Source organism: Enhydra lutris, unplaced genomic scaffold (assembly GCF_002288905.1).
Source record: "Enhydra lutris kenyoni isolate GAN:26980312 unplaced genomic scaffold, ASM228890v2 scaffoldscaffold9, whole genome shotgun sequence".
Classification (NCBI taxonomy): Eukaryota; Metazoa; Chordata; class Mammalia; order Carnivora; family Mustelidae; genus Enhydra; species Enhydra lutris.
Genome location: NW_019154093.1, coordinates 30,709,913 through 30,854,091, shown reverse-complemented (window position 1 = coordinate 30,854,091; position 144,179 = coordinate 30,709,913). Strand labels below are relative to the sequence as shown.

The 144,179-nt window shown below is 46.7% G+C and overlaps 1 protein-coding gene and 1 pseudogene across 4 annotated transcripts; one reads left to right on the top strand and one right to left on the bottom strand.

The window, feature by feature from the left end:
- Positions 1–50,001: 50,001 nt before the first annotated feature.
- Positions 50,002–119,980, top strand: LOC111143130 (KN motif and ankyrin repeat domains 4). Of its 4 annotated transcripts, none has more exons than XM_022496623.1 (11): positions 50,002–50,233; positions 87,181–87,268; positions 90,245–90,363; positions 93,586–95,523; positions 96,765–96,876; positions 99,657–99,875; positions 101,895–101,982; positions 104,837–105,056; positions 108,383–108,525; positions 112,980–113,180; positions 118,071–119,980. In XM_022496623.1, exons 3-11 carry the CDS (start codon positions 90,327–90,329, stop codon positions 118,173–118,175), a joined length of 3,063 nt encoding a protein of 1,020 aa, XP_022352331.1. In that variant the 5' UTR covers positions 50,002–50,233; positions 87,181–87,268; positions 90,245–90,326; the 3' UTR covers positions 118,176–119,980. The 4 variants fall into 4 exon arrangements, with proteins under 4 accessions (XP_022352331.1, XP_022352334.1, XP_022352333.1 ...); XM_022496624.1 differs by lacking the exon at positions 50,002–50,233 and adding an exon at positions 85,025–85,082; XM_022496626.1 differs by lacking the exon at positions 90,245–90,363.
- Positions 119,981–132,469: 12,489 nt separating this feature from the next.
- On the bottom strand, positions 132,470–133,600 carry LOC111142890 (annotated as a pseudogene).
- Positions 133,601–144,179: the final 10,579 nt, after the last annotated feature.

Sequence of the window (144,179 nt, the reverse complement as noted above, 5' to 3'; positions counted from 1 at the left end):
ATAGCAGTTCTAACAGGAACAGCCTAGTTCCAGAAGGAATCAGACCAAAGGCCAGCACAGTCTCAGTAGGAACAGTTCAATCCCAAAAAGGAGTCAGATTGAAGGCCAGCACACAGCCAACTGGTACAGTTCCAAGAGGAGCAGTTTCACTTTGAAAATGAACCAAACTGAAGGTCAAACAAGTCTTCTCAAAGAAAAAAACAAACAAGGCCTTAAAATAGGTCCTGAATAGGGGATGTCTGGGTGGCTCAGTGGGTTAAGCGTCTGACTTATGCTCAGGTCATGATCTCAGGGTCCTGGGATGGAGCCCCAGGCAGAGCCCTGAGAGGAGCCCCCCCAAGGGCTCTCTACTCAATGCGAAGTCTGCCTGTCCCTCGGTCCCTCCCCCAATGCTCCTGCGAGTGCCACGTGGGCACTCTCTCTCTAATAAATACATAAAATCTTAAAAAACAAAAACCCCAGATCCTGAATAGAGCCTGGAGAGCTCAGACACACAGGTGGAGCTTGAAATCCAAGAGAAAACCTACCCTTAAATTCCAGGGTCAGTGAGAAAGCAGTGAGTCCAGTTGGCCCTTGGGCACCGGCACCTGTTTACCCTCCAAGCTTGGAGCTGTTGAGGGCCCTCTCTGGATTGCACGTCTCATCAAGTAATGTTAACCTGAAAAAACAAAACTGCCAGTTATTTCACCAGCAAAATAGGTTTATTTGGAATAGGAGAGAATTGTAACCTGGCACAAGCAAGCTGCAGGAGAACCAGAGGCAAAAGCATAGGAGGGATCGCTCTTTTATAGAGGAAAGGGGGGCAGTTGGGAAGGCTGTTATAAACAAAACTCCATTGGAGGGGGATCTGGCTGGCTAAGTTGGTCAGTGAGGTCAGCATGCAACTGCTGACCTCAGGGTTGTGAATCCAAGCCCCACATTGGGCGCAGATCTTACTTTAAAAAAAAAAAAAAAAAAAATGTCCATTGGAAGAAACTGGGAGTTGAAGTATAATGGCTTTTCATTGGCTGAACTGTGATAGGCTCTCATTGGCTAGTCTATTGCTAGGAAAAGGAAAACCTTTCTGTCTCCTGCTGGGCTGATAAGGTAGTATCCGGAGGCAAGGTCCTCCTTTCCTGTTGGGTCTGCAACTGACATCAAGTAGTAGTGCACTAAAACTGCCCACCCCCACCTCTGACTCCATCTGAAAGGAAGTTTCCTTTTATTAATATTTGTAATATGGTTTAAAATCCACACTGCAACCAACCTTCAAGAAATTCTCACTTGTCAAATTCTTGTGTGCTATCAAAGAAAAACAGCCTCAATTATCTGAAAAAGCTATTAAAATACTCCCTTTTCCAACTACTTATCTGTATCTGTGTAAGGTCAGAGTTCACTCTTTGAGTAATTCATTTCAATAATATGTTAATTTAATAATATTATTATTATTTAAATAATTAATACACTGTAAATATGTTTAAAATTTCCCAGTTAATTTTAATATAATAAATACAAGTAGATATAACCTATGTGTAAACAATAGCTCTTTAGTGTCTTCAGTTTTCAAGAGCTTAAAGGAGTCTTAAGACCAAAAAACCTTGAGAACAATTAGATTTGGTTAAGAAAGGCAGAGGAGTTTTGGAGGTTTGAAGAGACAGGAAGAGATGTTTAAGATAATTCTAGTTATTTAGCAGAGTGGAAAAGTAACTGGCCTGGATAATGTGGCAGGAGTATCCACTAAAAGCCTACTCACAGTCACTGATCACAAATTTAAAGTGAGACCAGTCGGCCTGGTGGTGTAGTTTTTCTCCGGCTACATTCAAGTCATAGTGCAGGCTTGGTGCAGGTGAAGACTTGGATTTACTTTAGTTTGGCTTTGCCAGGCTGGTGAAAAAAAGGAAGACTAGGGAAAAGGAGTTTTGTGCACAAAGGAATGATTATGGTGATATACTGTGGAATCTAATCTGGGCAAAAGAAGAGAAGGCATGAGAAAGGTGAAACATAGTAGAAAAATGGGAGAAATAATGAATAGCAGGTTCTGATAAGGTGACTGAATTGTTGGAAATGGAGCTGTATGTGGAGTAAGCTTGAAGGATGGGGGTCTAAGAGTGGGATGCTTACAATGTAGATCATAGAGGGGTACACTTACTATTTATGGGTCTAGCATAAGACAATGGGGGTGGGTGGCTGAGGTACAGTGGAGGACAAGGTCATATGGACAGAAGAGGGCAAGGAATCAGCTAGGGGATCTAATCTGTACATCCATTTCAGTTGTTAAAATGTTGACATTGTTTCATACCCATTGGTTAATGAGTCCATCTGAGTCCCCTGATGCTCCTCCATTGCCTCGGCCACACTGGTCTCCTGCCCCAGGACCCAGGACCTTCCCATAGCAATTAAAGTGTAATACCTGGTGCAGGCTGAGGCCCTCCAAGGAGAACAACTTTGCTTCTGATTGGTCTCTGCTTATGCTTTACCTGAAAGTCACCTCTGTTTCCATGAATATTGAAATCACCAAAGTTTGAGATAGGCATATTGTTGGAGAGAGTGGCAATGAACATGGGCTAAAATCTTCAAGGAGCAAAGACCAAAGACCCAGGGATCTAAAGACACCAACCTACAGTAAGAAGTGAGTGCTTTGTCTGATGCTATGAGCTTTAATGCTGGAGATTTTCATAGAGGAGGGAGGAACAAAGATCTGGAACTGGAAACAAGGAAGAAGCAAACACACAGTTGGCTTCTGGGCCCAATGGGAGGAGGAGGAGGGGAAGAAAGCAACTGCCACTTGTGAGGGCTACAGAAGAAGCAGGGTCCTCAGGAGAGAGCCAGGTTTCAAGAAGGTGAAGGGAACTTTCAGAGAAGAGGTTGAGATGTGAATAGCGGCAGTCAATCCCATGAGACCCAACCAATATTATGCAATGCCCCTCTACTATTCTGAAATGGAGTTCAGAGACAATATAACCTGTGCATAAACATGCTTTTTACAAGTGAATCTAATGCCTGCATGACATATAAAGGAGGAATAAAAGTAGAGTAACTTTTAATCAAATAACATGTATTTCAATATGTAAGAGCTTGGGAATGCCCTCAGTCAGGTTAAGTAAAGTAATAACGCTTGCAGTCGTCTACCGAATCACCATGGATGATGGACACCCACAGATGCAAACGGACAGTATTATATTGATTCACAACTCAAACACCTTGAACTGCTTTGCCATTGGTACTGTGATATTTTTCCCAAAATGATAAAGAGCTCCTGATAAAGTTTCAAATATAATAAAGTACAAACTTCTCTTAATCAACATCATCATTGCAATTGTGGAAAATTCAGCATCCCTGGTCCCTATCCATCCAGTGATAGTAGGGCTTTGCAACCATCCTAACAAATTAAAAGATTCCCATGAATTTCCAGAACTGTCCCTAAGAATCAGCACCCTTCCTGCTGACTTTCCCCATACAGGGGATTTTTTGAATGGCCATTATGTGGGGCAAGGGGCACAATGTTTGACCTTGAGAAGGGGTTAGCTGTTGGGGTTAGCTGGCGAGGAACACTACAGAGTTGCGTGTGTCTGTAGTGTATGGTCTCTGTCTGGGAGGGGCTGGCAATCTGGTGAGCAGGTGAGACTTAGAGGAGTCTAAGAGCATCGAAAATAATAGTTATATAAAGGTAAGGTTTTGTTTTACCTTTAATAGTACAAGGAAAGATAGGAAGATTCGCAATAGCAACACTTAAGAAAAAAATCAATCTTGTGGATTTTAGAAGCATTCTCTTGTCAATTCAGTTTTTAAAATATGTGACAGAGGCTTTTCTGTATGGAAAGAGTTACTTGCAGTGGCTTGGTTTTCATGGAGAGTCCATTTAATAAAGTTGTAAAGTTAAAACACAGCTTTTCTTAAGCCTTTAAGCTCAATTTCATTTGCCCCTTAATTAACATTTAGTTAAGTTTAACCGATAATATTTCTTTAAACAATTATCCCATTTAACTATCATGGTTAATTAAATCCCCTTAAATGTTTTAAATTATAATCCTAAATTTAATAACTTGATTCTTTCAAGCAAGATGCTCAACAAGGCTGATTCACTGATAAGACAAAGAAAACCTCTGTAGCATGAAAATTCTAGTTATAAAGCTAAGGTATCTAAAAAGGACTCAAAACATTTCAATCTTTTAGACAAATACTGTTCATAAAATTAGCCAAATCTTCATGCATTTTAAAAGTAACATCCAATTAAAATAATACGATTAACATGTCAAATTTTCTTAAATGATTCAAACACCATAAATAACTATTATATATGATTTTTTCATGATGGTTATAAAGCTTATTCCTAGGGCATCTGGGTGGCTTAGTTGATTAAGCAACTGCCTTGGGCTCAGGTCATGATCTCAGGGTCCTGGGATTGAGCCCCAGGTTGGGCTCCCTGCTCAGGGCGGTGTCTGCTTCTCCCTCTGCCTCTGCTCCTCCCTCTGCCTGTATGCGCTCTCTCTTGCACTCTCTCTCTCTCTCTCAAATAAATAAAATCTTAAAAACAAAAACAAACAAACAAACAAACAAAAAACCCTTATTCCTAAACCTCACATGAAATTATTAATCCCATGGGCTTAATTTACTTTATTGTCTTTGTACTTGGTCATAAAATTCCCTGAGTAGCAGTCACTTCCCCAGCTGCATGGAGCAGATGCACCATCTCAGGCCAAGTGGGGGCCTTGGCTAGAGTCTGGTTAAGGATTTAGGTTTCAAAGTCAGAGGCTCTGGTCTGCAAGTTGGATGGTACTCTTGGGCTGATGCTACTGAAGACTCAGGTTCACCTCCCCCACCTTGTCTTTAGGTCATGGAAATTTATTCATTTATTTATTTACCTATCTATCTATTTATTTTTTAAAAGATTTTATTTATTTATTTGACAGAGAGAGACACAGCGAGAGAGGGAACACAAGCAGGGGGAGTGGGAGAGGGAGAAGCAGGCTTCCTGCTGAGCAGGGAGCCTGATGCGGGGCTCCATCCCAGCACCCTGGGATCATGACCCAACCCGAAGGCAGACACTTAACGACTGAGCCACCTAGGTGCCCCTAGGTCACAGAAATTTAAATCCCCAAATTTTCTTATGATTTGGTTCATGAGTTACAAGAAGTTATTCCATGTAGTCAAATTTTACAGTCTTTCCTATAACTTCTTTCCTGCCTCTTTACTGGCTGGTAGGACTCCATGCTCTTCATATATTTTATTTCTTACTTGTCTCGCTGATCTAATTTTTATATTCATTTTACGGACATCCCTCCTTTGCTCCCCACCTGAATCCTGTATGAGGAAGCGCAGCTCCTGAATTGTTTAAATTAATTCACCTAAAATCTGTTGAGCCCCTCCTATGGTCCAGATACTATTCAAGGCCCTGGAAATACAAGATGAAACAAAACAGAAAAACAAACAACCCTACCCTCGTGGAACTTCCTTTCTAGTGAGACCATGACCTTCTCACCATCTTGAGCTATCACTCTGAGCTGGAATTATGTCACTGAAAATCCTGACTGGCTCAGGGCGCAGAACATAGCAATAAAACAGGAGTAGTTAATATTTTTGAGGGCTTACTGTGAACCCAGCATAATTCTAAAGGCTTTGTTGGTGTCTTTCATGTAAGCCTTGCAACAGCCCAATGTTGGGAGGTGGTCATTTTACAGATAAAGGAGCAGCCACACCATTGTTCAGTCATTTGCCTATGTCCCATAACTTGTAAGTAACAGGGTCTGAGTTCTAAACCAATCTATATTCTGGCTCATATTTAATGGCTATGCCACACTGCCTCCTAGAGTAGTGTGAAATAAATGTTTGAAGCAAAGAAGTCCATAGGAAATTCTTGTGGGCCTAATCAGCTGGTTATCTTGGTGTGTGTTGACAAACCAAAGAATATTCCTCAGGCTCCTGCAGAGCCTGAATCTTGGATATCAGCCATCATTTACAAAAATAGACAGATTCAGCGTTACTTGGATAGGTGGCAATTTCACGAGGAGTCTTCAGCAGTGACCAGGAACTTCTCCCTCCTCAGGCCGCTTTCAGAGCAGTGGGCACCAGCCCAGGGGAGACAAAACAGATGTCCCCAGTGCAGACACCTTTTTAGGACTCTGGTATTGCTTAAATGGGAGTGTGAATGTTCATGAGGCTCTTTCAAAAAAAAAAAAAAAATCCCTTGTTTTTGATCATCATTAAACAAAAGCCACTGCAATAGTCAGTGATCTTTTCATGTTTTTATAGTATTGCCTTAAAGCAAAACTATAAATCTGTGTTTCCCATCCAATAGCTAAGTCTCAATAATAGTAAAATGATCCTGATAAGAAGATAAGGACAAGTAAGATGATAGAGGTCAAGCCATTGTGATTTGAACATTGAAAAATACCACAAAGGCTTTTTATACTCACATTCTGGCAATTGTGAACAGAGCAGTCCTTGACTGCTTGTCACCCACCATCTACACAAGGTAGGACTGGATTCAGATGTTTGCAAAAGAAAAATCCCAAAATATCAGTGGTTCAGACAACAGAGATCCTTGGAATAGTGGCCTTCAACGAGTCACTCCTCGGTTTATGCCTTTGGGTGACTTGCATGGACCAATGGGACATGAGCATATGTGATACCAACGAAGGTTTGAAAAGCACTTGTATATCAGCCTTTGCCTTCCCTTTTTTTGGACCCTGAGACTGCCATGTGAAGCAGCTTAGGATAACCTAACTTAGGATAAGACCAGATGGAACACAGATGAGCCATCCCCACTGAAGCCCCCTGGACCAATCAGACACATGAAGCCAACATTGGACCAACAAGCTCTGGCTAATCCTCCAGCCACACAGCTGTCCTGTCGAATCAGGAGCTAAATAAGACAATTGTTTTAAGCCACTAAGTTTAAAGTAGTTTGTGATGCAGCCAAAGTTAGCAAATGCATATAATGTAGAAACTTCTTTTTTCCTCTCTTATAAATGACAAATATGGAGCCCAGGGATGGTACAGTTTTCCACTTTGTCATGGACTTCTACCATCTTGTCATTCCCCCATCTGCAGTCAATGGCTTATACTTCATGACCCAGAATGGTTGCCCCAGCTCCAGCTGGTGCAGTTCAATTTCTAACCAGCAGGAAGCAGGGTAGGGGGAGTGATGGAAGAAAAATAGGTTCCTTCCCTTTATAAAAACTCCCGAGAAGTTTCACATATCACTTATGCTTACATCTCATTGACCAGAACTTAGTCACGTGACTATAGTCTTGGCATTGTTTTCTAACAAGAGAGGTTAGGAAATGTCACCTTATTTCTAGGAGCCATTAGCCCAGCTAAAAATCTGAATTGTTCATTTGGTTTGGTTTTGTCCTTGAGAAGAAGGGAAACAGAATCTGCGGGGAAATGAGCAGCTTCTGCCTCACTTCTCTCTGCTGTGAACTCCTGCAGCCCAGGCTTGTACTCGCTTTTCAAACCACAACACCCTACGGCTATTCAATAATGTCTGTGGAATGTTTCTGAGGGAATGGAGAGTTTATTCCTCAGATCCCTGAAGGGGCACTCACCACTTTAGGAACTGCACCCCACCTCCAGCAGATAGTTGACATCATCCTATGATGAGTGACTTCCCTAGATCTTATCAGAGAGGTCTCAGAAGGTACTTAGAAGACCATAAGCCTTAAAGTCAGAAATCCTGTCTCTGTCACTTATTTCCTGGGTGACACTGGGCAAATGGCCTACCCTTATATATCCTTGTCTTTAAAGTGAGAAGAAAAATTTCAGCCTTCATGGGGAGTTCATTCTTCACAGGTACAGAATATTTGTTTGGGGTGATAAAAAGTATTGGAAGTAGGTAGTGGTGATGATTGCACAACATGGTGAATGGAATTCCTGCCACTGAAACGCACCCTTGAAAATGGTTTTGAGAATTCCACCTCACAAGCATGCCACATTTCTTCTGGGTGTGCCTCATGTGAGTTTATGGAAGAACATGACAGGGGAAAATTTAGAAAGGGAAAAGGAAAAAACAATCCTAAAAGGGTGGTCTGGGATGGGGTGAGGGGATGAATGGCAGGGGTTGGAGGACAGTAATTACATTTTCCAGGAATGTTTGAGTCTTGTAACCAGGACCTGCTGCGGTCTCTTGGCAACACGCAGACCGTACAGAGAAATGCCTGACGTGCAGAATTTGTGATGCAGTGTGGTTCTCTGGCGGCCTTCTGTGCAGAACTGATAGTGCTTATGTTTGCAAACTCTCAAAGACTTTATCATAAAGCTAGGTGAGGTGGAGTTCCCTCCATCTGGTCCAGACTGGTCATTCAGCTTTAATTCAATCAACATTTAACGAGTGCCTATGTGCACTCATTAGGCTATTAATAAATATTCTGGTTCTTGCCTCAGGACATAAGGTCAAATTTCACTTCCCTACTGCCTTAGATTTGACAAATGAAAGAGCAGAAGTAATGTGTGTCATGATGGGTGAAAGCATCCTCCTTCCGTTTTCCTGCCTCAGTGAGTACAGAAGCACACGATAAGAGGAAGCCTCTATCACCCGTGTCTAGCAGTGGCTACAAAGGGCCATAGTTGCCACCCTGCACGAAACCCACTGTACAACAGAGGAAAAAACTTTTGTGTGTTATGTCACAGAGACTTTGGCATTGTTTCTTACTGCAGTATTACTTAGCCTAACCTATGTGTCTCGCTGTGGGCTCAGTGAGCATTTTAGTATAGAGACTAGAGCGAGGGAGCCTGAGTGTCCATTTGGGTGAGCTACTTTCTCATTGTGTGAACTTGGACCAATCAGTGAACTTCTCTGTGCCTATATCCCACACTTAGAAGGGTGGTGGGGGGGGGCGGATAATGGAAACCACCTCACAGGGATTGTATGAGGATGAAACTAGGTGAGCTCCATAGCCCAGCACAGAGTAAGTTTTCAAAAAATGGGTGATTTTTTGAAAACTTATTTAATTATTTAATTTTCACAACAACTCTATGGAAGATTTGTTGATTATCGAGCCATTGAGGATTTGGTACTATTACTGCGGCATAACATGCAAGTAACGAGACAAGGTTTTGAAATTAGAATCCAGCACTGGACCCATCAGCCCATCTTTCAGGCAAACTTTTGTGTGCCTGGAAGCTGTCCAGCTCAGTGTGCAGCCATTTCTCATCTGTCTTCAGCCGCTCTCTAGAGGGTTCATTCACTTACTCAGCTTCACCAGTGACCACATCCATGCAAAAGATCCTCCTGGGGCAGACCCTCAGAGCGACAGCTACCAGTCCTGGTTCCTCAGTCAGAGACTGTCCTGCTCTCCTGACTAAAAGGCTGCCCAGGAATCAGACCCTTAGATATGGAATCCATGAGATTCCCTTCTGCACCAGACTCACCTCTTGGTCTGCCAAAGCCAAATGATTTATTTAAACAATTTTTAAAAAGAAATAGTTGGTGCACAAGGTAAAAATACTCCAAAAATGCAAAAGGGTATAGAGAGGTGTCTCTTCCACCCTGCTCCCCAAAGGCAACCAAGGTGGGTTTTTTAATCAGTTCCTTGTTTCTCTCTCCGGCTATACCATTGCTATACCATTGCGGGGGAATGCACTTTGGGGGCTAATATCCTTCCTGCCTGGTAGCCACACCCACTGCTCTCTCTCCCCAGCAACGCCCTCCTCCTGGTCTCCTAATCTTGCACATCCTGCCGTGTCTATTCAAGCCACCTTCTCTAGGAAGAAGTTTTTAGCAACTCCAACTGTTACTCATCTCTCTTCTTCCTGACAACAGTCTCATATCTGGACATTTTGTCATATCCAGTTGGTCAGGTGGTGCTTTCTAATGCTTGATGGAGGCCATCCTCACTTCCCCAAGCAGCCTGAAGGCCGATTATCCATCCCTATAGCTTTCAATACCACCTACACCCTGATGACTCCCAAATCCACTCTCCTGAGTTTCAGACATATTTCCAGTTGAAACAGGCATCTTCCGAGTTGTCCTATGGGAACGTGCTAAATTGAATTCTTGCTTCTTGCCCTTAACTTACCCTACATCTTAAATCTCCTCTCTCAGTGAATGGCAACAATATCTGTTTAGTCATCTGAACTTGAAACTTCCCACCACCCCCACAGCCACTATCTCCCTATGCCCCTAAATTTCCAGCAAGGGGACCACTTGCCATTCTCCAGACAGAGGCTTCACTTTTGTGCCTTTGGTCCTTCTCTTCCCTTGACTTTCCTCTCTCCTGTTCTACTCTGTCCAGCCCTAGCCAGACTCCATGGTCCAGCACAACTACCACATTCTTCGTGAAACCTTTCCCTCCCCCTCAGCCCCGACCTCCGCTCTCGAGCAGAATAAATTAGTCTTTCCTCTGTGCCCTCATATTTGTGTTCTTGCCTGCATATGCGTCACATTGACGTTTGTATCTGCCTGAGAGTGAGGAGACACCATCCATTCATTTCGCGTTCCCAGTGCCAAACTTGGTGCCTGGTTGCTGAGGAGACAGATAGTCAACCAAATACATGAATGAATGAGAGAATGCATGAATTTGATATTATAAAACTTCTAAATCTGTAAACAAGGGATCATAAGGTATAATTTTTAAAGGACCATGATGCTGTAAAATTCTATTATTTGGAGCTCTTCAGTGTCTCTAACAGCCCCTCTCCTTCCCTTCTCCCTTCCATCTTTCCTTTCTTCCTCCACCTTTCATTTAAATAGCTACTGAGAGTTCCCTATGTGCCAGGTCCCAGACTGGACACTGGGGAGACTAAGCATAATAAGGAATCTTGTCTACTTTCAAGTAGCTCACACCTCGGTATCACAAGCCCAGATTTCAAGATAATTTACAAAGCTGTAGTAACCAAAACAATATGGTACTAGCCCAAAAATAGACACACAGACCAAGAGAACAGAATGGAGAGCCCAGAAATCCAAGCTTATATGGTTAATTAATCTATGACAAAGGAGGCAAGAATATACAATAAGGAACACAGTCTCTTCGACAAATGGTGCCAGGAAAACTGGACAGCTGCAGGCAAAAGAATGAAAGTGGACCACTTTCTTGAACCATGCACAAAAACAAACTCACAATAGATTAAAGACCTAAACATGACACTTGAAACCATAAAACTCCTAGAAAAAAAAAAAAAAACAGGCAGTAATTTCTTTGACATTGGCTTTAGTAACATTTTTCTATTTCTTTGACATTGGCTTTAGTAACATCTCCTCAGGCAATGGAAACAAAAGCAAAAATAACCCAATGGGACTACATCAAAATAAAAAGCTTTTGCACTGTGAAGGAAACCATCAACAAAACAAAAAGACAACCTACTGAATGGGAGAAGATATTTGTAAATGATATAGCTGATAAGGGATAAATATCATATATATATATAAAATACAACTCAACACCAAAAAAAACCAAATAATCCAATTTTTTAAAAAAGAAGAGGTTCTGAATATACATTTTTCCAAAGAAGATATACAGATGACCAACAGATACACGAAAAGATGCTCGACTTCACTCATCATCAGCAAAATGCAAATCAAACCACAGTGAGATGTCACCTTACATCTGTCAGAATGGCTAGAATCAAAAAGACAAGAAATAACAAATGTTGGTGAGTATATGGAGAAAAAGGAACACTTGTGTCCTGTTGGTGGGAAAATTGGTGGAGCTGCTGTGGAAATAGTATGGAGGCTCCTCAGAAACAAAAAAATAGAGTTAGCCTATGATCCCGTAACTCCACTACTGGGTATTTACCCAAAGAAAATGAAACACCAATTCGAAAATATACGTGTACCCCAATATTTACTGCAGCATTATTTATAATGGCCGAGATATGGAAGCAATCTAAGCGTTCACTGATAGATGACTGGATGAAGGAGATGAGGTGTATATACAATGGAATATTTCTCAGACGTAAAAAAGATTTGCAACAACAAGGGTGGACCTAGAGGATATTATGCTAAATGAAATAAGTCAGAGAAAGACAAATACCATATGATTTTACTCATATGTAGACTCTAAAAAACAAAACAAATGAGTAAGCAAAGAACAGAAAAGAACAAACAGACTCATAGATACAGAGAACAAAATGATGGTTGCCAGAGGGGAGGGGGTTGGAGGAGGGGGACCAAAATAGGTGAAGGGGAGTGGGAGATACAGGCTTCAGTTATGGAATGAGTAAGTCACAGGCTGAAAGGTATAACATAGGGAATATAGTCAATGGTATTGTGATAGCACTGTATGGTGACAGATGGTAACTACCCTTATGGTGAGCCCAACAGAATGCATAGAGTTGTCAAATCACTATGCTGTACCCTTGAAACTAATGTAACACTGTGTGTCAACTATGATTCAATAAAAATAATAATAATTTAAAAAAAAATTTAAAGGAAATCACAGCTTAATGGTAGGGGGAAGGGTAGGAATGTGTAATTCAGATGTCAGGCACCCACTTCCCCTTTCAGAGGACAGCTTTCTTTAACTTACAGGCCCACAGGTCTGGTCCCATTGTATCTCTCTGGGTTGTCCACTATGGCTGGTATCATGTATATTTCCCAGGTATTCCCATTTCCTCTGTGGGCTCCCTCTCTTTATTGCTGGTCACTATTTGAAACTCATAGTAACTTGATAGAACGAGACCTTCCCCACTGGCACCAGAAGATTGAGAGGCATAGTCTCCCTTCCCTGACCACCAGGCCTTTTAGGTCTTCCTGAGGCTACCCTTCCATGCTATGCAGGTATACATGACTTCCACCAGAGGAAGACTGGAAACATTTAGACTTGGGCACCCTTAGACTTGCACCCTTCACAGAGTAGATCTCCTGGTGAGCACTTCCTGCTTCTAACCAGGTTCTGTTTGTATCTTCTCTCCTAAGCACTAACCATCTGACTCAACATCCACTTTCTTCTTCTTTTTTTTTTAAGATTTTATTTATTTATTTGATAGAGAGAAGAGAAAGAGAGAACTAGTAGGGGAGAGGGCCAGAGGAAGAGGGAGAAACAGACTCCTTCTTGAGTGGGGAGTGGACATGGGGCTCGATCCCATGACCCTGGATCATCTGCCAAAGGCAGATGCTTAATTGACTGAGCCACCCAGGTGCCCCAACATACATTTTTCAAAGAAGAGCTATCTTCCCACCTTCAAGGAAGGGTATCAATCACTGAGCTCATTCATCCCCCCCCCCCAAGTAATACCTAATCTGAGTTATTTGCTTCTAGGTAAGGCCACAAGGCTCCAACCAATGGTCACCAAGACTTAAGAACCATCTGGGGAAAGGGTTTCCAGGTCCCATGGTTAAAGATGAGGGAGGGGGGTGTCTGGGTGGCTCAGTTGGTTGAGCATCTGATTTCAGCTCAGGTCATGGTCCCAGGGTCCGGAGGTCCTGGGATCAAGTCCCACAATTGTCTCCTGCTCAGTGGGGAGCCTGCTTCTTCTTCCCCCCACCCCCTGCTCCTGCTCTCCCTTGCCATCTCTCTCTCTCAAATAAATAAATAAAATCTTTAATAAAAAAAAAAAAAAGATGAGTGAGGATCCTACAGGTTAGACTTCCTTTTCCACATTCTACCAGCATGAGTTTTAGTCCTCCTCAGCCATTTCATTAGTGGTCTGGCTAAATTAAGGAAATACTTGTTTTCTGATGACAGATAATATTTTTTGGACACAGTATAACCATTGTAAAGCCTTATTACAGGAGAGAATTCTGGAACTGCCAGAATGTCTTCCCTACCTCTGGAGTCAATGAGCCCCATTACTGTGCAGAGCACGACTCAGTTCCTTTTCTGCACTGGGGGACAATCTGTTTAATAAAAGAACAATGATACCTCCTAGGGGCTGTTCCCAATGTTACTCCAGGCAAAACATGCTTCTGTGTGTTCACTGTTGCAGCACAAGCATCATGTGCACTAAAGAACGTGTAGTCCGTGCTCACTTATTGACTGTTCTCAATCTCAGTCAACCTCAAATGGTATCACCAGTTACCCAGTGGTTTAGGACAAAAATCTTGGACTCACCCCCCTGCCCGCCCCTATACTCCACATTCAATTCTAGGGTCAATCTTGTTTCTCGATCTTCAGAACACATTCTAAATTTGACCATTTCAATTAACCACCAGCTTTACCCTGTGATAATTTCTCTTTATTTCCCTTACTACCTACCATGATACTGTGCATCTATAGGTGATCCTCATTATTTGTGGATTCTGTTTGTGTGAATCCAATTACTTGTTAAAATTCATTTATGATCCTAAAATCGATTCTTCTGGTGTTCTCATGGTCTTTCATGGACACCCAAAGACAGAAAAAATTTGAGTCACCCGATGAGTGCGTTCTCAGCTGAGGTCAAGCAAGGCAACCCTCTGCCTCCTTGTTTCAGCTCTTATCCCAGAAGTGAGTCTTTTTTACAGTCTATTTAGTGCCATGTTTTCACATGTTTGTGTTTTATTTTTTTATTTTTTATTTTTTGGTGTTTTACCGGTTAAAATGGCCCCTGAGCATAGTGCTGAAATGCCGCGGAGTGCTCTGAAGTAAGTAAGCTGTGGTGGGCCGGATGGAGAAAATACACGTGCTGGATAAGCTTCATTCAGGCCTGTAGTTGCCGCTTTCCTAACGTGCGCGGGAGAAGAATGAGGCACAAACAAGTCAGCTGTAAAAGAAGGACTGTCACGCCAAACAACTCCTCAATCCTGTATTTATTAGATACAAGACAACAAAGGAGAAGGAAAGGTTATACATCAGGCATATGTCTAGTAGGTAAACAAGAAGGAATGTGAGTCACATGTTGGTCACAAGTTTTAGAGGTAAACAAAGTAAACAAGAGAAGGAGTGAGGTGTGTCTGGTCCAGCAGCAGAGGATTCCTAGTTGTGCAAACGCACTTAAGTGGATTACCTTAGTAGGAGGCTTTCTCTGAGGTAGTGGAGAGAAAAAGGGATAAAGGGCGTTCTCAGCCATTTGGCTTCAACGTCTCATCCCCTCCACCACAGGCATGCTGCTAGTACATGTTTTTCCTCAAGGTCATCTTTAAGCATGCTTGCGTGACCAGTACAACTCCTCATTAGTTAAAGTTATAGTTTAAGCAGTGTATTATTCTGAGGGTCTGTTACATGTAGTTATAGTTTACAGGGCTGTTGGCCATGAGGGCAATGTTAGCAAATTAACAATATACATTACATGAGGTGTCTTTAAACAGAAACACACATAAAAGAAGGTTATATATTGATCAGTTGATGAAAATGTGACCAGAGACTCAAAGAACGTAACCCTATATTTCCTGTAGGAGCCTGGTTCACAGTGACTTTGTACAATGTAACTGCTGCAAATACGGAGAATCAACGATACTGATTTTTTTTTTTTAAGATTTATTTATTTTAGGGAGAGTGTGCAAAAGAGCTGAGAGTGGGGAAAGGGACAAGCAGATTCAGTGCTAAGCACGAGGCTCCATTCTACAAACCTGAGACCATGACTTGAACCAAAACCAAGAGTCAGAAGCTCAAAGGACTACAACACCTGAGCACCCCAAATTAATTTATTTGTTATCTGACTCATAGCCAGAGTGAAAACTCAGTGAGGGCAGAAACTTTGCCTTTCCTGGAATGATGCCTGGTACATAGAAAGTACTTAATAAATACTTATTGAATCAATGAATGAGTTAGGAGACATTTTGTCTGGACCTCAGGTGATGGAAAAAATTGCTGAAATTAAACAGTTCCTGAACATAAGCAACAAATGACAATAGGATTAGACATATCTATGGTGATCATAACAGAAATCACGGGTATTTTCAAATCACAGTACAGTTGTAGAAAACTTGAAATATAGTTTTACACTCATCAATACTTTGAATTATAGTACATATTTTGCTCACCACTAGATATTATTTTAATGTGTTAATAAAGGGACATTCCTGTACCACACATTTAATAATTGTATGGAGCATAATTGATTTCCTTTATAATCTTGTGGATTTATTTTCTGCATCTAAGACATTAAACATTAAGACATTCTGAGAAGAGATCCATAGGCCTCACTAGACTATTAATGAGATCCATGGCACAAAGAAGTTTAAGAACCTCAGACTACCTTCAGACTACGTCAAGTCCACATTCAGTTCACGCAGCAAGGATCATGATGCCACTTAGAAAGAACTGGGATCTACCCCCCCAAATCTGCCTGCGTCACCATAGACCAGGCCCCTCTACAAAGACACTCCTCTGTGCATCCCCTCAGACATTTGAAAGAACACTGGCAGAAAGTTTCCAAAGGATTCCATAAAGTGTGTCCATGTGTAGAGTTTCTCACAGAGCCTGGAGGGCATCACTCTTCCAAGGGTGATCTGAAAATTGTTATTGATCAAAGATGAGAAAAGAACAGAAATTGAGAGTAAGAGTTTAGAAAACTTTTTAAGAATTTGAGTCTAACAATAAAGTAACTAGGGCTTGTATTTTGTGTCTTTGCGTTTTTAAAAACTTTCCTTTTATTTTACAAAATCATCAGTCTGCAGTGGATTGGAAATTGGAAATTTACAAAGACTAAACAAACAAAGAAACAAATCTGGCATTTTCTCCATGCATAGTTTGAGAATCACTATTGCTGGGGGATACAGTGGATAGAGATGGGGAAAGAGACATGGATACAAATGAGCAAATGCTCTGAAAAAAATGATGGACCTAGAAGTACATCGGACAAGCAGAACTGGGGAAGGAAGAGGGATGAGGATGCACCTGAGCTGTGTTTTCACCAGTGTCTGTAGGTGGAGTTGATGCTTTCCTGGATATTCCTGGCAATGGGCTCAGCAGAAGCTAAGGCGGAGTATTGAACACGAGGTACATCAGGAAAGGCGGTCATCGGGCAAGACGGGACAAGGGCCCACGTGTGTCTGCGGTGAGTGGGGACAGAATACAGTGAGAAAGCAGCCCGGAAGGGTAGTGGGAGTCGATCATGATGACCTTGGAAACATGGTGGGGATCTAGGGCTTTTTAGTAGGCTATAAAAAGCCACAGACCTATTTTATGCAGGAAACGAAAGGTTCATATCTGAGTTTTAAATGATAGTATTTGTTGAATGAAACGAAATTTAAAAAATTCTCAGGCACTGGCTCTTTCAGAGAAGAGAATTTGCCTCTTTCCTCAAAATGTACAAATACACAGAGATTGATTTCCATGCTTGGATGAACACGTGCAAAGATGTGCATGGATGAGGACTGCTCTGGAAAACCAATTTGCCTCTTTTCTCCTGTCCTCTCCTCTCCCCTCCTCTCTCTTATTATTTCCTCTCTTTCCTCTCTTACTCTTTGTGTCTTACACTTTCCAACAGTACTTCCTGTGATGAGGGACAAGGCCTGTATCCTGTGTTGTGCTCGTTGCTACCAGCCCCATGTGGTCCCTGAGCCCTTGCCATAGGGCTTCTGTGGCTGAGGAACTGAACTGTAAATTTTATTTAATTTAAATTTAAGGGACACCTGGGTGGCTCAGTTGGTTGAGCGACTGCCTTCAGCTCAGGTCATGATCCTGGTATCATGGGATCGAGTCCTGCATCCCGCTCCCTGCTCAGCAGGGAGTCTGCTTCTCCCTCTGACCCTCCCCTTCTCATGCTCTCTCTCTCTCTCTCCCTATTCTCTCTCTCTCTCAAAGAAGTAAATAAAATCTTTTAAAAATATATTAATTTAAATATAAATAGCTGCACAAAAAATTTTTAAACGGCCACATGTACCCGTTGGCTGCCATATTGGATGGTGTGGAGACTTATACTACAATGAAAACAGGCAAGGAAAAATAGAGATGCCAGGAAGTCTTCAGACAGGCTGTCATGGCATATTCGGTTAATGAGAGTAGTCACAGTAGAATGCAGATGGCAATAAATCCTGCTTTTAACCCAAATATGTATGTTTGGGCCTATTTGTGTCCCGTGAGTCTCTTGGAAAGAGACCTGGGAGCCAGGAGTTTAGGGGTCTGATTTTGATATCAGGTCACTGCCCGGGGAAGGGCAAGAACTAATGTCCCCTGAGCGTTAACAAAATACCAGGGATGGGGTGTTAAGTGTGTTTACAGATTACACTTGAATGTCACACAAACCCATGAAATAGCGTTTGTATTCCAACGTGATAGATGAGGAAAAGGAGGAGCACAGAGGTAAGCAATGTGTCCAAGCCACCCAGCTCGAGAGTTGTAGAGCAGGTATTAAGATATTTGGAGATAGGGTGCCTGGGAGGCTCAGTGGGTTAAAGCCTCTGCCTTCAGCTCAGGTCATGATCTCAGGGTCCTGGGATCGAACCCCACATCAGGCTCTCTGCTCAGCAGGGAGCCTGCTTCCTCCTCTCTCTCTGCCTACTTGTGCTCTCTCTCTGTCAAATAAATAAATAAAATCTTAAAAAAAAAAAAAAAGATATCTGAAGCTAGTTGGAAGGCCAAAACTCCTTCCACTGCACCTCTGGGCTTCCCTAAATCCTTCTGAGCATTTATTTCCTTCCTTTCTGCACCCAGTGAGACAAGACAGGTAGTCCTCATGCCGTCTATCCTCCAGAAAGGTGAAGAGGACCTAGTGAAAGTTGGGAAGGCTGACAAGCTGACAAGGCAAACGTGCTGAGTGTGCATAAGAAAGGGAGGTGGTATTTTCTGAGACTACAAACAGGGCACAGTGTTCTGAGATGGTTCTGCACTCTCGCTGATATTGAAAATACTTTAAATTTTCCATTTAAGAAAAGCCTGAGGCCAGGCCTGTTTCAATCATGTAAAAACCAATATCAGTTTGGAAAGGTTATCACAGCCTTGCCAATTCTAGTCAACATTAAAAATGCAAATGTTTAGTATTTAAATATAGCCTTTGGCCACCAGCACTCAGGACATCACCTAAACCACAGTGGGCAGCCATCTCCCACTGAAGACTTTGGCCAGCTCACTAGGAAGGAAGCCAAGGATGTGCCTAAGAGTCTGCTTTAGACCAGACTAATGGAAGCACTTCCTGCCCCACGAAAGTCTGGGTCCTCAGAGGCTGTGCAGTTGTTGAACCAGACAGACATCCATTCACTGGGGGCAGAGACCCCGTCGATCTTCTTTGTCCTGGTCTTCCCAGTACCTATCCCAGTGCCTGCTTCATAGGAAGAGCTCAAGGGATATTTATCAAATAGATGAATTCATTCATTCATTGTCTTTTATGGGTTCTTTTATCATATCCCAGGCATTTGGGGGAAATCTCAAGTAATTTACCATCTAAGAAGGGTGGTAAGATGTGCAGTTAAATAATAACAACAGAAAATAGTATCAAGTCAACCTTACCGCAAGTCTTAATTCTGGAGGTCTCTCAACAGGTGTTTGAAAATATACCAGATGAAGAATACTTGTATGGTTGGACATCGGGATTCTGGGCGCTCTGGGACATGGAGTAACTAGGCAGTGAGATCAGCAATGGGAGCTTCGTGGAAGAGGTGCCAAGAACCACAGCTGAGGGGGGCTCATGACCTTGGTCGTCTCCTTCATTCAGACTGTAGGCTCTCTGAGGGCTGGACTGTGCCTTATTCAGCTCTGCACTCCAGTACCTCACATGGGGCCTGACACATAGTAGGAAGCAACATATGCTGAATGAATGAAGGAATAAATGAATGAACGTTAGGAATCCATAAGGGACTAGAGAAGAAGCAGTATTCATTGAGAGTTTAGTATGCACCAAACATTTAATATATGTAGTTAATTATAAGAATCAGGGTGCAGGGTGCCTGGGTGGCTCAGTGGGTTAAGCCTCTGCCTTCGGTTCAGGTCATGGCCTCAGGGTCCTGGGATCGAGCCCCGCATTGGGCTCTTTGCTCAGAGGGGAACCTGCTTCCTCCTCTCTCTGCCTGCCTCTCTGCCTACTTGTGATCTCTGTCTGTCAAATAAATAAATAAAATCTGAAAAAAAAAATCAGGGTACAGCCAAGAGACAGAAACCACATGAGCGGCTTGAACAGAGAGAATTAACAGAAGATTGTTGACTGGGTATAAAGTCGTTAACCTGGTAACTGAAAGGGTAAGATGAGCACTATAAAGCATAGCCAAGCTAGCAACCTCAGAAAGCAGCTATTACCCTAGGGATAAGGGACCACAAGGGGCAAAGTTGCCATTATTAAGTTAGAGGCTTGGGAGAGAGACCTCATGATTGGAACTCAGACGCGTGAACAGGGGGCACAGCCAGACTGGAGTTGGTGTCTCTCATTGGATGTGATGAACCTAATGCTTTGTTGGAAACTACAAACCAGGTGAAAGCATTGCTGGGGTGATGCTCATAGCCACTCCTCCCTGCTTCAAGACCCAGTTCCGATGTCATCTCCCCTGAGAAGCCTTCTTGATCTCTTCCTTCAGATAGGATGCCCACAGGAAGCAGACAGGAAGGCAGAAGTCTTATCTTCCCCCTCCAGCACCCCCACTGGCAGAATTTAAGAGGGAGCCAGCTGGACTAGCAGAAATGGGATTCGCGGAGACCAACCCTGTCATCACAAAGCAGAGTACAGAAGGGTTTTGCAGCTGAGACGCCACGGTGTCCTAACTATACAGGAATCTTCCCATCAAAGTTGCAATACAGATACTGCTACTATCCCCATCAAACAGATGAGGAAACCGGGGGTCTAAGTGAGTCAAGGTGATTTGCCTAATAAGTTGATGTGGCAGCAGCCTGATTTGAAGCCAGGTCCATGTGCTCTTAATGGCAATACTCTACCAAGTCTCCTTCAGGTTTTTATGTTAAGAAGGAGTCAGAGGACAGAACAGATTTGAAGTCCCAGTGCTGCTGGGTTGGCAGCTGGGGATGAGAATGGGATGGGGGGGTTCAGGTGTCACACATAAGAGCAGGGAAGCAGGCATGGGGAAGTCATGACAAATATCTCCCGTGTGCCACTTTAATCCCTCACTTGACTGTCCTTTAAGAAAGTTGAGATCTTTATTACTTGGTCAAAAATTAGCCACTCAACAAACTCCTCCCCATCCTTCAAGACCCAGCTCAGATGCCACCTCTGCTGAGAAGCCTTTCCAGCCTCTACAGAGCCAGCCATGCACCCACACAGTGTCCCCGTGGGACTTGATGCAGATCCCTGGGTGGGGTTTACTTGACTATAGGCCACGCTAGACTTGAGGACAGGCCTGAGTCTGTCTGGGCTCTGCCTGACACATGGTGGTACCCAATGTCTAGTGATAATTATAAAGTCTTGTTTCTTCCAGAAGCATACTTCCGTGGGAGCACAAGCTACTTGAGGACCCGATTTTTTGACTTATTCTCTGCTTTCTGGGAGTTCTTGGTCTACTGCTGAAGATATGTTGAAAAAACACTGAAAAACAAACCCTCCGGTTGAGCCCTTCACCTCATACCTTTTCCAAAACATTCTTCTCACTCATTCAGATGGAAATGTCACCATTGGAAGCCCCTGCTAAAACCCTCCAAAGGCTTCCTGCTCTTAGGATAAAGACTACCTCCTCAACTTTTTTGCCTAGGACTGCTAGTCCCCTGCCCGTCTTCAGCCTTGCATCCCATCGCTCACCATCCCCCTTCCGCCTCCTTCTACTCCACCGGCCAGCTACAGAACCTCTTTAGCTTCCCCGACTCACCAAGCTCTTTGCATCTTGGTTCTTTGCTGGTGGGGTTCCCTCTACCCAGAACCCTCTCTTCTTGTTCCCTTTGCCTGAATCACTCTGGCTTATCTCGTAGGTCTCAGCTGCTGACTCACTTCCTCTGGGAGGCTATTGGCAGGGTAACTTGATGCTCCTGGAGCACACTGCTCCTGATCACGCCTCTTATCCTCTGAATTGTAAGGGCCTGCATTTGCTCAGAACACTGAGCTTCCTGGTACAAGGCAGATGCTTTGTAGAACAGATCTGAATGAATTAAACACTGCGAACAACAAAAAATGAAGAGAGGTCTCTCCAAGGGAGTTTGGAAGTCTCACCGGCTGCCTTAAAGGTGGTGAGAAAACTCCCAGTGTCCAGGCGCCCGGTGAAAAGAGGACCTCTGGGATGGTGGGAAGGGGTCTGGATCTGGAGGCCGAAGAGCAGGGCTGGAGCCTCAGTGATTACAGGGCCACCAACTGGATGCTCTGTTATTTTCTTCTTCTCTTTGATAGGCAGTTTTCCTCCACCCTACTGGGTGCTACAGTTCACCCAGGAAATTAAACTGACAAATGACAGACCAGTGAGAGAAAAGCATACAGGGTTTACGTGTGCACACAGCATGCACACACGTGGGAAAAACTTAGTCATGAGCAGCTCAAAAGGATGGTTAGAGTTTGGGACATATATGATATAGCATCTTAATGAAGGACAATAAATTTGTAGAGTAGTGATAAGACAAAGAAAGCGAGGTCTAAACCTTCAGGGCGTGTGTATTGTGGATCGGTAAATGGGGAAACGACTAGAAGATAAGGGCTATGTCCGCAGGTGTGTTAAGCAGTTGCCTCTTGGGGCCGTGTGTGAGCTGCTCAGAGTCTAGAGTTATCTCTTACAGTGAAGAGTTTAAGAGTTGTCCTCCTGGGGCCTTCCCTGCCTAGTGCAGGAGAGGGAGATACTGTTACAAATGGAATTTTGTGTTCTGCTTTTAGGAAAACAGGGGGTAAAGGCAGAGTGCTTTTTTGGTGTCTGCTGTTTCTCAGTTGTCTTCAGCCCAAGATAATCCTTAAGACAAAATGACATGCTTCGGGGTGGCACATTCTGATCCCTTATAGTCTAAAATTGCTTGTCCTTCCCGCCACGCAGGGTTGGGATGGGATGGCACGTGTGGGAATTCTGTGCAAACTAGAAAGTGCCGTAGGAATGTCAGGCATAACCATTTCCACAATGATCATCTCCAGGAGACAAGGGAGGCTGAGGCCTGGTCAGTTTTTGTCATCGCAGTCCAAACGCAGGCCTCAAGCTCTCTAGCTCCTTCTTCCCCAGGGCCAGGCAGGGACTTGTTGCAAAGAAGACACATCAAAGCTCCAACTGCAGATTTTTATAGTTCAGTGTTAGACAAACTTCCTTCTTGAGAAATAGGGTCTGGAGGAAAGGTGAGGAAGCTAATCTAAACTTCCTGCTCCTCAGCCCCCACCACCCAGGGCTGGCTTCTTGAAGACCCAGCCTGTAGGCGGCTCCTGACTTTTGTTCTCCTTGCTTCTCCACAGGACTTCTCCACTGTTCTCTGTGGAAGCCAGAGACACATCTAATAAAAAGGACCCAGAGCTGTCCTATCATCCCAGGCCCCCAGAGCAATAAATCAAAGGACAGAGCTCATTAAACATGATTCAGCCACAGGAATGAGACATTTCAAAGAATTAAAATCCTCCTGAAATCGACTCCTTTACAAAGCAAAAGACATCCATGGAGTAAACATTATTGCACCTACTATGTCGGGTAATAAACATGTTTTGCATTACTTAAACCTTTAGTCAACCATCCCCATTTTATGGATGAGTAAATTGGGGCTTATGTCAATAATGGTATTATGCCAAGTGAAATCAGACCATAGTCAACCATCCCCATTTTATGGATGAGTAAATTGGGGCTTATGTCAATAATGGTATTATGCCAAGTGAAATCAGACCATCGGAGAAAGACAATTATCGTATGATCTCACTCACAGGTGGAACTTAACAAAACAGAGGATGATTAGGGAAGGGAGGGAAAAATAAAACAAGAAAAAATCAGAGAGGGAAACAAACCATAAGAGACTCTCAATCATGTGAAACAAACTGAGGGTTGCTGGAGGTGTGGGAGGGAGGGAGATGGAATAACGGGATGATGGACATTGAGGAGGGCACATGATGTGATGAGCATTGGGAGTTAGAGAAGACTGATGAATCACTGACCTCCATCTCTAAAACAAATAATACATTATATGTTAATTAACTGAATTTAAATTTAAAAAGTAAAATGGGAAAAGAAGAAAAAGAAAAGTTTAAGTTAGATGGATGGGTGGGGGTGGAGGGAGGAGTACATGGGTAGGTAGGTGAATGGATGAGTGGGAGGCAGGTGAGAGCATGGTTGGATAGGTGGATGGGAGAGTGGGAAAAGCTTCTTGTCCGAATCAAGAGGAAGTACTTGCTTCTCCCCAGAAAGGCAGAGCTAGCTGTCACATGTGGCTTCATCCTGAAGCCCCTCAGAGGAAAGGGCGTGTGTGTCATTAGGCCATTGTGAGACAATGCTGTGCTCTGTCAAAGGTGTTCCCTGGGCCTAAGATTCTAGAGAGGCTCTTTCAACTTTTAATTGTGGGTCTGGAGTCAGAAGAATCTTGACTCCACCATGTATTTACTGTGTGACTTTAGACAAGTCACTGAACACCTCTGTGCTCAGTTTCCTCATTTGTAAAATGAAGAACTACCTGACCTCATAGTGCTATGAGGTTTAAATGATGTCACTCAAATATAAACAACTGTTAAATATTTATAACAAATATTTGTGTTAAAAATAAGTTCGTTTTCTTCTCTCTGTCTTCTAGGCAATGTGAAAACCATCGCAGAGATGAGCTAAAACTAGTGAGACTATCTCCTGAAGGGGAAAAAAATCCGGGGGCAGCTGAGTTGTTCTGGAGCAGGCCTTGCTGTACCCCTCTGGGGTTGAGAATAGTTTCAGTCAGGTAGCCAAAGAGACATGAGTTTTCCCTTGTAATGAGGAAATTAAAGGTGACTGTGACTCTCGGTGACCTCTGAACTGTGGCTTCGTTTCAGTGTCCTCGGAGAAACTTAGGTCGAGACCTCCCATGGCCTTTTTCTTTTGACTGAGAAAGGAACTGGTAGAGAGATGTGAGGAGAGAAGGGACAGAAAGGGGTAAGGGCTGAAGACCCAAAGCAGCCTGCAGGCATATTTACTTTTCCTCACTCACCCGAAGGATAAATGTGGAAGGCAAACATATTCCTTAGATTGCTTCAGGATGAGAGTTTGTGTGTACCTGTGTGAGTGTGAGTGTGTGTGCATGCACACATGCTTGTGTAGATGCGGATATGGATGTGTGTGAGGGGCTGTGCATGTGTTTGTGTGTACGAGGTGTAGTAGCGGGAGGGTGGGACATGTGGGAGGGTATGGGAAGGGGTGTGGGTATGGGGGTGTGCGGGAGTGCAGGTGTGGGTAGGTAGATGAAGGAGGGAAAAGGGATGGAGAGGGGTAGATAGGGGAGCGGAGACAGGTAGATGGGGGAGTATGTGGGGAAGGAGGTGTGTAGAGCTGTGAGTGTGTATCTGTCTAGTCACACGGAGGGGTTGGGCCTCAGTAAATGCATAAAATCATGTATGTCTAAGCACTATTAATAAATTCTTCTTCTCTGGAGATTTATAAAGAAGTTTACTTTCCATTCACTCATTCATTTTCCTATCACCAACACTGACCTACAGTGAGAAAAACAAGAGTTTAATATTACTGAGGATCTTACAATCTTGAGAGAAGATAAGACACGGATGGGTTTCATAACAATAATGAACTTGTTTGCTGCATGCCAGATGCTGTTCTGGCACTTTCTGTGTGTATTATCTAATTAACTGCTCAGAACTACCTTACGTAATAGGTACTACTTACTGTTGACTCTCATTTAGCAAATGAGGAAACCGAGGCTTGGAGTAATTGGCCCAAGGTCACATGGCTTGTGCGCGAAGCTCCAATTCCAACGCATGCAGCTTGGCTCCTGAAAATGTGCTCTTCAGTATTAGCTTAAGTCTACACCATCCATTCCCCGCTGACCTACAAGAGCTAGGCTTACGTCCCTTATAAAGGACGGGCTGCCAGGGAGCAGCCACCCAGCAACATGCCTGGTGCTCCAGCACCTGTGAATGCCTAACCCACTGCCCTAAATCCACAGCTGTCTGGACCCAATGTCTCCATCCATTCCTCTCCCTACATCTCCTACTGTTTCTACTTCTCATGTGACCCCAAGACTAGGTGGACAGCGGCACCGAGAGGAGACCAGGGTAAACTCAAGGGCTCATCTCCCTCCCTGCGGGCCAGTTTCCCCACCAGATGTGAGGTGGGGGTAATGGTCCTGTGCTATTCTTTACCCCAAAGGCCTCCCTCGTCTGACCCTGGAAGGCAATGGCCAGGACAGCAGCTGCAATGGGGTCACCGGGCCTTGGACCCATGGAGGGATCTGACTCTAGTCCTTGGGGTCATAACAACATCTCCACCCACGGAGCTCTTGCCAGTGGGCGGAACAGGTCCATTAACCTCCTTCTGTGTAAGTCCCACAGCAGCGCCAGTGAGACTAGGATTATTAGTGCCGCCCCCCAACCCGCCCTTTACAGATAAGAAAACTAAGGCTCAGAGACTCCAAACAGTCAGATCAAGCAGTGGTCCCAGGACAGGCTTGTCTACACCTCAGAGCCCAGGCTCCAGGCCACGCCACCATGCCTCTTGCCAGGTTCTAAGCGGAGCGAAAAGCTGGTCCTGACTCTCCACTGCCAGACAGGGGAGACTGGCTGGGTGGCACTGGATTGTAAGCCACCTCCACCACTGAGGGACAGACTCTGGGGTAGTAGGTCAAGTCTACCAGCCTCAGAGTCTAGGGAATCCCCTCGGCATAACCAAGTGGAGACAGCACAGAGGAAGACCTGCCATTTTCCCTTAACTGCCCCAGCCTATCAGCCCCCGACACGCTCTTGTGGGGGGTCCGAGGGAGAGTGACCCACAAGAACAAGTGAAAGAGCGGGTTCATACAAGCACGCCCAACCCCGCCAGGCCATCAGAGGCTGGAGCAAGGAGACCCCCTTTGATAGCTCGTAACGAAAGGAGAGAGAACCCTCCTCCTGTGGTTGTTCCTGCAGTCAGGGCTCGGGGGTGCTGACAGGATCTGCAGAGACAACACTGGGGCCGGGGGACACAGTACGTCTGCCAGAATGCCAGGGCCGGAGGTGGTGGGGCCAGCGGTGTGTGCGGTGGGAACAGGACAGCACAGAGAGGTCGCCGGGCAGCCGATGGGTGTCACTGCTAGCACAGGAGGCAGTATTGGGGAGCTGCCAGAGACAGACATTCTGGTGGGGGGCGCAGTTTGAAGGAGAGCGGGATGACGCAACAGTGAGTCCAATAGTGGAGTGGCGGCGAGCTGATTGCCAGTTACCATTTCCAGCAGTTAAAACCCTGATTTCTAAAGGCTCCAAAAGGCTGTGATTCCTGCCCCAGGGCCAGGGGAGGTTTCAGAAGTACATTACAAATGTTGGCTATTGTCCTTCATAAAGGAACAATTCAACGAACAGCCGTGGCTGAAAGGGGGGGAGGTACATTCCTCTGCTGGGTTGTGTCCCACCCGGGGCTGTCCAGTACAGCTCGGGAAGTCATCTGAGTCAACTCAGGCCTGCCCGTGACCTCTGACCTATGGCCCAGCACAAAAAGGGAGCACAAAAAGGGAGCTGGGCCAATCAGATTCCCACCTCAGGAATTTGAACCAAGAAATGCTGAGACACGCAGGCAGTCAGCAGCAAGGCGGGAGGCCACAGGAATGCACTGGAAGGTTCTATCCAGTGGAGTCAGAGCCTCGGAGTCTACTAACCACAGAACTGGTTAGTAGAAGGTGAGCAGAGAGCAGTGAGACTCTGGGAAAGACAGGGGGAAAAGCAGAAGCAGAGAAGGAAGCCATGTGGTCCATGAAGCACGGAAGCACCCAGGCACCTGGACACTCGCTCCAGTCCTGATTCCACCTTCTTCCCTTTCTCCTCAGGGATGGGAGTGGCTCTCTGTTCCTGGAAACCAGGGTCTGGCAGAACAGGAGGTGAGCTTCCTGCGGGATGGTGGGAAGATCCTGGGTTAAAGGAGACCGGATCTTCAGTCCACGGTGGCTTTGCAGGTTATGACAAAGACACAGAAGAACTGTGCGAGGGAAGTGGAGAGTCCTGGCATGTGGAGAGCTGCCTCCCAACCACCTCCGAGGCGATGCAAGACTTTGACTTTGAAGGCCTTCCTACATCTAAATCATGCCTCAGGAAGGAAGGCAATGCTGTGGAGTGGTTACACAACCTTGGTGGGGAGCTAAAAGCTTCGAATCCCAGCTTCTCCTTCTAACCGTGGGAACTGGGGACAAAGGTACTCTTCTAAGTCTCAGTTTCCACATCTCTAAAATGGGGATAGAAAAGAGCCCCCCTCCCTCAAGTTGTTGAGGGTGTTACGGGCGCATGCCTTGCCTTGGGTAAGCCCTTCCTTTAGCTGCTGTCTTTAAACTCCTCTCTGAAGGGCAAAAGGTGAAATTAGAGGTTGCGGAATCTCCCTGTAGAATTTTCTACTTGCAATGACCAGTGTGGGGCTCTCCACTGACAGGTGCGCACCTCTTCTCTTTATTACTCTCAGGGATTCTGTAGGGAAAGAGGCTTTCGGGGCCACGCTGCCTGCAGACAGGAGGGACTTAACCAGGCTTATTAATAGGAGCGTGTCCATTTCTGTCTTCAAATAGCCACACAAAGTTATTTAAAATGAGCTTCCAGGTGGGTGGTCAGATAGCTTTTTGTCTTTTCCCTTTTTATTGTCTTCCTCTTAGGAGAGTTCAAGAACTCTCATATTTTTCTCTTTCATTTATAGCAAAACAGTCATAACAGGAAGATCCACTGCTCTGTGTAACTTCCTGAGTCGAGCATGTTCAGACTGTCTGAGGGGGTCCCACAGTCAGGCGCCACTCCCACCCACCCCTCACACCCCTCTTTGCGGTGTCCCTGGCAGACAGTGACCTCTCTGCCAGGCACATTGGGCCTCCTGGCTCCAACAGGATGGGCCTCACGGGGGAGGGGCCTCATGGGGGGAGAGGAGCACAGGACTGGGATGGACTCCTTGGGGGAGGAGCACTGCCCTTGAATGGTGGAGGAACTAACGCAGGCTTTTGCCTCTATTCTAGTCCTTTAAGTCTTGGAGGGTCCCTGACTGAAGGCAAAAAGCCCTTTCCTAACCTCAAATCCACAGGCCCCCTGCCACCACCATTTCTGACTCCACGTGTTTCTTACTCACTCTGCTCCCAAACCCTATTTAGCCATTACACTCTCCTGAACCTTCCATCCATTCTGAAGACTCACATCACTTTTGTCTTAACAGAAGTCGTCACTTCCTCTGTGGTTTTTCAGGGGAAAGTGGCTTACCCTCTCAGACCCACTTCCCTGTTCAGTAAAACAGTGGCTGGCCTATCGTGGATCTTCATTGTCACTCTGTACCAATCCTCGTCCTCACTCCTATCTTTCTTTAAGCCTCATGCCATCCAACCACTCTCCTCCTAAGCACTGAAAACCATCCCAAGCTCATGCCCTGAATCACTCATGGTCTGGCTCTCAGTCTTCCTCTCCAGCTCCAGTTCTGCATCACCCTAGGAGATTTCAATGCTCAAACTACTGACTAGACTGCTACTTCTTAGGTCTTCCTAGCTCTAAGGGACTTCACCTTCTCTGGACTTGAGCCACCACTCCCAGACCCAACCCCGGAGCTTGTTATGGTTCCATTTTCACATCCTTTTAACTATCGCATGATGTCATACCCATAACACTGGCTCTTTGATCTCCAAGAGACCCCAGCTCTTCGGTCCTTCTATTTCCTTCCTCCTTTCTACTTTTTTCAGCCTGTCTGTCCTCCTGGTGGGAGTCCAGACCCTACAGGGGATCCTGAACTGCGTTCACAGCAGTACCATCATTTCCCTTACATGGCTATCCTGCTATGCCTTCTTTCCCTGGACAAATTTCCAGTTATTTTCTTCTAGTCTCAGTGGGGACCACTCAAGTCCAGCTCTTCAACCTGTGCCCTGCCCCTCCCCTCCCCTCCCCCTGCTGACTCTTCTCTCCTTCAACTCCCCCACTCCTCTGACATTTTCCTCTTATTCTATAAACCTGTCTAGGTTACTCCCTCTGACAAGAGCGCTCCTAAGACCCTTTCTATCACTCTCCAATTTGACTGCCCCTCACTATAGTCTACTCATGTGTGAACCCCTTCCTCACCTCCTACACATTCCCCACCTAATGCACTCTGGTGTATGTCCTGGCCATTCCATGGAAATCACTTTCCCTAAAGTAATTATCCTAGGTAATATTAATGTGTAATAAATTACAAATTACCCCAAACTTAGTGGCATAAAACAACCATTTTATTATGCTCATGCATTCTGAGGGTAAGTCAGATTGGTCACACAATATAGCTTTTCTCTGCACCATGATGTCTTCTAACCGGAGAACTAAACATGGCCTCCGTGTCTGGGTTCTTCAAAGCATGGCAGATGCACGATAGTCTGGTTTTTTACATGACATGCTCTCTGGCTTCTCTCCCAGGGCTTCAGTTACCACCTATGTGCCATCAGCTCCCAGATCTGTCCCACCACAGTCCTCTCTCCTAAGCATCAGACTGGAGACACATCAGCCTGGTGGATGTGTCCAAAGACACATCAGTCTCCCCACGGACTAAGTTGAGCTCACCAACCTCCATTCTCAACTGGCTCTTCTCCTGGCATTCTTTCTCTCTCTTAGGGATACCTAGTTGTCCAAACTTTGACTCTTTCTTTTTCCTCACTCTTTACATTGAATTATTTACCAACTCATATTCATTCTGTCTCTGAAATGTTTCTACAAATTTGATCACTCTACAAATAAAAAGCTTAAGGATCAGAGAGGTTGTTACTTCCCAAGATGAAATAGCTATCATGTATTTATTCTTCCACGTGTCAATCAAACACTTACTGAGTACAACTGAGTTGTGGGAATTGGGATGAAAAAGCTTGTAAAACATGGTTCCTAGTTCCTTTCATGGCAGAGATAGGCAAGCAAGCAGTAGATTACCATAAGGTATGATAATGCCCTGATTGTGGGAGGCCCTGGGTACAACAGGGGTGGTGAGTCTATCCTGGGGTGAGAGAGGTATAGGCGGGGGCTTTATTATTTGGCTATTGCTGTGTAACAAATACTCCAAACTTTGGCTGCTTAAAACAGCAGATGTGTATTAGTTCATAGCTTCTGTGGATCAGAAATCTGGATACAGTTTAGTTGGCTCCTCTGGCTCAAGGCCTCACAAGGCTGCGGCCAAACCCTGTGGTACAGCAGTCATCTCAATATTTGCCTTGGGGAAGAGGGTTTCACCCTGAAGCAAACTCACTAGGCTGTTGGCAGGCCTCACATTTTCACTGGATGTTGTCTAGACACATCAGTTTCTTGCCTCTCCGTGGGGCTATTCAGGACAACCGTTGCTTCTTTCAGAATAAGGGTTCCGAGAGAAAGAGAGGGAGAATAAGGGAAGAAGAGAGGGAGCCCAAGATGCAACCCGGTGTTTTTGCAACCTAATCTTGTAAGTGATTGCCTATCACTTTTGCCATATTCTATTTTTTAGAAGCGAATCACTAGGTCCAGCCCATACTCAAGGGGATGGGGTTGCACAGGACATAAATAAAAGGAGGGGATCCCTGGGGGTCATCTCAGAGACACTCTGTCTCAGTGGTCAGGTGACATATGAACTAGATTCAGAAAGAGCTGGCCAGATGAAGAGATATGCAAGACTGTCCTTGGCAGAGAATGCTCTGTGTAAAACCACCTGGAAGTGACACAGAGAGAGAACTGAGGTTGGAAGAATTGCACACTTAGGAAGGATAGAGTATAGGCTGTCATTCACATGGATTTTAGAATGCAAATGATGTTGTCGAGATCTGTTTGATAACTAATTCTGACATCCAATGGGTTTTACCTGTGCTTCCCAACTTAATATCAGAGGTCTTGTTTAATACGTTATTGTCCACGCTGTGATTTAACCCAAGTTTTAAATAGTTAATCAATATCGACTATCTCACATACACAACAAAGCTTCATTATATAAAAAGATAAAGAAATTGAACTGAGAGTCTCTTTCCTTTTTACAAAACCTCAAAAATGTTCAGAATGCTTTTCCAGGACAGCATATTTATAAATCATTACCAATGTGAAAGGCACGGCTAGCATTTCCAGTTATCAGTGGGTGGAGATGACCTGACACTTTGGAATGTATTTATTTAATTTTTATTTAATTTTTAAATAAAGCTTTACATTGAACTATAACACAGAAAAGCACCCAAATAAAGCACAATGCAGTGGATTTTCACAAAGTAACATAGTCTTGTAAATATATCCAGATTTGAAAAACAGAACACTGTCACCTCCCAAATCTCCCTTGTGCCATCTCCAAAGATATCCACAATCCTGATTTCTATTATCATGGAGTAGTTCTTCCAGTATTTAAACTTTATCAAATGGAGTCATACAGTCTATACTTTTTGTACTTGGTAGTCATCATTCATTTTTGTGAAATTCTTCCGAATTTTTTTTTCACAATTTTTTAAAAAGTAGGCTCCATGCCCAACATGGGGCTCAAACTCACAACCATGAGATCAAGAGTTGCATGCTTTACCAACTGAGCTAGCCAGACACCTCTTCCATATTGTTTTAAATAGCAGTAGTTCCATTTTCACTGCTGTGTAGTATTCCCTTGAAGGACTTAACCATAGTTTATCCATTCTACACCAGACAGAAACTTAAATATTTTCCAGTTTAGGGAAATTATGAATAGTACTGCTATTATCATTCATGCTTGTGCTTTATGATGTGAAGCATGTATATGCTTTATATATATGATGTATATGCACACATCTTTATTGGGTCTATGTCTATGAGTAGAATTGCTGAATCATGAGTGCATATATAGTCAACTTTAGTAGCTATTGACAATTTTCCAAGGTGGTTGTACCAATTTACACTCCAGGAACAAGATTTATGAGTTCCATTTGCTCTACATCTTTGCTAACATTTTGTATTATTAACCTATTTACTATAAACTATTCTAAACAATGTGCAGTGATACCTTATCGAGGTTTAATCTGCATTTCCCTAACTAATGATGTTGAGCACTTTTTCATATCATTGCCTTTCAAATACCTTCTTCTGTGAATGTTTGTTTAAACATTTGTTCATTTCCCTATTGGATTGTTTTTTTTCTTATTCCTTTGCGGATATTCTTTGTATATTATATTAGTTTCTTAAGAAAGCCATAATAGGGGTGCCTGGGTGGCTCAGTGGGTTAAGCCGCTGCCTTCGGCTCAGGTCATGATCTCAGGGTCCTGGGATCGAGCCCCGCATCGGGCTCTCTGTAGTCAACCATCCCCATTTTATGGATGAGTAAATTGGGGCTTATGTCAATAATGGTATTATGCCAAGTGAAATCAGACCATAGTCAACCATCCCCATTTTATGGATGAGTAAATTGGGGCTTATGTCAATAATGGTATTATGCCAAGTGAAATCAGACCATCGGAGAAAGACAATTATCGTATGATCTCACTCACAGGTGGAACTTAACAAAACAGAGGATGATTAGGGAAGGGAGGGAAAAATAAAACAAGAAAAAATCAGAGAGGGAAACAAACCATAAGAGACTCTCAATCATGTGAAACAAACTGAGGGTTGCTGGAGGTGTGGGAGGGAGGGAGATGGAATAACGGGATGATGGACATTGAGGAGGGCACATGATGTGATGAGCATTGGGAGTTAGAGAAGACTGATGAATCACTGACCTCCATCTCTAAAACAAATAATACATTATATGTTAATTAACTGAATTTAAATTTAAAAAGTAAAATGGGAAAAGAAGAAAAAGAAAAGTTTAAGTTAGATGGATGGGTGGGGGTGGAGGGAGGAGTACATGGGTAGGTAGGTGAATGGATGAGTGGGAGGCAGGTGAGAGCATGGTTGGATAGGTGGATGGGAGAGTGGGAAAAGCTTCTTGTCCGAATCAAGAGGAAGTACTTGCTTCTCCCCAGAAAGGCAGAGCTAGCTGTCACATGTGGCTTCATCCTGAAGCCCCTCAGAGGAAAGGGCGTGTGTGTCATTAGGCCATTGTGAGACAATGCTGTGCTCTGTCAAAGGTGTTCCCTGGGCCTAAGATTCTAGAGAGGCTCTTTCAACTTTTAATTGTGGGTCTGGAGTCAGAAGAATCTTGACTCCACCATGTATTTACTGTGTGACTTTAGACAAGTCACTGAACACCTCTGTGCTCAGTTTCCTCATTTGTAAAATGAAGAACTACCTGACCTCATAGTGCTATGAGGTTTAAATGATGTCACTCAAATATAAACAACTGTTAAATATTTATAACAAATATTTGTGTTAAAAATAAGTTCGTTTTCTTCTCTCTGTCTTCTAGGCAATGTGAAAACCATCGCAGAGATGAGCTAAAACTAGTGAGACTATCTCCTGAAGGGGAAAAAAATCCGGGGGCAGCTGAGTTGTTCTGGAGCAGGCCTTGCTGTACCCCTCTGGGGTTGAGAATAGTTTCAGTCAGGTAGCCAAAGAGACATGAGTTTTCCCTTGTAATGAGGAAATTAAAGGTGACTGTGACTCTCGGTGACCTCTGAACTGTGGCTTCGTTTCAGTGTCCTCGGAGAAACTTAGGTCGAGACCTCCCATGGCCTTTTTCTTTTGACTGAGAAAGGAACTGGTAGAGAGATGTGAGGAGAGAAGGGACAGAAAGGGGTAAGGGCTGAAGACCCAAAGCAGCCTGCAGGCATATTTACTTTTCCTCACTCACCCGAAGGATAAATGTGGAAGGCAAACATATTCCTTAGATTGCTTCAGGATGAGAGTTTGTGTGTACCTGTGTGAGTGTGAGTGTGTGTGCATGCACACATGCTTGTGTAGATGCGGATATGGATGTGTGTGAGGGGCTGTGCATGTGTTTGTGTGTACGAGGTGTAGTAGCGGGAGGGTGGGACATGTGGGAGGGTATGGGAAGGGGTGTGGGTATGGGGGTGTGCGGGAGTGCAGGTGTGGGTAGGTAGATGAAGGAGGGAAAAGGGATGGAGGGGGGTAGAGAGGGGAGCGGAGACAGGTAGATGGGGGGGTATGTGGGGAAGGAGGTGTGTAGAGCTGTGAGTGTGTATCTGTCTAGTCACACGGAGGGGTTGGGCCTCAGTAAATGCATAAAATCATGTATGTCTAAGCACTATTAATAAATTCTTCTTCTCTGGAGATTTATAAAGAAGTTTACTTTCCATTCACTCATTCATTTTCCTATCACCAACACTGACCTACAGTGAGAAAAACAAGAGTTTAATATTACTGAGGATCTTACAATCTTGAGAGAAGATAAGACACGGATGGGTTTCATAACAATAATGAACTTGTTTGCTGCATGCCAGATGCTGTTCTGGCACTTTCTGTGTGTATTATCTAATTAACTGCTCAGAACTACCTTACGTAATAGGTACTACTTACTGTTGACTCTCATTTAGCAAATGAGGAAACCGAGGCTTGGAGTAATTGGCCCAAGGTCACATGGCTTGTGCGCGAAGCTCCAATTCCAACGCATGCAGCTTGGCTCCTGAAAATGTGCTCTTCAGTATTAGCTTAAGTCTACACCATCCATTCCCCGCTGACCTACAAGAGCTAGGCTTACGTCCCTTATAAAGGACGGGCTGCCAGGGAGCAGCCACCCAGCAACATGCCTGGTGCTCCAGCACCTGTGAATGCCTAACCCACTGCCCTAAATCCACAGCTGTCTGGACCCAATGTCTCCATCCATTCCTCTCCCTACATCTCCTACTGTTTCTACTTCTCATGTGACCCCAAGACTAGGTGGACAGCGGCACCGAGAGGAGACCAGGGTAAACTCAAGGGCTCATCTCCCTCCCTGCGGGCCAGTTTCCCCACCAGATGTGAGGTGGGGGTAATGGTCCTGTGCTATTCTTTACCCCAAAGGCCTCCCTCGTCTGACCCTGGAAGGCAATGGCCAGGACAGCAGCTGCAATGGGGTCACCGGGCCTTGGACCCATGGAGGGATCTGACTCTAGTCCTTGGGGTCATAACAACATCTCCACCCACGGAGCTCTTGCCAGTGGGCGGAACAGGTCCATTAACCTCCTTCTGTGTAAGTCCCACAGCAGCGCCAGTGAGACTAGGATTATTAGTGCCGCCCCCCAACCCGCCCTTTACAGATAAGAAAACTAAGGCTCAGAGACTCCAAACAGTCAGATCAAGCAGTGGTCCCAGGACAGGCTTGTCTACACCTCAGAGCCCAGGCTCCAGGCCACGCCACCATGCCTCTTGCCAGGTTCTAAGCGGAGCGAAAAGCTGGTCCTGACTCTCCACTGCCAGACAGGGGAGACTGGCTGGGTGGCACTGGATTGTAAGCCACCTCCACCACTGAGGGACAGACTCTGGGGTAGTAGGTCAAGTCTACCAGCCTCAGAGTCTAGGGAATCCCCTCGGCATAACCAAGTGGAGACAGCACAGAGGAAGACCTGCCATTTTCCCTTAACTGCCCCAGCCTATCAGCCCCCGACACGCTCTTGTGGGGGGTCCGAGGGAGAGTGACCCACAAGAACAAGTGAAAGAGCGGGTTCATACAAGCACGCCCAACCCCGCCAGGCCATCAGAGGCTGGAGCAAGGAGACCCCCTTTGATAGCTCGTAACGAAAGGAGAGAGAACCCTCCTCCTGTGGTTGTTCCTGCAGTCAGGGCTCGGGGGTGCTGACAGGATCTGCAGAGACAACACTGGGGCCGGGGGACACAGTACGTCTGCCAGAATGCCAGGGCCGGAGGTGGTGGGGCCAGCGGTGTGTGCGGTGGGAACAGGACAGCACAGAGAGGTCGCCGGGCAGCCGATGGGTGTCACTGCTAGCACAGGAGGCAGTATTGGGGAGCTGCCAGAGACAGACATTCTGGTGGGGGGCGCAGTTTGAAGGAGAGCGGGATGACGCAACAGTGAGTCCAATAGTGGAGTGGCGGCGAGCTGATTGCCAGTTACCATTTCCAGCAGTTAAAACCCTGATTTCTAAAGGCTCCAAAAGGCTGTGATTCCTGCCCCAGGGCCAGGGGAGGTTTCAGAAGTACATTACAAATGTTGGCTATTGTCCTTCATAAAGGAACAATTCAACGAACAGCCGTGGCTGAAAGGGGGGGAGGTACATTCCTCTGCTGGGTTGTGTCCCACCCGGGGCTGTCCAGTACAGCTCGGGAAGTCATCTGAGTCAACTCAGGCCTGCCCGTGACCTCTGACCTATGGCCCAGCACAAAAAGGGAGCACAAAAAGGGAGCTGGGCCAATCAGATTCCCACCTCAGGAATTTGAACCAAGAAATGCTGAGACACGCAGGCAGTCAGCAGCAAGGCGGGAGGCCACAGGAATGCACTGGAAGGTTCTATCCAGTGGAGTCAGAGCCTCGGAGTCTACTAACCACAGAACTGGTTAGTAGAAGGTGAGCAGAGAGCAGTGAGACTCTGGGAAAGACAGGGGGAAAAGCAGAAGCAGAGAAGGAAGCCATGTGGTCCATGAAGCACGGAAGCACCCAGGCACCTGGACACTCGCTCCAGTCCTGATTCCACCTTCTTCCCTTTCTCCTCAGGGATGGGAGTGGCTCTCTGTTCCTGGAAACCAGGGTCTGGCAGAACAGGAGGTGAGCTTCCTGCGGGATGGTGGGAAGATCCTGGGTTAAAGGAGACCGGATCTTCAGTCCACGGTGGCTTTGCAGGTTATGACAAAGACACAGAAGAACTGTGCGAGGGAAGTGGAGAGTCCTGGCATGTGGAGAGCTGCCTCCCAACCACCTCCGAGGCGATGCAAGACTTTGACTTTGAAGGCCTTCCTACATCTAAATCATGCCTCAGGAAGGAAGGCAATGCTGTGGAGTGGTTACACAACCTTGGTGGGGAGCTAAAAGCTTCGAATCCCAGCTTCTCCTTCTAACCGTGGGAACTGGGGACAAAGGTACTCTTCTAAGTCTCAGTTTCCACATCTCTAAAATGGGGATAGAAAAGAGCCCCCCTCCCTCAAGTTGTTGAGGGTGTTACGGGCGCATGCCTTGCCTTGGGTAAGCCCTTCCTTTAGCTGCTGTCTTTAAACTCCTCTCTGAAGGGCAAAAGGTGAAATTAGAGGTTGCGGAATCTCCCTGTAGAATTTTCTACTTGCAATGACCAGTGTGGGGCTCTCCACTGACAGGTGCGCACCTCTTCTCTTTATTACTCTCAGGGATTCTGTAGGGAAAGAGGCTTTCGGGGCCACGCTGCCTGCAGACAGGAGGGACTTAACCAGGCTTATTAATAGGAGCGTGTCCATTTCTGTCTTCAAATAGCCACACAAAGTTATTTAAAATGAGCTTCCAGGTGGGTGGTCAGATAGCTTTTTGTCTTTTCCCTTTTTATTGTCTTCCTCTTAGGAGAGTTCAAGAACTCTCATATTTTTCTCTTTCATTTATAGCAAAACAGTCATAACAGGAAGATCCACTGCTCTGTGTAACTTCCTGAGTCGAGCATGTTCAGACTGTCTGAGGGGGTCCCACAGTCAGGCGCCACTCCCACCCACCCCTCACACCCCTCTTTGCGGTGTCCCTGGCAGACAGTGACCTCTCTGCCAGGCACATTGGGCCTCCTGGCTCCAACAGGATGGGCCTCACGGGGGAGGGGCCTCATGGGGGGAGAGGAGCACAGGACTGGGATGGACTCCTTGGGGGAGGAGCACTGCCCTTGAATGGTGGAGGAACTAACGCAGGCTTTTGCCTCTATTCTAGTCCTTTAAGTCTTGGAGGGTCCCTGACTGAAGGCAAAAAGCCCTTTCCTAACCTCAAATCCACAGGCCCCCTGCCACCACCATTTCTGACTCCACGTGTTTCTTACTCACTCTGCTCCCAAACCCTATTTAGCCATTACACTCTCCTGAACCTTCCATCCATTCTGAAGACTCACATCACTTTTGTCTTAACAGAAGTCGTCACTTCCTCTGTGGTTTTTCAGGGGAAAGTGGCTTACCCTCTCAGACCCACTTCCCTGTTCAGTAAAACAGTGGCTGGCCTATCGTGGATCTTCATTGTCACTCTGTACCAATCCTCGTCCTCACTCCTATCTTTCTTTAAGCCTCATGCCATCCAACCACTCTCCTCCTAAGCACTGAAAACCATCCCAAGCTCATGCCCTGAATCACTCATGGTCTGGCTCTCAGTCTTCCTCTCCAGCTCCAGTTCTGCATCACCCTAGGAGATTTCAATGCTCAAACTACTGACTAGACTGCTACTTCTTAGGTCTTCCTAGCTCTAAGGGACTTCACCTTCTCTGGACTTGAGCCACCACTCCCAGACCCAACCCCGGAGCTTGTTATGGTTCCATTTTCACATCCTTTTAACTATCGCATGATGTCATACCCATAACACTGGCTCTTTGATCTCCAAGAGACCCCAGCTCTTCGGTCCTTCTATTTCCTTCCTCCTTTCTACTTTTTTCAGCCTGTCTGTCCTCCTGGTGGGAGTCCAGACCCTACAGGGGATCCTGAACTGCGTTCACAGCAGTACCATCATTTCCCTTACATGGCTATCCTGCTATGCCTTCTTTCCCTGGACAAATTTCCAGTTATTTTCTTCTAGTCTCAGTGGGGACCACTCAAGTCCAGCTCTTCAACCTGTGCCCTGCCCCTCCCCTCCCCTCCCCCTGCTGACTCTTCTCTCCTTCAACTCCCCCACTCCTCTGACATTTTCCTCTTATTCTATAAACCTGTCTAGGTTACTCCCTCTGACAAGAGCGCTCCTAAGACCCTTTCTATCACTCTCCAATTTGACTGCCCCTCACTATAGTCTACTCATGTGTGAACCCCTTCCTCACCTCCTACACATTCCCCACCTAATGCACTCTGGTGTATGTCCTGGCCATTCCATGGAAATCACTTTCCCTAAAGTAATTATCCTAGGTAATATTAATGTGTAATAAATTACAAATTACCCCAAACTTAGTGGCATAAAACAACCATTTTATTATGCTCATGCATTCTGAGGGTAAGTCAGATTGGTCACACAATATAGCTTTTCTCTGCACCATGATGTCTTCTAACCGGAGAACTAAACATGGCCTCCGTGTCTGGGTTCTTCAAAGCATGGCAGATGCACGATAGTCTGGTTTTTTACATGACATGCTCTCTGGCTTCTCTCCCAGGGCTTCAGTTACCACCTATGTGCCATCAGCTCCCAGATCTGTCCCACCACAGTCCTCTCTCCTAAGCATCAGACTGGAGACACATCAGCCTGGTGGATGTGTCCAAAGACACATCAGTCTCCCCACGGACTAAGTTGAGCTCACCAACCTCCATTCTCAACTGGCTCTTCTCCTGGCATTCTTTCTCTCTCTTAGGGATACCTAGTTGTCCAAACTTTGACTCTTTCTTTTTCCTCACTCTTTACATTGAATTATTTACCAACTCATATTCATTCTGTCTCTGAAATGTTTCTACAAATTTGATCACTCTACAAATAAAAAGCTTAAGGATCAGAGAGGTTGTTACTTCCCAAGATGAAATAGCTATCATGTATTTATTCTTCCACGTGTCAATCAAACACTTACTGAGTACAACTGAGTTGTGGGAATTGGGATGAAAAAGCTTGTAAAACATGGTTCCTAGTTCCTTTCATGGCAGAGATAGGCAAGCAAGCAGTAGATTACCATAAGGTATGATAATGCCCTGATTGTGGGAGGCCCTGGGTACAACAGGGGTGGTGAGTCTATCCTGGGGTGAGAGAGGTATAGGCGGGGGCTTTATTATTTGGCTATTGCTGTGTAACAAATACTCCAAACTTTGGCTGCTTAAAACAGCAGATGTGTATTAGTTCATAGCTTCTGTGGATCAGAAATCTGGATACAGTTTAGTTGGCTCCTCTGGCTCAAGGCCTCACAAGGCTGCGGCCAAACCCTGTGGTACAGCAGTCATCTCAATATTTGCCTTGGGGAAGAGGGTTTCACCCTGAAGCAAACTCACTAGGCTGTTGGCAGGCCTCACATTTTCACTGGATGTTGTCTAGACACATCAGTTTCTTGCCTCTCCGTGGGGCTATTCAGGACAACCGTTGCTTCTTTCAGAATAAGGGTTCCGAGAGAAAGAGAGGGAGAATAAGGGAAGAAGAGAGGGAGCCCAAGATGCAACCCGGTGTTTTTGCAACCTAATCTTGTAAGTGATTGCCTATCACTTTTGCCATATTCTATTTTTTAGAAGCGAATCACTAGGTCCAGCCCATACTCAAGGGGATGGGGTTGCACAGGACATAAATAAAAGGAGGGGATCCCTGGGGGTCATCTCAGAGACACTCTGTCTCAGTGGTCAGGTGACATATGAACTAGATTCAGAAAGAGCTGGCCAGATGAAGAGATATGCAAGACTGTCCTTGGCAGAGAATGCTCTGTGTAAAACCACCTGGAAGTGACACAGAGAGAGAACTGAGGTTGGAAGAATTGCACACTTAGGAAGGATAGAGTATAGGCTGTCATTCACATGGATTTTAGAATGCAAATGATGTTGTCGAGATCTGTTTGATAACTAATTCTGACATCCAATGGGTTTTACCTGTGCTTCCCAACTTAATATCAGAGGTCGTGTTTAATACGTTATTGTCCACGCTGTGATTTAACCCAAGTTTTAAATAGTTAATCAATATCGACTATCTCACATACACAACAAAGCTTCATTATATAAAAAGATAAAGAAATTGAACTGAGAGTCTCTTTCCTTTTTACAAAACCTCAAAAATGTTCAGAATGCTTTTCCAGGACAGCATATTTATAAATCATTACCAATGTGAAAGGCACGGCTAGCATTTCCAGTTATCAGTGGGTGGAGATGACCTGACACTTTGGAATGTATTTATTTAATTTTTATTTAATTTTTAAATAAAGCTTTACATTGAACTATAACACAGAAAAGCACCCAAATAAAGCACAATGCAGTGGATTTTCACAAAGTAACATAGTCTTGTAAATATATCCAGATTTGAAAAACAGAACACTGTCACCTCCCAAATCTCCCTTGTGCCATCTCCAAAGATATCCACAATCCTGATTTCTATTATCATGGAGTAGTTCTTCCAGTATTTAAACTTTATCAAATGGAGTCATACAGTCTATACTTTTTGTACTTGGTAGTCATCATTCATTTTTGTGAAATTCTTCCGAATTTTTTTTTCACAATTTTTTAAAAAGTAGGCTCCATGCCCAACATGGGGCTCAAACTCACAACCATGAGATCAAGAGTTGCATGCTTTACCAACTGAGCTAGCCAGACACCTCTTCCATATTGTTTTAAATAGCAGTAGTTCCATTTTCACTGCTGTGTAGTATTCCCTTGAAGGACTTAACCATAGTTTATCCATTCTACACCAGACAGAAACTTAAATATTTTCCAGTTTAGGGAAATTATGAATAGTACTGCTATTATCATTCATGCTTGTGCTTTATGATGTGAAGCATGTATATGCTTTATATATATGATGTATATGCACACATCTTTATTGGGTCTATGTCTATGAGTAGAATTGCTGAATCATGAGTGCATATATAGTCAACTTTAGTAGCTATTGACAATTTTCCAAGGTGGTTGTACCAATTTACACTCCAGGAACAAGATTTATGAGTTCCATTTGCTCTACATCTTTGCTAACATTTTGTATTATTAACCTATTTACTATAAACTATTCTAAACAATGTGCAGTGATACCTTATCGAGGTTTAATCTGCATTTCCCTAACTAATGATGTTGAGCACTTTTTCATATCATTGCCTTTCAAATACCTTCTTCTGTGAATGTTTGTTTAAACATTTGTTCATTTCCCTATTGGATTGTTTTTTTTCTTATTCCTTTGCGGATATTCTTTGTATATTATATTAGTTTCTTAAGAAAGCCATAATAGGGGTGCCTGGGTGGCTCAGTGGGTTAAGCCGCTGCCTTCGGCTCAGGTCATGATCTCAGGGTCCTGGGATCGAGCCCCGCATCGGGCTCTCTGCTCAGCAGGGAGCCTGCTTCCTCCTCTCTCTCTGCCTGCCTCTCTGCCTGCTTGTGATCTCTCTCTGTCAAATAAATAAATAAAATCTTTAAAAAAAAAAAAAAAGAAAGCCATAATAAAGTACCACAAACTGGGTATCAACAGAGATATATTTTCTCACAGTTCTAGAGGCTAGAAGTCTGAGATGAAGTGGTTGTAGAGTTGTTTCTTTCTGAGGGCTATGGGAAACCTGTGTTCCATACTTCTCTCCTAGCTTCTGGGTGGTTTGCTGGCAATCTTTGGTGTTCCTTGGCTTGTAGATCTCTGCCTTTGTCTTCATATGCCACTCTCCCTGTGTGTCTCTGTATCCACATCTGCCCTTTTATAAGGCTACTGGTCACATTGGATTATGGGTCCACCCTACTCCAGTATTACTTCATGTCAACTAATTATATCTGTGATGACTCTATTTCCAAATAAGGTCACATTCTAAGGTACTAGGGGTTAGGACTTCAACATATGAATTTTGAGGAGGACACAATTCAACCCATAACATATATGTTTTGAAAACATCTTCTTCCAGACTGTGGTTTGCTGTTACACTTTCTTAATTATGTTGTGGTAGATTAAAGACGACCATAAATTCTTTTTCACGCTCTCCATTGAGAGCTGGTGTTTATTATTACTCTCTCCTTCTGAATCTAGGCTTGCCCTGTGACCTCTTAACCATGTTGAAAGTGATGCCATAGCAGTTCTGGGCCTAGCCTTTGAGAGACTGGGCAACTTCTACTTCTCTTCTATTGGAAGACTTGCTTTTGAGACACCAGCCTATGAGAAACCTGAGCCAAATGGAGAGGCCACGTGTAGGTACTCTTGAGTTAGCAGCACTGGTTGAACTCCCAATCAATAACCAGCATTAACTAGCCAGTCACTGGAAAGAGACATCTTGGATGTTCGAGCCCAAATGACTCAACCCCAAACAGCGTAACATGGAGCTGCAGAAAAGCCCAGCTGAGCTCAGTCAACCCACAGAATCAGGAGAGGGAATAAAATGGTTGTTGTTTATGTCAATAAGTTTTTTTGTTTGTTTCTCATGTCAATAAGTTTTAATGAACAGAATAAAATACTTAATGTGTCATTGTTTTTGTTTTTAGGGTTAGTGCTTCTGGTGTCTTGTTTAAGAAATATTTGCTTCCTTTTAGGACATGAGTATTTACCTATGTTATATTCTAGAAGCTTCTTATCTTTTCATTTTATTATTTTTTTAAGATTTTATTTATTTATTTGTCAGAAAGAGAGAGAGAGAGCGAGCACAGGCAGACAGAGTGGCAGGCAGAGGCAGAGGGAGAAGCAGGCTCCCCATAGAACAAGGAGCCCGATGTGGGACTCGATCCCAGGACGCTGGGACCATGACCCAAGCCGAAGTCAACTGAACCACCCAGGCGTCCCTTATCTTTTCATTTTAATCTGTATTACCTAAATGATTTTTTATGTATGGCATAAAGTAGTGGGGGCATATTCCTCTTGAATTCAGTAATAATGATAACTTTTTGGAATTTAGAATTAAGTGTGCAGTACAGAACACCAACAGAGTAGTAATTTAACATCACAAGTAAGGAAACCTCCATAACTAGTTTACCTGTTTTACCTATCTGCACTCCTATCTCTCCTCAATAGGTCTCAAGACAATGAAAATTTAGTTATTTAATCACTCATAAAACATTTACTGTGACCCAGGATTTCCATTTCTCTGTGCTGGATTCTGAGCTAGGTGCTGAAAATCATCCAATGAGATATAGGCCTCTTTTCGTGTAATTACATCTTGTGGGGAAAATTGGCAATAACACATAATCTATTTATTTTTATTTTTTAATAACACATAATTTAAATTGTGCTGAGTGTATGAAAGAAAAGCAGAAATGATATAGGAGTGGAGCCCAGGAACTGCTAAGTTAGTCCTGGGGTTGGAGGTGCATCAGAGAGATTCCTTGCGCATGTGATATTTAAGCAGAGATTCGTGGGATGAATATTAATTATCTAAAGAAAGAACTGGAGGGAGGGAAATTCTAGGCAGAAGAGTCCACAGCATGTACAGAGAACTCTAGACAGGAAAGAACCCACTGTTACAAGAACTAAGAGGAGTCTCATTGCTAGGGAGAGAGGATAAGGGGGACACAAGTTGAGACTGGAGAGGTAGGAAGGGCCTAGACCTATAAACCTTCTTAAAGGAATCCAGACTTAGTGAAATACCACCTCACAGCAATCAGAATGGCTAAAATTAACCAGTCAGGAAACGGCAGGTGTTGGTAAGGATGCAGAGAAAGGGGAACCTTCCTTCACTGTTGGTTGGGAATGCAAGCTGGTGCAACCACTCTGGAAGACAGCATGGCATTTCCTCAAAAAGTTGAAAATAGAGCTACCCTATGACCCAGCAATTGCACTACTGGGTGTTTACCCTAAAGATACAAATGTAGTGACCCGAAGAGGCACGTGCACCACCATGATTAAAGCAGCAATGTCCACAATAGCCAAACTATGGAAAGAACCTAGATGTCCCATCAGCAGATGAATGGATAAAGAGGATGTGGTACAATGGAATACGATGCAGCCATCAAAAAATGAAATCTTGCTATTTGCAACAACGTGGGTGGAACTAGAGGGTATTATGCTGAGTGAAATAAGTCAATCAGAGAAAGACAATTTTCATATGATCTCTCTGATATAAGGAATTTGAGAAACAAGACAGAGGATCATAGGGGAAGGGAGGGAAAAATGAAACAAGATGAAACCAGAGAGGGAGACAAACCATAAGAGACTCTTAATCTCAGGAAACAAAGTGAGGGTAGCTGGAGGGGAGAGGGGTGAAAGTGATGGGGTAGCTGGGTAATGGACATTGGGGAGGGTATGTGCTACAGTGAGTGCTGTGAATTGTGTAAGACTGATGAATCACAGACCTGAACCCCTGAAACAAATAATACATTCTATGCTAATAAAATTTTTTTTTAAAAAAGAGGAATTCAGATTTTATTCTGAGAGCAGTGGATGCCTTTAATGGGTTGTAAGCAGGGGAGGGGCATGGCCAGATACATGTGTTTTTGAAGATCACTAAGGCTGCCTTATAATATGAGATAGAACATGAACAATGTCTGAGAAAGACTTCAAAATGCCATGGTAATTCCAAGCATGGAGAAATCCCATTGTCTGAGTTATCAGGAAGGACTTTATGGAGGAAGGTCTTCATGGAGGAAGGTCTTCATGGAGGTGGTCACAGTAGAATCATTCGACATGGGAAGACAGGGAGGGTGTGTGTGTGTGTGTGTGTGTGTGTGTGTGTGTGTGTGTGTGTGTATCTAGGTGTAGGGAGTAGACTGCACTCACTCAGCCACAAAGTTAGATATGTTTGGGGAATGGTGAACTGTCCAGTAGGCTGGAGGATAATGGGAAATAAAGCTGGAAGGTTAGGTTGTGGACATAAAGGCCCGGAAAGTATACATGAACACATATGCATACAGCCCATTCTCATCATGAGCTGATCTGTGTTGGCAAAGTCTCTAACTTGCTAACATTTTCTTGTAACCCCAACGTCAATTCCTGTAGCACTTTCGTAGTCTTTGTGGACATGTGCAGAGTGGTGAAAATTTTGTGTGTGTTCGTAGCTGAGGTTAAGCAAGGTCATCCTCTGCCTTCTTGTGTCAGCTCTCATGCTCTAAACAATTGTCCTTTTTGTAGCCTATTAAGCAGTGCTTTTTTACATTTTTGTGCTTTTTTGCAGGTGATTTTACTATTTAAAATAGCCCCAAAGCATAGCATGGAAGTGCTACCTACCTAGTGTTCTAAACGCCAGGAGGCTGCGATGTGCCTTACGTAGAAAATATATGTGTTAAATAACCCTCGTTCAGGTGTGAATTATAGTGCTGTTGGCCATCAGTTCAATGTTAACGAATCAACAATATACACGATGGGTATTCAGGAGTGCACTTGTTGTGATGAGCACTGGGTCATGGGTCACTATACTGAACACCTGAAACTAATATTACACTGTATGTTAACTAACTGAACTTTAAGTAAGAACTTTAAAAATAAATAAAAGAAAATATAATGTATATATATATATAGTTTTTAATGAAAAACACGAAACAAAGTTATATATTGGCCAGTTCATGAAAATGGGCCCAGTGGCTTACGAGAACCTAATCCTATACTTCCCTCTGGGAGCAATGGTTCTGTATTAGCAATTTCAGCATTTGTGGCTACTTTATAGGACTACTGGGAATAATGAGAATTGACTGTATCCACGTACCTATTCCCCGCCCCACCCCGAAAGCTGGTTATCAAATAGTATCAACACACCACTGACTGGGGTAGAGCCTGCAGGAGGAGCTCACCACACTGTGGAAGTGTTAGTGAACCACACTCTCACAGCTAGGCAGTGTTTGCTTGAAGCAGGATCGGAACAACACATCTCCATGTTAGCAGTGACCTCTAAACTCTCAGTTACAGGGGGCTCAGTCTTCGGAGCCACTAAGACCCAAATTCGAACCCCACCTCCCCAATCAACTAGTTGTGCGTCCTCAGGCAAAAACCACTGTTAACCTTGATGGGAGAATAATGGCCATTCGACAGTTTTATTGTGAGACCTGATGAGACCGTGAGTGTAAATGGCTTGACTCAGCGCCTGGCACACCATAGATGGTGAATAATTGTTAATCCAGCAAGTGGGGGGGAGCAAGGAGGCCTTCCATTCTCTGCCTGCTACTCAGTCCTTTGATTACAGAGGTTCAGGATGCAGCAGTGCTGTGCTCAGTCATTCTCAATCAGCTTTAGACTCACTCTGGCTGAAAGGCCCAGGCTGGGTCTTGCACTGGAGATGCCCAAACCGTAGATTCTAGAAGACCTGCTGCCCACAAGGGGTCCTCTCTTTCCAGAACCACACAAGGGGTCCATTTTTCAGTCTAACTCTTGTTGCTCCCCTATTATGGAAAAATAGGCAGTTTCCTAGCCAGTATCTCTGTGTCTGTGTCTCCTGGTTTTTTTGGGGCGGTGGGGGCTAGGGGCGCGGTAGGTGGCTAACTGGTACGTCTATTTGGTTAGGCCACTTTTCATCCTGTTTCTTGATACACTAATCTGGGAATTCAGAAGCCCTGGCTGCCCCAGGTCAGACCTTGCTTCCTCTGACTCAGCTTTACCCTCAAGATACAGCTTCGTTTCTGAGTCATCAGACTGAGCTTTCGAGGACAGCAGTCTGGCACTCCCGCTTCATCTTCCCAGGAAAGGTGCTATGTCTCCACACCTCAGTGCCAGTCCTATGCCTAACTTGGCTCACAATGCCCAGAAACCAAGAAACAGATTTTTAATGAGTCTGGAGGATGCAGAGGAAAAAGGCACCAGGACCAGGAGTCAGAAGGCTGGGTTCAGTTCCAACTTTACCAATTAGCTGGTGCAACTTTGAGCTAGTCGTGGAAGCCTCCTGAACTGGGGGGTTACTTACACATAAGTAGTAATCCATGCTGGGTCCATCCCATAGGGACATCAGGAGGCCTAAATGAAAGTGTGAATTGCCCCTAAACTCAAAGGCACATCCCCTGTTCCATGGGCTAGATCAGGTTCACAAACTCATTTCATTTGGCTTGAACAACACTGACATAGACTTCAAGTGTTTAGCATTTTTAAAATGAGTTATCACCAAAATGAGAGACTTCACTCACATATCCGAGGGACAGCTACTCTTTAAAAATGAGATGATCTGACCATGTGAACTCCTCGCCCTCATGAAAATAAAGAGAAACCTCACTAAAGTGGATTCAGGATGCTAGAAGGGGAGGCTGTGGTGGGAGCCTGATAGGAGGAGCCATACCACTCAGTGTCAATTATAGGAAAAACTGTCAATGACTGACCCCTAACAGAAGAATCTCAGCAGGAAAAAAGCATCAGTTACAGTCCCCCAAAGGGAAAGATGTACATTGCATCTCCTACAAGAGACAGACTGCCCCTGCAACTCAGCCACTGAAAACCCATTATCATGCTGAACTCTTCCTTCTCTCTACCCGATGTTTGTTCAAAACAACCCATCCGAACTTCCTTCTTCTCTGTAAAATAATGTTTCTCTCCTTTGTTGGATTTGCCTATGGTTTTGCTCTGGCTTGCTTGCCCTGGGTTGAAATTCTCTGCTACTCCCAAATACACCCACTTTGGCTGATAGGTCATGGGCAGTTTTATCTCTAAGGGTAATACCCTGACTGGCAACAACCTACTAGAGCTGAGTAGCGACAGCCACTTCACTTGGGCAGGAGCCTGGAGCTGCCTTCAAGCTTACCACAGTTCCCACTACCCCCTGCTACCTGCCAGTATGGAGGCCAAGACTCTGTTGCCCCTTCTTGTTGCTCTAGGGCTATTAATTTGCTCCTAGTGGAGCCCTAGTAGAAGCATATCTTTTTAATAATCATGTTTCTATCAAAATGGGGAAATGAAAGTCCCAGAACTGTCCTTTGCCCCAAATTATCTCCCCCTTCAGGGTCTCCATGTAAAAAAACCCAAGCCCTTTGGTTAAGTTTTCCCTTGTGCCAACTGGCCCTTTGAAAGCAGTGTAAAGTGAGTGAGAGCCGGGGCCTGGAGTCCCACAGGCCCTACATTCAACCCTGCCCATACCCGTTTGTTGTCATCTGTAAAATGGAGTAGGATCAGCTCTTTCCCCCTAGTTTGACTGTGTACGACACACAGCATTTCGTGCACGGGTCATTCAAGATTGATGACTGAAATGTAAACGGTTTGAACTGATAAAAAGCACTATGGGTGATGGGCGTGTGACGTGAAAGACCGTACTCCCGAGTGGGGCTAAAGCAATGGCTGTGGAGGAAGAAGCAAAGGGGAAAAGTAATGACTTAAGGGTGATATGAGTTCAGTTACAGCCATCCCCACCCTCGCTCTCCCACCTCTGCAATGAGAAAATCCCGCTAGGGATGTGCAAGACTTCACTGTACCCAGGATGCTGTTACCAAGACTGGGGTCTGATGGCGGCTCGGGCAAGCATTACCTTGTGTGAGCTTGTCTCCCCATCTATAAGATGAGGCTAGAAATGGCCCAACAGTTAGTTACTGTGCTTGTGAGGACGAAGTGAGAAATGTACGGGAGAGCACTTTGGAAATCTGCAGAGCGCTATATAGAGTCGGCGTTTCCCGGTCTCTTTACAAAAAGTTTTTCTCCCCAACTCTGTCCAAGGCCTTTTGAGCTTATCAAGGCTAAGACCCTCCCCCTCGGTTTCGCAATGCTGCCCCTTCCTACACACCAAAGCCCGCGCCGCGTCAGGAGTCTTTTTTTTTTTTTTTTCCCCCTAGCGAAGGCGGGGACTCGGGTGGTGTTGGCAGCCGGCGACGCCGGCCGCGCCTGGCCAGTCCCGCATCAGCCGCGGTGGGTGTGCCCCGCAGGGTGTGCGCCCCGGGCCCAGGCCCAGGCCGCCGGCGAGAGGGCGTCCGAGGGTGTGCGCGCCCCGGGCGACCGGAGTGCGCCAGCCCGGGGGTGCGCGCTCCGGACGGGGACCGTGCACCCGGAGGCTGCGTGCGCCCCGAAGCCGGGGTGTGCGCCGGCCCCAGGCACAGCCGGCCGCCTCCCTCCCGACTTCTGCGGCGCGCCAAGGTAAGGCGCTCTGCGACTCCCAGTCCTCACGGCGCATGGAGTGGGGCGTGCCAGCACCTTGCCCCAGGCGACCCGGGTCTTGGTCCCGGCGCTCCGCCACTCTTCTCCGCTCCCGCCGCCCGCCTCGCCCCCTCCCCGCGCCGCGTCCCCGTCTCCCCTTAAGACAGAGGCTGCGGCAGCTTGGGCCGACCAGGCGCCCCTGCCTGGGGTCGGCGACAGCGCGAGGAGGGGGTTGCGGGGGCTGCGGGGGCTGCGGGGGCTGCGCGGGCTACCCAGGGGCGGGCCCCGCTCCCCTTCCGCCCCGACCCGCTCCCCGAGCCCTGGTGCTGGGGAGGGAGGAGACCCGTGGGGAGGGGGAGGCCGCGTTGTCCTTGCCTCTCCCGTGGTGCAGCCCCCGCCCAGCGCTTCCCAGCGGGGCGCTGCGGTCCGGGATGCAGATGGCGGGACTGGGCGCCCTGCACCCGCTCCCACAACGAGCTGGTCGAGCTCTTGGTCTGCAATCTTTAGTAAAAGCTGCCCCCCTCCTGCCAATCCAGTCTTCCTGCCCGCGTCTACCCTGATATCCCTCGGCTTCTGGCTGAACTTTCCAGAACTCGCGTAGAGCTACAACCTTGGGTGGAGGCACGGCCGCCCTGGGGAGCCGCGTGCGCTGGCAGCCTAGGGCACTTTCCTTGAGCCTGCGTGCCACTTGGTGAGATTCCCACTTTCTCATCTCTCCCTTAAGGTCAAACCTTTGACCCCAAGTACTTTGTCCCTGCAGAGTGACATAGTGACATAGTCTGGGAGTTGGAAAGTTGAGTCTCGTGGCCCCTACACGAGGTCTAATAAGCGCTTGCCCTGAGGCTCTGCCAGGGCTGTTGAGAACTGGCGGTTTCAGTTCTCTAGAGACCTACGGTGCAGGTGGGGAGGGCCAGGAAGAGGCATTTTGCAGGAGAAGGAGGAGGAGATTGCCCCCCTCCTGAGGATGACCCCCTGAAGCCTGGGCAGTCCTATGGAACAAGTAGCATCTGGGGACGGTCAGATGCAGCCAGTGACCAGCTTGAGGACTGGGGAGAAAGCATCTTGAATTAAACACAAAACCTGCCTGGGTAAAACCAAATGTGGGTTCTTTAGAAACTTCCAAGACATGACACAGAAGAACACAGAGCTACACTTGGAATGGCAGCAGAGTGCACTCTCATGTCCCTTTTCAAATCCAGTCCTCCTGCCCATGTCTGAAACTCCAACTCGCTGGACCATAGTGTGAGTTCTGGGAAATGTGAAAGGAAATGAGGGATGGCTCAGGGTCCAAGGATGGCTCAGCTCAGGGGTGGCTCAGGGAACAAATACTTGCTCTCTGCAGGCACTAAACAAGATAGCGGGGTAGAGAAATGAAAACACGCACTGTCTGGACTCATGGAGTGTGCAGTCCAGTGGCCAAGACCCACATGCATCAAATCACTCAAATAGAGAATTACAGGTAGTGCTGACTTCTTTCCAAAGGGAGGGAGAAGGTACTATGAGAGTCTGTGTTAGGCTTCGTAGTTGCTCTGTTAGGCTTCGTAGTTGCTCTGTTGAAAGGCTGGTAGGAGCTAACCAGTTGAAGAGAGTGGAATGAGCCTTCCGGTCAGAAAGAACAGGACAAGAAAGCACTCTGAGGCAAGCAGCAGAGACCATTAGAAGGACTGAAAGACTGTATCACATGATGACCAGGGGCCCAAATGGCATCCCATCGCCTGGGCCAATCAGTAGATCAGTAGTTTCCTTTCTCAGCCATGATAATGGGCAGTTGGAGTCTCCCCCGCTGGGTGGGGTGGCTCATCTTAAGACTTTAAAGCTAGAATGAACTCACAGCCTATAGTGTAAAATTCTTTAGGATGGCTTACGCGGCATTTGGTTATCTGGGACCCACTGACTTTCCAGCCCTGTTTCTTCCAGCCATCTCCCAGCCACCGCAACCCCCTCTCCATGAGCACCCTCTGTGTTTTACTCATGGCTGCATTTCAGGCATTTCCTAGAACACAGGCTGCCTTTGCACACACTATCCTTTGTCTAAGATACTCTTCCTCCGTGGGCACCCAGTAAATGTACACCCAGCTTTCAACATCAATTAAAGTTTTTAACATCAGTTAAAGTTTCCACCACCAGCATCAGTGCCATGTTGGAAGGCCTTTCCTGACCAGAGTCCAGTGTTGCCTCTTCTCTGTTTCCAAAGCTCCCTGGATGTGTGTCTGTCCAGGGAGCCTCAACTGCACTGAGCATCACAAAAACATATTTCTTTTTCCTCTTCACCTATGTATGTCTCAAGTACCCAGCACAGAGGAGGAGACATTGAAAGTGCTCGATAAATGCTTATTGGATGATAACGGTCTAGGCGGGTGTTTCTTAACTTTATTTTTAGGGAGGGGGAAGCATTACATCTATCTTGGAGATTGATAAAACTGTGGATACCGGGGCACCTGGGTGGCTCAGTCATCAAGCGTCTGCCTTCAGCTCAGGTCCTGATCCCAGGGTACTCAGATCTAGCCCTGTGTCTGGCTCCCTGCTCAGGGGGAAGGAAGCCTGCTTCTCCCTCTCCCACTCCCCCTGCCTGTGTTCCCTCTCTCACTGTGTCTCTCTCTGTTAAATAATAAATAAAATCTTAAAAAAAAAAAAAAAACCAGCCCTGTGGATACCATACATTCTTCCAAGTGCATATAATCTAAAATATCTTGTATATAATACCACATGATTTACAGCCCTCCGGTCACCCACTGGCCCCATTTCCAGAACTTTGGACTTTAAGTTTACAGGAAGCAGAGGCCCAGGGAGGTGCGGTAACTGTGTAAGCACCTCCAGCTGGTTAACAGCATGCTGTACCGCCCCCCAAAACTCCCCCCAACACCTCCCAACCCCCAGCTCCTGACTCTGGGGCTCCTTCCAGCTCTCACTGCTTCTCCAAGCCAAGTAGCTTCCTTTCATCCCCGGCACCTTGTGAAGGCCACTGTTCATGGCTGGAAGATGGATATTTTGGTTTTGCTTCAGTTCAGTAGCAGCCTAAGGTGTGACAGGGAGAAAAATCTTATTATGGGCAGAGTTGACAATTAGGAAGACGAATGGGCCATCTCCCTGGCCTGTTTGCTGCCCCTCGCTGGCGATGTTATTACATCTGTTTTAGCTGGAGGAGGGTCACGTGCACTTCACAGGTAACTTCTGGGCCCTGCATTGAGTCGTGGGGGCCAGGTATGGCAACACTCTGGGTCCGGGGGGCTCTTGGTCTTGTTATAGGCTTCTTCCCTACAGGGCAGGCTCTGGGAATGGATGGAGTGAATGGGCTCCTTCGTTCCCGCCTTTGGAACTCTGGCCAGCCTGCCTCTTGCTTTCTGCCCCCAAACCCCTACTCCAGGTTTTTGGGCCAACCAGTAGGTTCTTATCCGTGGATCAGGCTCTTCATTCAGTAATTCACTCACTCATCCACACGCGCTGTCTCTGCTCTGTACCAGGCACTGTGCGGATGCCAGCTTGTAAGGACGGATCCCAGCATGGGAGGCAGGGATGCAGGATGCCGCTCTGCTGGGGACAAGGCAGAAGTAACTCATTCTAACTCAACCCAAACAAGCCTTCGAAGGGGTGCGGGGGAGGACAGTTAGGACTTCTTCATGCTGACAATGCACTCACTTTTTAAAACTCAGATCTTACGGAAGATCTCTGTCATCTCTGAGGAGGAACGAATTTTCTTAACTGTAAAATGGGCTTGATAGCCATCTTGTCCTGCCTATCTCTGGCAGCTGTGCAGATACAGTGATTGCATCTCAGACGGCAGATCTGCTCACTTCCGCGTGGGAAACGGGACCGGTACATTATGATAATTGGGCGCATGGGTGTCGAGCCCTGGCTAAGGTAATCCTCTCAGTAATCCTCAAGATAGTGACAGTCATCACCCCACATGTACACATGAGGAAAATGGGACTCAGAGCGGTTAAGTGACTTGCCCAGGGCAAGTCAACTAATCAATGAGAAACGGAGATCTGCAGAACTGTCTCTGTGGAAATCACCCAGTCAACCACTTTGTGCTGCTCTTCAGTAGTTGGTGGGACGAGGCGTGGGCTTGGGGACTAGGGCACACCCGGCTAGGAGCCTAGATGTGCTGCCCATCCGCTGTGTGATTTACAGCTAGATCCCTAACCTCTCTGTGCCTCAGCATGCTAATCTCCCAGACCCAGAGTTTAGACTAAGACACGCCTTCTGTGAGCAGTTTCCAGTCTACACGGGTAATATTTCAGAGTAGGAGTAAAGGAAAGACGAGGGGCCCTCCTGCTAACAATAGGCCTGTCGCAGTTTCCTGGATAAAATAAATGCTGCCCCAGGATTTCAAGGAGATGGTTAATGTGATATGCAGGCAGTTATAGATTGGTGGTGTCTGAGAAGCTGGCTGAACGTTCCTTCTCCAAAGGAAAGAAGCATATTTTCAAAAAGGAATGTCTCCCTGTCTCGTCTGGGCCCTGGGGCCTGGGCCCTGCCCCACACACAGCTTTCTGGGGACACAGGCACTGTGGGAGAACACGTGAATTCCCATCTCCCCTCCCTCCATTATTTTTCCCCCAAAGCAAGTAAAACTTATTGGCTGGACTTACTTATATTTTTAAGATGGCTGTGGCTTCCCCCACTCTGTGTGGAAGCATCCTTTGTGGTCTCCTTTGGTATGTATGAATAGTCTGTGGCTCTGACGTCAAGTGACGAGGGGGCACACAAACATGGCGATGGGGAGAGTTGGCTCCATGCAAAGATAAAGGGGAGCCTTTGGTGCCGATTTCCCTCCATGGCGTAGTTTTTGCCCAGAAGCCAGAGATGCCGGCTCTCCGTGAAATCGACTTTGATTTTCCTAGCAGGGTACCAGGCGGCAGCGCTGAGCATTTCCAGGTGCTGAGCTCCTGGCGGTTCTCACCATCCCACTCCCTTCTGCCTTGCCTGGCGCGGCCCTCCCACTCCTGGGGACGGACTTCAAAGACCAGGAACGTCAACTTGGGTGGTGGCTGAGTACAGCCTAGTGTGGTCGGGGTCTGCATTTATTAGGCACGATACCGAGCGTGTGGGGAAGGAGGGACGTTTTAACAGGCATGTTGAAGTTTTTTTTTTTTTTTTTAAGATTTTATTTATTTGACAGAGATCACAAGCAGGCAGAGAGGCAGGCAGAGAGAGAGAGAGGGAAGCAGGCTCCCTGCCGAGCAGAGAGCCGGATGCGGGACTCGATCCCAGGACCCTGAGATTATGACCTGAGCCGAAGGCAGTGGCTGAGCCACCCAGGTGCCCGCATGTTGAAGTTTTGTAAGAGACTGTTTTCAGGTATCATTCGCATGATTTTAAATAAATAAATAAATAGTAAAGGCCGTCCCCTCTCTGCTCCTCAAGGGAAGAGGGAGGAGGGGAAGACAGGGGCCGTGGCTTCACCATGTGCCAGCCCCGTGAGCCTGAGCAAATGCCCGGGGTTTACAGAACTTCATTCAGCTCTCTCATCTGTGAAATGCTACTGTTAGTGCCGACTTAAAGCTCTTCTGATACAGGAAACAGAGACTCCCTAAAGCTGATTCGAATGAAGAGGGGGAGGAGTGGTAAAATGCAGCCGTGACAGTTACCAACAGGCCTGAAAGGGTGGAGGCAGGCCTCGAGGCAGGGTGGAGAAGGTTCTGGGTTCGAGACCATCCCACCAGCGCAGCAGGTGCCATGGGCTCAAACACGGCACCTGCCTGGGCCACCCCGCTCAGCCTACTATCCCAGGAACCTCTCCTTTGTCACTCAGTACAGGTGCCGGAGAGGATCCTGGTCATGTGAGCTCAGTTCTCTGGACGCAGAGGCTCGCCCTCTAGGCCGTGTTGTGGCTGGTCTCTGGCCACCCTGGCCATGGGTTGCTGCCAGGGCAGGCATCCTCCCCGGGCCAGTCAGATGGGAGAGGAGCGCAGAGGAGGGTCAAGCCTACAGAACGAGACCTTTTGTGGCAGGAAGGGCTGTGTGGGTGGAGATACCTCGAGGAGGACATGAGCTGGAACTCCAGGATATGCCCAGTACAATACTGACTGAATTGTAAGGACCTAACAGAGATTCTTAACTTGGGGTTAACGGCCCCAAGCAACTCTCATGTAGAATTCAGTTTGTGAACATGGTTAGGAGAATAAAATAACATCTTTTTTTTTTTTTAAAGATTTTATTTATTTATTTGTCAGAGAGAGAGAGAGAGAGCGCGCGAGAGTGAGCACAGGCAGATAGAGTAGCAGGCAGAGGCAGAGGGAGAAGCAGGCTCCCTGCTGAGCAAGGAGCCCGATGTGGGACTCGATCCCAGGACGCTGGGATCATGACCTGAGCCGAAGGCAGCGGCTTAACCCACTGAGCCACCCAGGTGTCCCTAAAATAACATCTTTGTTTAGCATTTTCATTGACTGTGAATGTAGGCAACAAACCATAGTGTATTTGCAGTATCTGGGAGGTTGTCACCAGTAGAAATCATAAATCTTTTCATATCACATTTTAGCCACTGCAATAACTTGAACTATGATTTATCCCCATTGCAGCTTTGAAATTACAGCTGTTATTATACTGGTACTAAAGCTTGTTATTTAATGCATTAATAAAGAATGTATATTACTGTATTACTATTCATTTTTAAAAAATTTTTGATAATTATATTTCAATGTAATTTGCTTTCTTTGTAGTCAAGCTATGCATTTTATGTATTTGAAAATGTTCTTAAGAAAGGATCCATTGGCTTCATTGGTCCACTAAAGGGGTCCGTGGCACAAAAAGGGTTAAGACCCTCTGACAGGAAGTCAGTAAGCTATAGTTTCCACTTTCCCACCCTCCCTTCACCCTAATCTTTCATATACTCATCTGTCTCTGTCTAATTAGTGCAAGACATTCTCGAGCAGTAGTAAATTTCATTTAATAGTTCGGCAAATTTGCAAGAGTGCATAATTTGTAGTTTGGGTAGAAGGTTTTGACGTATATCCAGAGGTTAATTTACAAATTACAGGTGCACACGGGCAACTGGTTAGGTGATTCCTATCAGCCCACAAACCCACCAGCCCATAGGTCGATTGCTTGGTCCATCCATGCAGACCAGTCTGCTGAAACAACACAGAATGGACAATTGTGTTCTTGAGAGGTTCAGGAGCTTGTGTAGTAGCTAAGACTAACTGATGAGCCACTCGAGCAAATGCAAGCTTGAATCCTAGGAAGGAGGAGGAGCACTGGGAGAAGAGGCTTTGAAGTGGGCCCTGAAATGGAGGGAATGCACAGGAAGCAGACAGGAGGAAGGAGGGAGTCAGTGAGGATGTGGGCGGGACTGGCCATATGTCGATTTTGAGGAGGAAGCCTGGAGAGAGGAGAGCCCGCTGGAGCACGTTAGACTAGTGGTTGGTGATTCGCTATGGTTTACTGAATGTTTAACAGGTGCCAGATCCGTGCCAAGCCCTTTCAATACAGCACTGACTCCATCTTTGCCAACTGCCCAATGTGGCGCGACTATTATTATTCCCATTGTATTGGGTGAGTAAAATGAGGCTCTAAGAGGTTAAATACTTGCTGTAGGACACAGGGGGATTAAATGGTTGAGCCAGGAGCTCAGCCCAGATTTGGCTAATTCCAGAACCCAGTGCTCTTAAAAATCATTATACACAACCACAGAGGAGTCTGTTTGGGAAAAAACCTTGGCTGCCATTTTGTTTCAGTAAGAAAGTGCTTACTACCCATCTCTGTCTTCCCCATCCTTCTTGCCAGCCTTTTTCCTATTCTCACACCTCCTCCCTTCCCCCTCTCCATCCACCCTTATTCCTCTCCCAGGCACACACGCTACACTAGTGAGGGGGGATAAAAACAGAGAGCAAAAGCTGTAAGGCAAGTGGAACTGGGTTCTCACACCAGCTCTGCCACCTGGCTAAGACCATGCTGAGCCTGTTTCTATCTGTGAAGTGGAGGTAATGATGCCTCCTTCTTAAATTTGCATGCGTTCTTTCTAGTGCTTCAGTGCTGTTTTGGATAGTTCTTTCCAGTTGGGTGTCTCCAGCCTCTGTTTACACTGGGTGATGGCGCCTGTGTCCTAGGCTTTTCTAGAAGGGCTTCCCTGAACCCCTCAAACCTGGCCTGTGGGCAGCAAGCGTCAGTCCTCGTAGGGTCACCTCTGCCTCTGGGGAGAATTCATGAGCATTACTTGCGAGGCTGTCCCCTCTGGCTTTAAGCTCACTCTCCCCATCCCAGGGCTCAGTGCAGTATCTGTCTTGGAGTCCGGTTCAGGAGACCCTTGTTCAAAGCAAATGAACGGTGCCCTTCGATTCCCTTTGCAGGACCCTGCTTGGCCCCTGTTCTAGGTCCCATCACCTAGAACTTATCTCTACGAAACCTCACTGGTTGCCCAGACCACCCCTCTCATCTTATAGACGTGGACCAGCAAGGGCAGGTATTAAGCTCTCGTGGCCCAGGGAGTGAGCTGGGGTGGGAATCTAGGCCTCTTGCACTCGCTTACCTCCCGGCTCTAACACTAACACGGAACGTGTTTCTCTGCCCCACTGTTAAGCAGGCTGATATTTTCGGGTGAGGGGACATGTGTGGAGCCCGCGAGCAGCTGGTATTACGGTCTCGTGCAGTTGCTTATTTGCCCCACTCCTGTAGCCTGCCTCAGGGCTGGCCTTCTCTGACTAGTCTTCTCTCGCATTCTACCCCCAAGTCCTCGGCTTTGCCAGCTGCTGAATGGAGCACTGTGTCAGCCAGGGCTGTGGGTGGCCGCCTTCGGGGGATGGCTGCTGGTGCCAAAAGACTCCTTCCCTGAGAAGCCTGCCCACGGGCAGGACTGAGGCCCGAAATTCCTGGCATTCGAGTCATTCCTTTGGATGACTTTGTCTTCTCTAGAGAGCTGTCGTTAAAACGCTAACACGTTGCCCGAAGGGGAGCCTGGTAGCTCACCACCGTGGCCCAGTGTGGAAGAAGGCAATGCCCAGGGCTTTGGGGAAGTCACACCACCTCCCTGTCCCTCCATTTCTCATCTGTGAAATGGGGATAATGAGAGATTGCATTATAGGGTTCCCCCAAGGAGGAAAGGAGATAATGCACATACAGCGCTGGGCATATAATAAATATTCAATGAAATTAGCTTTTTTCTTTCTTTCTCAGGCAGTAGATTATTTGGTCAGTTCTCTCGCTGAAGTCCTGGTTCTTATTAGTTTTGTGTGTTTCTTTTTTTTATTTTTTATTTTTAAGTATTTTGTTTATTTAAGTACTGTGGTCTCCTTTGAAGATTTTTTTCTTCTTTCTAATTATAAAATGGTTTTGAACTTTATTTTCTTGTCTGTAAACTAGGGCAAAAGATCCTGTCTTACTAGTTCATGGAGAACTTACTGAGGTGAAGTACCTGGGGAAGCTGGGCCTGCCAGGGGGGTCAATGAGAGCCTGGAATTCTGAGTTATCCCGGAGGTGGGGACTGAAAGCACCTGGGGGTTGGGACAAGGTTCTGGGTGGGTCACTGGGGAGAAAATGGAAGACAAAGAGGGAGAAGGAGGGGGAAGCAGGGGGGACCTTGCTCCTCCATCCCAGCTCTTTGAACATGGAGTCTGGGTCAGAGGGGACCTGGGAATATTGTGCCTGCTCTGGAGGAGGATGGATCCCGCCATCTTTCCCCAGATCTCTGGACTTCTAGGTCTGTTCTCAGAGGTTCTGAATCCCCTGGAGGGATGGCATCCTTGGCTTCCCACCCTGGCTTGACTTTGGTGGAGTGGTGGTGAAGAGACCGGTTTTCCCTACCCCATCGATCTCCCAGCGGGTGTCAGTGGGTGTGGTAAACTTCTCCTTTGAGAGGGCAGTTAGGCTTTTGAGAACATCAACCCAGGCCAGATTCTCTGCACAGTTTCCCCTGAGACAAAGATGGTTCTCTGCAGCCTGGGTCTGGGAAAGGGTCTAGGCGCAGGAGCATCCTGGCCCAGCTTGCTGGTCTGTGAATGAGGAAGGGTCCGGTGGAGGGGCAGTGTCAGAGGATTTTTCTAGCAATCCCCAACAGAGAGCCTCACTTCCAGAGTTCTCTGCGAGAGAGTCCTCCCTTCTTCATTGTCTGTCCTGGGCAGTGAGAGCTGGGGTCGGCCCTTCTCCTCGAACCGGCCTGCTGTGAGCTTCTCCAGCGTGCCCTCCTGCCGTCCTCTGGGGAAGGCTTGTCCCCACCGCCATCCACCATAACTGAAGTTCTCCTTCCAAAGCGGGGTCTAACTGTTGCCGAAGATCACTCTCCTTAGGGCCGGAGACCAGGAGCAAAGAGCAGAGGTGAATACTGGTTCCTGGGACCTTGAAACCAAGCAGCAACCTGCCACTGTGGTGGGGAGGGAGGGAATACAGCTGGAGCCTTCCTGTGCATCTGCTTTTGGGCTACAAAGGAGCCAGCATCCATTTCAGCCCAGAAGTGGGGCCTGGAACCATGTAGTTCATTATACCTCACATTTGTTGATTGCCTGTGGGCTGTTACTATCCCTTCTTTTCTCCTTCCCTCTCCCCTCCCTCCCTCCCTCCCTCCGTCATTTCTTCCTGCCATCTAGTAGATAACTGACTGCCCACTTACCCTGGGCCAGGGACTCTGCTAGGTAGGGAGGTTACAGCACAAGAGAGGAAACAAAGAATCAGATAGCCCGTTACACAGACTGATGAGCACGTCTGACGGATGTTCTTACGGGGCGCTCTGGGAGCGCAGAAGTGTGGTGAGAGAGACCAGTCCTGACTGGCGTGTGGAGAAGAGACTATGCCTGCAGGTAACACTGTCTTAACGGATTGAGTAGAAGTTACCAGAAGGAGAAGAAAGGAGGAGGGTGCTAGACAGCAGGAGCAGAGGGAGGTGTAGAAGGTGGTGTAGGAGATGGGCAGAGCGACAGTGTATACAGAAAGCTCAGGGTGATCACTTACTCACTGTGTTTTGGTTTTCCCTCCTGTAAAATGAGGGTAATAGTACCAAAGTCATAACTCACTCTGTGTGTGTGTGTCTCTCTCTCTCACACACATGCACACGCACACACATGCACATACACGCACACACACACGCACACACACACCCTTCCTTTTTACCAATTTATGACCTAGCAGCCAGACTTAAACACGCGGAAATAAAGGAAATGAGAGGCAGAATGTGAGGAATGCCAAAATCAGTGGAAATGCAATGGAGGCAAAGTAGCGTTTGGAAGAAAGCCTTGAAGGATGAGCAGTATTAGCTGAGATTAGTATTTAGGGTTAGGAAGAGTTGGTACAATTTAAGCAGATCCTTGAAGGACAGGACAGGGTGGGCTGAGGTCACATCAGGGCCTACCTAACTGGTGGGCTGGCGGGCAGCACCGGGTTTGCATGTGGGTTTTATTTATCCACAGTATTTAAAAAAAGAAAGAAGATTTAAGTCAACATTTTATTTATTTATTTTTTATTTTTTTATAAAGATTTTATTTATTTATTTGACAGAGAGATCACAAGCAGGCAGAGAGGCAGGCAGAGAGAGAGGAGGAAGCAGGCTCCCCGCTGAGCAGAGAGCCCGATGTGGGGCTCGATCCCAGGACTCTGAGATCATGACCTGAGCCGAAGGCAGCGGCTTAACCCACTGAGCCACCCAGGCGCCCCTTAAGTCAACATTTTAAAAATCAGATTTTACATAAATCCACATTCCTGCTTCTTTGGAAAAAGTCCAGTCTGGCAACACCAGCCCCGCATTGAGTGAGCGGTGACATTCAGGAGATCACGGCTGTGCAGAGCTGCGGGCTGACACCCACTGGCCAACCAGCTTGTCCAGTCTCGTCACCACACAGCTCACTCTCAAGTTCATACAGTGTGTTCAGAAAGCTCCTGCTGAAGCACTAATTCATGACAAGGGAAAAGAAAGAAAATTCTATACCATTAACGTTGTAATTCCTTCATCAGATGAGGGAATGAATTTTACTACCCGGGAACATTTTAATTATGAGGGAGCGGTTAGATGGGGGCAACGAGATGCTTGATGTGTGATGGCTCGGGAGGGGAAACCGTCAGAAATGAAGCATGGGGGGCGCCTGGGTGGCTCAGTGGATTAAAGCCTCTGCCTTCCGCTCAGGTCATGATCTCAGGATCCTGGGATTGAGCTCCCGCATTGGGCTCTCTACTCAGCAGGGAGCCTGCTTCCCCCCCTCTCTCTGTCTACTTGTGATCTCTGTCTGTCAAATAAATAAACAAAATCTTAAAAAAAAAAAATAAGTGAAGCATGGGAGCAGACACCCGAAAAGAGAGAGATGTTGGGGCCCTGCAGTGAGTCATTCTGACCACTTGATTCAACCACAGCATCTGGAGTCTTTGCTGGAAGGACCAACACACCTGTCCTTGGCAAATATTTATTGCACTGTAGATGCTACTACCTTACTTTATTAACCTTTTAAGCTTAAAAAATTGGACTCTTGAAGGACAAGGTGAAAGGTGTGTGTTTTTTTAAATTGATAAAGAAACTCAGGGAAAAGAGAACTTTTTCTTTTCCCATTTTTTTTTTTAGAGATTTTACTTATTTATTTGACAGACAGAGATCACAAGTAGGCAGAGAGGCAGAGAGAGAGAGAGGTGAGGGGGAGAAGTAGGCTCCCTGCTGAGCAGAGAGCCCGATGCGGGACTCGAGCCCAGGACTCTGGGATTAGGACCTGAGCCGAAGACAGAGGCTTAACCCACTGAGCCACCCAGGCGCCCCACTTCTCCCATTTTTAAAATAATTTTTACTGTGCGTGTGTGTGGGGGGGTAGTCTTTGCAATTTGAAAGGTTCAATAAACCCTACTGGGAAATTTTTTATTAAAAATTATTTTAAAAATCATGCCAGTGGGGCAAAAAATCATGCCAGTGAGTGGCAAACATTTACAATAATATAGAAATATATGATGGAGAAAACTGAACTGTTAAGAATTGGTGATTAAGGGGGTGCCTGGCTGGGTCAGTCAGTAGAGTATCTGACTCTTGATCTCAGAGTTGTGAGTTCAAGCCACGCTTTGGGGATGGAGCCTATTTAAAAAAAAAAAAAAGGATGAGGTGCCTGGGTGGCTCAGTTGGTTAAGCATCTGTCTTCGGCTCAAGTTATAACCTAGGGTGCTGGGATCAAGCCCCACATCCAGCTCCCTGCTCAGTGGGGAGCCTGCTTCTCCCTCTCCCTCTGCCTGCTGCTCCCCCTGCTTGTGCTCTCTCTCTCTCAAATCAATAAATAAAATCTTAAAAAAGAAAAAAAAGAATTGGTGGTTAGGGTATGTGAGATCATTTAGAGAGTATTATTTTAGACGTGGCACTGTATGTTTATGAGCTGTAACTATATCCTTATATAGATCTAGGTATCTGTCTATCCGTCTATCTGTATAGACATTTTTTTCGTAAAAATGAGAGTTTACATTCTATTCTGCTGTTTTTCTCCTAATGCTCTGTCTTGAGTATTGAAAGTCCTTATACCACCTCTATGCCTGTGTAAAGAGAGTCTGTACTGGAAAACACTGCCAAATAGGAAGAGCTTGCTTTGAATCTCCACTGTGCCCCTCTTAACCTTAGTTTACTCCTCTATAAAATGGGGACAAGGATTCCTTCAAAGGTTAAGATGAGTGTGAAATACGCTACAGACTGTGCTCCCCATAGCTTCTTGGATAGCAGCCGAGAGAGACCCCCGGAACCACTGAGAAAAAGCAAACCCGCTTCCATCTTTCATTCTTAGGCTGGAATTGGAGGGAGGGGGGGGCGTCAATTATAGTTTTTCACAGTAGAATTTAAAATTCTTTTTTCAGTGCTGAGTAACATTAAAATGCCAAGCAGTCCATTAACAGATGCATTCAAGTTTTGCGTAGGACATTTTCTCTGGACTCAGTTTTATTTATTCAGCTGCAGGAAAATTCCTGAAGCCAGGTATGTGGATTGGAAGGTATGTCTGATAGGGAATCTGTGACCTGTGCCTGCCCTTTGTTGGGGCGCCCTCTTGCCAGGGGGGGATGTCAGCCCTTCTCAGTATGGAAGGGGGTGCGGGGGGGCTACCAATCCTGTCTTTGGAGGCATTCCCTTCTGATACCTACTTTAACTTTTTCACTTCTCTCCTTCCCCTTCTGGCACTAAACTACAGCCACACTCTGTTCCCCTTCCTCTCTATAGTCTCTCTCCTAACACCTTTTACTTGTGTAAACCCCAACCCTAGATTAAACTTTACTGTCCCACCCCTCTGATGCTGCTTTGGGACTGAGGAATTCATTTTTAAACCTATTCCCTTTGACCTCTGCTGCTGCTTGGCCTCCCTCATGTTCATCTGCGTTCTCTCTCATCCAGTCTCCTCCGTGACTGTTGTAACTTGCTCCGTCTGCTGTCCTCTGGCTCCAGATCCATTCGTCGGTCCTCCCCCTTAGTCCGTGGTCTGTTTCCTGCCTTACTGGGAAGGTGGAGGTCATGTGGCTTGAACTCTGAACTCTCACCCCCACCTCATCCTTTCTCCCCATCTTTGCTCTCCTCTCCCTTGCCAGAGCCCAGCTTGAAAAACCTCCCCCCTCCACCTCCAGAAACAGTCTCCTGGCTGTGGGCTCAGCACCACCCAGCGCTAACTTGGGTGGGTTACTTAGCCTCTCTGGGCCTCCCTTCTTCGTTGCAGAACATGACTAATAAAATCGCCTTGCAGCTCTGGTTGTGGGGCAGATGGAACTCAGCTCTGCTGCCTGTGTTAGCTGTGCCTAGAGTATATGTCGGTGCTTATGTGCCCTCCCTTCTTGCATCTCGGTCCATTCCTCCTCCTGGCTGCCTCCCCCCAACACCCCTGGGGTCTGCAGACGTACTCCCTTTCCTCGGAGCCCACCTTGCCCCTTCTTTGAGCTGCTGCCCATTTCTCTCCTGGATTCCACCGAAGCAGCAAAGAGTAGCCTCACCTGCTGCTTCTACCATCTTGTCAACCGCTGGCATCTTCCCTTGTCCTCTGAAACTGAGCCCAGGCTCCCTGGTTTCCTCACGATGTACCCACTTTGGATCTCTGAGCCGCAAGCCACCCCGGTTTTTCTTCCCCGTCAGCTCCCCACATGTGACTTTTTTCAAGAGTTTTGCTCACACGCCACCTCTGCACGCTCTTGCTCCCCACATGTGAGTCTGCCCCTCCAATCTTCAGGTCTGTCTCCCATCTTGGGCTCACCTTTTCCACTGTCTGCTGGGCCACGCTCTCCCAGGTGAACCCCCCCGCTCTGTGTATGAACCCCTAGTTAGGCATGTGGCATGCCCAAGGATGAACACCCATCCCCCTACTACCAAATCTCTTTTCCCTCCTGATCTTCCTGACTCGGGGGTTGAGATGCAGGGGCTGCTGGCACCTGCATCTCCTCCCTGATCCCACGCTTGGACAGAGTGAGTGTTCAGCAAACAAAGGGTGGAAACCAGTGAATCCCACAGGTTGCCAACTCCTGCCGTTTTCTTTCTTTCTTTCTCTCTCATTCATCCCTGTTCAGTTCCCACAGCAGCTATGGTGACAGACATTTTATATACTTATCCCAATGAATCTGTACAACCTGGTAAGTAGGAAATTGTGTTTTTCCTATTTTACAGATATGTGGCCACCATGGCTGGGGTGGGGGGCGGTTAGGGAACTTGCTAAACACACAACTGGTAAGTGGCAGAGCTGGGATTCGGACTTGCATCCACCTTCCTCCAAATCCACATTCTTCTTCTTTCTATTTTAAAGATTGATAGATTGACTGATTGAAGAAAGAGCACAAGTGGGAGGGGCAGAGGAAAGGGAGAAGCAGGCTTCCCACTGAGCAGGGGAACTGGATGCGGGAGTCCATCCCAGGACCCTGGGATCATGACCTGAGCTGAAAGCAGACACCTAACCAACCGACCCACCTGGGCACCCCACCTTCCCAGTCCACATTCTTAATCCTAAACTCTCCTGCCTCTAGCAGTTCCAACAGCGGGCTATGCTTAGTAGGCGCTGCGAGCTGAATACCATCTACATAGACAGACTCGTTCTTCTGTGGCTGGATTGTTCGTGTGCTACTGTTCTATTTACCCTGCTGTCACCCCAGCTCATCGCTGACTTATTTCAGGGTCCGTGCCTTAGCCCTTAGTGTTAGCACTTGAAAGCTTTGGGGCCTAGAAGCAGGAATGTGACCATCTCTTTAGATAGGGGCCTGTTTCCTTTCCCTGGGTCTTAACCTCGCCATCAGTACAACGAGAGAGTTGGACCAGTTAATTACAAGAGCCTGTCTAGCTCTTACGCTCTGTGATTCTGTTTCACGGTTCTGCTTCCCAGTACCTACTGTGTGCTGAGCACACAGTAGGTACGGCTACGCAATGCACGGACAGCAGAAGAGGCAGCACCCTGGCTGTCAGGGAGACGACAGAGTTACTCTGGGAGACAGAACAAACATTCAGGAAACTGCCAACAATGTAAGGCATTATGTAATTATGCCTGTGATCTCAGATTATATACATTTGTGATGGTTCAATAAAGGAGAAGAAAAGCTGCTGCTCTCTTAAAAGAAAAAAAAAAACACATAAAAGAGCAGTTAGTGAAAAGCATTCGGTCTGGCCAGACTTCTTGTCAGATCTGCTACGCTCTTCCCTCTCAAGGTCATTTGTTCATTCCGTAAATACTTACTGTCCGCTAAGGGACCGGGCTCTGGGGACACTGCCCCAGACACGACACCTCCCCACCCCTCTCACTGCTGCAGGAGTTGTCTCCAACTCCCAGCTTTCATCTGGTTCCTGCCCTGCCGAAGAACCTTCTCGGCTTTCCTGCTCTCTGCAGAATCAGTGAGCTGACCTCCAGCCCTGCCTTCCCCTCCTCTTACCCTCCCCCCCCCCGCCCTGCACCCTGGGCCTGGACTGTTGGCCGTTCCCCAAGCCCCCCATACATATTTTCATGTCTGAGCTAGAGGGCTGCTTCCTCGGTCATCCTGGCAGGCTTTTATTCATCCTTCAAAGCCCAGCTCGAATGCCACGATGGCAGCGGTCTTGCGGTCCCCCGGAATGCCTTCGCCCACCTCTGGGACACCCAATGGCCTTGTTTAGGTCTCTGCCTCCCATTTTGGATTGTGAGTTTCTTAAGGGATCTTTATGCCCTGTCTCATTCATCCGTGGATCCCCAGAACCTAACCCTGTGCCTGAACAAGGATTTCTGATGAATGGCCAACCGAACAGCATCTGTAGAGGCCGGTCTCTGAACAGCAGGGCTCCCCTCGCTTCCCCAGAGCTGCTGGATTCCTTCACTTCATGCCCTGCTCCCCCCCGCCCCCCACGAAGGTGACAGGATGATTGAGGAGGCATCTGTCTCTACTGTCTCTTGCCTCCAGACAGTAGTGGGGAGACTCGGCCAAGAGGGCCTCACTTTGGCCCCGGGGGAGGGGGGTTAGAGGCCGGCAGCAGGCTGTGGGGAAGGAGGCATGTGTGTTGGGCTTGGCTGGCAGGGGGTTCTGCGCTCCAGAGCACAAGTGGGTAAGGGTGTTGGGGGGGCGGGCTCCGTGCTGCACACACCCGCTGCAGGGCTGGGCCCCAAACGCCTTCTGCCCTGGGAAGAAAAGGAGGCATTGTGTGCTCTGGCTACGCTCCAAGGGAAATATTCCTGTTGTTCTTCTATTTTAAACTGCTCCCTTTTTAAAGAAGGAAAGTCCAGAAGTGAAAAGCTCTCTCCCACTCCAACACATCCTGCCCACCAATTTCAAATCAGTCGCTGCCTTGAAAATCTCCATGAATCTATTAATCCATCGATTCATTTCATTCCATGACTAGAACTTGGAGGAGCACTGCTATGGGTCGGCCCTGTATGAGGCACCAGGGAGACCGTCCTCGTCTCTGTTAGACCCTGTTCCTGATCGCTTGCTGCATGCCCACATCTTCTCAAGCCTGACGTCCCTCTGTGGGTCAGCATCCCCGCTTCGAGGGCTCCGTTCGCCCCTGCCTGTTCTCCGCCTCTGCAGCCCAGTCCGGCACTGTACCTCCTTGCGGAGCCCTGAGTTATGGCCCATCACCCTTCCCTTGACTCAGCCCTTGCAGACGAGCATGGCCAGAAGCATGCCGCAGCCTGGGTGGTTAGAAACTTAGGCGGGTAGACCTACGTTCAACCCGAGCTCTGCCATTCGCTTTTTTTGTGACTTGGACCCAGTGATGAAAACTCTTCTGGGCTTTGGCTTCCTGATCTGCAAACCAGAGCAAATAACACCTGATCATGCGCATGGAGTGTTTGGGAGAAGGAAGAGATAGTGGTGCACTGCCTGACTCAGTGCCTACCATACCACAGGCCCCTCAATAAATAATAACAATGAGCAATTATTAAGCACTTACTAGTTGCTTCCTTCCCTCAAAAACAAAAGCAACCACAGTTTCTGTTGGAGTGTTTTCTACATGCTAAGTGCTCTGTTAGGCATGTTGCCACCTGGACAGCCTTACAGAGTGGAGAGTACTATTTTATACCCTTTCAGAGCTGAAGGAAACTGGCTAAAAGAGGTACAGTGACATGGTCAAGGTCACCAAGCTTATAAGCATGGGAGCTGGGAATCATGCCAAAGTCTGTTGGGCTCCCCTGCCATCCCTTCCCAACCACACAGACCGCCCCCCCATCACATGCCCAGCTCCTTGTTCCTGGGACCAGCAGCATCAGCATCTCCCGAGAGGGAGGTGGAAATGCAGGTCTTCAGGCCCCTCCCCACACCTACTGAATCAGCATCTGCATTTAACAAGATCTGGAGAAACACATATACAATACAGCTTGAGATGCGTTGAACTACGGTTCACAAAATGTTTTTCAGACTAGGTGAGAGCAGGACTTGTCAACTCTAGTGCACATCAAAATCACCTCGAGGTGGGGCGCCTGGGTGGCTCAGTGGGTTAAGCCGCTGCCTTCGGCTCGAGTCATGATCTCAGGGTCCTGGGATCGAGCCCCGCATCGGGCTCTCTGCTCAGCAGGGAGCCTGCTTCCTCCTCTCTCTCTGCCTGCCTCTCTGCCTGCTTGTGATCTCTCTCTGTCAAATAAATAAATAAAATCTTAAAAAAAAAAAAATCACCTCGAGGGCTGGTTACAATGCAGAGCCCTGCCCCCAAGAGATTCTGACTTTGTATCTATTGTTTGTTCCCTGCGCATTTATGATTTTCAGTTCAGGGCTTCTTCGGAGTAGAGAGAGCAGATCTGAGTGGGATCCAGACAAACTCCTGGCTCAGGTCTTAGCCCAAGATGGCTTGGGGTGTATAGCTGTTGGAGCCATTAGAGGAAATCTGGGCTGGATTGAATCCTCACAGAGTCACTGGCATCAGCCATCTCCCTGCTTTGGGAGGAACTGGCCCATCAACAGGGATGTACATCTCTCAAGTTGTATGAGGCAAGACCCATACATTCCTACATCAGGCACTGCAACACCCACAATGTGCGCCCACTCCCCTTCACCATGCCCAGGTGAACAGCAGAGAAGTTTAATTTGTAATAAAAGACCCTTGTATCTGGGTGCCTGGGTGTCTCGGTTGTTAAGCGGCTGCCTTCAGCTCAGGTCATGATCCCAGGGTCCTGGATGGAGCCCCGCATCGCATCCGGCTCCCTGCTCATCAGGAAGCCTGCTTCTCCCTCTCCCACTCCCCCTGCTTGTGTTCCCTCTCTCTCTGTGTCTCTGTCAAATAAATAAATAAAAATCTTAAAAAAAAAAAAAGCAAACCCTTGTATCTAGCTTGAAAATATGTCTTTCTAATGTAGATTTTGACAGAGTGATAGATCTGCAAAGAGCATTTTCTCTAAAACTGGTATCTGTGTAACTTGACCACTGCTATCGAGTTAAAAAGCAATTAAACACCTCAAGACTCCTTAGAACTTTCAAAGATTATCTGAAAAGTAATTATGTCATATTGATTAAATAATTTTAAGTTAATTAGAAAGTCACAGCATTCCTTAGCTTATTCCTTTGCAAATAAATTTATTTTATGTCTAGACCTACTGCGTGACCAAACAATGTGGTTTATATTTTCAACAATCATCTGATATTTAAGGAGCATGGCTGGTGATACAGTTTAATATGAAGAGTCTTTCATTTGCTAAATCCTTCTATCTGGTTCTTTCCTTTTCTATTTAAGCTCCATTGGCAACTTGCTTCATAGACAGCTACAGAACTAGAATCTTAAAGGCAGAGAACACTGGGGTCACGAGCTTGCTCTCTAGAGGTACACACACCTTGATTTGAACTCCGGTACTGCTGCTTCCTAGCTTTGTGCCCCAAACCTGTCATCTGTGAAAAGGATATAGGAGCGCCTACCTATTGTACTCCATGTGAAATTAAATAACTTATCATTCACACAATATCAGATAACGTCTGGCTAATAATTATTATTTATAATACTAACAATATAATTATTCTGATGATGCCTCAGTTTGGTGATCTGTACAATGGGTGTGTCAGGGAATTACAAATGTCAACACCTGACTATTCAAAACTTCTCTGCCTGTGGAAACCTCAAGTAGTTCTCTTCTAAGAAAATATCTAGCAGAGTTTTCTTGGCTCTTGCCCCCGGGGATGCAGATTGGGGTCGCCCGGGGATAAGAAAGCCCTGGACAAATGGAGCCAGTCCTGAGATTCCTGGTGACGGAGGGAGAGAGAGACTGGCAGACGGTGGGTGAGCAGATGCCAGGCGTGAGGGAGGTGAATGAGTGAAGAGCCAGGTGGAAGGGTTTCCGTGAGAGATGATGGAGAACAGAGACAGTGCTTCTGAAACAGTTGTTTTGCTGGAAATAGATGCTGAGAAGAGCAGAGAGAGGGAAGGACAATTTTCAGACTTTGCCTCATGCTAAGAATGCACTTCCCCTTTGGTGTTTTCTCCAGAGACTGCAGTGAAGGTTTGGGTTGCCTCCAATTCATTTTTTCCTACTTAACTGCCGTTCCTTTGAACACAACCATTGAGCGGAGGCCGGGCCATGAGGTGGCCATCTTTGCCTCGTCTACAGGGGAGTCCTGACGGGGCTCTTCCAGGGCTGAGTGGGGAGGAGTAAGGACGCGTACAGATGAGGTGGTTAATAGGTGTTGGTGATTATTCCTACTGCTCTGCATCGTACTTTCCCTGTGGCTAGTGGCTGCCAGCAAAGGTGGCTGTCTTCACAGACTTCACCATAATAATGCCATTATCCCACATTTCACCTGGGGATGCCAGCCACACTGTTCTTTAAAGAAACCAGTCGAATCAGTTTGGTACCCTCCAGTACCACACAGCAGACCATGGCCATCTGCAGGAGGTTTTATAAAGGAAAGCACTCCATCAGGAGTCTAGAAAAGAGAATCTGACCTTTGCTCTGCTGTATGGTATGGACAAGTCGCGGAGGCTTAGTTTCCCCATTAGTAAATGAAGATGATGTCCCAGCTCATGTCTGGTTTTTCTGCTCCCAGCAGCAGACAACCAGCAGGGGTGATGGAACACTTGCTACCTGCAGACTCAGAAGCAGGAAAGAGAGGCTTTGCCTTAAAAAAAAAAAAAAAAAAAAATCACCCATAGTTAGGCTAGAAGAAAAGATGTGAACATCTTTATTTTATTTGTTGTTAGAGTTAATTAATAAAAGTCTGCTTGTGCTGTGCTCCAAATGTCCGACTATTTTGTGACATCTTTGAGCGGCTGTGGGCGATACAAACGTGGGATGTGAATTTGGGAGGCACCATTTCTTAGTGACTTTCCCCACATCAAAATAAAGCAAAACCCAACCAGAACAGGATATGACTTTTCTATGTACTGCCGATGCTGCACTGGACTCATACAGAGTCCATCTTCTTCAAGGACACGTTGAAGTGGATAGAAGTTTCTAGAGTCCTTCCTCTCTCACTGCCTCTCTCTGGCTCATCTCTGAGGATGCCCAGCGTTTATCCAGCTGCCTGCAGCCAAGGCTGGGTTCCTCTCATCCCTGCCTGACCCACATCACAGAGGCCTCCTGCTCTTCCTTAGACAGGGCCTGCTGGAGGGGCAGGCGGGGACCTTGGGCAAGAATGAAAAGCCTTTCAACTTGCCTGAAAAGTCTGGAAACAGCCCTGGTTCCACCCAGGTGTCTGGAGATTACTTATCAGGCTCAGTTTGGTTTAACTGACTTTCCTGAATGTGCAGGCTGTGCCAAGATAAATCTTTCTCCCAACCCAGGAGGCAGATGCCACAGCCCACGCAAGCCCTGAAGTGTCTGCACCTGCAGCCTCGGTTCCCAAGCCAGGCAGCTGTCTGTGAAGCCAAGCCCCCCCCCCCCCGATTCTGACCGGGGACAGTGATGCTCAGAGCGTTGGCTGCCCGGAGAGGCTGGGTGCACCGTGGAGGGTGTGTCTGCTCCTACCCTCGAGATGCTTTCACTGAGGTGACCCAGGAGGGAGGAGGTGAGGCTGAATTCCTCAGTTTACTCCGAGCTGAGGTTCCCAAGCTCTCTTGACTATGGCCCCGTTTGGCCAAGGGCAAGACCATGTGGCCCACAGAGCCCACGGGCTCCTACTCTGCAGTGGGAAAGAATTAGAAATAACAGAGGTTGAAAGGCGAAGCGAAAAAGAAGCAGAGTGAGTGGTCGGGCAGCAAATACTCAGGACAAAACAGAAACTCTGGAAAGTAATCTACAAGTGACATAAATGAACGGAATAGAAGCAATCGAAAACCAAGCCACCGCTGAGGCTGCGGAGTTGCAAAGAGCAGAGAACCCACTCCAGCAAGCTTCGGTGGAAGGCGAATTCAGTAAAGGACATCAAGTCACGCCACCACCCTCTCCACGATCGCTTGCTTGCAGCCCTTCCTTTTCCAGGGCACTTTCTTCCAATTTGAGGTCTGGCCTGTGTGCCTCTACCCTGATGAGCACAGGTCCCATGCCTGAGCCCTAACTCTGAAGGAGCCTGGCACTGCAAATCCTGGTTTCAGCCTTGCGGGGGTGCGACTGCTAAGGAAGGAAATAACCCAGGCATAGGAAGGGTGTTCACAAAGTGTTGGTGAGCCCAGAAAAGCAACAAATGTCTTCTGTATTAATAACAAAGCACCCTCCAGAGAATTGCGGGAATTTCAGTTCTTGGCTGGTGTGCACACACAGGAGTTTTGCAGCGCTATTTGGAGAGGGATGGAGGTCACACTTCTTTGTAGAACAGAGAATTAATGTCCTCAGTAAACTCTTGTAATGAACTAATTTTTGTTTGTGAACGCCAAGGTTTATTAACGCTCAATAACTCACTTATGTTTCTAGTTCCCTAGAAAACGGAGATCTCCTGTATGGAGTTTCTTTTTGGAGTGATGAAAACGTACTAAAATGAGGTTGTGGTCTTTTCAATAACTGGTGATAGGAAAACTGAATATTCATATGCAAAAGAATAAAGCTGGACCTTAACCTTAAACTGCATACACAAATGACCTCGAAGTATATCAAAGTCCTCAACCTTAAAGATAAGGCTATAAAACTTCTGGAAGAAAGCACTGAGGAAAATCTTCACGACAGTGAATTTGACAGCAATTTCATGGATCGGAGACCAAAGCACAGGGAATGAAAGAAAATTCAGATAAATCGAACTTCATCAAAATGAGTAACCTTTGCGCATCAAAGGATACCAGCAAGAAAGTAACAAGACATCCTACACAATGGGAGAAAATACTTGCCAGTCACATACTTCATAAGGGGTTAATATCCAGAAAGATCTCTTACAAGTCAACTACAACAAAAACAATTTTGCCAATTCAAAAAGGGGCAAAGGACTTGAATAGACATTTCTCCAAAGAAGGTATACGAATGGCCAGTAAGGACATTAAAAAAGATGCTCAACAGTCATTGGCATTGGGTCAGTAAAAATCAAAACCACTAGGAGACGACACTTCACACCTACCACACTTGCTAGGATGATAAAATAACTTTTTTTTTTAAATGAAAAAAAAAAAACCCAGATGTTGGTGAAGATATGGAGAAATTGGAACCATTATGCATCGCTGGTGGGAACATGAAATGGTGCCGCTGCCTTGGAAAACAGTTTGGTGGTTCTTCAAAAAGCTAAAAGTACAATTACCATATGACCCAGCAATTTCACTCCTAAACAAAAGCAGGGACTTGAATAGATATTTGTATACCAATGTTCACAGGAGCATTATTCACAGTAGCTAAAAGATGGAAGTAACCCAAGTGTTCATTGATGGATGAATGGATGAACAAAGTATGCTACATACACACAGTGGAATGATACTCAACCATAAGAAGGAATGAAGTTTTGCTATTTGCTAAGCCTTGGATGGATCTTGAAGACACGCTAAATGAAATAAGCCAGACACGGAAGGACAGATATTGTATGATTCCATTTATAGGAGGTACCAAGAAAAGGCAAATTCATAGAGACAGAAAGTGGCATAGATATTACCAGGGCAAGAGGGAATGGGGAGTAACTGTTTAGTGGGTCACAGAGTTTATGTTGGAGATGAAAACTTTCGGGGTATATATAGTGGTGATGGTGACAAAACATTACAAACATATTTAACGTCATTGAATTCTGCACTTAAAATTGGTTAAAATGATAAATTTTAGCTTATGTATATGTATTTTATTTTATAATTTATTTTTATTGTTTTAAAAAGATTTTATTTATTTGACAGAGAGAGAGACAGCAAGAGAGGGAACACAAACAGGGGGAGTGGGAGAGGGAGAAACAGACTTCCCACCCACTGAGCAGGGAGCCTGATGCGGGGCTTGATCCCAGAATCCTGGGATCAGGACCTGAGCTGAAGGCAGACGCTTAACGACTGAGCCACCCAGGCACCCCTATTTTATTTTTTAAAGAGTTTACTTACTTATGTGTCAGAGAGAGAGTGTGTGCACAAATGGGGAGCAGCAGGCAGAGGGAGAGAAGCAGGCTCCCTGCTGAGCAAGGAGCCCGATGCAATCCCAGGCAGAGCCTTAACCAACCGACCCACCCATGCGCCCCTGTACATGTATTTTAACACAGTTTTTAAAATTAGGTGATGGCAATGTTTGCACAAATCTGTACTACAACTATTGAATCGTCCAATTTAACTGAGTAAATTGTATGGCATGTAGACTACATTCAAATAAAGCTATTTTAAAAAATCCTTTCCAGCTCTGACAGTTTCTATGATCCGTCCATTCATTCATGTATTTATATATTCACTGATTCAACATATTTTTGCTGAGTTCCTATCATATCAACTGTTCAGAATAGGGTGATAAATAAATCAAAAACACTATCTGCCCTTCCCTCACTTAAAACAGTGTGGGTTTACAAAGGAATCATAGCTAACATTTCTTGACTTATTATGTGCAGAGCATTGGCACAAACACTTCACACACTTCTCTCACGTGGTCCTCACAACCACGTACTTAGCTGAATAAGGAAATTTGTTCAAGGTCACAGAGTCAGGATTTGAACCTGGGCTGTCTTACCTCAAAGCCTGTGTGCTCTTAACCATTCATCATATGTGGCAGCTGGGTTCCAGCCACCTGAAATTGGGGTCTTCCTGGAGACCTGCCCTGAGGCCCACCTGTCAGGCTGCCTGATCTGGTGGCATTGAAGGGAGAGTTAAAGATGAGGTGGATGCCCTCCAGGAGGGAGTGAGTGTGGATCATAAGGCCTAAGTCAGGGGGGGGCCTTGCATAGCCATTTACAGTAATCATTATGAAGCAGGTATGATTACATTTTTTTTTTTTTTTAAAGATTTTATTTATTTATTTATTTGACAGAGAGAGATCACAAGCAGGCAGAGAGGCAGGCAGAGAGAGAGGAGGAAGCAGGCTCCCTGCTGAGCAGAGAGCCCGATGCGGGGCTCGATCCCAGGACCCTGAGATCATGACCTGAGCCGAAGGCAGCGGCTTAACCCACTGAGCCACCCAGGCGCCCCTCATGATTACATTTTTTAAATGGGTAGGTGATGGAATTATAAATATAAAATCAAATTCACAATTGAATTTATATTATTATATTAATAGCTAATGTATTTATTATTTGTTGAACACAGCCTGTACACCAGCCTGGGTTCTGAGTGGTTGATATATATCATCATATTTCATCCTCCATGACATGTAGGGTGTATGACTCTTCCTACTTTACAAATGAGGCACAGAGAGGTCAAGCAATTTGTTCAAGGTTGCACAGCCAGTGGCAGAACTGGGATTCCAGCCGTGGCTTCTCGGTGTGGAGTCCAGACTCTTAACCACCACAGAACTTGCTCTTTGATTACGTTAAGATATACAAAGTAGTGGGACATGAGGTTGTGGGATTATGGTGATTTCTCACCTTTTCCATGCACAAATTGTTAATGTTTTTATTTTCCAAGAATCTATCATGATGGTGATTTTTTAGAATAAGAAAAGACATCACATGTCTCTGTGATGTTTTCATCTCCTTGCTTCACCGTTTTATTTAGTTGTGTTTGATTTGGCAGTTGCCTGCGCGCTGGGGCACAAAGTCGATGCAGTGAAGACGCGGGCAGTAAGGCGGGAGATACAGTGAGGTGTCGGTGCCGCGGCTGCCGGGATTCTGCGGCAATCTTCCGGGGAGGGCGTGGTCCCCTTCTCATTAAAGCCTTATCAACACTAAATATCCTTCTTTAAAGATATTCCAACCATCTACCCCACCCCCATACTTGTAAGTCTGCGTTGTACCACTGTTAAGCACAGTGCGCGCATTGAATTCGAATCTGACCGCGCATAGTGCCGATACCTGGGCAACTCACTGCACTGAGCCTCAGCTAATGGGAATCATAGGACCGCTTCATAGGGTTATTGTGCGAATTAAACTGGATGGTGTTTGGAATGGACCTAGGATACCTGGCACAGTGTAGCGTCAACAGAGAGTACTGTATTTAGATGTTATCTAGCTGCTTTTTGAATCATTCCGGCGGATAGAAATCTTTCAAAAATTGACCATCAGTATCTCCTCTTCTCTTGAGTTGCCCGCTGGTGCCCCTTCCTCCTGGGTCTCTTGGTGTGTGGATTTGACAGTGCGTTTGGGTCAAGGACTGAGAGCATTCTGGGAGGGTCTTTTTCCTGGGGGTCCCCAATGCCTTCCATTTTCTCTGGGGAACACTTTTCACTGGTTAGTGCAGCCTCCCTTCTCCCTGAAACTGACCCCATTTCCACCCTGAGAAATTCTCACCCACTTTAAAGGGTTGGTCTTGAAAACAGCTGATTCCCCCTGGACTGCTATAGCCAGTCCATTCCCCCCGGGACTGCTATACCCCCAGCTTCTCCGTCCGTTTAAACAGTGTTGGGACAGAGTGGCCGTGGCCGAACCAGTCCGCTCCGAGAGCCTCTGTTTCAGGCGTACCTAATAGTCTGCTCTTCCTTGACCCTGGGTCATCACACCCGCTGCCAAAGAGCTGACCTTCCTGAGCAAAGTGCAAAAGCCTAAGGGACTGCTTAGATAAAAGGCACATTCTTCAGATAGTTTCTTTTTTTTTTTTTTTTTTTTTTAAGATTTTATTTATTTATTTGACAGAGAGAGATCACAAGTAGACAAAGAGGCAGGCAGAGAGGGAGAGAGGGAAGCAGGCTCCCCGCCGAGCAAAGAGCCCGATGCGGGACTCGATCCCAGGACCCTGAGATCACGACCCGAGCCGAAGGCAGTGGCTTAACCCACTGAGCCACCCAGGCGCCCTCTTCAGATAGTTTCATCTCCTCTTCCCTCTTGCCTTGGAGAGTCCACTCTTTTCCCATCATGGGGCAAACAGGATCTGGGCCAGAAGCTGGAAGTTTCTAAACTGCAAAAGGAATCAGTATCTCCTCAGCCAAGTGCTTCTTGCCAGAGAAGTTCTTGTGGATAAATGTGTGTGGTCCCAGGGAATCTGCACAGCCAGTGGCAGAACTGGATGGCTCAGTGGCTAACCTAAGACGGCTACTATCTTAAGACCTCTGTCTGAGTGAGGCCTAGGGGTGGGGGCGTGCCAGGTTCCAACACAGGGCAAGGCCCAGAGGCGATGGAGGGGGTCCTCCCACAGGAAGCACACCCCCCTAGAGAGCGGTTGGGGATTTCCATGAAGACCTTCCTTAAATGTGAAATCACCTTCTGTGGGGACAGCACCAACCTGAAGCTTGCGTCTGGGTATCTTACGTGTCTGCTGCACTCACTGGCAGGCTCTCTGCAGCCTGCGTGGCTGCGAGGAAAGGGTACTGAACTGCGAGACCAAAAATCTGAGTTTGGGTTGAGGCTTTGCCTTTTGTTAGCTTTGTGCTGTTGTGGGGAACTAGCTTTGTTTCCTCATCTGGAAAATGGAGAGCAACATTCCTGGTTCTGCTCACCTCCCTGCCTGACTCCGGAGGGAAATGAGCATGGTGGGCAAATTAGAAAGGTATGAAAGACAGAAGACTCTGTCCTCCTCTGAGGACACAGCAGTCAGCACAGCGTCTGTCCCAACATCTCAGGGGGGGCTCCTCCTCCCCAGAAAGAGGTCTGAAAGATGGAGGGGAGACTAGGAGGTTCGGAATGTGTGTCTTCTTTTCCTTGTGGGTCTTCTGTCCCGGCATCTGAGCCAAGCTGACCGGTGGCACTGCTGGGGGACTAGTATTTCCTTTCCTCATTCTGCTGGCCTTTTTTTTTCCCCCCTTCTTTTTCTTTTTTAATCTGGTGAGAGGCCTGGGGCCAACCAGAGAAGCAGATGTGCTCCTTTGGTACTTAAGGAAGTATCTGGAAAGGTCACCTGTGTTTAGAGCCATCAGTGTTGTGGATAAGTTCCGTTTCACACACCTGACATGGCATCTAGCCTGTGATGCTGGTCAGGGACAGAGACACAGAGCAGCAATTAGAATTCAAGAGACACCCGCCGTAGTCGAGGGCAGACAGCCGTGGAAGCAGGAAGACTAGCCACTGCTCTTGAGCAGATGCTGAGTGGAGCTTGGAGGAGGGGCAGGAACGGGCCAGTGCTCCGGGAAGAATGCTGGGTCTTGCAAGAAAAGCATTAGGTCTGGAAATAAACCTCTCATCTCCATATTGGATGAGGAAGAATTTATTCCTGGGAGAGGAAAACAGAGTGCTTGTCTCCAACACAGAGATGAACCAGAGGGGAAGAGTGGGTGGCTGAAAAGTCATGGGACCCGGTGACATGGAGAGCTTTTCTTCTCCCAGTGTCCTGGGGAAGTAGCACATGCCTCGAGCCATTCTCTGGCCAGTTTGGAGGGGGAATGGTGACATGGAGAGCTTTTCTTCTCCGTGTCCTGGGGAAGTAGCACATGCCTCGAGCCATTCTCTGGCCAGTTTGGAGGGGGAATGGTCAATGATCATTTTAATCCATCAGAGGAATAGCTTGCTCCTTGGTATATATTTCCATATAACCTCAGAGTTCAAGGTATATTTCTGATATATTTTTTTAAATTCTGATGATCTGGTCTTTGAACTCCGTTAACACAGAAAAATACTTTCAGCAGTTGAGAAAAGTATATGCTGCTGTCCTATAGCCTTGTCCCTCCCATCTACCTGTGCCCTTTGGGAAGTCTCTTGACCTCCCTCTTGAACAAGGTGCCCTAGAATCTTTCCAGGAAAATAAGGAGTGTGATCCAGTGTAGTAGGAAAAACACAGAATTCTAATCCAAGAATATTCATTTTCATCCACATCCCCTCTAGGGTGAGCCAAGAGAAGTCACAGTGTCTGTCTCATTTTCTTCACCTATACAATGGGGATGCTCGTCCCCATCTGGCTGCCTCAGGCTGGTTTGAGGATATAGGGGACGCAGGATGTCAAGTGCTTTCTAAGTGTATTGGACTGGAAACAGGCAGCATTTCAGGGTGACACTCAGCTCTGGCATCAACCGCAGTGTGGGTTAGGCAGGAATTTGCCCTGGTCTTTGAAGCACATCTTGATAAGCTGTGCCTGTGAAGGTCAGAGCTGCTTTGACATGTCTCACTGTTGGAGTTTCACCTCCCAGGACAGCCTCATTTGGCTAGGGCTCAGGGATGGCAAAGGGGATGAGGTCCCTATCATCTTTTTGCTAAGCCTGCATACAGGAACCCAGATGCTCTCCCGGCTCCTTTTGACCACACCTACCCCAGGTCCAGCCGTGGTGCTGGATTTGGAGAGCTTGGAGCCTTTGAGCACAAGCCTCCCACCTGCCTCTGCTCCAGAGAGAGCTGTGGCCGCAGTGAGCTGGCCCAGACTCTTCCCAGAGCTTGCCTGAGACACTCTGAGACTGTCCTCCTCCACAGTTGCCTTCTCGCTGGCTCCTGCACCTGCCCTTCTGAACTCACCGGTCTGCGCTGCAGTTAGAGACCTGCCCAGGGCTGGATCCTTATAGTAGGTATCTGCTTGCTTTTCTCTTACTGCTAAAATAGGGTGCATTTTGGTCCTAGGGCATCAGACTGGTTAGAGTGGCAGGAAGCCAGAGCTGCCAGTCTAGTCTGGATCTCACTGAGCATTGTATCATCTTTCTGCTCTGCCCCAGTAGACTTCCAGTGACTCTCCAGGGCACCCAGCCCTGGGACTGCTTGTGGAAGCTTTGGAAGCTTTGCGTGGTTGTGGGACCCCAGGAGGTGGGTGGAGGGGGAAGTTTCTTTTTTTTTCTAATTTTTGTTTTTATTTATTTATTTGACAGAGAGAGATCACAAGTAGACAGAGAGGCAGGCCCAGAGAGAGAGAGGAAGCAGGATCCCCACTGAGTAGAGAGCCTGATGCGGGGCTCGATCCCAGGACCCTGAGATCATGACCTGAGCTGAAGGCAGAGGCTTAACCCACTGAGCCACCCAGGCACCCCGAGGGGGAAGTTTCTAAATAGAGTCTGGAAGAAAGAGATGCACCCCTGCAGGGTTTCAGATCCTAAGGACAATCCCCATGTCTTCATTAGGAACAATTTTATTAATGAGCCGCCTGAGCTGCAGGGAGAGAGAAGGAAAAGCGTAATTAATTATGACCCCTCAGAGAAGCTCCCAGAGTTGAGGCAGTTGCGGGAGGATGGTGTGTGCTGTTTCGGTGTCGTTAGCTGTGGCACTAGCTCTGGGAACTAACTTTCCAATGAAGGATTTGAGCTTTCTTCCTCTTCCTGCAAGATCGGGTATCAGCTTATTGAGCACTGAATTCCTGTCTGACCCTACTCCCCTCTTCCCGGGAGTGAAAAGGAAGTCAGTATTTGCTTCTCCAGCAAGGTCACGGATCACCTGACCAAATCCTTGAACAGCTGGGAAGCCAGTGCTGCTGTGCTGAACTCCGGAGCTGAGCAGTCAGCTCTGGTCCAGCAGCCAGCACCGCGCTTTGCGCAGGGAGTCAACTCCTCTCACTCCAGGCGATGGCAGGGGGAGGATGCCAAGGCAAGGTAATGTGGCAAAGCTTTCCTCCCGACAGTTCTCCCTTCTCCACGAAGCTCCAGATTCCGCTGCTGCATTGCAGGCGAAAATGACACGTGCCGGAAAATGTAGAACGGAGTTAATGAGGTTGTGTTCATGTGTCATTTACTGCGAAGGAGTTGTCTCTTTGTTTCCTGGGTCTGTGGAAAGTGAGTCGGCTGGAGAACTCCATAGGCAGAATATTTTTTAGGAGTGTAGCTCCCCTTCCTGGGTGCCTGGATGCTGGATGTTAAGCGGCATCACAGATGCCTCCTGCTTCTCGGCACAGGGGACATTTACACTGGGAGGCAAGGGGCTCTGGAATGGGGAAACAGGAAGCGCTCATCATTTTGGCAGGATCCGTAAGAGGTACGGGTAATATTTTGCGGGGGTGGGGGGGTTCTTTTGGAAAGAGTGCTTTGTCTTTGCGAGCGATCGTGCAGGGATTGACCGGGCTGCTGTTCCGTGCACTACCTTGCTAAATATTTGACTTTTTAAGGTTGAATTCTCCAAGAATTATCGTGGCAATACGGCTGTGCTTGGAGCCAAGCTTTCTTTTCAAGGAAATCCAAGGTGCTATTTATTTTGGCATGTGGCCTGTTCTAGGATGAAATACGGCGTTTTTATTATTGCAGAATAAAGAGAGGTTTGAAGAGACGAAAAGTACAGAACTAGGTTTCAGTTTCTTTCTAAGTAAAGGAAGGTTTCTTTGTATTTGAGGTTAGGAATGAGATTGTAAATGGCATCATAAAAGGAGTAACTGTGGAGAGGGAGAGGGTGTAGGTCTACACTGCAGGAGTTGGGCTGACTGGGGGAAATCGAGCTGTTCCTAATGTGGCCTGATAGTTGTACACGGGCTTTCGGAGTAACTGCCTCTTTGGTGGATTTTTTTTTTTTGGTAAAGATTTTGTTTATTTGACAGAGAGAGATCACAAGTAGGCAGAGAGGCAGGCAGAGAGAGAGGAAGAAGCAGGGTCCCCACTGAACAGAGAGCCTGATGTGGGGCTTGATCCCAGGACCCTGAGATCATGACCTGAGCCGAAGGCAGAGGCTTAACCCACTGAGCCACCCAGGCACCCCTGAACTGGGCATTCTTGATCCTTAGATAGGTTATCGACAAATTAAAAATTACAGAATACCAGTTATTGTAAGGTTCTGAATACCAAATACAACTTAACAGCACTGAGTAATGAATTGCTTTATGTCAAAATTTTTGTGCTTCAGAAGGTTGCAAATTTCCATTTGAAAGGGGAATTCTGCCCAACCAAGCTCATTTTCATATTCTGTTGCATTGCAAAGTAGCATGTGTTGATGTGGCCATTTTTCTTCAATTCCACTCACCCAATCACATCAAAAAATACACCCTTAGCTCAATTCTAAGATGTCCTCCCCCAGGGCCATAATTGTGGCCAAAGTGCAGGAGGAGGCCGGGGAGGGTGAGGCTGGCAGTGGTGGGATATGGGCATGACAGTTCCCTCCTTCCCTTCCTGTGTCTAGACCTTTCCTGTGGAAGCTTGCTGTGCTCTCTTCTTCAGAGAGTTGGGTGTCAGCTCCACTTAATTTCTGTAACCTCAGAAATGACTGATTTTAGTAATATTCAAGCAAGTCTAAGAGAACTATTAGAAATCTCCATAGAGTTCTTTTTTTTTTTTTTTAAGATTTTTTTATTTATGGGGCGCCTGGGTGGCTCAGTGGGTTAAAGCCTCTGCCTTCGGCTCAGGTCATGACCCCAGGTCCTGGGATCGAGCCCTGCGTCGGGCTCTCTGCTCAGCGGGGAGCCTGCTTCCTTTCCTCTCTCTCCTCTCTCTCTGCCTGCCTCTCTGCCTACTTGTGATCTCTGTCTGTCAAATGGATAAATAAAATCTTAAAAAAAAAAAAGATTTTTTTATTTATTTGAGAGTCTGGGGCAACAGCCGAGGGAGAGACTTCAAGCAGACTCCCCACTGAATGCAGAGCCTGATGCGGGACTCGAACCCACAACCCTGAGATCATGACCCAAGCTAAAACTAAGAGTCCAACGCTTAACCGACTGAACCATCCAGGTGCCCCTCTGTAGAGTTCTTTTCAGTGAAATTTGACCTAACATGTGTGGCATAATTATCTGACCCTAGGATCCAACATTAAGGGTTGAATCCTAACTCAAACCAAAGGCAGTAAGTGTGACTGAACTCTCTGAGGTGATGGTGAGTTTGTGTCAAAGATCCCTCTTGCACCTAGGTGGCCCCCTCTTGCTCAGAAGGAGCCTGTGGCTTAGTGTGCCGTCTTGAAGAAGCAGGTCACACACACCTTTGGCCAAGAGGCCTTACAAGAGAGTAGTTCTCCTTATCTGTCCGAGAAGGCGTTTTGCACATACTTGTGGCAGAAGCAGAGAAGCATCAAAGTCAAGAACACTTCCTGCTCCCCCTTCTTCTCCCACCCCCGAGAGAGCTAGGGATCAGTCACAGCATCCGGGCTGGGCAAATGTTTACAGATCACTCCCCAGGACATGACTGGAGTAGGCTATACTTGAGGGCAAATCCTGGTCCGACACCTGCTTGTGATATAACTTTGGTAGGCTTGGAAACTCTCTTGGCTTCAGTCTCTGTATCTGAAGATTGGGGACAATAGTAATAATCCCCTTGGGGTTACGGTGAAGACTGCATGGGAGAATTCGAGCATGTCAATTGCTCTGAACGCTGCCTGTTGCTCAGTAATGATACAGGGTAGGAGGAGAAAGGGAGCAGAAGGGAGAGGAGAAACCATGATGATGGAGACAGGCTGAGGGGCCGAGCTTAGGCTTCGTGTCCTCACCCTTCTTCTTCTGTCAGCATCTGGGAGGCTCCCCCACCGACTGCAGACTGCTGACCTGTGGCATTATCAGGCACAGTGTCCTCTGCCTGGGAACCCTCTCTTGCTTTTCTTTCTTCTTCTTCTTCTTCTTTTTTTTTTTTTAATTATCCTTTTTTTTTTTTTAAGATTTTATTTATTTGACAGAGAGAGATCACAAGTGGGCAGAGAGGCAAGCAGAGAGAGAGAGAGAGGAGGAAGCAGGCTCCCTGCAGAGCAGAGAGCCCGATGCGGGACTCGATCCCAGGACCCTGAGATCATGACCTGAGCCGAAGGCAGAGGCTTAACCACTGAGCCACCCAGGTGCCCCAAATTATCCTTATTTTTTAATGGAGATAATAGAGACATAATTGACATAAATATTTTATTGGTTTTAGAAGTGTGCAAAATAATGAGTTGGTATTTGTATATATTGTGAAATGGCTTCCACGATAAGTCTGGTTAATATCTGTCCCCATAGTTATGAACTACATGACACCATAGTTATAGTTACAAACTATACAAACTATCCTTTTTTTAATTTTTTTTTTAAGATTTTATTTATTTATTTGACAGAGAGATCACAAGCAGGCAGAGAGGCAGGCAGAGAGAGAGGAGGAAGCAGGCTCTCCTAGAGAGCAGAGAGCCTGATGCGGGGCTCGATCCCAGGACTCTGAGATCATGACCTGAGCCGAAGGCAGCGGCTTAACCCACTGAGCCACCCAGGCGCCCCAATCCTTTTTTTTTTAATTACAAACTATTTCTACGATGAGAACTTTTTAAAAATTCCCATCTAATTAACATACAGTATTATATTAGTTTCAGGTGTACCGTATAGTGATTCAACAATTCTAAACATTACCAAGCGCTCATCCTGGTAAGTGTGCTCTTACCCCACTTTATCTATTTTGCCCATCCCCCCACCCATCTCCCCTCTGGCAACCATCTGTTTGTTCTCTATAGTTCAGAGTCTGTTTTTTGTCTCTTTTTTTTTTCTTTGTTTGTTTGGTTTCTTAAATTCCACATATGAGGGAAATCATATGGTATTTGTCTTTCTCTGAGTGACTTACTTCACTCAGCATTATACCCTCTGGATCCATCCATGTTGTAAATGGCAAGATGTCATTCTTTTTGATGGCTGAGTGATATTCTCTCTCTCTCTCTCTCTCTCTATATATATATATATTTAAAAGTTGTTAATAGAGTAGATCTTAAAATATATATATATATATATATATATCTCACGCTTATGATGAAGACTTTTAAGATCTACTCTATTAACAACTTTTAAATATCCAATACAGTATTATTGACTACGGTCGCCATGCTGTTCATTACATCCTTATGACTGGAAGTTTGTGCCTTTTGACTGCCATCCCCTATTTCACCCACCCCAAAACATCCTGCCTCTGACAGCCACCAGTCTGTTCTCCGTATCTATGAAATTGGGTGTTTTTAGATTCTACCAACAAGTAAGATCATATGGTATTTGTCTTTCTCTGTCTGACTTATTTCACTTAGCATAGAGCTCTCAGGATCCATACATGTTGTCACAAACAGCCAAGATTTCCTTCTTTGTCATGGCTGAACAGTTTTGCATTGTATATATTTACCACACTTTCTTCACCCTTTCATCCACTGCAGGACACTTAAGTGGTTTCAGAACCTTTTCTTTCTAGCAAGGGTGAACCTCTCTCGCCTCAGGTTAGAACCTTCCAGATCTCTCTACTTGCTGCCTCTTTAGCAGCCACACTTGCCCTCCTTCTCCCCAACATCTTTCTACTCCAGCTCTATGCTGTTTCCAAACTCAGTACTTGTTGCCCCCAAAGTAAGTGAGGTACTTCGCGTTGGCATTCCCCCTGCAAGGAGTGTCTCTGCACCTGGAAACCAGGCTGCCCTTCCAGGCTCTGTCACACCTGCAGAGGGAAAGGCCCCTTTGGCAGCTGCACGCAATGTGGTTTGGAACGCTCACAGAGAGAAGCCATGTGAAATTTTGCCAGGCAAACTTTAGACCTCCTCTCGTTTGGTGGGCCACATACTTCTTAGCCGTCTTTCCCAGTTTACGTATTCTCCTTTTTTCCATCCCTGGCTGTTGGAGACCACCCCTCATCCATCTCTTACTCCCAGTTTCCCCCAGTCCTTCCCTTCTCCCCAGTACGCTTTTCTGGTCCGGAATTCATTGTCCAGCACACTGGAATTCCTGAAACAACCCTGCGTCCACTGCTGAGGTGTCACATAACTCACTGTTACGATATGTGTGGAGTTCCAATCATAAAAAGACAATTTCCTGGGTGATTTATTATAATGGGTGCAGGTGCCAGGTTGTTTACCATTTTAAGAAAGAGTCCTGGGATTAGAACTTTGGGGAGAATTTATGATCAGACCTCAAGGTATCCTAATTCAGTCAGGACAGTCTTCTGCTTGAATAGTTCCTAATATCTTTGGAGCACCGAGCTTGAACTTGCCCTGCCCTACCCAAGGTGAGACATCACCTCTAAGTATCAGTGCCTCCTTGGTACTTGCAATGATCTCACGCCTGTTTTGAATCTGACTGGGATGTCATAGATCATTTATAGGTACTCTGATTCCAGTTTCTTCCCCCAAAATAGATTAGAATTCTTTCACCATGATGGAGGGGAGTAGATTACAGCTTTTGATGTTGTGGAAGGAATACTGTGCTAGTTGGCAGAGCTCTGGGGCTGGCTCTACCCCCTTCACTAGAATGCTGAGAGGCCCCGCACAGACCAGTTAACCTCTAGCCTCAGTTTCTTCCATCTGCCAGGTGAGGGGACTGAGCCAAATACTTCCTTTGGTGTTGACCATCGCTAACATCCTTTAAAGACATCCCGAGGATTGGACATACTCTAGGAGGACTGTGGAGCTCCTGGACAACCCTGAGAGGAAGACAGGGATGGGAGTTCTTTGGGACGATACTGCCTCTCTATTTATGCTAACTGACTTTCTCTTTTTTTCAGGGCTCTTCAGTGGGTTGTACAGACTTACCGGATGAAGAGTGCCTGAGAGACTGACAGTCTGCATTTCCTAAGATGGAGAAGACAGATGGTAGGCAGGGTGCTCTGAATAACCTGGTCTAAAGGGAGCACTTGGGTTGCAAAGGGATTGTTACCACAGATCCTAGAAACAGCCTAAGGGAGGCTCACAGGAGACATTCCCCACACAGATAGTGCCAGGAGACCCAAACTACGTATTTCAGGTATGAACAAGAGAAGTAGTAGTGGATACGAATGAAACCTTGTGGTTATGTCAGACTTCCGTAATCACTAGACAGTTTTCTCATCTCTTCGAAGCATCAAGAAGGGAGCAGGATGCTCTCACTCACTACTCTCATTTTAAGGATGAGGAACTTGAGGTCTGAGAGAGAGACAATATGGTGAAAGAGCCTCCATATATATCTGGGTGACTCTCCCTGTCATTTACTCCTCTGAGCCTCGGTCTCCCCATGTATCAGTTAGCTTTGCTGTGTAACAAACCACTCAAAAATTGATTGACTTAAAGACATTTACCATTTCTGGAAAGATTCTGTGGGTTGTCTGGCCCATTTTTCTGGTCTGGGCCAGCCTGGCTGATATTTGCTGGGCCTCTTCATGAGTTTGTGGTCTTCTGGGCGACCTGGCTGGATGGTGTAGAACGGCCACACTTACATGTCTGTTGGCCGACTCCATGTCACCCAGGCACAGGTGGTGATTGGTCATGTGTTTCTCATCACCCAGCAGGTAGCTGGAGTCTATTCCCACGGTAGCAGAAGGGTTCAAAGTTGTAGAGTAATAACTATGTAACACAACAAAAACTGTTTTCACAAATATTCCCCTCATTCCCTGCCCAGGAAACTTGCTGAAGGTCATAGACTAGACCCTGATCTCCTGATTTCCTCCTCTTCTTCTTTTTTAAAGTTTTATTTTTAAGTAATCTCTACACCCAAGATAGGGCTCAAACCCATAACCTTGACATCAAGAGTTGCCTGCTACACTGACTGAGGCAGACAGGCACCCCACCCCACCCCGCCCTCCCCGCCCCCAATCTCCTGACTTCTAGTGAAATGCTCTTTCCAGATCACCAAATGTTAGGGAAACAGGAGTGCCTATAATCCCCCTGAACCACATGGCCCTTCACCAGCCCAGGACTCAGGGACCAGACAGCAGCCCAGCCCTGCCCCTTCCCTCTTTCCAAATGTAGTTCCTGTATATTTTGAGTCTGCCTTTCTCCCCAGAGAGCTGCCTTTTCATGGAAGTGGTCCCACCGAACACCAGCTAATTCCTTCCATGCCCCGGGGGCCTGTCATTCCTGCCTGCCTCATTTATCCCTGCTCAGCAACCTCAGCACTGCTGTGCTCCTCCATGTGATTACCCACAACTAGCTCAAGATAGGTACCCCTCCCTTCCGGCACCACCACCTCACGAAATAAAGGCAGGAGAGAGAAAAGCTTCCACGACTGCCTTGGCCTCTGAAGAGGCTCATTAAATTCCCCTTCATTCCGGCTGTGTTTTTGGCCACTTTCTCTATAGTTTCTGTTTTTTCTATTTCCTTCAGAAACCAAATGTAGGCTTTTGGACTTTCTTTCTCACATTAAATACCTCTGATTCGTTAGCTCACCTGCTGAATTTCACAGTCTTCCTCAAGGTAATCACTGTGGCGTCTCCTTCCTTCCATCGGCCCCTTCTACTTCCCTTTCTTGCATCTGTGTGTGAGTCTTAGGCTCATGACTGGGTTTGCAGGTCATTTCCAAGGGTCTAGTTACCTGGCATCCTTTCAGACCAAGACGCTGTAGGGAATCCTAGGTAGCTCTGAGCCTGTGTTAACTTACTTTCTTCTTCTTCCCTGACTCATTTTCCCAGTTCCTCCAGAATTATCTTCTCGGATTCTTGAGGCTATCATTCTTTTTTTTTTTTTTTTTAAAGATTTTATTTATTTGATGGAGAGAGAGAGAGACAGCAAGAAGGAACACAAGCAGGGGGAGTGGGAGAGGGTGAAGCAGGCTTCCAGCAGAGCGGGGATCCAATGCGGGGATCAATCCCAGGACCCTGGGATCCTGACCTGAACCGAAGGCACACGCTTAATGACTGAGCCATCCAGGCGCCCCGAGGCTGTCATTCTAACACGAGAGCTAAATATTCCAGAGAACGCGCACACCCTCAGCGAGCCCCCCCGCCACCGGCCCCACTCAGAACGAGCCCGTCTTGCCTTTCTTGAGTACCTGCGCCATGTCCTCACTATCACATTCATGCTAACAACCACAATAACCCTGTCAGTATTATCATCAGCATGCAACAGATGGAGAAACTGAGGCAGAGGGAAATTCAATAATTTGCCCAGAATCACAGAAGTAGGAAATGAGAAAGCCAAGCTTCAAATCCAGCCAGTGTGGCCATGTGTCTATTTATCTGATCAGCAGCTCATTTTGAGCAGAAACAGTCCTTTTAATTAATTCTTGCCCTGGCCCAATGCCCGGAATTCTGAGCTCCTTCATACCTGTCACCAGGTAGAATTGAGAGGAGCGGAGCCAGATGTGAGCACAGGTCTGCTGGCACACCAGATCAACTCTCTCGTTCAAGGTCCAGCATTCCTTCTACACTGGGAGGAAGAAAAGGAACACAGTGGTGGGTGGTAGGTAGCGCAGCTGTGTGTGTGTGTGTGTGTGTGTGTGTGTGTGTGTGTGTGAGAGAGAGAGAGAGAGAGAGAGAGAGAGACCTCATAGTACTAGCTTAGGAAAGCACCTATGAAAACCATCATCCTGGATAGCTCTCCGTCTCACAGACTCCTTTGGTTTCCTTCAGTCTCCCTTGTGGAAGATTTTGCCTTTGAATCTGCTCTTTCTTATTTGATGCTATTCTTGTATTTGTGCTCTGGACCTGCTCCCAGAGGCCACTGGGTAAATCAGCCTCAACTGATTTGAGGCAATAAGCAGATAAATAATGCAGCTTCTCCTTTAGGAGAGTTCTTTGCCTTTGGGTCATAAATCTGCTCTCTACTTAACTTTAAACAAATATCTGCTCTCTGATTTGGCCTGTCCCTGTAATCCAGGAGGCTGCTGAGTCGACCAGGAGGCCTAAGAGGACAGCCGAGCGTAGCCTGGAAATTTAACAGAGAGCAATAGCTCTCAGTTATGGAAATGACCAGTGTGCCTCTTTGGGGGAAAGCAGGTTGGTGAAAAAAAATTGGTGTGGGTGAATGAGAACTTATTTGGTGTTTTGGGGGGGCTTGAGAAATCGTCACTCATTACTGCCTGAAGTTCAGATCCCTGGCACAGCACCAGTGGAACCCAATGAGGACAATCCCATCGGTTGTCCCCTGCTGTGGTGATGGCATAACTACCCACAGGCCCCATGGCTTTATTGAGCATCGAGCCCGGTAGGCTTGACTGTGTCAGTGGACACAATGTCAGCCTGCAAGGGTCTGGTTGGCTTTGTTTAGTTCTTTGGAGATAACAGTACTTCTCTAAGCATAGAGGGCCACCTGACAGCGCATGGCACTGACTGAAAGGACGTATCTAACAGGCAAGAGAGAAGAAGAGCTCAGGCCTAGTGTGCCAGCAACTTTAGGGGAAAAGCAGCCCCAAGAAGCTACCACCCAGGTAGCACCATCATTTGCAGCTTTTCTTTAACTTGTCCCTTTCCCTTCGTTGCCTTTGGCTTTTCCTACCTGGAGCATGTCAGCAAGCTCTCAGCTGGTCTCAGGGCCTTGGGTTTGTCCTTCTTCCAGTCCTCTGTGAGGACACTCTTTGTGACATCACCGCTGATTACCTGGACAGTAGAGTCAAGGCTTTGTTGGTGTGCATGCAAGCAGCCCATGACCTGGTTCTTGCTGACCTTTCCAACTATCTCCTCCTGTTTACCCTTCTCTACCACACTTGGAGCCTCATTTGTCCCTGGACACATCACCTGTACTTACGGAACCCCAGAACACTGTGGGATATCATACCCCCGTGCCTTTGCACATTCTCTGACGTACATCTAGAATCTATCCTGGCTATTTACTGCTGCATTATAAACACCCCAAAACTCAGTGGCTGAAAACAAAAATGTACGACTAACACAGCTTAGCTGCGTGGCTCTCACTTGAGTCCCTCCTGTCACTGAAACCAGGTGAGGGCTGAGGCCGGAGCCATCTGAAGGCTCATGCCTGGCAGCTGGGCTAGGATGGCTGGAGCAGCTTGGGCTGGCAAAGCAGCTCTCTCCCTTTTTCCATATCACCTTTCTATGGGACTGTCGGGTTTCCTCACAGTGCAGTCTCAGGAAGGTGGACTTCATACATGGCATCTGACCTTCTATTGAGTGGAACTTACTGGCTTAGGACCTAGCCTTGGAATTCTCTCAGCATCATTTCTACCATATTATTGGTCAAAGAAGTCACAGGCCAGCTCAGATTCAAAGGGTTGGAGAAATAGACTCCGCCTCTCAGTGTGGGATTCCCTTGCCTGTACAGAGAGGGTGGGAAGTGATGGTGGCCATCTTGGGCATAAACAGTACAATGTCTTTCACCCTTGTTTGGGCAAATTCTTATTCGTTCATCTTATGCCCAATCTTTTTTTTTTTTTTTTTTTTTTTTTACAGACAGATCACAAGTAGGCAGAGAGGCAGGCAGAGAGAGAGAGAGGAGGAGGCAGGCTCCCTGCTGAGCACAGAGCCCGATGTGGGACTCGATCCCAGGACCCTGAGATCATGACCTGAGCCGAAGGCAGAGGCCTTAACCACTGAGCCACCCAGGCGCCCCATCTTATGCCCAATCTTAAGTCGCTTTGTGAAGTCATCCCTCTCCTCCCAAGGCAGAATTAACCTCCTAAAGAAATTGGGAAAATAAGTCAGGAAGTCTGTCTTTTGGGCATGTATCTGTTAGGATCCTTGGCACACCATGTTGTACCTACTGGTGTTTCTCCTACTTGACTGTACATTTTTTGAGGGCAAGGCTGTACCTGATTAATCTTTGTGCCCTTAGGATCTAGCTTAGCAACCAACACATAGGTGCACAAAAAACAGTGGTTGAAGTAAGCAAATTGAATTATTACTATTTTGTAATTTTGCCCCCAGGACTCATGACCCTTAGAACTAAGCAATCATTCAAGTCACAGAGAATTTGTGGAGCCCCTACTGTGTGCCTGGGCAAATCAGCTTCCATCATGGCGCTTTGGTTCTTTATATTTTGTGTTTCCACAAAGATAATAATTAACAATATTGAGTGTACATTGGATTTCATTGTTCAAAGCACTCTCTATGTATAAATTAATCAGCTCTCACAAGAATCTCATCTTGCTGTTAGTATTGCCATTCTATAGATGATGAGACATAGGGAAGCTAAGTAATTTCCCCAAGAACCGAAATACAGACCAGGCTTATGAATGTGCATTCTCGATCTCTGTGCTGCCCACGAATGTGCTCTCCTGAGCTAAGCATTTTTGGGGCACGGTTAGCAGAATGTCACAGAGATAATAAGGAGGATTACATGAGAACAGACTGTTTAACCTGAAGAAGAGGCTACGTGGAGAAAAGTCCTTATGGATTCAGTTGAAGGACTGACTTGTCCTCAGTGTTCTCTACGGCAGTCAAGAGAACCAGTGGTGCCTTAGGGGTGATGGGGAACTTCTCACCGCATTGTCCGCTGACAGTCTGGGCTGCCCTGAGAAGTCATGAGTCCCACCTCTCTTAGAGGATGTAGGCCAGTGTCCCTTTGACATGGCTCGTGTCCTTTACCACCTTTTATCCAGTCTTTGAAGAATGTGGTATTTCCTCACTTGACACGAGTTTTTGAAAGTGAAGTTCGTGGTAAGCACTCCGCAGCGTGGAAAAGAGCACGGGCTGCGCATGTCTCTGATCTTCACGTACCTGAAGGCTCACCGGGATGAGGACACTTACATAATGCAGAAGGCGGAACTCCTTGTTATGTCTGGCTTCAGCAAGATTTCCTAGTATCCTTCTGAATAATGCGAGGTTGGGTCTTAATGTTGAGGCAACTGTGTACCTTATCCTTCAAAACCCTCAATGTTCATAATTGCCAATTAATACCCCGATCTGACAGGTGCCTGGCTGCTTCAGTTCAGCAATTACATGACTCAAAACCAGAAAAACAGTACGAGACTATTTTATCTTGCTGGCCTGCCGGCAGATTCCACGGCAATAACTGAGATGAATACTGCAAATTGGAAACTATTTCCTCTACCTATTTCCTTGCAGACATTGGCTAAGTACACATTGATTTAATAACCTGGATTCTTAGCATGGCCAGAACACTATGAGCATCTCAGCTTAATTTAGACGCTGGGACATAGAGGAGAAGTCTCGCGTGAGAGTGTTAAGTCGACATCACACACATTAGGCCTCACCACCCATAATTCATATTAACATTGTGCTTCTTTTTTACATGTCTGCCAGCCAAAGACCCGTCCTCTCAGGGGGATGAAGAGAAGGGCCCTCCAAAGAGCCACCCCTACTCTGTGGAGACCCCGTATGGCTTTCATCTGGACCTGGACTTCCTCAAGTACGTGGATGACATTGAGAAGGGAAACACCATCAGACGGATTCCTATCCACAGAAGGGCCAAGCAGGCCAAGTTCAGCACTTTGCCTCGAAACTTCAGCCTTCCCGACAGCAGGGCTCGCCCCCATGCTGCTCTTCCCCACCAAAACTGGTCCCCGGCGGTGCCGAGGAAGGTGTCGCTGGGGACAGAGGAGCGAGCCCAGTCACTGCCACCGGGTGAACACCCGCAAGCCTCCGCCAGCGGCAGCGAGGTGAGCTACCACCGGAAGGCCCTGCTGGCGGAGACTGCCAGACATTTGGAGGCTGCCTCTGCCAGGGAGGCGGAGCTGGCCCCCGGGGGCGGACGGCCCCAGCTCCTGAGAGCATCCAGCATGCCAGCCACACTGCTCCAGAACAGGGCATCAGAGGACTCGAGCCTAAACTCAGGGCCCCCCACACCTCCGGCCCTCCCTCCACTTCAGGGTGAAGGCAGCGTCTGTGATGGCGCTTTTGGCCCTGCAGAGGCATTTACAGGTTTTCAGAGCTCCACTCCACGAGCAACAACCCAACCCAGAGTCAGAGAGTTTGGGGACCTGGTGCCAGGGATTCCAGAGCTGGTCCAGGAGGGCACTGAGCCTCTAGAGGACGAAGATGAAGAGGAGGCTCCAAATCACCTCTCTCTCCCAAGCCCTCCCTTCTTGTCCCAGGATGCACTTGTAGTTCTAGAGGATGAAGAAGACGAACACAAAACCAGAGAAGCGGAGGTGGTGGCCACCCCTAGCTCCCCAACACCCAGTCCCCCACCCCTGCCGTCACCCATTCCTGAGAATGAGTTCCCCCTAGAAGAAATCGAGCTCAACATCAGCGAGATCCCACCCCCACCACCTGTGGAGATAGATGTGAGAAGCATTGGCGTCCGGGTCACAGAGGAAAGCCTGGGCCTCCCCGCATTGGATCCCGGAAGCATCTCCAGCCTGAAGCAGCGGCTGTCTGCCCTTGAGGGTGAGCTATCTGGAAGAACCGAGGAACTGGCCCAGGTCAGAGCTGCCCTCCAGCAGCAGGAGGAGGAAGTCAAGGCCAGAGGACAGAGGATTCAAGAGCTAGAGCGCACTGTAGCTCGACTGGCAGAAGAGCTTAGCCACGAGAACACCAGAGACACTCAGGGGCAGACTGACGCCATGGTCAACACCGACCCCCTCCATGGACTCTTGACCAGGGAGTCGTGTGACAAGAGCATCGGGGTCAACCTTCTGGGCAGCACAGGCTCTGAAAGCTGGAGGGCTGGAGGAGAGGAGAATGGCCTCTCAGGGGGGCAGGCCAGCCACAAACGGGGGGATCGGAGCCCAGCAGAATTCATGCCACCACCACAGCTGTCACTGCCGCAAGGACCTGAGGTGGTCCTCACCCCCTCTATACCCAGCTGCCTCTCCACAGAGCTGAGGATTGAAGAAGCAGGCTGTGAGCAAGAGGGAAGCCCACAGGTGGGAGCCGAGGGTCTGGGCAGGGCGCCAGGAGGCTCTTCGTGGAGCAGCGACCGAAAGTCGCCCCCAGCAGGGCGAGAAGAGGCCAGTTCGGAGCTGCCAGGGAAGGAGCGCCCGGGGAGGCCACCAAGCTCGCCCACAGATGCCACTATTGGCCAGTACGTTAAGAAGATCCAGGAACTCCTGCAGGAGCAGTGGAGCTGCCTGGAACACGGGTACCCTGAGCTGGCCAGCGCCATCAAGCAGCCCGCCTCCAAGCTCAGCAGCATCCAGAGCCAGCTGCTGAGCTCCCTCAACCTGCTGCTGTCTGCCTACTCGGCCCACGCTCCGCCCCAGAGGGAGCCCCCCGTCCCCCCTACCTCCCCGCCGATGGGTAAATACTAGTGCCCAAGACAGGGAGCCACTTCTTTACCTGACGACTCAAAGGGAAAAAGGATTTGAATTGCATGTGTGTATTTTTCAAAAGGTTCACACACCTCCAGGAACCCAGTGGAAGAAACACAGTGGGGGGCTGTGTCCCTACCCTTGTCCTGGAAGGCTGGGATGGCAGGGCTGCCACGGACAGTGGGCACAGATAGCACAGGGCACAAAGAAACCATCCAGGAAGGCACACGGATGCTGAAATTCAGCCCCCCACTCACTTGCCATATCTGCAGCCCATGTCCACTTGGGGGGGGGCACCCGTCTCTGACTTGCAATGTGCAAAGGCAATGTCTAGGGCAAGAATGGCCCTGGCTGTGCGGGCTCCAAACCTTAGCCTCCCTTCAGTCTTTCCTGGGCTCCTTCCCGTGGTCCTCTCTGGTTCTTGCACATTAGACGTTTGCTCTAGCCTGGTTTTGGAGGAACGTTATATTGAGCTCGGAAACAATTTACTGAATATTGTGTGTGTGTGTGTGTGTGTGTGTGTGTGTGTGTGTGTGTGTAAGAGAGACTGAATGCTACATGTGGAAGTCGACCCTTGGGCTGAGCAGCACTTCTCCTGTAACAGATCACACACTCTTTTCTGTTGAGTAAAGTGGAACCATATTCTGCTTTGCTCAACAAGCAGCGTGCAAGTCTGCTTCCTGCTGCAGATCACGAATGGGCTGTTTTTTTCTTTATTTCGGTGCTAGTTCCAGTCTTGCCCGCTGGAAAATGCCTCCCGTACCTTTGAGTATAGCAAAAGAGACGTGCTGTTGCTCACGCGTCTGCCATGCCTACCCTACGTCCCAGGGCACAAGTGGCACGTAAGCCAGGAAAGTCCGCAGAGCTGCCCTCAGGCAGAGGTGGGCGTGGGAGCAGGAGTCCTGTGAAGTGGGTTCTGTGCCTGTCCTGCCGTTCACTGAGCAAGTCTGAGCCTCAGATCACGGCTTTTCTGGAAGAGTGCTCCTGGAACTCCACTCCGTCATCCACACACAGAGGGGCTTGTGAATGGGGACAGTTGGGCTGGTGTTGACCAGAAGGCTGGGCCTCCTCAAAGACCTTCACAACATCTGATTTACCTTATCTAGTCTCCATCCCTTTCTACCTCCTCCCATGCCTTCAGCCTGTCTCCCCTCAAAGTAAGAGTCTCGGGTTTGCTGCCTTCTGGGGCATCCCATGATCATTCTAACCTGTGATGTTGTGTCTACCTAGAGATCTCCCCGTCGACCAGCCTTAAATCCATAATGAAAAAGAAAGACTATGGCTTCCGTGCAGGAGGTAATGGGACCAAAAAGAACCTTCAGTTTGTTGGGGTTAACGGTGGGTAAGCATCGCTCGTGAAGCCCAGACTGCCCCCCTCCACACTACCTATCCCACTCTTGTCCTTCGCACTCTCTTTTCCTAGGGGGAAGCATCTGGTTTTCATTTTTCTTCAAGGGAATTAACGGCCCTTTAAAACTCCATCTTGGGTTTGCATGTGTTTGGCTCCTTGCCAGCTGTGGTGGTCTGTTGGATCCTGTGCTTTTAATGTCTTGGCTTTGGTGTCCCTGGGGCCAGGATTCCAGGTGGCTTCTGGGAGTTTGGGGAGCACATGGACCCTTTATGGAAGACATTTAATCTGAACCACAACACTGAAAGTAGGACAAACTCTTAATTTGTTGAACTTCAAATTTTATCCATTTAATTTTTTTCTTCCGTTTACTAACTTACTGCAAACCTAACCAGCATTTTTTAGAATGAAGAAAAACAACCAATGTCTGTTGACTCAGAACACGAACCAAACCTTATATATTCTAGAGAGTAAACCATTGGATTTAGAATATTTCCTAAATCAGTCATTCAACATCTATTAAATGCCAACAAATATTTTAGGTGTCAGGGATAAAAAAGTCCAATAAATCATCGTCCCTGCCCATTGGGGAGGGTATGTGCTATGGTGAGTGCTGTGAATTGTGCAAGACTGATGACTCATAGACCTGTACCCCTGAAACAAATAATACATTATATGTTAATAAAATAGAAAAAAAATTTTAAAAATCATGGTCCCTGCCTTTAGCTCATAGTTTGGACAGGGTAGAGATAAGACAAGAAATAAAGGGAAAAGAGCGATATGCTGAGATGAAGTCTAGTAAAAAAGCGAGCATTGGCCCAAAGGAGGGGCACCAGGCCCAGCCAGTGGTGGGCCCAAGAGGTTGGAACACCTGCTAGTTTGGGTCAGACTAGAAGGGAGACACCAGTTAAACAAGAGTGACATCACTCTTGCAGGCTCTGTGCGGAAAACATCAGAAGTAATGGCATGGGATGTTCTAGGAGAATTGCTGTCCTCATTCCCACTAACATCAGACTCTGTGAACCCAGCAGAAGCACGTCCTCTCTCTCCCCTGCTTACCCACCCCCAGCAGTGCCTGCCCTGTGCCGAAACCTGGAAGTCCATCTCACAGCTATTGCTGGCCCCATTGTCTACCAACAACTCCCACCTTTCTTCCCTAAAATGTGCCAAGTGGGGCCCATCGTGGGGCCCTTGCATTTGCTATCTGTCCTTCCATCTGTCTCCCTGCCACCCTGAAAGTACTCCTGTCCCAGATACTCTTCAGTATTTGTCACTTTAGTGCAGTGGTTCTCAACCTTGGCTGCACCTTAGAAACCCTGAGGGAACCTTAAAAATACCAATGCCTAAGTCTCCTCCCTGAAAACTCTGGCTTAATTAGTCTGGGGTGCTGTGTGGATATTGGGAATTTATACACCCTCAAGTGATTACAATGTGCAGCCAAAGTGAAAAACTTCTGCTCTAATTAATGTGGCCCCTCCTCCCATCACTCTATTCCATGGTCCTTTATTATTTGATTCATTGTTCTTATCACTGTCTAATTGTGTACATGTTTGTTTTCTGTTTTTCTCTACGAGAATATAAGCTCAATTAGGACAGGGACTTTAGAACAGTGTGTGGCACACAGTAGGTCCTCAATAAATTTCTGTTGACTGGATAGTCTTCCAGGTGAAGTTAACATGGAAGCAACTGTAAGACAAGAACTGCTTGGTAAATGTAATATGCCGCCCCTTCTCTTAGTCACCAAAGCCAAAGGTGGTTCCAAGCACAACAGAGGAAGAAACATCTGTGGTTTAAACAAGACAGAATGTGAGCATGCCAAGCAGCAGGCTGGCTTTGCAAGTCCAGTGAGCATGGGGGCCTTACATAGGGGCCAGCATCCAGAGAAACGGCCCAAGGGGGTTCAGCGGAAGCTGTGGCCACTCGTCTCCCCTGGTCTCTGTGGCAGTGTTGAATGGGCCCAGAGTCTGAAATCCTTATCTTAACTGCAGGATCCTCTATCAGGGGTCTCCTACTGACCATCAGCAGAAAGATCAATAAATCTGCCAGGATCCTCCATGGTCTGTGGTCGGTCACCTCAGTGGAGTCACACATAATTGAACCTAAGCATCGCTGCTAGGGAGGGCGGGCCACAAGACAAGGGGGCTGATGCCCTCACTTTCGCCGTTGCAAGCAGTAACTGAAACAGACCACAGCCAGGTAGCTCAAGATGCTGGGTTCAGGCACCCTACTGTTCATGTTTCCTATGGAACACTGCTGGGAGGAGTCACAGATGGGTCCTCCCATGTCAGGTGTGAGTCTGGCTAGAACAGGGGGGCAAAAGGGAACTTCACAATCACCCAGAGACGTGAAGATCTGTCCGTCAGCTCCGAGAATTCAGGGAAGGGATGGGGGATGTTTGCCTATGTCTGGGCCCCTGTCTAGACAACATCTTAGTATTCCAGAAGCAAACGCTTTTAGGAGAATCTTGGATGGCTTGTCTGGGTCATCCAAATGCATCAGCCAATTAGGACATGGGCTATTTGTGTATTCGCTGCAAAGAGCTTAATTATCTTTTCTCCCCAAATGGCCTCCAGTGTCAGAGCCACCGCTCTCCACCACATCCTTCTCTGATGTAAGGTTCCTGGGAGTCCCCTCGCCCAGGCCTACAGATACAAAGAATGGGGGATGTGGTTAGCAAGTTGGGAATTATTACCTTAAGCCCACCTGGTTCTTATTTGTGTTGACCTGCACCAGGCAGGAAACCCAGAATGAGTGACCTTTGTCTCCTTCTCTAGCTACGAGACCACCTCAAGCGAGGAGACCAGTGGCGAGGACAGCTCCCCAGAAGACTTGTCTGACAGTGAGGCTGAGAAGAAATGTGATGGCCCAGAACATAGGCGGGGCAAGGAGGCCCACCCCGCCTGCAAGCCTGGGCAGGGCCTCCCCGAGGGCAGCAGCACCACAGGCCAGGAAAGTGGGCCTGGGGAAGAACTCCCCCATCCCAAGGCTGAGAGGTGAGTCAGATGGGTATAAATGAGGATACCTGCTCCTCCGGGAAAGAGCAAGGGCACTTCTTCATCCTTTTATTCTATTTGTTCATTTGTTCATTCATCTTTCTATCCATTCACCAGTCTTCCCTGAGTTTCTTTTTTTTTTTTTTTTAAAGATTTTATTTATTTATTTGACAGAGAGATCACAAGCAGGCAGAGAGGCAGGCAGAGAGAGAGGAGGAAGCAGGCTCCCCACTGAGCAGAGAGCCCAACGCGGGACTCGATCCCAGGACCCTGAGATCATGACCTGAGCCGAAGGCAGCGGCCTAACCCTCTGAGCCACCCAGGCGCCCCTTCCCTGAGTTTCTAACTGATGCCAGGCACAGACCTAAGTCCTGTCTTCGTGGGATATAACGTCACAGACAGGGCTGTACATATAAAGCTAACATCGTCCCAGCCCTGGAAATGTGAAGGACTTTACATGCGCTATAATCCTTTTAATTATCCCTCACAGTAGAAATTACTATAATCCCCACTTTACAGATGTGGAAAAGAGGCTTAGAGAAGTTAAGGGACACAGCCAAGTGGGGCTTCTGATCCAGGTCTTGTCTGACTCTCACCCACATGCTTATTTGCCTCTCCTGTTGGCCATGCTGACATAACTCCATCTTTTAAAAGATGCGAGGTCTGGGGCACCTGGGTGGCTCAGTGGGTTAAAGCCTCTGCCTTCGGCTCAGGTCATGATCCCAGGGTCCTGGGATCGAGCCCCGCATCGGGCTCTCTGCCCAGTGGGGAGCCTGCTTCCTCCTCTCTCTCTCTCTGCCTGCCTCTCCACCTACTTGTGATCTCTCTCTCTCTGTGTCAAATAAAAATCTGAAAGAAAAAAAAAAAAGATGCGAGGTAATGTCACGTGATGAAAAGAAGCACTGTCTTTGAGGCTGGACACACTTGGGTTCAAATCCCATGTCTGCCACTGTACTTGCCTTAGCTTCCTCATCTGTAATATGTGGGTAATAGCCACCTGATAGATTTGATCTGGGGACTGGATGAGAAAAAGTATGTAAAATGCCTAGCACAGTGCCTGCCACAGAGCAGGCTTTTGAGAAATAGTAGAGGGGCGCCTGGGTGGCTCAGTCAGTTAAACGTCTGCCTCTTGACCTCAGCTTAGGTCTTTATCTCAGGATCATGAGTTCAAGTGCCACACTGGGCGCCATGCTGGGCATGAAGTCTACTTTAAAAAGAAAGAAAGAAAGAAAGAAAGAAAGAAAGAAAGAAAGAGAGAAAGAAAGAGAGAAAGAAAGAAAGAAAGAGAGAAAGAAAGAGAGAAAGAAAGAGAAAGAGAAGTGGCAGGAATAAGGATAGTAAGCCCCATTACCAACATCACCCCCCTCAGCCGAGCAGCCGGGGCAGTGACAAGCAGTGGATGGGGGCTGACTGGTCCACAGGGCTGCTCAACATGGTGGCACTATAGAGACAAGCTGAGGCAGAGCTTCCTGGTGACCAGTGCCATTAAGTCCACCCCGAGATGGTCCGTCTGCCCTTCCACTAACCCAGGAAGAGTGCTCAGCACTGAGAACATCCCAGCTTCACTGAGTTTCATTGTACTGACTCTGTTAGCATTGATGGTATCCTTCATGGAAGAACAACCTGAAAAAAATTGCTGTTAGGGATGGGGTTCTCTGGATTTTTCAAGTCACTTAGGCAGAAAATAGTTTACCCAAAGTCAGGAAGACAGCCTTCCCTTTTCCCAGCATGTTAGGAATTGCCGTTAGTCTCACGGCCCCCAGAATGCTTTGGTGATCTGCTCCTGCCTCCTGAAAACAGCAGGATAAAAAGGGCAATGTGCTTGACTCCCTCCTCAGCAGGGTTCAGAGGCCAAGCCTCACTGACAGGAGGCTGAATTCAGCGGGATGCACCTTGCCTGGGAGGTGGCCCAGTGAGGGTGTTTTAGCTGCTGAGAAGCAAGGTCAAGCTAGGGGATTACTTTCTTTTATATTAATATGAAGACTGATTATATATACATATATATATGTTTTTCTTTAGATATAAACCTTCAGAAGAATTCCTCAGCGCATGCCGGGCACTGAGCCAGCATCTGCCAGAAACTGGGGCCACCAAAAACCAACTCTTGGTACTGTGATTTTTCATTGTCATGGAAGGATGTCCCTACCGTTTAAGCTCTTAGTTCCAACTGGGTGACTTTGGTCCCTTGCCTGAGGCAGCTGTGTGCGTGTGCACGGAATCCCTTTCCCCCAGGGTGCCCTCCTTTGCCCAAACTCTGCTGCCAGTGTGAGGATAATGATGCCAGGAGACGGGACCGGATGCTAATGCATCAGGGAGCAGCCCGGTGCTCTGAGGCCCCGCTGAACGTTCCCAGGCATCGCACTTGAACATCCAGCATAAAACTGTGTGTGGCTTCAAAACCAAACCAGCCCTTGTGTGGCTTGGGCTCAAAATCACCTCATGATTGGGGAGAACTGTGGTCGGAGTGAGGAGCACGTGGAGCGGGAACCAGGGGTTCTAGTCCCAGGACAGCTGTTGGTGAGATACTGAGCAAGTCATTTCGTGGCTCAGAGCTTGTGTCCTCATTAATAAAATGAAGGTGGGTGGTGGGCAGCATGTCTTCATTACCCTCAAGCCCCAGTATTTAATTCTGTAGTCTTTACTGATTTATTTTTTTAAGATTTTATTCATTTATTTGTCAGAGAGAGAGATACAAAGAGAGAGAGAGCACAGTCAGGGGAGCAACAGGCAGAGGGAGAAGCAGGCTCCCCACTGAGCAAGCAGCCCGGTACGGGACTCCATCCCAGGACTCTGAGATGATGATCTGAGCCGAAGGCAGATGCTTAACTGACTGAGCCACCCACGCATCCTTTTTTTTTTTAGTTTTTTTTTTTTTTTTTTAAGATTTTATTTATTTATTTGACAGACAGAGATCACAAGTAGGCAGAGAGGCAGGCAGAGAGAGAGGAGGAAGCAGGCTCCCCGCTGAGCAGAGAGCCCGATGCGGGGCTCGATCCCAGGATCCTGGGATCATGACCGGAGCCGAAGGCAGAGGCTTAACCACTGAGCCACCCAGGCGCCCCCCACGCATCCTTTTATTGTGTTTCTTGACATGAACCTATGAGTCAAGAGACCAAAAGCAAAAAAAGAAAAAAAAAATTTGCTTGCTCCTTAACACCTTCATGGCCCACAGGGAATTAAACATGTAACCATTAGGTTTTACTTTTATTCAAGAAATCCTGGCACAGACACATATTCCCAAGTCAGGAGAGCCAACTGGTAGGCCCTGACATGTAACAGCCTGTAAGCATTTTTAAAGCCCATTTGTTCTCCTTCACAGAAGGGCCTTAGGGGTAAAAAAATGATTGATTCAGCCCAACCCATTTTCATTATTTTATCTTAGCTGATTTTGCAAACAACAGTTGCCAGATTCAAAAAACAACAACAACAACAACAACAACAAAACAGTATGTGATGCAAATGTTGATTGAAACTCCTGTTACTTAATCTTAAATGAATTACAGAACTAAGCTGTATGTTCCTTAATATTAGGATCTTTCTCTGTAGAGTCTCCTGACAATTCCACAGGAGAGAAAGATATTCTGATATATAAAAAGTGTTTCAGCCATGAAAGGTTCCACTGTTTCTGCCTAGAAAAGTGATAGGGGAGGGGTGTCTGGCTGGCTCAGTTGGTAGAGCATGCGACTCGATCTCATGGTCATGAGTTCAAGCCCCAACTTGGGTGTATAGTTTACTTAACAATTAACCTTAGGGACACCTGGGTGGCTCAGTGGGTTAAAGCCTCTGCCTTTGGCTCAGGTCATGATCCCAGGGTCCTGGGATCGAGCCCCGCATCCGGCTCTCTGCTCAGCAGGGAGGCTGCTTCCTCCTCTCTCTGCCTGCCTCTCTGCCTACTTGTGATCTCTGTCTGTCAAATAAATAAATAAAATCTTTTTAAAAAAATCTTAAAATTAAAAAGAAAAGAAAAGCGATAGAGGATGTGCAAACCTGACACCACACCTGTATTAGGATTAAAGTATCCCCTACCCTCACTCCACCTGAGAGACAAAGCAGGCTGTACAAGGACCTCATTCTGTCAAGCCACGGGAGGTTAGGGACCCAGTCCTATTTCATCCCCATTTTGCACATGAGACAAGTAAGGTTCATAAAGACTCTGTGAGTTCCAAGGTCACATAGCTTAGTCTGGACCCCAAACCCAGTTCATTTCCAGAATAACTATGAAATCACATCCCCATGGTTTCTCCTCCTCTTCAGATAAGTAACTTAAGCATGTTCTATTTTAAACACGTAGGTCATGTAACACACAGAATTGATGTGATTTGCTCTGGAACTCTCCTCCTCCGTGGTTCCAAAGGAGCTGTACACTACAGATAGTGAGGTCCTGCCATGGGTTGTTAAATCATTTTCTCTGAAGGTCCTAGCAAAGCTTAAAAGCCAAAAATAATTCAAGCCCAGCTGTTTGGCTTTTATTTCTAGCATAAATTGGGCATGTTGTTTATCTTAGCTTTCAGCATGCATCTTCCCCATTAGTAAAATGTTGTGGCCTGCTAGCTATGCTTATTAAAAACACACAAAAGTCCTGGTAGGGTCCAGGCTAAGGTCAGTGTAGGCTGGCTGTGTGTGTGTGAAAGACAGGGGCTTGGTTATCCTGTGCATACAGGGGTGTGATCTAAACTCACAGAAGATTCAAACTGTCCCCTGGAAAAGCGCTTTGTCACTGGTTACTGTTCGCTCTCCCAGACCTCCTTCTATGTCACATGGGGGGCTGATTGCACAGGTTCAAACCACCCCCCCACCAGCCCCAGCTCTGATCTTCCAGGAGTAGGTCACATGGAGTTAGAGGGAGCTGAGGGAACAGAGGTGAAGCATCCACAGCTGCCATCTCCCATGGAAACTAGCGGCCCAGCTCGAGCACCCCAGGCCAGGAGACCTCCTAGAATTGAAATCTGTTGGTATTTCAGAGGCTGAGCTTGAACACCATCCGTCAAGAGTGGTTCCGCATCTCCAGCCGCAAGTCATCCAGCCCTGCCGTGGTGGCTGCCTACCTCCGTGGGGTCCAGCCCCTCTCCCCACACTTCCTGAAGCTGCTGGTGAACTTGGCTGATGGCAACGGGAACACGGCCCTTCACTACAGCGTGTCCCACTCCAACTTCTCTGTCGTGAAGCTGCTGCTGGACACAGGTCAGAAATGGCTGCATCTGCTAAGTCTGGGTCCCTCCGTGAAGGGCCATTTTGGTACCTACTTCCTTCCAGCACCAAGATTCTTCACTGTCCTGAGTTCCTCCTGTATTCCAGGAGCTGGACTAAGACTGCTGTGCCTTTAATGATGTCACTCATTCTTCACAACACTCTTGTGATAGAGGTATTATTATCCTCATGTTGCTGTGTGGGATGACATCACGCAGCCCAGGAGTGATGGTGTGGACAGGTGGCCAATGGGGCTGGCTGAAGGTGTGTCCAGGCCCAATGGCATCTATGAGTTTAGGAAGGTTGTATGAGGGAGACCCTAGGAGGGTACTTATAAAACCCCAAATGATGTCCTCAGATTAGGCCCGCTGATACGCACTTGGCATATGAGATCTCATTTAATCCTCATAACTCCTTTTAATAGGGATGATTATCCCTATTCTAAGATGATGAAAGTGACGCCCAGAAAAGTCAACAGAATTTTGCGTGATTCTGAAATCACTGCAGTGACTCAGTGTGTTGCTGGGGTTTAAAGTTGATACCATTGGTTTGTTCTTCCTGTTCTCTGCATCCGGGAATTGGAACACATGCTAGATCTGTAACCTTTATTAGGAGGCCGGAGGAGGAGTTTACATGGGTATCAAGAAGTCTGCATTCCAGATCCAACAGCTTTCCCCCAACTTGGATCTTACCCACCTTGGCTTAAATGCCTCCCATGGCTTTCCACTGCTGGAAGAATGAAAGGCAGCTTCCTCAGCCTAGCCTTCAGGAATCCCAGACGGCCTGCCCCCCGCCTGCATTTTCTACCTCGGTCATCACCATGCATCCTCCTTCCCCCCACTCTAGTCATTTGCCCTCCAGCTCACCAAGTTCATTCCCTCCTTAGGGCTGCTGCATTCCCTTTCTATCCCAACCCTTTCCGCTGAAGCCTTTCTCAGGCCTGGCTCCTTCTGATCATTCCATTTTTCCAAATTCCCTTAAGCAGCCTTGAGGGCTTTTTACCTGAATGGAAAGATGATATACCTAATGACAGCCTAAAATTCTTTCTGCTTTCCACCGCATCAGAGGAAGATAAAGTCACAACTCTGACATTGAGCCAATTGTGCTAGATTTGAGTTCTTCATGGAATCAGGGACATCATAAAAGGGGTAGCTCCATTGAGAAAGGCACATTATTAAATGGAGCATACCTGTGTTCTGTGCATAAAGAATCCAAAGATTGGAAATGCAGAGCCTCACCTTGAAATAGCTCACACTGAAGCCTGTTAGAAGTTCTCCAGGTGGCCCAGGCCAGGCCAGAGAGCAGACAACCTAAGCTTGGGCTGTTACACATTTCTGCTGGTGTCAACTGAGAATCCATTCGGTTCTCCTCAATCCTAAAGTGATCTGGAAGCTTTCTGTTTATCATACTGATAGAGCTGAAATAGCCATAAGCACAGAGTATGAAGGGGAGCTGAAGAATGGGCGGAACGTTCCATTCCTTTCCCTCGCTGTAGGCGGCTTGTTGAGGAGGGCATATCGGTCACCCTCTGAAACCCAGGCCCGCAGCTGTGAGGCATCCAGAAAGCACTTTACACACTGTAAGGGGCTGCACAGAAGTGACTCATCATGACTGAGTGCACAGCCAGCGGGTGCACCTCCACAGCCTTAGTCCTTTGTGATCCGTCCTTTATTTTGCCAGAACACCGCTGCAGAGGAGAACGCTTGCAGAGCTGGACGGGCTCAGTCAAGAGTGTTTCCCCTGCCCCCCACCCAGAAGGACTGGCTCCCTCCCTGGTGGTTGCTCAGGAGAATCTGCTTCGGAAGCGTGGGGTCCTCAGCCCCTTTTCTGAGTCCCTGAGGAGAAGTCATTCCTTACCCTACTGAGTCATAAGTCATGTTTCTGAAGAGAATAAAGAGAAGTGTAACCTGAGGATTGTTTACGTCTCTTAAAAGCAAATGTAAAATAGTCCTGAAGTAAAAATAAAAAAATCAATAGGAAGGCAATGCAGATATTCCCCTCTTTCTCAGGGCAGAGCTGTGAGGCAGTGCGCGGGGCTGTAGTCCGCTTTCATAGCCCCACCGGTCACGACAGTGGTCAGAATTAATTTTTTTTTTAATATATCCATTGGCATCCTGGCATCGCAATGGCACATTTCTGAAAAACTGTTTGAGGTGGGGTGGAGGGAATGTCAAACCAATATTGGTTTTTCACCCAAGAACAGACTTATAAGTAGCCCAGACATTTTTTTCATAAAAGTCCAGGTTTGTTACAATGAGTACCTAAGTCTTCATGAGCAAGTAGCAAGGCTATAAAAAAAAACAGAATACTATTCTGGACAATAATAGCGAAACAGTTAATGCTTATTGAGTGTTTGCTGTGTGCTAGGTACAGTTCTAAGTGCTTTAGATATTAACTCATTAAGTTTCACAGTAACCCCACAGGTTCTGTTATTATCCCCATTTTACAGAGGAAATGCTAAGAAAGGCTAAATGACTTGATCCACTGAGATAGTTTCTTTTAGTGTGCAAAAGCGATACATCAGTTTTTCAGCAACAGTATGGGAAAGATTTTGTTTACCACATGATCCCGCCCTTAAGAGATGGGATCATTTCTACAACAGATAACAGGCTGATGATCTCCTATGTCGCCTTTGATGGAGAGGGATATGAATGCATGCACATCCCAGGGTTTCAAAGCAGACATTTCTTCTGAGTTCTCAAATAATACTTCATCTTAAAGATATACTATTTTCTGCTCTACTGTGAAATGTATTATTAATACAAAAATGCATGGAGACATTTTTTCCCCTTCCATTTTTCAAATGAGATGGGTTATGCCTGGAAGATGTCCTATATTTATCCTGTGGCATTTTTCAGGCCTCCTGGTACACTGCCCAACATACCACTAGGCCTTTGGGAAAGACCTGAAAACTCAGCCGGTAGGTTGAGTTACACACAATGTAGAGTAAAACCTAAAATGCATAGTGGGTGGTATGTGGCCACGTGAGTTGTGTCCTGGTCTCATTTCACCTTCGCTTGGGCCCTTTATGAAGCTTCACTGACCTTCAGCATCCAGAACGCTGCTTTAGGAAATAGTCATGATCACTGTACCCCTTGGCCATCTGTGACTCTACCACCATGGATCTTTCTTGCTGGGTAGCCTAGAAAACTTGTAAAGGAAACTAGCCACTTTTAAAGGCTGCTACAGAGGTAAACACTGACTCCACCACTGGGAGAGGACTGTTCTGTACCATGGCCTTTTAACCAGCAGGCAGCTAAAGCAGAAACTCACTTCTGCAACCCTGGGAGCTAGTCCAATGCCCACCGCTCCTCTTGCAGGTGTCTGCAATGTGGACCATCAGAACAAAGCTGGCTATACTGCCGTGATGATCACTCCCTTGGCTTCTGCAGAGACTGACGAAGACATGGCTGTCGTCTGGAAACTCTTAAGGGAAGGAAATGTGAACATCCAAGCTACTCAGGTAGGAGGTGTGAACATGATCCCCTCTTGAGTAAATCTGGGTACCTCTCAGTTTTATTCTGCCAGTGGGGGGAGAAATTCCACATAGATCTATTAGTTTTTAACCCAAGAAGGCTGGGCCCTGCAAATGGCATTTGTCCAAAGCCTGTACATTTGGTGTCTTCAGAAGCTTCAGAGATCCAGACAGGCCAGGGCAGAGGTCAGTGAGCTTGTCGTCTATGTCCTGGTCCATACCTGGGCAAAGTCCATCTAGATCTGACTTCTTAAACAGAGTGATCCCACAGTTAGCACCAGCAGAAGAAGGTATGAAAAGGCTGAAAAACATTTGCTCGTCGATGTGTGGGAAGCCCCTGCAGGTGACCCATCTCAATCATGAATTAGAAAAGAGTTCGGAGGGTTGACATGTCTCTGTTCAACTTCTGGCCCCTCTACTTGACAGCACAGAGTAGGGGTCTAGTCCTTAGCCAGTTAGGGCTTTGCGTTAGACAAGGGTCCACAGGGAACAATGGGAACTCCTCAAAAGACCATGTACCCGTCTTTGAGTAATATGTGAACAACAGAGGGAGTGCAATTCTCCTTTCCACCCCTAGAGTGATCAGAGATGTAAACCTAACTATCAAGAACTGTGAAGGGTCTGAGATTGTATTCTACCTTAGAGCTAATTGGTTAGCATGCTACAATGTCCTGGATGCTGGTAGAAGACTTGAAACTCCTGTGCCAGAGACAAAGGATAGTATATCATTCACAGAAAGAAGAGTAGTCATAGAGTCAGTATTTACACTAGCTCCCTGTGCAGAGTGGGTTATATTACAAGAGAGGAACCCTGAGGGTAGGGAACCCTCATCTTTTATATGGGATAGTGAGTATGTCTGCCCTCTGTTTTGGAGAAGATCCTATCTCTTTCTTCCAAGGCTATTCACTGTACCAGCATTTTTGAAAAGACTGTCTAAATTATCACGGTTTCACTCATACGTGGAACTTAAGAAACAAAACAGAGGAGCATAAAGGAAGGGAGGGAAACTAAAACAAGATGAAATTAGAGAAGGAGACAAGTCGTAAGAGACTCTTAATCATAGGAAAGAAACTGAGGGTTGTTGGAGGAGGGGGGGAGGGGGATGGGGTGATGGGCAGTAAGGAGGGCATGTGATATAATGAGCACTGGGTGTTACATAAGACTGATGAATCACTGACTTCTACTTCTGAAACTAATAATACACTGTATATTAATTAATTGGATTTAAATAAATTAAAAAAATAAAAATTAAAAAGACCCTAGAACAATAAGACAGATAATACCTCACTCACAAGGAGACCCATAAAAACTACCTCCCAACAATATATTTAACTCCCCTGTCTAGCCCCCACAAAGTGCAGATGGTAGCCTACCCAGACTGAGTCACTTTGCACACTCCATCTAACAGCAGTCCTACTGGTGGCAAGAAACAGACATCTGCAGATCACTTTCTGTTTTTCAAAATATTTCCACCTAGAGCTTCTACACCATCAGATTTAATAAAGTTGTTTTTATTTTATTTCATTTATTTTTTTAAAGATTTTTATTTATTTATTTGACAGATCACAAGCAGGCAAAGCAGCAGGCAGAGAGAGAGGGGGAAGCAGGCTCTCCCACCGAGCAGAGAGCCCAATGCGGGGCTCAATCCCAGGACCCTGAGATCATGACCTGATCTGAAGGCAGATGCATAACTCATGGAGCCACCCAGGCACCCCTCTAAACTGAGCCTCTTGCAAGAAGGGATGCGCACCAAAATCAAAATCAGTGCCCTGTTGCCACCTTTTTCAGAGAGGGGGTAGTGGGGTGCAGCAGAGGGAGAGGGAAGGAATCTCAAGCAGGCTCCACACCCAGTGCAGAACCTGAGGGGGGCATGATCTCAGAACCCTGAGATCATGACGTGGGCAGAAATCAGCTGGATACTTAATAGACTGGACCACCCAGGTCCCCCCAGCGCCCTTTATTTTATGGGGGAGAAAATGGTGCTCTAGAGGGTAAGCTTCTCATCCCTGGTTGCTAAAGGAGGGGTGGGAATTCATAGCTGCCACTGCTCCCTTCAGCTCCCTCCAGGGCTTCTCCAGAGAGGTGAGCCATAGGGATCAGGTAAATAAGAATGAGTTGGGAGGCTGGGAGTCTCCTAGGCTAAGCGGTTTATTTCTTTCTGTATCTCCAGGATCAGCACAGCGTCTGACAATATAGCAGCACTCTGTAAATATCACTGAATTAAACTGTATTGAATTGGACCAGGAGGGAGGTGAGGAAGACAGGGAAGTCAGGCAGAGGGGCAAAAAGACAATCTACATATGTCATCTGGCTTTAATATGACTGGGAGAGAAGGGTCTCAGTGGAAATCTCACAGTCTGGTTAGTCCAGTAATAGAGGAACCATTATGGGATGCCTGGGTGGCTCAGTTGGTTAGGCATCTGCCTTCGGCTCAGGTCATGATCCTAGGGTCCTGCGATGGAGTCCCGCATTGGGGCCCCGGCTCAACAGGGAGTCTGCTTCTCCTTCTTCCTCTGCCCTGCTTATGCTCTCTCTCTCTCTCTCTCAAATGAATAAACAAAATGAAAGAAAGAGAGGGGAGGCGCCTGGGTGGTTCAGTGGGTTAAAGCCTCTGCCTTTGGCTCAGGTCATGATCCCAGGGTCCTGGGATCGAGCCCCGCGTCGGGCTCTCTGCTTAGCGGGGAGCCTCCTTCTCCCTCTCTCTCTCTGCCTGCCTCTCTGCCTACTTGTGATCTCTCTGTCAAATAAATAAATAAAATCTTAAAAAAAAAAAAAAAAAAAAGAAAGAGAGGGAGGGAGGGGGAAAAAAAGAGGGAAGGAAGGAAGGACGGATGGACCATTACTTCAGGGCTGAGTATAAGCAACCCAAAAGGCAAATAGGCTTTTCTGGACAGATATGCCTGTGTTCCAGAGAAATGGAGAACCAGGACCCCGAAGAATACATTCTCACATACTGAGCATTCGTCCTACGTTACCTCCCATGCTCCTAACAACAGTAAGAGCTAACACATGCCCAGCACCTGTGAAGCATTCGGGTCTCACAACAACCCCATGAGGCAGATAACTTTGTTAAGCACTCCCACTTTACCAAATCAGGAAAAGTCACTGAGAGGTTAATATGTCCAGATTCACAAAGATAATAAGCAGCACAGCCAGGATTTTCCTGATTGCAAACCCCCTTTCTTTTCCCTAAGCCCCAGCATTCTGGGCAGGGAAGCATAATCCATCAGTTACCGCATACTGGCCTGTAATCAGTGAACAAACACGCCAGCAAACATGTCCTCAGCACTTTTTACACGTAAGACACGGCGCTCAGAGCCACAGGGGATCTGAAAGGACAGAAAACAGAAAGGTTGCCTCATTCTCACAACCTTAAAAAAGCCTGATGTCCGGGGAGAGAGATAAGCCGGACCTGCCTAGGATCCAGGAGAACCATGAGGGCAAAATACAGTCGAGCTGTGTAAGAGAGCCATGGATATAAAGGAAAATCGATGAGGAATAATGGCCAGTTTGAAATCAGAAAAATTGCTACCAGACATTGTTACATTTATATCCTTTATTTCACTTGATTCCCACAAAAGTCCTGTGAGGTACAGGGGACAGGTCATTATGATATTAATTTTTAATAAAAGAAAAAGAAACAAGATTCAGGGACTATAAGGAATGGTGCCAGGGTCACGCAGCAGGAAACAGGAGAACCAGGGCTTGGGCTCACTTTCTGACTCTGAGGCATTGCCATGAGTGCCGATTACAGGGGTGCCACAAAGAGTCAGTGGCAGGGCACCTGGCTGGCTCAGTCGGAAAAGACCGTGACTCTTGATCTCGGGTTTGTGAGTTCAGACCCCAAGTGGGCTGTCGACATTACTTAACTAAATAAAAAACTTAAAAGAAAATTGTCTGAGACTATGGATTAGAAATGACCATAGGACCATGCAAGCAGAGATCTCGTCAAGACCGAGAGGGTTCTGGATATCAATGAACTGAAAATACCAGGGGCGTTCTGAGCAGACCGAGGCTTCCTGGAGGAAGTCAGGCTGGGGCAGGCCATAGGAAGCCATGGTGGGGAAGCAGTCAACCCTTCCTTTACTCTGTCATTCCACATTTATCAGCATGTGCTCAGTGCCAGGCACTGGGGGGGACAGAGTCCCTGCCATCAGAAACTGATTCACAGTCCACGAGAAAGAGATTGACGGGCTGCAATACCAAGTGGTAAGTTCAGTGTTATGATCCTGTGCCTGAGGGGTTAGTAGAGGGCTTTAAAGAGATGTGACATCTGCATGGTATTCGGGGGAAAGTAGAAGTTTGCCGGGTGGAGAAGGATGGGTCCAATCCCAGCAGCAAAAGGAGATTCAGATCAACAGTCATCTTCTGGCAAAGTCTTGCCCGAGCATCCCTGGGCTGGAGAGGGGATCCTCACCACACCCCTGTGCTCTGCGTGGCAGGGAGGCCAGACGGCGCTGATGCTGGGAGTCAGCCACGACCGCCAGGACATGGTCCAGGCGCTGCTGAGCTGCCATGCAGACGTGAACCTGCAGGACCACGAGGGATCCTCGGCCCTCATGCTAGCCTGTCACCACGGCAATGCCGACATGGTGCGCCTGCTCCTGGCACACCCGGCCTGCGACAGCACCCTGACTGACAAGGTGAGGCTTCCGGGCCATTAACAAGTAGGTGTTTCACTTCCCTTCCTGGGAAAACAAAAAACAAAAAAACAAAAAACACCAGGCCAGCCCACAGAATTCCAGGAACCACGTGACCCTGGGATCTTGACCTGAGGCACCCCTGACATGTGCTTCTTAAATAAGCATCTTTGTCTGTTGATGGTGACCACCGTGATCACCAACACAGAAGGGTTGTGTAACACACCCCCAGTCACACAGCGGGTAGGAGGCAGCTCCATCCAACTTCTCAGAGTCCCCTCAGGAGCCAGACCCTTCCCACACATTATCGCACTAATCCTCTCGACAATCTAGTGACTCAGACACTTCATCTGCATTTTTACTGATAAGGAAACACAGGCCTAGAGAGTTTCTGTAACTGTCCTAAGGTCACAGCTGCTGGTTCTTGAGCAAGGATGCAAGCCCAGGTCTGACCTCAGGGGCACTACAATGGAATACTTTAAACACGTCCCTGTACTTACTTAACGGCCACAGTTTGAAGAGCAGAAAGGCCTGGAGAGGGGAAGAGTCCCCTCCCCACCCAAGGAGAGACCCTCTCACTGGCTCCATCCGATTGTTCCATCAGTGATTCAAGCTGCTGGGTCCCTCACGCCACAGCCGGGCAGCACGCACCCCGGTCCCGCGTCTTGTTTCCACGAACCCCAACTCCACCCAAAGCCATTTCGGAGAAAGCACAGACCCTCTGGAAATGCATGTGGGAATGGCGGTGGGCTGCTGGAAATAAGGGCCTCCTGTTCCAAACACTATACAGTCAGACAAAGGACTTGTGTTCATGAGCTACCCTCCCCTGGGGCAGAAGGAGGCAGCGCCCTCTTTTCTGGAACAGGCCCAGGGTCCTCCTAGGAGTCACTGTTGCCATGGGGAAGCCTGAAAGGGCAGGCATTTGAGGACTGTGGGCACGAGCTTTACCCGCCCCTGGCTGGCTGCGATACTCAGGCATGAGTGTGACAGCCTCTCCTGGACCTCTGTGTCCAGGTCTGTCACAGGTAAGAGACAGGTCAGTGACTGCTTTGTGGAGGAAAGGCACAGTGAGGGCTCTCTTGTAAGCTGGACTAATCGAGTGATTGCTAGAAGCATGGGCTTTAGAAACTCCAAGCATGAAACTGGGTTTAGTAACTGTGTGACTTCAGGCAGGTCCTCTAACCCCTCTTAACCTCTGTAAATGGGGAGAGTCGTAGACTGTACCTAAATATGGTGCTATTTATAAAACACATATTTGACATCAGGCAGATGCTCAGCTGATGGTCACGGTTACTGTCATGACTAGCTGAGCAGAGACAGCTAATCAGAAGAAACCAGCACAAAAATGAGTAGGGGCACGGCATTTGCAGGCAGTGGCTGGGGGGACTGGGGGGGATGAAGGTCTGGGGTTAGGGGAGCCGGTCAGATGAGAATCGCCACCAAAGGGAGAAATGGCTCTCACTCGAGGGTGATTCTGCCCTCCAGGGGAGAGTCAGCAGTGTCTGGAGACATTTTTATTTGCCATAAGTGTTTTGGCAGGTGGGGGGGCTGCTGCTAAACGTCCTCAAAGAACTACAGACCATCAGGCCTAATACAGCAATAGCTGAGGAACTCATGGGCGACGGCTGAAGTCCAGGCAGGACCGGATCAGGAAGAGCCAGTCCAGGGTTGAGGAAGAGGGCAGGGCTGGAATCCTAGGAGAGAGGAAATGGACAGCTACCCAGACAGTGGCAGAAGCCCACTGCAGCAGAAGGTGAGAGGGTTAGGGGATGCTCAGTAAGCACAGGAAATGCTGGCAGCAGGCCCACAGAAGGTTCTAGACCCTACGTATGGCCCATGCACCTGCTGCCTGCTTGGGTCAGGGCTGACTCAGGATTCACACCCCAGTTTCCCAACGGTAACTTGCGTGAGACATTTCAGAGGGACCAGGGAACTGCGGACTGAGGCCTTCCCAAGCACCAAGCGCTATTCCTCCAGCTTTGCCCTGAAGGGTGGGGTCCAGCCCTTACCACGGCCACCCTGTCGTCTCAATGTGCACCTTTCCTGAGGAGACTTTGATGCAGGTTTGGATGACTTGGAATACTGAGCGAAAATTCATATCCTGAACTGGGTTTCTCTCGTCCTACCGGTATTTAAACGTTGATGTAAACGTGGAACCCCAGAACAGCCAGCAAGGCACTTTCTCTAGGTTTAGAAGGTAATTTGAGAAGTCGGTCACCCAGCCTCTTGGGGGCTGCCTGCCGGACAAAGAAGAGGGGGTGGTGGGGACTGGGCTTGGCTCACACTTTGAAGGGCTTGTTTTGGCAATGCCTCCAAAGTACCCATCACACTGAAAGCTTCCTAAGGCAGAGACTACGCCACACTCCTTTTTGTAGTTCTTGTCATATTGAAAGACAGCCCCACTCATACACACACACACACACACACACACACACACACACACACACATGTGCTGGCTGCCTGAGCCCCTCCCATCTCTTCAGTCTTCAGTGTCCCCCAGCCAGGATGGGCCAGGTGGGGTTCCCACTGGAGCCACACACCATCGCCTTGTTCCCAGGACTCCAGCAAGGGCATTTGAGGGATACGCCCTCCCCAGGTGGTCTCTCTGGCCACACTGTGAGATGAGTGGGGTCCCCACTCAGGTGCAGGCCAGCACTGACAGATGGGCCCTGTTCCAAGGCGCACATGTTCCCTGGGACTAGTCCATGGCTCTTACTCATACTCATAGTCATCATCCCATCTCTGCATTTACCTAGAGCCTTGGGGTTGACAAAGTGCAGTGATGGAAACTAGAGTACAGGGGGAAAGGCCTGTAAAACCCAGGCTCTTCTCTTCGATCGAAGAAGGAGGCTGCTTTTAGAAGCCTCTTCTGTTTAAGGTCTTTGCTTGATTCCACACTTGCCCAACTTTAACCCACTGAGCCACCCAGGCGCCCCATCCACACTTGCCCAAGTTAAGAGAACACTTCTTAGCAGCCCTGTGTGCGTCTTCATCAGCTTGAGATGAATACCTCTTCGTTATCATCCAGCACTCCCTCTGTCAGCAGTGCTCCCCGGGTGCCGACCAAAGGGCAGGCACCCGGCCAGGCGCTGGGATGTTCTTGCTGGGCTGGCAGCCACAGGCCAGATCTCACGGAGACTGAAATTGATCAAACGGCTCCACAGAAACCAACTTATTAATGGTGGTGAGAGGAAGGTGCAGACGGTCATGAGTCATTTGCAGGGAAAGAAGCTCTTCTGCTTGACGAAGCCTGTGCACATCCTTCGGGGTCTTGCCAAAACACCACTTCCTTCCTCTGCTCCCTGCACCCCAGCACACACACACACACACACACACACACACACACACACACACACAGCACCATCCTCTCCCCTGAGCTCACTCTTTCTCTTCTGGCGTGTCTGGCTCTGTGCTACACATTATAGTGATTTACTACTGTGTGGAGTCCCGGGGGCAGCCAGACTCCATCCTCGTGAGACGGAAGAGCTGTAAGCTGAGTGTGAACAGCCCCCACCCGCTTCCATGGATTTTCACATTTTCAGAAGTAATTCCACTCATATACAGTAGGGCAGAGAACCATCCAACAGGGTCTTGGTGCCCTGCCCCCACCGCCAACATAGTAAATCCATGAATATTTATGAAGCAGAATATAAAAACATTCACATTCACCGAGCTACATAAGGGTCACAGAGAGCCTCATATTGGGTTTTGCCTCTAAATGAGTGACCAAAGAAGTAGTTTTGGAGCTGCGGGATTTCAGAATTCTAGTACAGGACCGAAGAGACCACAACTGCTACCATAGAGCTCACCGTCTGCCGCATCAAGTTGGCCTTCCCCCTCACTCTTTTTTTTTTTTTTTAAGATTTTATTGTTTATGTATTTGACACAGAGAGAGAGAGAGAGAGAAGGAGAGTACAAGGAAGGGAGCTGCAGAGGGAAAGGGAGAAGACTCCCCTGCTGTGCAGGGAGCCGGTTGTGGGATTCGATCCCAGGACGCTGGGATCATGACGTGAGAGGAAGGCAGACGCTTAACCAACTGAGCCATCCAGGCGCCCCTCCCCCTCACTCTGTAGCGAATGGCCTGTGCTGTTGGCCGAGACCCTTCTGAACACTGCTTCTGTCGACAGTGGGCCTGCCAGCTCCCTGCATGGCAGCAGCAGCATAACAAGCACCATGGCATCCTTCATTGGGTGTAAAAACACACATGCCCTTCTATGCTCTAGACCCACTGCCCAGAGTTGGTCCTTAGGGAGTAACTAGAAATGGGGAAATGCTTTCTGCAGTAAGTCTATGACGGTGAAGACCTGAAAACAACCTAAGTCTCCAACAGAAGAGAAGGAGTTAAGAATGTGGTAGAATACTACACAGCCAGTGAGAAAAATTATATGTTACGATGGCTGTGTAAGGACAGCGGAAATCTCCTAGAGTGCCATGGTACGTTCAAAATAAAGGCAGATTCAAAACCGATATGTACTATCATTCCTCTTTTTAAAAACCAACAACAAATTTGCAAAGGAGAAAAGACTAGAGGGAAACATACCAAAATGCTAACTTTCATTAAGGTCTGGGTAATGGAAAAATGGAAGAGTTATTTTTTTCCCGTTTTACATTAAAAAAAAAAAATTAAAAACTGTGTGGGGAAAAAACAACCAACCAACCATATGACACTTATTTCCATCTGCACGGATTTCCCAGAAGTGACTGCTGTTTCCAAGGAAAGTGACCCATTTCTCATGATCCTTGTGCCATTCCAATCTCCCCCTCTCCTAGGGTCTCTGGATGCTGAGAACAGACTTCGATGCCCCATGCCTACCCTGTACTTCCAACCCCCGCTTTTCTGGGGCAGGAGGCAGACAGGATAAAATTTGTTTCTCTTTTCCTCTCTTCCTGTAGGAAGGCCGAACAGCTCTGTCCATCGTTCTGAAATCACCCGCCCATGTGGAAATTGCAGGGCTTCTGCCGGCCCACACAGAGCAGGGCAGGTCCCTGGGGCCATAGGGGCTGAGGAAGAACCGGCAGCTGGGAACAAAAGGCTCCTTCTCTGGACTCCTTAGCCCTTGGAGAGGGTATGGGTCACAGCCAGAAGGGCACCCTTCAAGAGAAGAAACTATGTCAAATATGCACATACATTCCTGTTATACAATTCTGCTCATTAGAACGCTTTGTAGTTTTTGCCTTAGGCCAAGCCCCAAAACTACGCAGGCTGCAGAGCAGGGTATAAGGTGCAGGATGCATCTGTGTTATCAAAAAAAAGCCCAAACATCTTCAGCCTTGAATTCTTCATGATTCTACCCTTTGTAGCACCGTGTAGCAAGCACACAGGCAGGAGCACATTAGCCAAGCAATACTTTTTACATGGAATCTTAAAGTGCACCACCTTTCTGTTTTGTAATCAGTTACATGAATATGTCCCACTGAACATGCATGTCAGGAGATGACTGGGTGGGGGGGTGGGATGGGGTAAGGGGAGGTGGGTTTAAGCAGCCACCCTGGCCATCATTCTCTAGAGGACCCTCAGAGAATCACCACGCAGTCAGCTGAAACTGAACAAACCACATCTGGGGCCTTTGTTTAGCTGGGGTTGACAAAGAAATCTTAAATTCAGGCAAAGCAGGAAGAGCCTACGGGTATCAATGCCAGTTAAACAGTCTTGACCATTTCTGAGTCATTAAGTGGCTCCCTGTTGTGCCAGGGAAATTGGAATTAATTAGGAAATCCAAATCCGGTAAAGCACATCACGTATATTTAGGGAGAGTCCAGTTACATCCGATTTTCTGAATCTGGAAAGATTGTGGGAGCAAGCATCCTCCTGGGGATAGGTTGTTGTCATCCAGAAGCCACCACATTTCCTCGGTAGCCGTATCCATGGCTTCATGGGAATCCTGGCTCCTTTCCCCTCTGAACCCCCAAGAGGCTCTGAGGTTTCTGGGGCTCCTGGTTGCAGAAGCTGCCAACCTGAACCGCGGCAGGAGTGTGGGATCTGGGCAGGGCAGGGTCCCCCCTGAACTGACTGCTTTCTCTGCTGGACAGTTCTTTCTTTAACGTCCATAATCCCAGGGGCCCACATGTGCATGGCTTCTATTCAGTAACTCACACAAGGTTAGCCATGAATTTGTTTGTAAAATCTCTTATGCAAAAAAATCCTCCTTATATAGAAATAAAAGACATCAAAGTTTGGTGAGCCCTTGCGCTGGAAACTCAAAAGCTTGAGTTCTTATTTTGACTTATATGCCAATTTGCTTGGTGCCCTTGGGTGAGTCACGAAATCTCCTTGGGCTCTGGTTTCATCATCTCTAAGAAAGGAAATCATTATACAACCTACCTCCTGGGGGTGTTGTACAAGGAACAGCTGATGGAAGTTTTGGAATCCAATTTGTAATCCAGAAGGACTGTCTACAAAAAACGGCGCAGCAAACTTCCGTATGTTGCTGGGATTCATGAAAGTCTCAAAGTCCCAGAGCAGCACACTGACATGTGACAGTGTTGCTCAGAGGTAGAGAGAATGGAGCGAATAAGGAGCTAAAAATAATCTTAAGTGGGTTTATTTTGACCTCAAAGCACACTTTAAGAGCAAAAACCACCTTAAAAAAAAATGTTCTAGCCCAGTGCTTCTCAGACTTTGATATGCATACAATCACCTGTAGATTCTGCTAGAATGCAGTAGGTTTGAGGGGAAGGGACCTGAGATTCTACATTTCTAACCAGTTCTCAGGAGATGCTGATGCTCCTGGGCCACACCCAACTTGGAGTAGAGGCTCTAGCCTGGCCTGACTGTTTATATATTAAAATGCTGCCTCTCAGTCTTTTGTCTCGAAGTTGTTTCTTTGCATTTCTGTAGTCTTGGTTCTTGGAATTGGCATTGTGGGTCTTGTTTGCTATGTGTAGTTCTGCAGACAGCAGTAAGGGATCTGTGTCTTATGTTGCCAATTTAGAGTCTATTTTCGTATCTCATGTTAGGAGGGCCACTTTCATTGGGTCACATTATCTTTTAATGATCTCATTTGAGGCCAGCTATCAAAAACAGCTTATTTACCAGAGAAGACAAACTAGTTTGCCTATGGAGGCCACTGAGTCACTATCAGGCTTTGTCCATCCTTTCTCAGATTTTTAGTATGTTTCTTTTCATTTTGACTTTGGAATGTGAACACATGCTCTCCCTCCTTATAACCATTCCATTCCACTGGAAGGTCAGAGCCCAGAACATGGTGAGACTGAATAAGCATAGCCTACCGCCCACCCTGTCACTGTCTCTCAGTATTCATTCAACAAACATCTACTGAAACCAGCCGGGTGCCTGACACTGTTCCTGGTGCTGGCCTTTTTTTTTTTTTTAAGATTTTATTTATTTATTTGACAGACAAAGATCACAAGTAGGCAGAGAGGCAGGCAAAGAGAGGGGGAAGCAGGCTCCCCGCTGAGCAGAGAGCCTGATGCGGGGCTCAATCCCAGGACCCTGAGATCATGACCCTAGCAGAAGGCAGAGGCTTTAACCACTGAGCCTCCCAAGTGCCCCTTGTTGCTGGCTTTTATTTATGTATTTACTTATTTTAGTCATTTCATCTTTACTATTCTTTAAGATTTTATTTATTTGAGAGGGGTGGATGGGGAGAGGGAGCAGAGGGAGAGAGAGGGACAAGCAGACTCCATATTGAGTATAGACCCCAACATGGGGCTCGATCCCATGATACCAACATCATGACTGAGCTGAAACCAAGAATCAGATATCTAACGGACTGAACCACCCAGGCGCCTCTCAACTTTATTATTTTTTTGTTACTGAAGTATGACTGAGATACAATGTTATATTAGTTTCAGGTATATAATATATTAATTATGTATTACTTGACATTCACCATAGTAAGTGTAGTCACCATGTGTTACCATACGACATTATTACCATATTTCTGACTATACTCCCTATGTTGTACTTTCCATCTCTGTGACTTATTTATCACTATAAAGTTATACCTCTTAATCCCCTTCATCTATTTTGCCCATCCTTCCTTAACATGACTCATTATCAGGGAAATCTAAGTCAAAGCCACAATGAGATATCAACTCACACCAGCCAGCGTGGGTAGAGCCAAAAAGACAAGTGTTGACAAGGATGTGGAGAAGAGGGAACCCTCAGGCTCTGTTGGTAGGCATGTAAATCAGTGCAGCCACTGTGGAAAACAGTATGGAGATTTTTCAAAAATTAAAAACAGAAATACTATATGATCCAGTAATTCCACTACTGGGTTTCGTCCCAAAGAAAGTGAAACATTGTTTCAAAAAGATAGATACACTGGCAGTGGCTTTAGTCACCCTTAGAAACACCATGTCTAAGGTTACCATGATCCCAAACCTGAACTTACCAAAATGTTAAGACAACACTCCAATGATTAATACATTTGTCAAGTGCCTGACAGCACAGCCGCCAAGCAACATAAATCAGGCTTACTAGGGACAGATATTAAGCTCAGGCTTGGAAAGAGGTTCACAGATATCTTAGCTTCCTTCATTGCCTTCATGGGGCGTACAAACTGTTTTTGGAAGACAGGGCACTTATACCAATAGTAAGGGGTAAGAATAGACAAATAGTTCATTCCACAAATATTTCTCTTTTTTTCTGTTTTTTTTTTTTTTCTTTTTTTTCTGGGTGTTTGTTGTTTTTGTTTTTTTGTTTGTTTGTTTTAGTGTGGGAAGGGCAGAGGGACAAAGAGAGAGAGAATCTTAAGCAGGCTCCATGCCCAGCACAGAGCCTGACTCGAGGCTTGATCTCAAAACACTGAGATCACAACCTGAGCCAAAATCAAGAGTCAGACACTTAACCAACTCAGCTACCCAGGCGCTCCTTCCACAAATATTTCTAGAATGCCCACTGTGTGCAGGCACTGGGCTCACATTAGAGATATCACAGTTCAGGCTTCCACTTGGCCATCTACTTAGGAAAATGGAATGGTGAGAAGGAAGCACAGAATGATACAGGGGTACCAATAAGGGGTACCAGAGCTGGTCTTGGGAATCCAAGGAAGCCTTCCTAAAGGAAGAGGTATCTGAACTGAAAATTTAAAGACTAGTGGATGTTTGCCAAAAAAGGATGAGAAGGGAGACGTAAGGAGAGGTAAGAGTGTGCTGGTAGAAAGCAGGATTGCCAAGGCTGAACGATGGGACAGCAGGCATTTGGGGACCTTCACTCAGTTCAGTAGGACTTCCGTGTAGAGTCTGAGTAAGATGCTGGGATCAAAGGGTGGATTCGGAAGAGATGAGACCATAGTACATGCGGACAGATGATGAGGAACCTAAAGAAGCTTTGTTCCAAAGGCAATGGCAAACGACTGAAAAACAGACTGACAACCAAGAAATTGTCAACCCTCATTGAGCACATATTTTTTAGGGACCTACTGTCATCCAAGTACTGTGTTTGGGGCTGGGGACATACTGGTGGGCAAGTTAGACACAGAACTCAGTTTCTCAGGAAAGAGAGACAAACCCATCATTCTGGTGCAAGATGATGTGTGTGGCAACTGGGAAAGTACGAGGTGCCATGGGGACATGTGGGTGGGACCCTCAGCCTAGTCTGAGGGTGGGAAGGGGGTCTAAGAAGGCCTCTTGGAGTAGTGAAGCCATCTGAAGGATGGGGAGGTATAGCCATGCCAAGAAGAGCAGAGGAAGAAGCATGCATAAAGCCTCAAGAGAGAAGACAGATTTGGAGCATTAAAAGAACTTTCAGTGTTCCTGGAGTAGAAAAAAACAAATAATTGCAAGATGAGGCCCAGAGAAAAAGCCACTGTAACAAGTTTGACCTTGAAGGAGGAACTAGGAAAGTGGGACATGACACTCAGATCTCCACTTTAGAAACGGCACTTCAGTTTTGGGGGCATGAGTGACAACTGTTCTGCAGACATCCATGGCCTACCTATTGTAGGTGCTATTGTAGAGAAGACTGACACAGGCTGAAGACTGTGCCACAGGATGAGTAATGGGCGTCTGAATCGTGCTATGGAGACCGCCTCTGCCAGAGTGAGTCAGGGAAGCCTCACAGAGGCTTTCTGCTAAGCTGTAAGAGTGTGTAGGAGTGCGCCCGAGCATGCTAGACAGAACAGCGGCTCTAAAGATGTGGTGTAGAAAGAGCATGGCCTGTCTGGACACTGGAGAGAACTCTAGAATCACTTGGGTCACATTGTGGAGGTGCCTAAATAGGAGATTTGAGAAGGTCTGTAGACACATCTCATTGTATCTTTGAGATTATAGATATTTTGACTTGAGACTATAGCTTGAGGGGGAATCCCAGACTCCTTTGAGAATCTGAAGCTCTCTTGAGAAAAATGCGCATGTGTGCAAAATGCACATGTCAGTTCAGGGATTCAGAAATCCGACAGTTAAAACCCCTCTGTTACAAGCAGTGGGGAGCCGAGTGATCAGATCTGCACTGGAGAATGATCCTGGGGTGGGGCTGAAGAGAGACTGGAGGCAAAAAGATCAGTTAGAAGGTTCTGGGTAGACACTGGGTCTGAAGCTGTGAAGGCCCAGGCTATGATGGCATCACAGGGAGAAAGAATCAGGCCCTATGGGAAAGGCATCAGGAGTGAGGATATGCCAGGATGTCGTGACCAACTGGATGGTGGACAGGAGTCAAAAATGAGTGACAGGAAAATAATGGTGCCACTGTCCCCAATATCCACTCTTCCCTTTCTCCTTAACAATAAATCCTCAACTTGGAGCTGGACATGTCGTCACCCAGAATACGCTATCTCTCAGCCTCCCTTGCAGCTTGATGTGGTCAGTATCTAAGTTCCGGCTACTGAGAGGTGAGCAAAGTGATGTGCACACACTCTGGCCCCTGCATTTACAGGGAAGGGAAATGCATTTCCCCCTTCACACTGGCAGGACGGTGGTAGTAATTCATCTGGATCCATAAAGAAGAGGTCAATGCCCTAGGGGTCATAGAATAGCAAGTCATAAAGAGCTCAGTCCCCAACACTGAAAAGCCATCAGATCTGCTCTGGACTATTTTTCCCCCTTTGTTTGTGATCATGAAATAATCCTTTTACTTGTTTAAGCCATTGTACATTTGGGTCTCTGTTGCAGTAGGAACTGGACAGCTGCACTCAGTATCCCATGATAGGCTCAAAGGTCTAATGCTATGGGTAGTGGATTTCAAGGAGGAAGACCTAGGAAGGCTTTTGGAAGGAGCATCCTTTCAATGGCTAGATATAATGTGTATCTCTTCACAGTACAGGTCCCTGTTCCATACCAACAGTAAAATCATCCGGCCCACACAGCCTTGCAGAAGGTGAGGTCTTAGGGGACGGTAGCAGATTCCTGAACACAAACTCTGTATCGCAAGGCAGCTAGTCCTTAAGCAAGACGGTGCTTATGAACTGGCCTGGCATGGACATTTGGGCAGGACTAGTGAATTTTCTAAGAAATCTGAATAAAGAAACATGCAGTTTCAGGCAACAGCAGTGGGTTATGGTTAGAGAGTGAGAGAGAAAAGCCATGAGGTGGAATGAGGCATAAGGAGAGACCATCTGCGTGCATAGAAGTCAAGACAGGTTGAAAGTATGAGCCACCAAGAGCTATGGGCTGAGGAAAGATGGAGAATGAAGACAAGGGAAGCCTATCAGATACATACCTAAAGACTGCCTGCCAGGCCCTCCTTTCCTAGGACCCTCCCCTTCCCCATTCCATTGGGCATCCACAGAACTGTAGCAGGAGCTACTCAATTCCTACAAGAAAAACTGGATCCTGGCCACCGAAGGATGGACATGGGATACTACCTGGGCCAATCAGGACTTTGAGGAATTTTGGAGCTAGGATTTGGGAGACTCAGTCTCCTGGGTGTCTGGGTTATAACTTGTAGATCTCAGAAGCTACTAGTGCCCAGATTCAGCCCAGTGGGTTGAAGAGCAGAAGTGACTCTTCAGCTAGAAAGACCGAAGCAGACTTCCTGGCTTCCAGACAGAGCAACTATTGCCCCTTCCGAAGACCTCAGTAGATACCCACACTTCAACGCCATGACGACCCTACTGGTTTTCTTGACCCCATCTCCTCTCCAGCCTCTGTAGCGTGGTGTCTGAGCTCTCTTGGGTGTCGAATCCCAGCTGGACCATTTGGCCACTCAGGATCTTAATCTGTAAACTGGGGCAACACTGTTCCTCCTCTGTTCTTGTAAGTGGTTATTAAATAAAGTATCTGCACAGTGCTTGGCCCCTATGGCAGAACTCAGTATAGGGTAGAGTACATCCCCTCCCCCTGGCCACTTGATCCTTTTCTCCTAGACCTGGCCTCATAAAAATGGCAGCTTGCCTTTACAAATTACTTAGAACTACCCAGGCATCAGTCTGAGGAGTGTTACATGAATCATTTATTCTTCAAAATAATCCTATATAGGTATTAATATTATTCCTTTTGTTCATATGAAGAAACTAAAGCACAGAGAGGTTAAATAACTCATCCAGGAGTGCCTGCGTGGCTCAGTCGTTTGAGTGTCTGACTCGATTTCAGCTCAGGTCATGATCTCAGGGTCCTGGCATCAAGCCCTATGTCGGGCTCCCTGCTTAGTGGAGAGTCTGCCGGAGATTCTCTCTTTTTCCCTCTGCCCCTTCCCCTGCTAACACTTATGCTCGCTCTCTCTCAAATAAATAAATAAATAAATCCTTAAAAAGAAATACTCCATGGGGCGCCTGGGTGGCTCAGTGGGTTAAGCCTCTGCTTTCAGCTCAGGTCATGGTCCCAGGGTCCTGGGATCAAGCCCCGCATCGGGCTCTCTGCTCAGCAGGGAGCCTGCTTCCTCACCCCCCCTCTCTGCCTGCCTCTCTGCCTACTTGTGATCTCTCTCTCTCTAATAAATAAATAAAATCTTTAAAAAAAAAAAACAACCACTCCATCCAAGGCTGCACAGCTAGTAAACAGGACATCTGGGATTTCAAGCCAGGAGTTCTGGCTCTGGAGCTCTTTTTGCTTCCTTGCCAGTGACCCAGGCTGGGGAGGGGTGCCCAGCAACAGGAGGTGGACACTGCAGAGAAAACAAAGCTGCTTCAGGGAGCCAGTGTTTAGTCAGTGGATGACCTGCAGGTCTTCCTGGGTCGCCCCAGGACAAAGGAGACAAATTGGCAGAGTGTCTGGGACTAGAACAGCTCGGGGTGGGGTTGGGGGGAGGCTGGCCTCCCGTGTACTCAGCATTCCCCGAGAAGAAAGCAGCCTGCTGTCCAGGGTGCAGAGGGACTGAAGCCCACATTGACTGAACTGTCCTTTAGTAGGTAATTCCTTATAGTTTCAGATTTATTCCTTCACCTGCCCTGATCCTGGAGAAAGATGGGTCTGGACCAGAGGGAGCCTGGCCAGTGTCCAAGGGGGGTCCCACCTGCTCTTCTCTCTACCCCAGCTCCAATTCCTATACCCCATCCTGCTTCCATGTTCAGTGAAGGCCTGGTAGCAACTCGGGGCCTTTGCTTTGAAACATACAGAACCATTCCACTGTTCAGTGGAGGACAGGAGACTTCTCCAATCTTTCGTTGCCTTAGAAGTGAGGAAATTTCCATTCTTCTCCAGAAAGGAAAACTACAGGTAGAAACTACATCCTCTCTTCCACTATCCCAATAGTTAGATCCAGAGCAGGAGCGGGACAAAGCTCAGACTCTGTCTCTGTTCTGGCCGCCTGTAGAGAGGGCTCATGCTCTTGTCTCCCACCCTTTACTGGCTCAGAGAGGCGAGCCTGGCTCCGGCGGGGACTGAAGTTCGGAACACCAATTCTCAGGTGTGTGTGTCGGTGGGGGGGGGGGGGGGTTTCCCCACATCCAAGCAATTCTTGGACACCCAGCTGGTGTCCTCCCATTCAGTTCAACTCTGACACCATGTCCCCCAAAAGAGCATCAGATTCTATAGGTAAGGGCTCAGTCCTCCAAGACTGCCCCCTCCCCACTTCACATGCCAGTCACAAACCCAAGTTGTCACCTGTGTTTCCTACACACTCGCTATAGACTAGAGGTTCCAATGGCCCCCTCCTTGGGTGCAATGAATTTGCTAGGGCAGCTCTCAGAACTCGGAGAAACATCTTACTTATTGTATTGTTGCCAGTGACGAAGGCACAAGAGCCCCTGGCTCCAGAGGCCCCAAAGGACAGAGTCTGGCCACAGTCCAAAGGCAAAGAGACAAGTGGTGGTGCAACAGGAAAGGAGTTTATTTCAGTGAGGCCAGCACTGGAAAGAGAGTGGACTAATGTCCCAAGAACGGTCTTCAAGGTGCTGAGAATACTTCTAAGTTCATATAGGAAAAACGCGGAACAAAGACTGGTGGGTACATGCACGTAAGCAGCAAAGGTCAGGTTGATCACTGGCACGAGGTCAATCACAGAGGGTCTTGCTGGCATCACAGCTGTCATTATTGCCTGGGGAGTAGTTTCAGTGCCCATGACAGGACATTTTGCCTGTTGGGTCCCTTGCTGGAGTGAACAGATAAACTGGAGGGAAAAACAAAGTGATGAAGAAGAACAGGTTGAAGGCAAATGGAGCCAGTCAGGGCAATGACAGGGTGGGTCCTCCTCCAAATCCCCACTGTCAAGTTACTGTCAAGTCACCATTCCATTTCATATGGAAGAAGGGAAGATGGTCATTTCTTCCGCAAACTACTTCCTGCTGACTGGGGATGACGCAGAAATATTGGAATGACAGACTTTGACAGGTAAGAGAACTTTGTTTCTTGAGTTCCTCCTGAGATGGACAGCAAAGAGATACTTAAGATGTCGTATGGGGGGGCGGGGGGAACGGGGTCACTGAATGACAGGCATTAAGAAGGGCATGTGATATAATGAGCATGGGGTGTTATATACAACTAATGAATCACTGAACTCTACCTCTGAAACTAATAATGTATGTTAATTAACTGAATTTAAATAAAGAAAGAAAAAAAAGATCTCCTATGGGAGTTGTCATCCACTCAAACGGTTTTGAGTCCTGCCAAGAGTCATTGTCTGGAGTTGCCTTCCTAATGCAGATGTGATGAGTCCACAGTTGGACACCTGCACGTTTTAGAAGAGTAGGAGTAGTGAGAAGCATATCATAAGGACCTGTCCATTTTTCAGTTAACTCAACTCCTGGTCCTTGCTTCTTCCAAGGCTTTAGGACCCAGTCTCCTGGCTGGAAAGTGTGCAGTGGCTCCTCAGGAAATGGTTTAGTCTTAGAAAAGGCAAACTCATGGACAGATGTCAAAATTTGACTCAGTTGCTATACATATTATTTAATTCCATTTTCATGTTCTAAGTAGGGGCAAATACCCCCTTCTCAAGTCTGAATGGGTTTCCATATATAATTTCATAAGGGCTTCAACAGAGTCCTGCTTCTAGGGGCCAACCTTCCACAGAGGGCAACGGAAGTGCCGTTTCCCAAGTCAGGCCAGTCTCTTGGCATGTTTTAGCCAGGGCTTTCTTTAAAGGATGGTTCATCTTTTGTTTTACTGTTGATGGGAGAGGGGCGAGTGGTTCCTAAACACAAATTGTTTAAGAAGCACTGTTGTACCTAATGTCATCGCACACATCACAATGCATTTTATCTCTTTAAATCCCTCTTCCCAATTAAGCTATGGACTAAGGGCAAGCAGGGAGACTTTGTATTTCTTCAGCTTTTAATTCTCCTTGCTTAGCTTCTGACTTGACAACGAGTAGACAACAATAAGCTGAATTAAGGGGCGCCTGGGTGGCTCAGTGGGTTAATGCCGCTGCCTTCGGCTCAGGTCATGATCCCAGGGTTCTGGGATCGAGCCCTGCGTCGGGCTTTCTGCTCAGCAGGGAGCCTGCTTCCTCCTCTCTCTCTGCCTGCCTCTCTGCCTACTTGTGATCTCTGTCTGTCAAATAAATAAATAAAATATTAAAAAAAAAATAAGCTGAATTAATGTGCCGGCCCCGGCTGGATCACCTGGGACCTGGGACCATGTATGGTGAACGTTAAGACCAAGGACAAATCCCCCTTGTCCAAAGTCAGAATGAGTTCTAGAACTTGGGGAGAGGCTGAGATGAGAGATGAGACTGTTACATGCTGCCTTCCCCAAAGTACCACTGGAACAACAGGTTGATAAGACATGGCTGAGTTCCTTCTCTCGGGAAGACTCAGTCTTCCTAGCATCGGAAAGAGGGGAGAGCAAAGCAGGGAATCCTAGGAGGTTCTGGAGTCTGGGTGAAGGCAGTTCAGCAGTTTTTTAGTCAAGGATTTGATTAGGATTTGGTTAAGGATCACAATATAATAGCTGAAGTTTGGTGCCCCCAGCAAGGGGATCAAATCAAATTTGTAATTTGGTGTTTTCTGCTATTTCAAGTTATTTCAACTTTTATCTTCTGGGTCAGTTTCCTAAAATAGTCAACTTCCAGTGCTGAAGACGGAACAGGAGAGTCGTGTGAAGGCCGAGAGTGGCTGTGTGCGTGAAGATGGTGTCAGCTCTCAGGAGTCAGGAGGCCCAACTGAGGGGGGAGAGAGCTGGCAATGTTCAGAACTGATGGGCGCAGACACCTAGAAGTTTCTCCTCAAGACGCTATCAACTAATCCTGCAACAGGAAACTCCCGTCCCTCCTCACACAGTAATGCCATCTGCTCAGCTGACATTGATTTCCAGTCAGTGGTCTTATGGGAAGATATTTGGTCTTTCTTCTCTACTTCCCCTCTTCCTCTGACACTGGTTTAGCCTTCACTCAATTACTAGGCTAGAAAAAGTGCTTAAAATCTTTTCACTCAGAGCCTACCATGGTTTGTATGAGCATTTCCAGGGGTCTACTCACATATGACTGCACCCGTGACCTTCTCAACGCCCTCCTGGCCCAGGGGCAGTCCGTAAGTAAGAGGCCTGCCTGCAGCTTCCAAAGTGATTACTCTGCAGCAGACATCAGGCCAAATGAGCCAGCCCAGCGGGGGTGAACGCTGATGCACATTAGAAAGGTCAAGCAATGCGGGGAGCATCCAGCTTCTGCGTGGGAGACATGGCCGCATCTGGCCCAGACAAGAAGACCTAATCTAATTTCTAAACAGGAAGAACATAACTCCCTGGGATGGAACAAGCCTGATTTGCCTAGAAACTCAAGGACAGTGGGAGGTGGGGGATGGCTAACATTTGCTGAGGACCTGTAGAGCATTTTTTTTTAACACAGCACTTTATGGAAAAGCTTAGCATATCCAGAATCTTCGAAAACTGGTAATATTTTCACTAACTGAGGTGGAGAAGGACCAAAACAGAGGCAGTCTCTTCTGTTTAAAGGAAATTTGTAGTAAAATTTCTGAAATGAAGGAAGCATTCTCTGTTTTTGTTTTATTTTGATCCAGCTGACCGCTTCTTGACAGTCTATCACCCGAAAGAAGGTAACAGTCGGTATTTTCCACCAGATGTGTGCTACCCAATAAGGCGAGGTGAGATCTGACTTCCTGGTCTCAGCCACATCAACATCCTCTCACCTCGTCTGTTAATTGTGAATAAAAGAAAAAGATGTGAAAGAGCAAAGAGCTCATTCTTTCTGGAACCTACATCCCATCAAGTGCTGCTCTGTAACACTCACTCATTCATTTAGAATTGGGAATGAGGGGTTACTTAAAAAAAAAAAAAATTATTTGGGGCACCTGGCTGGCTTAGTGAGTAGAGTATGCAACTCTTGACCTCAGGGTTGAGAGTTCAAATCTCACGTTGGGCAGAGTTTACTTTAAAAAAAAAAATGTAGACTTGGGGGGGCGCCTGGGTGGCTCAAGGGGTTAAAGCCTCTGCCTTCGGCTCAGGTCATGATCCCAGGGTCCTGGGATCGAGCCCTGCATCGGGCTCTCTGCTCAGCAGAGAGCTTCCTCCTCTCTCTGCCTATCTCTCTGCCTACTTGTGATCTCTGTCTGTCAAATAATAAACAAAAATCTTAAAAAAAAAAAAAAAATGTAGACTTGGGATGCCTGGGTGGCGCAGTTGGTTAAGCGTCTGCCTTCAGCTCAGGTCATGATCCAAGAGTCCTGGGATCAAGCCCCTCCCCCCAATCCACATCCAGCTCCCTGCTCAGTGGGAAGTCTGTTTCTCCCTTTCCTGCTCCCCCTGCCTCTCTATCTCTGACAAATATATAAATAAAATCTTTTAAAAATTAAACATATAAGGATTATGTAAAAAATTCTCTTTTAAAAACAACGTAGAGGGGCACCTGGGTGGCTCAGTGGTTAAAGCCTCTGCCTTCTGCTCTGGTCATGATCCCAGGGTCCTGGGATCCAGCCCCGCATCAGGCTCTCTGCTCGGCTGGGAGCCTGCTTCCTCCTCTCTCTCTGCCTGCCTCTCTGCCTACTTGTGATCTCTCTGTCAAATAAATAAATAAAATCTTAAAAAAAAAAAAAGAAGAGAAAAAATAAAAACAACATAGACTTGGGAATGAGGGACGTATTCTGTTATTCCTCCACACACTACAGATTTGGTTTCTGGCTTCTAGGATTTTTTTGGTTTATTTTTGTTTTTCTTTAAAATGGAAAGTTGAGGGGCGCCTGGGTGGCTCAGTCGTTAAGCATCTGCCTTCGGCTCAGGTCATGATCCCAGGGTCCTGGGATTGAGCCCCACATGGGGCTCTCTGCTCGGCGGGGAGCCTGCTTCCCCCTCTTTCTGCCTGCCTCTCTGCCTGCTTATGTCTGTCTGTCAAATAGATAAATAAAATCTTTAAAAAAAAAAAACAAAATAAATATAAATAAATAAATAAAATGGAAAGTTGATTTGCTCAGTACACCAAATAGGAAGTAAGCACTGTCATGACAAATACACAGAAGTATGCAAACCAACATAAAACAGTAATTTAGTTTAAATGAAAGACAACCTTTTTAAATGTTATGACAACATATTCCCCAGAATCTTTTCTTCAGCTAATTTAACTATACATTTAATAAAATGAAGGATAAAGGATTATATGGAAGTTAGCTTGTGTGTTTTAAAAATAAAACTCCAACTCTATCAATCCATGACAGTTAAATACTATAATTTCCCAAATAAAGGCAAAACAAGAGGAAGGAGTTAGTGACCTTTTCTGTTTAACAGTCCAGAGGAAAATGGTTACTACAAATACAGCAGGCAAACGGTTAACCCTGACCGATCTAGAACATAGTACTGTACTGAATTTCAGTCTCAAATTGTGCTAAATGCTTATTATCATTAGTATGGCCCATTTTGGTCCATGATATGGTTAAATGCCAAGACAGATGCCCATTTGTTACAGAAATACATAGATTAAATTAAATTTGATATTCTTCTGCTAAAAGAAAAGAAAAAAAAAAAAAAGCCGGGTCTACTTCCACACAGAAAGGCAGCTTTTTCCCAGGAGGAATTTACAGGAAGTAGTTTGCACCAGGTAATATGAAGCTGTCTACCACATGTGCTGGGTCAAACTGAGGGAAGGAATATTTTAAAGTGTCATCTAATTCCATGATAGCACCCTGGTTCCCACAACAGTAAGTAACTGGGTGCACTTTCCAAAATGGTAACCACTGGGTGCCTGGGTGGCTCAGTCATTAAGCATCTGCCTTCAGCTCAGGTCATGATCCCAGGGATCAAGACCCATGTCAGGCTCCCTGCTCAGCGGGAAGCCTGCTTCTCCCTCTCCCACTCCCCCTGCATATGTTCCCTCTCTTGCTGTGTCTCTTCCTGTCAAATAAATAAAATCTTTAAAAAACAACAAAAAAAAAAGGTAACCACATTCTGATCATGACACCAACTGTATTCTTCCATGACAAGCTGGTGAGCTCAAGAAACCAGTGTGAGACCATGGGCATGGTCAAATGTTTCAGAAATGTCTTGTCCAAACATATAGCCAGTTCTAGGTGGTGAACTATCCTATCCCACCAATCATGATCACCTGATCTGCCCACTACAGATCACACACTGGGACCTTCCTGTGGAACTTCTTGTAAATGATTCGAGGCGCCTATATGATCCAGTGTATCTAGGAAGGGAGAGAGGCCACCATGAAGGTTGAATATCTGTCCATCTACTAGTGCCATAAGTGGAGGATAATCAAAGAGATCTGTAAAATATTTCCACACTTTGGCATTTCCATGCTTTCACAGACATTCATCATAAAAGCCATATACTTGGGTAACTCATTGACTCTCATGGTTTCCTCCCAATATTGTAATGCATTCTAGGTAACACACCTTTAAGACCACAAGGAGAGTCACAGTCTCCACTTAGGATAGTTTATGTCTACACTGTCCCCCATAGATAGTCTGTACCTGGTGATTTTCCACCAATTCTAAAGAGTTCCATGAGATCATGGAATTGACCATGCACATCTCCACGCAGGGGAATGAGACAATGAACCTCTTGCACTTCTGATTCTTTTGTTAAAATTTCCTTAGCCTTTCTGCACAGCACTGCACGTCATTCTCATTAAGCTATTTATCATCGTTCAGCTGCTCAGCCCCCTGGTGCAGCTCCTTGGTGAACACCTAGTTGTCCATGGCAGCTAGATTCCCTTCCCCACCGCCTCCTTCCCCCTTCAAGCCCTGGGTACCGCTCCCTTCTCCAGCTGCTGCCAGCTCCCTGGCAGTGGGCCCCTTGTACCACCCAAGGCCAGCCTGGAGGAGGCTGCGTGACGGGGGAGGGAGTGGGTGAAGAATGCGGCAGGTTAGGTGGCGTTCCAGAGTGAAGCAGGGATCTTCAGCAAATCACCCGCAGGGTGCCAACCACCTGCTACCCTTACGGCCTCTCCCTCAGGTTCCCCTTTTTTTGAGCAAATGCCAGGACCAGTATTTCATCCTCTAGCCAACACGAACATGAAAAGATGCTCAATATCACGTACCTTCGGGGAAATGCAAATCAAAACTATAATAAGTTGTCATCTCACACCTCTCAGAATGGCTAAAATCAACTTAAGAAACAAGCATTGGGGAGGATGTGGAGAAAGAAGAACCCTCCCTCACTGCTGGTGGGAGTGCAAACTGGTGTGGCCACCATGGTAAACAGTATGGAGGTTCCTCAAAAGATTAAAAATAGAACTACCTTAAGATCCAGTAACTGCACTACTGGATATTTAGCTAAAAAATACAAAAACATGAATTCAAAGGGACACAAATGCCCTTATGTTTACAGCGGTATTATTTACAACAGCCAAATTATGGAAGCAGCCCAACTATCCATCAAAAGATCAATGGATAAAGGAGATATGGGATATAGACAATGGAATATTACTCAGCCATAAAATATAACGAGACCTTGCAATTTGCAACAACATGGATGGCTCTAGAATGTGTAATGCTGGGCGCCTGGGTGGTGCAGCAGTTAAGCGGCTGCCTTCGGCTCAGGTCATGATCCCAGCATCCTGGGATCGAGTCCCGCATCAGGCTCCCTGCTCCATGGAAAGCCTGCTTCTCCATCTCCCACTCCCCCTGCTTGTGTTCCCTCTCTCGCTGGGTCTGTCTCTGTCAAATAAATAAATAAAATCTTTTAGAATGTGTAATGCTATGTGAAGTAAGTCAAAGAAAGACAAATGCCATATGATTTCACACATATGTGGAATGTAAGAAACACAACAAATGAGTAAAGGGGGGAAAAGAGGGGGAGAGAGAGAGAGAAAGAGATAAAACAAGAAATAGACTCTCCGCTTTAGAGAACAAACTGATGATTACCAGAGGGGACGGTGGGGGGATGGGTGAAACACATCATTGGGATTAAGCACTGATGTGATGAGCACCGGGTGTCGAACGGACTGTAGAATCACTATACTGTACACCTGAAACTAACACAACACCGTATGTTAGCTACACTGGAATTAAGATTAAAAAACTTGATGAAAACAAAAGATTTCATCCTCAACTCTTCTTCTTTTCCTTCCCCCTCAGAACCCTCAGGGTTTCCGTGATTACTTTCATCCAAGTCACTTCCACTCCTAACATTCTTTTCCCACCCTCCAGAGCGCTGTTCATCCCACCTGACTTTGAACACTGACCATGCGGAAGGGCCAGTTGGACATCCTACCCTATCACCTGTGCCCCACAGCCCAGTCCTGGCATTTGCCCAAATCCATTCTGAGCTCATGGCATCCAACTCTGAACAAAGGCTCCCCACCGCCTAGAGAAATTCTCTCAACTCTAGCCTTGGATTCAAGATCCGGTGTGGTCTGGCTTCCAAACATCCATCACTACCCTACTTGGCACCCCTCCAGCTTAACAATACGTCTATGTTCTTCCCACCTCTGACAACTTGCTTACATTGTTTCCTCTGCTATGACAATCTTTTCATGCCCAGTTTCTGCATGTTCGGATCTCACCTAGGGTTCTCATCTGGACCTTTGGGTTTGACGTAGCAAAATACGTTGAAATAAGTAAAACACCCCAAAGGCCATCTCTGGTGGGTGTGATCTCCTAGAAGGTCAACACATGACACCACCTCAAAGGAAAGTCCAGTTACACAGTAACTTCTGGTAACAGAAAAAATACAGGAAGAGTCACCTATTCCAGGACTTTAGAAAAATAATAAATAAACCCAAAGAAAGGGAAATAAGGGACACAATAAAGTTAAAATCAGAAATTAATGATGAAGGGGCGCCTGGGTGGCTCAGTCCTTTAAGCGTCTGACTCTTGATTTTGGCTCAGGTCAAGACCTCAGGGTCGTGGGACTGAGCCCCCATGTGGGGTTCTGCAAGCTCAGTGCAGAGTCGACTTGTCCCTCTCCCTCCTCCTCTGCTCCTCCCCCGGTAGGTAGCAAGCGGGATGTTGGGCTCCTAGGAGGTCAGGCACTCCTGCATGCTCAGTGCTCAAAGTCAGGTAGGATGAACAGTGCTCTGGAGGGTCAGGAAAGGGTGTGAAGAGTGGAAGTGATCTGGATGAAAGTAACTACAGAAGTCCTGAGGGTTCCTAAGAGAGAAGGGAAAGGAAGAGTTGAGGATGAAACCCTTTTTAAAAAGATTTTTTAAAAATTTCTCTCTCTCACTCAAAATCTTTTAAAAAAAGAAATTGATTAAGAAAATGAAAAAAAAGAAGAATTTATAAATTTATAAGCTAGATCACTGAACAATATAGGTGTCACTAGCTAGCCTTATAGAAGAAACAAGGCAGAGAGCACAAAAACACAAATTTAGGAAAGGGAAACTTGCCCATATACAGAGGAAATAGAGATAAGTATGAAACCATTACATACCACTCTAATTTAAAACATTTGAAAATCCTAATAAAAACTGATGATCTTCAATGAAAATATCTTTCCCCAAATTGGGTTGGAAACACATGGAAGTAAACAGATAAATAACATGTAGAAATAAAGACAATTCTCTTCCAATACTCTAATCCCAGATCACTCCATATGTGACTCTTTAAAAATTGAATAAACAGATTTGTTGATGCTGTTTAAACTACTTAAGAGCACAGAGAAATAAAGGAAATAAATACCTTAGCTTACACAACTGGCAAATGGCTGATCTGAGAACCTAATAAACACAAAACTGCAGACTAGTTTTACTTGTAAAGAGTTGAAAGAAAGTTTATATATATATATATATATATACATATATATATATATATATATATATATATATATACACCAACCACATATAAATTGTATATATCAAATCAAACCAGTAGTACATTAAAAGAATAACACACCAAGACCAAGTAAAGTTCATTTCAGGAATCAAGGAATCCAAGGATGATTCCATATTAGGAAATTTAGTAATATAAGTTAATTTTAAGTAAGTCAAGAAAGAAACCACGATTGCCTTTACTATTAAAAATGCACTTATTAAAATTTGTACACCCACTCCTCCTTATAAACCTCTTAATAAAATGAAAATGGAGGTTGTGAGTTTGAGCCCCACACTGGGTGTAGACATTACTTAAAAAGAAAATCCTTTAAAAAATGAAAATAAAAGGTAGTCCTTTATTTTAATGAAGATATGTCTCAGAACCAAAACCCAAATGTGTTTCATGGTAAAGTACTAAAAGCATTTCTGATCAGATCGGGTCCAAGAGAGGACCTAACTGATGAATCACAGACCTGTACCCCAGGGCAAATAATACATTATATGCTTAAAAAAAAAAAAAAAAAAAAAAAAAAAAAAAAAAAAAAATAAGCAAAAAATGTAATATAAGCTTAAAAAAAAAAAAAAAAAAAAAAAAAACTGAAAAAAAAATTAGGTCATGATTGTAGATTGGGCATATTCTAAAATATTTTATATGCTTAATACATAAAAATGCTAGCTAGAATATTTAAACCATTTGAGTATTAAAATATTTTAATACAGGTGTCCAAGGCAAGAAAAGGGGGTTCCAAATGGGTCAGATATATAGAGTAGTATTTGAGGTCGTATAGCCCATGAACGGACCTGAGAGGAATACAGGCTCTAGGGACTGAGTTAAAAATGTCCACAAGCCTGGCATTTAATGAGAAGCTGCATCTGGCTGCTGATCCACAAAGGGAAGTCTGAACGCTCTTCCATTAGCCCAAGTTCTTAGCTAGAAGATAGAGTTAGCCTTCCCACATTAGAACCATGCAATTGGAATCCTGAGTCCATAAGCATGCGGGCCTGCATTCTCAGGGTGGCAAACCCCAAGCCAATCCACTAACACAAAAAATGATCTAGAATCAGGGAACCAAAACAGAACCTGAGCAGAAGCAACCAAATGGAAACCTCCACAAACCAAGTCAGGTAAGGACAAAATCTCTTGAGCAAAAATCCCAATACATGGGAAGCAAGTCCAAGGCCATTGAAGTGGAATCCACATACTTAAGTGGGAGAACTCACTCCTAAAGAAAAGCTCCTAGAACAATCTAAAAGAGGTTAAAACAAATACACATAAACAATGAACTCTGGAACACTAAAAAGAAATTTGAAAGCAAAAAAAAAAGGAAAAAAATTAAAAAACAAAACAAATACACCCAGGATATTTGAAGAAAGAGTAGCACCATTAGATGTAAACAGGAAGAAGGTGACTCTCCTATCAGCATGACTCAAGGCAATAAGGTTTCTAGCCTAGCTTGCTCGGCCAGAGTCTGTTCTCTATAACCATCGCTCTGGCACAAAATGGGACAACGGACTCTGCTGTGACACTTCCCTTGTCTTCATTTCTAGCTCTGGCTCCATGAGAAGGAATCAAGGCTGAGCAGGAAGCAGAGAAAGGCAAAAGGACACAGGGAAGCTGAGGAGAGAGAAGTGGATGATCACATGGGGGCGGGGACAAAATCGTTGAGCAGTTCCCCCAACACTTCAGACACTCATTTTTTTCGTGCTGGTAGCACAGGTTAAGAGTATGGACATTCTGTTTTCAGGATCTACTTTTTTTTAAACGCTTGTCTGGGAAACTGAGAGCTTATTATTATTAGATCCCACTTGGCTAGGCTTCTGGTGCACCAAAGGGCTATTGTCTTCCATGTCTGCAACTTGCCAGGCTGGAGCCAATCCTGAACTCTGACAGCACTTAAAAAGCTCCAGTCAAGATGGGGCGCCTGGGTGGCTGGGCTGGTTAAGTGTCTGTCTGCCTTCAGCTCAGGTCATGATCCTGGAGTCCTGGGATCGAGTCCCGCATCAGGCTCCCAGCTCGGTGGGGAGTCTGCTTCTCCCCTGACCCTCTTCCCTCTCATGCTCTCTCTCTCAAATGAATAAATGAAATCTTTAAAAAAAAAAAAAAGCCGCAGCCAAGAAGTTCCTGGCTGGCTCAGTCAGCAGAGCATGTGACTCTTGATCTTGGGGGTTGTGAGTTTGAGCCCCATGTTGGGGGTAAGAAGTCACTCTAAAAAAAAGAAGTAGCAGCAGCTCCAGCCAAGTACCCCGCTGTCTAGAAGGGACTGTCAATTTTCCAGGTCTCGCCAATGTGGCCCTTCAATTCCTGAGTGCCTGCCTCCAGCCTGGGGTTGAGAAGAGTAAAAAGGGCTGCAGTATGTCTTACGCATCAGAGACCAGAGACCGCTTCCTGGAGTAGGTGACCTCAACGGCTAAGTGGAAGGCATTTCTAGGTGATAATGGGGAAAAGAGCTTTAAAGGCTGTGGGAGCAGCCTGTGGGCAGGGCAGAAGAAAACAATACAGAGAACTGCCAGTCAAGAGAGGCTGGATGGGGAGGTGTAATGAGAGAAGGGAGATACCAGTCACAGTCTCTCAAATATCTCCGTTGCCTTGAATTAATTTTTAGACTTGTTCTGGCTGTCTCTTGAGCACATACCATTTTTTTAAATTAAAATTTCCCTGATGAGACGATAAATTCTTGGACGGCAGAGTTGGACATAGTATCTTTCTTCCCAGCAGAGCCCTGTCCGTGTCTGGAGAGACCAACTGCCAGGCATCCAGGCTCAAAGCTGGCATCACTGAAAGCGGGAACAGATGATGATGATGAAGGTCGCCGAAGACGGTAAGCTTCCTGCCCCTGGTGCACCCGGGCTCTGCTTGGAACACAGATGCTTCTGGTCCGAGGGCCCTGACCGCGGCGAGAGGGGCTCTGGGGCTTGAGGGGGTAGGACCCCACCCCCGTCGCTATGCGTGAAACAGCAAGATTCTTGCTTTTGAGCTCACTCCTCGCATCAAGTTGTTGCTCTGTTCATTTCTTGACAGTTTGCTTGCAGAGTTCGTAATTTTTCAAAGAGTGGATCTGGGGGGATCCCGCGTGTTCTTGAGAACAATTTAATTTTGTGTTTTAATTCAGACAGGATGAGGGGGAATAAAAGGACTCCTACAAGCATCTTCTAGGATCTCTGCCTCAGTGATCAGAGATGCTACTGTCTTGGTATTCTGAGGGAAGGAAGGTTTCCTGGTCGGTTTGAAGACAGAAATGCCCTGTGAGAATTAGGTCTCTCCCAAAGACAGGCAGGAAGTTCTAGAAAGCCTTTTCATAATCATGCTTTGAGCAACTATTAAGTTCTAGAAGAACAACAACACTGTGGCTATGGCTATATTAAATGTTTTTAATTTCCCTGGTTCCACAGCTTTCTTTGTAATTCAGATGTAAGTCTGTTTCCATTTCCTAGTTGCGGAAGAGCTCTAAGCCCAAGAAGTTTAAATAAGCACAAAGCTTACATAAGTCACTTTATAACAGAAAATTTTGTAATATTTTTTTCTTTCGAAGCCAAGCAAATCTGTGAGGGCTTCAAGGAGAGGGTAATGCTGCTGCTGGGACTTTGCATAACTGGCTGGTTTCTGGGCCTGAGCCGGGGCAGCCACCTGGCCTGGCTACCCACACATCCGTGTTACCTTGACCGTTCCACTCCCCACAACTCCATGGACCTCAGCTGCAAAACCCCTGGACTGGGGCATCGGGCCCATCAACTCTGCAGCCCGGAGATCACAGCTTCTTTCTTCTCTGTGGCCTGTCCCTACTCGGCTGAAGTGGCGGAATGCCAAGAGTTCTCTCCATTCCAGGCTATTGTTAATGTTACAGCTCATTTTGGTTAGCAGTCCCCCTCTTCTACAAAACAGGAGGACTGGAAAACTTGGCCTCTCTCAATTTGCAAGTCCAAATTTTGTTTGGATAGCATGTTAGCATGAACAAAAAGATGCTGCTCATCTCATTATTATTTTTGTTTAAGATTTTATTTATTTATTTGACAGAGATCATAAGTAGGCAGAGAGGCAGGCAGAGAGAGGGGGAAGCAGGCTCACCCCCGAGCAGACAGCCAGATGTGGGGCTCCATCCCATGACCCTGGGATCATGACCTGAGCCGAAGGCAGAGGTTTTAACCCACTGAGCCACCCAGGCGCCCCCCCCATCTCATTATTAACTGCAGATGGGACCAGACAGCTTTTGCCGGATGAACTGTACTCAGAAGATTCAGACTTTTTTTGTTTTTGTTTTTGTTTTTTAAGATTTTATTTATTTATTTGACAGACAGAGATCACAAGCAGGCAGAGAGGCAGGCAGAGAGAGAGGAGGAAGCAGGCTCCCAGCCGAGCAGAGAGCCCGACGCGGGGCTCGATCCCAGGACCCCGGGATCACGACCCGAGCCGAAGACAGAGGCCTCAACCCACTGAGCCACCCAGGAGCCCCAAGATTCAGACTTTTTAAGAAATGATTCGCCCATTGAAAAAAGACTGAAAAAATGAAGGCAGGCAAGAAATTTTCAGATAAGTGATGAGCGCTCACCATCTCTATAGTACCCACCTGGATGCTCAAAGTGCAACGGGTTTATTCTAAAGCTCTGGAGTAGATAGGAATGCTGCTTGTTTAGTAATTTCTACACCCAACGTGGGGCTCAAATTTGTGACCCCGAGATCAAGAGTCACATGCTCTTCTGACTAAGCCAGTCAGGGGCCCCCGGAATGCTGCTTGCTTAGATGTTTGTCTATTTAAAGGAGTTCTGATGAATACTGGGGGTCATCTAGACTTGCCTGAAACTTCAACTTTGTGCCTATAAAGATTACAACACAGTCTTTCATGTTTCAAATGTATTATAGAGTACTCTTGCTTATTTGACTCTTTAAACCTTACAATATGTAACCACCAGAAAGGGCTAATGATCTTGGTACCAAACAAGAAAAAAAAAATTCACAAGGGTTTCCACTTCTCAATTGTCATGTTATCTCAAAAGTTGAAATAAGATGATCTACCACTATTGTTCTTCTAACTGTCCAGCATATCAGCAATTCCCCCGTGTGGTTAGGAGGCTGAATAATTCTTTAGACTTTCTGCTAGAATTAGGGTGTCGTCATGACTGGGTGGTGAACTTAGCACAAGAAGGTAAGTGTCAAGTGACGATGTCATTATTTTTTTGCTATGTCTTAGTTTTGATGATTAAAAACCAATTCTGCATAAAACCAAAGTGAGTGAGAAATAGAAAAGGAAAAGTCATGCACTATCTTAATACTGGGAAACACTAGGGTAGGACTTCTATTTACCAGTACAAGGGCCCAAGGTTTTGTATTTCATTTGAAGAACTTAAGCTAGTAAAATCTGTGGCTTTGACAAATGGACCAAAATATTTACCTTGGGGTGGGAGGTGCAGCAAATCTGCATGGCTCCTCAGAAAACTTTCCTCAATCTGGAAACCATCAGCTTAAACTAAGAAGTTTGGCCTTTGGCTTCAAAGTGGAAACCTTAAAAGAAAAGACTGTATGAAGAATCCAGCCTGTGGGGTGACGGAACCCCACCAAATGAGAATGCTCCCTAGTACATCACCTTGAGGCATTCTGTTGTTTCTAACTCTGTGTTGGTGAACTTTCTGTCCTTTTATTTTTTTAAACCATTTTACATCAAAACAACTTTCTTAATTGAGACATAATTGGCACATAATGTTGTGTATAAGTTTAAGGTATGTATCAGGTGTGTATTACTTCTAACTAAAGGTAAAAGTGATTTTCCTGTATTTAATTTGTATCTTTTTTATGATGTCACCTTCTTCCTGTTAAGTTTTAACTAATTCCTCCTTTATCCTAATACTTTCTCATTTAATTCCATCTTTTAAAAATTCACCACCGGGGTGCCTGGGTGGCCTAGTCAGTTCAATGTCCAACTCTTGATTTTGGCTTAGTTGTGGTCTCGGGGTCAGGGGTAATGGGGTCAAGCTCCACATTGGGCGGAGTCTATTTGTCCCCATATGCACAAGCACATACTCACTCTTTCATAGAAATAAAATCTTAAAAAAAATAATAAAGTTCACCACCGAAGTCTTTTAGCATAGTTTTGACCATGACATTCCCCTAAATATAACCTTTCAAAAGCTCCCAGGTTGCAGTAAATCAAAATGGCTCACCCCATCTCTACAGCAAGAGTATAAATGGAGGCCCACACATCCTACCTTAACATTTATTATTTTTTTTAAGATTTTATTTATTCATTTGAGAGAGACAGCAGGATGGGGAGGCAGGAAGAAGGGCAGAGGGAGAGGGAGAAGCAGACTCCGCACTGAGCAGGGAACCCATGGTGGGGCTTGATCCCAGGACTCTGGGATCATGACCCCAGCCAAAGGCAGAGGCTTAACCGATTGATTTTTGCTTTCAATTCAGTTCATGATCTCCAGATCCTGGGATCAAGCCCAGTGTCGGGCTCCGTGCTCTGCAGTCTGCTTGTCCCTCTCCCTCTGCTTGCTGTTCCCCCTGCTCTCTCTAAAACAAAGAAATATCTTAAAAATAAATAAAAATTACAAAACCTAGCAAACTACTACAAATAATGCCTTCATGAGGCCATAGAATGCCACATTCCAGTTCAGAATTCTCTGTGAGTTCCATACCAGAACATGGAGACCGGAAAGTCATATATGGCCCACAGTCAAACTCCTCTTCCTACCCCCGCTCATTGTTAAGTTTGGAGGGTTCCTGTAATATGCAAGTGGACACCCAGACTCATCCACACCTCTCCCCAAGAAAAGACACTACATTAGTCCTTGGCTAGGGCCCAAGGATAAGTATACCAGCTGTCTATCTTTGCGAAGTTAGGTAGGTTAACTTCCTCAGCTGTTCAGCCAGAAATTTTAAGAGTCAGCTAGAAGGCAGAGGGAAGGGCAGGCTCCTTCCTCTTGGACTCCTCTTGTGGACTGGGGTCAGGGGAGGGTGCGAGAGGTGAGCGGGTTTAGAGACCTGCATTGCACAGGGCCAGTGGTGGCCTCAACGTTTGCCTGTAAACACACTGGGGCCTCTCTACACTTCTTCCTAAGAGAACGCTTTTCTCCAGCCCTGCTCTGAACACAAACGAAAATGAAACATAGAAGGGCAAGGAGACACAAATACAACCCTAAAGCGAGGTAGGAAATGAAGAGTGAAAGAGTGACTACATTAATAACAAAAGGTACAAAGAAAATTTAAAAAAAAAAATAAGAAAAAGGTAAATCATGGTAAAAGAAATGAAACAAAATTTTAAAATATTAGAAATCCCAGGGGCGCCTGGGTGGCTCAGTGGGTTAAGCCTCTGCCTTCGGCTCAGGTCATGATCTCAGGGTCCTGGGATCAAGCCCCGCATGGGGCTCTCTGCTCAGCAGGGAGCCTGCTTCCCACCCCTGCCCCCCGCCTGCCTCTCTGCCTACTTGTGATCTCTCTCTCTCTGTCAAATAAATAAATAAAATATTTAAAAATATATATATTAGAAATCCCAAAGGAGATGCGATGAAGGACATTTATTTATCTATTTATT

What these genes read in the sequence shown, in the direction of transcription:
- LOC111143130 (XM_022496623.1), top strand. Translation starts at nt 90,327, where the DNA reads ATGGAAATGACCAGTGTGCCTCTTTGGGGGAAAGCAG. An exon ending in CCCTACCTCCCCGCCGATGG is followed by an intron (nt 95,524 to 96,764) that starts GTAAATACTAGT and finishes GTGTCTACCTAG; the next exon opens with AGATCTCCCCGTCGACCAGC. An exon ending in TGAACATCCAAGCTACTCAG is followed by an intron (nt 108,526 to 112,979) that starts GTAGGAGGTGTG and finishes TCTGCGTGGCAG; the next exon opens with GGAGGCCAGACGGCGCTGAT.